At 39.2% G+C, this 144,179-nt stretch overlaps 1 protein-coding gene across 1 annotated transcript; it reads right to left on the reverse strand.

Moving 5' to 3' along the window:
- Window positions 1–16,582: 16,582 nt before the first annotated feature.
- Window positions 16,583–110,139, reverse strand: Grxcr1 (glutaredoxin and cysteine rich domain containing 1). The gene is made up of 4 exons (XM_038317560.1): window positions 109,738–110,139; window positions 63,959–64,201; window positions 24,228–24,293; window positions 16,583–16,762 (listed from the first exon to the last, which is right to left on the reverse strand). The coding sequence occupies exons 1-4, from the start codon at window positions 110,137–110,139 to the stop codon at window positions 16,583–16,585; spliced, it is 891 nt and encodes a 296-aa protein (XP_038173488.1).
- Window positions 110,140–144,179: the final 34,040 nt, after the last annotated feature.

A 144,179-nucleotide genomic window follows, 5' to 3' on the forward strand; every position in this document is an offset into this window, starting at 1 on the left:
ATGGATGGCCTTGGCGAGCACATGCACAGCTTGGCAAGGACTCCTAGTGAGTGGTCAAAGGCAAGAAGTCTTACACTTCAGTAGTTAATCCAGTTGGTCAGTGAAGCCCAGCTGTTGAATCCCCTTTTCTTCACTTTGAGACCAATGATTTCAACCCTGACTTTCAAACATTAAATAAACATACTCGTTAATAGTTTATTGTGCTCTTCACTGGAATTTATAAGAGTGATGGAATGAAGTTGATGGTTAAGTCTAAGTTTGTGACAAGGGTGATTGACATTTACCCAAGGCTTTTTTCAGAAAGTCTTTCTGCAAAATTTTAGACCTACCTGCTGCTTGTGGCATTTTGTCTCAGCCCTTCCACAATTTTAAGAGAAAATTTGATTTTCAAATGTTAGTTGTTTTCTTGTTCTCTTATGATAGATCAATGTCAGCATTCAAACAAAGGCAACATCCATGCTTTGGTATCTTTACCATATTTCAATAATATTCCAAAGCAAAGCACTCTCCAGTCATGAAAAATGTCCTCACAGATCTGCAATGATGGCATGATTTTGAAAACTATCAGCTAAAGTGGAAAACAAAATACTGTTATTTCTGCTACATTTAACTTTCAATGTGTTGACTAGCCTTATTGCTTACTTTTGGGGGGACAGAATTTATGAACAAAATCGTGTTTTTTATTTTAATATTTTTAAGAAATAACTAATTCTAAAACATTTTTATTCATAAAAAAACAAGATGACTTCTTTTGGGGAATATGAATGTCATTAAACAGCCAGTTTTTGCAAAAATTCTGGTGAAATATTTGGACTCTTTTAAGACAACTGCTTGGAAGGAGAGAAAACATAAATGAAAATTCAGATTTCTGTTTGCATGCTCCAAATTAATCTGAAAAGAGAAAGGAAAGAAAGAAAAGTAAGAATAAAGATTGCAGGAGGATAGCTGGTCAAAAAATAATTACATAAAACTGAAAGTTCTTCAAAGAGCTAAAGTGATGTCCCCTCTACACTGTCTACAAGCCACAAACATAAAAAGAGGTACAATCATAAACGAGGTTCTGTCTGTACACTAAAGCGCTGCAAATTGTATCAAAGCACATGTATTTTTAAAAAACTCAGATTCTAAATATTTACCACTTTTGCAAGAGAAAAATCAGTGAAATTTTAGTAAAGTTGTTTTGCAATTATAGTAAGAGAAACCACAAAAACAATACTAACTACAAATGTGAATTTCTCCATTCTATCTCTTCTTTGGAGCATTAAGAACATATAAAGCAAAACTACCTGAAGTACAAAGTGACAGTTTCCCAGTTTGTTTGTTTATAAAGTTGTTTCCTCTACTCAAATAATGATGGGGGGTGTGGAGAGATGGCTTAGCAATTAGCTAAGAACCCTTACTGCTCATGTAGATGGCCCAGATTCATTTTCCAGAATCCATCTGGAAGTTTATAACTACCTGTAATTCTAGTTCCAGGGGAACTGAAACTCTATTCTAGCCTCCACTGGATCCACATGCCTGTAATGTACGTAAACTCACATGTACAAACAGATATATACATGAAAATGAACAAATAAACAAACAAACAAACAAACAAACTTCAGGTCACCTACACTGTCTCTTACATTCTGCATTAAAGATTCCTGATAAAAGAAAAGTATCAATGAGTACTGTAGTTACGAAAAAATAATTATGCAACAATAAACTCTGAGCATAATATGTATATTCTATTAATCAGCTATACATTTGTTTGTATTTATGACACATGAATTTCGAGCATCAAGAAAAGTAGAAGACCAGCAACGTTGATCAATATATTTCAGAATAAAGAAACAGAAGACATCATAAGCTGCAAATATATCATACACCTGGTACTCCTTAAAACATTCATGCAAAGATCAAGACAGTTTATTCCTTTTGTTTTATAATGTAAAGTTCTTTAAGTCTGTTCTTGAAATGTTCAGCTCCAAGGTGATTATTCCAAAATTTTTCTTCAATTTCATTGTCCTATATACAGCATTAAGGACAAGTTGGCAAACAACAATTTCATTGAGAAACAATAAAAACTCAGTTGTATGATTGAACTTGTGTTTGGGAAATTCTAAATACTGTCAGAAAGATTCTCCTGAGCTTTGGTGCAGGGGAAGGATCATCACAGAAGAGGGGACAGAATGTGTCTATGAGTCAGAGGAACACAAAGTTTACTGTGAGATTGTGTCTTCTAGAAATTTCAGGGGAGCTGCACCAGGGAAGTCTCATCAACATGGCTGTATAAACAAGACCCATCAAGGGATGAGAATAAATATGCTAATATGGGGGTGGGTTCTCAGGAGGCCTCATCCCTAGAAAAAGAACTACAGGCAAATGGAATTTGGTAGCAGCCGAAAGAGTCTTGCGGGGAAAAAGCCCTATTTAGTTATCTAATATCAAGTGGTCAATCCTCAAATTATACATACAGTATCACTGTATTGACCAAGCAGATTCTGCATGTGTATAGGAAAATAAATACATATTGTTAATATATATATATATATATATATATATATTATATTTAAAGAAAAGAAGTCATGAAATAGGGGAGGTACATAAAAGGGGTCTGAGGGGAAAAGGAAAGAAAACAAGATGCTTTTATATATTAATTTATAATAAGAAAAGAAAAATAATTTTTAAAAAAGAAAAATTCACATGTATAATTTGAGTTGGAATTAGTCTCTCTTTATATAAAACATTAACCACTTTGTTGTCCATGAAGTTGAAGAGAGTGTATCACTCCACTGTATTCTACACACACACTTTTTACCTCGTATTATTCTTGCTACATTTCACTATATAAAATGTTTATGTTGTTCTGAGGAAATTAATATATATCATTATTGAGAGAGATTTCAGATGTTCTGAAGTAAAAAGAACATGAGGTTTGGCAAGTTCTTTATGCTTTGAAGTTTGCACATTTCATCCTGGTATCTTATTTCAGACTTTTCCTTGGGTCTCCTATGTGAGGCCATGAATTCTATAGCACTTCATACTCACCTCACAAGGAGTCTTCAAAAGCATTCAGAAAGGATTCAATTCAACTCAGAGCCTGTTTCACAGTGCCTTCTCTGATTACCATAGTATCAGGGGTAATTGCATGTGGGATGAAGATGGATAAACACTGTATCCATGGGTGTCGTTAATCCTGTTTTTTGTTTTGTTTTGTTTTTTTCCAAGTCATTAAGCTCTGTTCAGGACAGAATTGGAGAGACTAAATGGGGAAAAAAAGGAGCCTGAGATTCCTCAACCTGACAGCAGATTTAGCTGTTTGTGTATGTTGAGTACATATCGAATACATATTTCATATTCAATTACATATCGAATACATAATTCACTTTGCTATCATTTCTTCCTTTTTCTCTTTGTTGTGGGACTCTTTGAATGAGCTAAAATGACAGAAGAAATGACAAGTTTGCAGATATCAATGTAGTCAGAGTCAATTCTTGGAATGTCTATCCTTTCCTGTTTTCCTGTTTACCAGCTTTGATTGATAAGAAATATAAAGGCGTATAACAATGCAATGTTCATTCTGCAAATCTCAGTGAGGAATATAGTCTGACTCATGTTATGATCATCAATGATGATACAAAGATTTAAAGGCAGTATTAAAACAAGCAAGGTTGTAATCTCTTCTGAAGATATCATAGGTTTTTCTAATCGGTCAGTATTCCCAGAACACAATGATTTAAATATGGCTACAAAATTATTCTCTTTTATTTTAGATGTTTTGTAATACTATCTCTAGAATCAGGAATAAGAGTCCCATTAATGATCACATATAAAGCAATTTCACAATCAGCGTTTCAAAACAAAATTGTCTCTGAATCACTCACAAGTTCAATTGAAAAACATAATTAATTTGTCACAAAAAACAAAATTGGTTCATAAAGGTAAGAATGATGAAGTCTATTATATAACAAATGTTTATATTTCCTACATGAATAAGTATAACCTGACTGACATATACAGAGTTTATTAAAGTGATTGATAAATATTTACTTATAATGGGCAGTTGCCATTGCTTTTGTTCATAAATTAAGACAATGACTAAAGTCCCTCATGCAATAAAAACTAAAAATACATTGCAATCCTAAGTACCAATGTGGTGATACAGGGTAGTAGTGTTTGACATTCTTCTGTAGGTTTTAATTTTTTGTGATACTTTTCCTTTTTAATTTGTGCTTATTGATTTCTTGATCTCCTTCAAAATCTTTTTTAGCCCCTCACCTCACCTCCTCCACTCTCCTCTGTCTGGTTGACGCTATATTTGAGCCAGACTTGACCAAAAAGTAGTGAGAAGATATTTGTGTGTGGTGGCAGTGACATGTGCTGTAGAATAATCCTTCTATACACTGTGAAGATGTGTTGCTCTCAATACTAAGAAACTGATTGACCTATGACTAAGCAGGATTTTCAGGGCAGAGAGAATGCTGGGAAGAAGAAGCGCTGAGTGCAGGGAGTCAGGAGGAGATGCCATGAGACACAGGGCGAGCAGAATGGAAAGTGCATACATGAGATAAATGAACCTACGGTTAGCACATAGATTAATAGAAATGGATTGATTTAAGTTATAAGAGCTAACAAAAAACAAGCCTAAGCTATCAGCTAAACATTTATAATGAACATTAATTCTCTTTGTGGTTATTTGGGGAACGGCTGGCAGGACAAAAAAAGTCTTCCTACTGGTGTGCATGTGTATACAGAAGAGCTCAACTTTATACAATTCATGCAAGCACAAAGTTCTGAAATAAATAATGTCAAGGGATACATTTTGATACCTTTCCTTCACTTTCCAAAAAGTCTGAAATAGTCATATATTAATTTAATATTAAAAAACTAGTGGTGTTCACTAAAAATTTTTTCTACTCTGGTGGAGAGAAATGTTCAGGTATAAACTTGCTACAACATTGCTTTGATTTTTTTATCTAATCATTTGCACTCCCATCTTATTAGCAGGCACTACACATGTCCCACTTGAGAGTTCCTTCAAGTACTTCTGTATTTCAAAATCCAGAAAGATAGATCCTCCATCTAGTGCCTCACCTGTCTGTTAGCAGAATGATCCTCATACCGACTCAAGCTCCTGGCTGAGGACAAGCCGAGCTCATTGTCAGCTCCGGTGTAGTTCTCACTTCCTGCACATTTGTAGCTTCCTGTATTTTCACTTCCTGTTGTACTGTACTTGCTACCATTCCACAGTAAAGGAACACTTCCTTTTAGTTTACACTCAAGTTTCCAAATGCAACTCTCCAAAGCTTGATGCTGCATCAACTAAAGGCTAAGACTCCTCTCATGAGCTGACTATTGAGCTGAAAATGATTCCATTCAAAGCAAGAGCTCTTAAACTTTTGAGAGTTTCTCAGCTAACCTATAGGTAACAGAAAGGAAAGGAAGCTGATTGAGAGAGATATCGGCTGAGAGTTAATAGAGCTTTGATATGAATATAAAGTAAAATATAGATTTGATTGGGAAATTGTCAATCACATACTCAAACATAAAAAGGCATTGAGGGAAAAGGAATGGAGAGATGCTGGCTTATTCCTATAGAGATACATTTAGAGATAAGGAGGTAAAATAATGATACAGTCTAAGGGGTCGTAATTTGGTTTTCTCTGTCAGTTAAAGAATCAGAAGTCAGGAAACATCTCAAACTCGACGGGCAACAGCAAAGAAATCTCGAGCACTGAGGCAGAATTCGCAGCTGAAGAAAATTGTTGACTGGGAGTGAGGAAACACACGTGCAGGAGACTCAGAGAAAAGGAGTCCTCTGCAGAGCTGAAAACCAGTCTCCTCATGAGGACTGGGGTTTTTGAAGTCTCTGGAGAATTTTCCTCTCCTAATTTAGGAATGGTCAGTTTAAAGAGAGATAGGATGTTCGATTGGTCCACAACTGTGTGTGACATGGGTAGCAGGTCCTGAGCTGGCCTTGAACTTGTTGAACCAGCCCATCAGCAGGGACCTGCTGGTGGGAGACAAAAGCTAACAAGGGTTCTGTTTTAAGCTGTCTGTCTTTTGTCTCAAGCAGGAGGGTGAGGAAGAAACTGGCCATTTTGGAAATTCACAACCTCCATTACCTAGTCAGGGCCCCTCTTCCCGTCTTAAGTCCTGGTCGCCCAGCATCCTGTGGATAGCTGCTCTCACCTGACTCTGCATCAGGTCATTATTTTTCATCTGTATTTCTAACTTCCTCGTCTTATTTCATAGTACAGTTGCTCTCAGTTAACATCACAGTGAACTGGGGTTTTCTCCTCATCCAAAACTGACTCCCCAGGACCTCAGCCCTTTGCCTGTCCTGTTTATGTTATAGCACAGTGCTCTCTCTTTACCCTTTATCTCTGAAAAGCTGCCTGTGCTCAAGACGTCCTCCTTCCTACAATAGCACTATTTCATACAGACAAGTAGAATCCACTAGTAGGCCAAATACTAACTCTTTGCCTTTGAGTCTGATGACAACAGAAGCTAAAAATGGGTCTGTGGTGGTTTCAACTTCTAGTTCAATGGAGTCGTTGTTATTTTGGTCCCTGATGGAAGGACTTAGGTCAAATTGCTAAAACGGTTATATCAATAGCTCACTGTGCCAAGCAGGATCTATTTCCTCTTCAGTCTCATTCTCAGAATAAGGAAAAGCATTTTGCATTCTTATGCAAAATACAGTGCCTTGTGCTTTTTTTAATAAAGATTTCTTTTTCTCATTTATGTGTATCTATCTATCTCTTTCTTGCTCATCTCTCCTTCTCTCCCTTCTCTCCTCTCTCTCCCTCCCTTCTTCCTCTTGTGTGTGTGTGTGTGTGTGTGTGTGTGTCTGATGTGCCTGTATGTGAGTACCCACAGAGGTCAAAAAAGGATATATCAGGTTCCCTGGAGCTGGAGTTACAGTGATTGTAAACCTTCCAAGTGGGCACTGAAAACTGATCAGATCTTATAGAAAAGAGGCAAGCACTATTAACTGCTGCATCCTTTCTCCAGACACCCCTTCCTGCTTTCTTTTTACTAAAGAGCCTCATTTCTCCATCAGGACACTCACACTGCTCCCCAAGTCTCAAGTTGTTTGCAAGCTCTCGCACTTGTCAAGCATATAATTATTTTCCTTATACAAATTAACACGGCATGGCAAGAGCAGTTTGATTGCCAATGTTTTCATCGCCTTCATGATGAATATGGGCTCCTTCAAGCTTTTCACCATCTGGATTCAAATGATCTTAAACTCAGTATGGAAAGTACTAAAATAAATACTTACTATGTACGTCTTAATCATTTCAGCAGGCCGATTTTGTAGGTATTAGCATTACATCTAGTTTTAGAACTAACAAATGGAAGAAGATAAAGGACAGGTAAGTTCCTAAAGTCACACAACATATAAATAGTGAATCTGCAAAATCCAAACCAGGTGCTTTCTCTTAAGTTCTGTGATGCTTTCCTATCACGCTAATCTTTGATTTGAAGCAGCAGTGAATGCTTACATCAGTTGGCCATCATAGCAAGCACATTACTTTCCTCTTACTTGGTTTATTGTAGGTCTTGGCGTTTCTTTTCTATCATTATCACCATAACATTATTGGCGAATTTTAGTGTTTTTTTTTTTTACTGTTTTAATCACTGCTTGGCAGACTAGCTCTAACTTCTCATTGCCTAACTCTTAGATCTTAATTTAACCCATCTCCATGGCGTTTCTCTGACTCCTTTCTCCCAGCATTCTGTTTAGTTTTCCCCACCTAGCTCTGTTCCCCTGTAGCTGTGCTATAGGCCCAGAGTAGTCCCTTTATTAACCAATGATATTCACAGCACACAAAGAGGAATCCCACATCACTTTTGATATCCAATTAATTGCAGAAGTAGTCCCAATGTTCTTAATAGAAAAAAGTCTGGAATAAGTGTTAGCACATGTAAAGTTTACAGAAGAGTATTGACAGGGTGAATTGAGGGGAATAAATACATTGCAAATATATTATAGAAAATTATCAGAGAATTAAGAAGAATATTTTATAAACAATAAATGGGCATATGAACCATACAGATGGCACAAAGAATGAGAGGGGGGGATATGGAGGGAGAGAAGGAGAGTCAACAAGTATTTGAAAACATGGTCAGCATCCTTATCTATCAGCAATATGCAAATTAAATTACATGGAGGATTTTTATATCAGATAGATTAGAATATCCCATCTTGAGTCTTGACAAAATATATAAATTTTATCCCTTGGTAGCAATAGCTGCGGTCTACTGTTGGGATTTGTTGGAACTCATAAGCAGCAAGAGACATCATTTGGCAGGCTCCTGGAGCATGACCTCAGATTATTTTATGTGAACTTTATAAGTAAGTTGCAAACAAAAATTCTATTTGTACAGACACAGGCAAGAGAAGAATACAGAAAGAGAAACATAGATACCAGAACTGCTTGCATATTTATAACAATTCAAGGAGCCATAGCAACTCCTGAAGAACACAAAGAGAACTTGTACCTTGAGGGGGGAAAACAGGTTATAATTCTCTCTTCAAAGAATAAAGCATGATCTAAAACTGACTAGCAAGAAAACAAAAATGTGATAGGAAATAGACTGGCAGACAGTTCTGTCTTCAGGTAAAAAATCTACAACAGACAGAAAGCTCAAAAGAGACCTATGCTTTAGAGAAGCCAGGTATCGCATGGTCTTCCAGGATGAACCTCTGAGGCTGTGTAATGGTTTTCCTAGGATCTCTGGTTTTCACATCTTTACTTAGCGGAAGCCAAGCAACACAGGAAATAAGGGAGTAGACGACTGACAATGTAAAGACAGTTATTTTCTATTAGTCTGAACATTTCTCATCCACGGCCATATATTGATGTTGCATCAAAACACCATTGTCTGGATGGCTTATGGAACATTTTGCATTCTAACTAATCTGTGTGTTTACACTTTAGACATAAGGGGACCATAAATACACAGACTAAAAGGTAACGACTTAAGGGCACAGAATTCTAAATTAAGCAGTGTGAGAAACCAGGGTGGACATTTTCTAGATATTGATTAGCACTGATACTAAATTCCAGTTTTATTTTCTATAAGCAATGTTTTTCAAAATATCTTTATTCTTCTATGAAAGCTATATTCTTATTCTAACTGACCTTGTTTCTAAATTGTGCGTTTTTAATTTTCCAATGTATTCTGTCCTACAATGAATGGAAAAGTTCAGACAGTGCAGAATAGAATAATAACAAGTGTTGTCATCACAGTGCTTTTACTTCTCCAAGAGAGACAGAGTTTTAATAAACAGATACTTCACTACAGTTTAAACCATTTTCCCTCAGTGAGTTTATACAGCTTGCATAATGATCTCCCACAAGGCCAGGGCTTCCTGAAGAAAAAAAAAATTTTCCTGATAAAAATCCTTTACGGTCACTTCCATCACATGGAAGACCAACACAGCAGCATGAGCAATGAGACCATCTCTTCCTAAAAGGGGAAAATGAGACAGATCTCTAAGAGAATACTTGCAAAGAGAACCCTATTTCCCAGCACAATTGGTCCTCCAGCTAAACATTGCCCTCATTAGCTGATGGCCTAAGCAAAACCAGCTGCTTAAAACCTGATAGGTGATGAGAAAGTGACAATGGATTGCCTTAGGCATATTACCCACAGTGCCCTTAGCTACTGCTGTGGTCCAAGACCTACCTCCTGCCTTGCTAGCAAACTTCCATTTCCCATACTTACAAGACTTGCAGGACCTCCCCAAGCTCTGGGTAGTACATTTCTTCTGATGCCTCCTGCCTCTTGATTGTCTGCAGCCAAGAGAACCACCCTTGTCTGTTTGCCAGCTGCTACTACCTAAAGACATATATACATACATACATATATATATACACCAACAGCTTTCTTTCTTCCCACATCTGGTGTTCTTATTATTGTCTTTCATGAAATTGTGTGATTAAAAAGCTATACTAATTTTAATTAAATCAAAGAACCTGTTATAACTAAATGTTGCATGGACTCATTAAGATTCAAGAACAATGAGAGAGAAAGCTGTCAAATCTATGAGAACTAGATTCAAGACACTGAAGATTATTCTGTAAAAGTGAATATTAAGAAAAGGTTACTTTCACATTAATAATGAATAAGGAAATCAAAGTTTCAGGGGAAATGGTTTGATGACTATTCTTGGTTGTCAATTTGACTATATCTAGAATGAAGTACAACCCAGAAATTGAGGTGACACTTGTGATCTGAATCCTGAAATGGAAAAATGTTGCGGGAGAGCCTGCTTGTTTATCCTCGCTGCCTGGCTAGCTTAGCACCAAAATAACCACATAGAAATTATAGTAATTAAATGAATGTTTGGCCCATTAGCTCTAGTTTCTTATTGGTTAACTCTTACATCTTGATTTAACCAATTTCTATTAATCTGTATATCACCACGTAGCAGTGGCTTACTGAGTAAAATTCAGCACATCTATCTCTGGCAGCGGATGCATGGCGTTCCCTTGACTCTGCCCTTCTTTCTCCCAGCATTCAGTTCTGTCTTCCTTGCCTACCTAAGTTTTGCCCTATCAACAGGCCCAAAGCAGTTTCTTTATTAACCAATAAAAGCAACACAAAGATAGTGGACCTCCTACACCAGAAAGACACATGTCTTTAATCCAGACCTTGAGACTGGAAAGCACACCTTTAATCTGGGCCATACCTTCTACTGGAAGCCTATAAAATGTCCAGGAAAGAAGGAATAGGGTGGGTGCATTCTTCACCTGCTTGTCCTTACCTTGTCAGCACATCCATTCCTTCACTGGCATTGGAACCTGCTTCTTCAGGATTCCAGCATATACAGAACACCAGCAGAGATACCTGACCTCATAGGACTGAGCAACTGCTAGATTCTTGAACCTCCCATTCATATGGGTGTGTTGTATGTGTGTGTGTATTATTATATACATATAATGGAGATAGAGAGAGATTGATTCCATAAGTCCTTAACTCTAGAGAACCCTAACTAATACAAATAAACACAAAATTATGAAATAATATTATAAGGAGAAGATTTACTTAGAGCCTCACTCTTCTTTTATAAGGAAGCCCAAATTGGCTTCTGTGCCACTTGTTAAGTTCTGCTCATGAAAGACAAAAACAAGATTAAAGTTCCAAAAATTTATGTAATGGATGCTAATAATTTATTTTCTAAAAGGCTTATTAAATTATTTAAAAATAATTTTAAATAAATATGTAGTTAAATATACTAGATCATTTTGAAGATACTTTCTCAACTTTATTTTTGTTCTACTTTGCTTTTTAGCTTAATAGATGGAGTCTAAATGGGATCTCATTATTAAATGTCTTTTGGTGGCAGTCAGTGTTGCCTGTCCTTTGAAATCAATAGTTACAGAGAATATGTGAAGTTTGAGAGCATAGGGACTCAGAATAAAATTTTACTTTTGTTCTAATTTTTTTTTTTTTTTGGTTTTTCGAGACAGGGTTTCTCTGCGGCTTTGGAGCCTGTCCTGGAACTAGTTCTTGTAGACCAGGCTGGCCTCGAACTCACAGAGATCCGCCTGCCTCTGCCTCCCGAGTGCTGGGATTAAAGGCGTGCACCACCACCGCCTGGCTTTTGTTCTAATTTTTTTGGTTATGTTAGTGTTTGTGTTTAATAAACTGGTTTTTGCCTGACTGATTTCCTGTCTGATGCCAGAAACACATGCAGCTTACATGAACACTGAAGACACAAGAAATTAACTTTTCAAGACTTTTTTTAAAGATTTATTTATTTATTTATTATGTACACAGTGTTCAGCCTCCATGTATGCCTGCAGGCCAGAAGAGGGCACCAGCTCTCATTACAGATGGTTGTGAGCCACCATGTGGTTTCTGGGAATTGAACTCAGGACCTCCAGAAGAACAGTCAGTACTCTTAACCTCTGAGCCATCTCTCCAGCCCCTGACTTCAAGACTCTTAAAAATTAACTCTATGAAACAGTGTCATATTGATGGCTGGAGAGAGAACTGGGCATTCTAAACACTTTCTGCTCTATAGAGCTTCTAAGCTCAGTTTCTAGTACCTTTGTCAACTGGTTCATAACTGCTTAATAACAAATAGGAAACCTTCCTCCTGACTTCTGAAGGTACTCACACACCTCAAGATCCTTTCTTGGGTCTTTTTATTTTGCTTTGCTTTTTAGTTTAATGGATGAAGTCTAGGTCAGATCTCATTATCACATGTCCTTAGTGGCAACCAAAGTCTGGCACATTAAGTTGGAGCAGGACTAAGTCCCTCTTCCCTGAATTAAGGCTGAGAATGGCAGGCATCCCACAATACGCAATGGGCTCTAATGAACTAGCTTATGCACCAGGGATAGATCCTGGTCCTACTGCCAGGGGCCCATCAGACAATCCGAGCTTCACCACTGTCTCTCACATAAGAAGGGCCTAGTTGGGTCCTATGGAGGCTCCACAGCTATCTAAAGTTCATAAGTTTCCACGAGATTGGTTCAGCTGTCTCTGGAGATTTCTCCATCATGATATTGATCTCCGTTGCTCGTATATTCCCTCCTCCCTCTCTTCAACTAGATTCCCAGAGCTCAGCCTGGTGCTTGGTTGGTGATCTTTGCATCTGTCCTATCAGTTATTGGATGAATTCTCTATGATGATATCGCCAATCTGATGACAAGGAAAGGACAGTTTGGGCATTCTCTCCACTATTGCTAGGAGTGTTAGCTGGGTCATCCTTGTGGGAAATTTGGGGATTTACCTAGCACCAGGTTTCTCCCTAATCCCACAGTGGCTCTCTCTATCAAAACATCTTTCATTGTTCTCTCACTCCTTCTCTCCCCTTTCGACCTTCCCATTCCCTCATGTTCTCATTGACCTTCCCCTCTCCTTTACCACTCCCACTTACCTCCCATTTACCCAGAAGATCTCACCTAATTCCCCTTCCCAGGGCTATTCATGTGTCTCTCTTAGGGTCCTCCTTCTTACCTAACTTCTCTGTAGCTGTGGATTGTAGTCTGGTTATCATTTGCTTTATGTTCAATATCCTCTTATGAGTGATACATACCATGTTTGTCTTTCTGAGTTTTGCTCACCTCACTCAGTTCCATCCATTTGCCTAAAATTTTGAAGTCATTGATTTTACAGCTGAGTAATACTTCATTGTGTAAATGTACCACTAAGTTCTAGTGATGCCATATTGCTCCTTAGGTTATTGAATGTATTCTTGCATTGGCATCCACCCAAATCTTTCTTTAACCAGTGCAGGCAATATCTTTGCCTCTTGATACAATTGTTGCAGTCACTGTGTGTGTCTCAAGGAGTCACTGAGGTTGTGGAGGAATGGGTGGGATTGGTGGTGAAGTAAAACTTGCAGATTACAGGATCTGATGGGGAGGTTTGAGAAGCCTGACTAGAATAGGCTTGCTTCTGACCAGCTAGTGTGATTGAGATGGGTGGGGGAGAGGCTCAGGATTTATCTCCCCCCTCAGGGCCTAGGGACTAGAGACTGAGCTACCTCTTATTCCACTCTGTGTGGTCACTCTCTGTGGCTCAAGTCGTGGGGCATGGGCCCTTTGCTTCATTTCTGAACACTCTGCTGCTGCAGTCTGCAGTCTCTTTGTTTCCAACTCAGCAGAACTGCAATGCCTTTGTGGATGTGTGCAGCATGGGCCAGCACGTTCCCAGAGGAAACCCCAGAAAATGTAGAGTTTATTTCCTTTTCCCCTTTTGTTACAAGAGGGAGGCCCTTGTTTGTTCTGGACACCAATTGTAGTAGAAGCCTACTTGTTCATCCCTGCCACCCAGAACCCAAATAATCACACAGATACTGTATTAATTAAATCACTGCTTGGCCCATTAGCTCTACCTTCTTATTGGCTAACTCTTATATCTTAATTTAACCTATTTCTATTCATCTGTATATCATCATGAGGTCATGGCCTACCAGCAAAGTTTCAGTACATCTATCTCTGGCTGAGGATCATGGCGTCTCCCTGATCCTCTGCCTTCTTCCTCCCAGAATTCTGTTCCATCTTCTCTGCCTACCTAACCTCTGCCCTATCAATAGGCCAAAACAGTTTCTTTATTCATTAATGGTAATCACAGCACACAGAAGGGACTCCTACATCACATCCAGTGTTGTGGGACAATGGTGTTACCCTGTAAACAATTGTTTCTTGTACTTGTATAATAAAATGTTGATTGGCCAGAAGCCAGGGAGGGCAACCATGCAGGAAATAGAGGCAGGGAAATGAGAACAGGAGAAATCTGGGAAGAGGATTCTGCAAGCTGCTGTTGTTACCCAGACACTGAACAAGATGTGACTGCCTCGCCAGAAAAGGTACCAAGCCACATGACTAACATGGACAAGAATTATGGGCTAATTTAAGTTATAAGAATTAATTAATGAGAAGCCTGAGCTAATGGATGAATCAGTTGATAACTAACGTAGACCTCTGTGTGATTAATTGGGACTTAATGGCTGCAGGACCTGGTGGAACAGAAAACCTCGGACAACACCCTTTCGATATTTGAATACTCTCTTGTTCCTTTCTATTGTTTCTTGCTCTCCAAGGCTTTAAAAATGTATTTATGTGGCATCAGCAAGAAGTCGGGCACACTATAATCTGGCCCACTATCATGAGATGGTCATTGTCTCCATAAGATTCCTAATCCTTCTTTAAATACAATTTTCTCTGACCGTAAAAAATTCTCTGACCGTAAAAAACGTGTAAATTAGTCCTTTGCAAGACACAGTGTCCTCTTGCCTTTGACTAACAATCTTCCAATTGTCTATATATCAGCTGTCCAGCACATTCTGTCTGTTTCTGATGCATGCATGTAGGTCCTCCAGTTGTACATTTTATAGCACACTCATTGCCTTTGTGTTATGGGACCCATTTCTCTATATTTGTGTCCTTTGATCCTTCCTTCTAGGGTTATAAGCTTCATGAAAACAGAATTGCTTTCCCCCATGCCTGACTAGAGACTGTCTCACAGGCATTTGTTGCTCTTTTGATGATTGTATGGGTATTATGGAGGTTGTAGAGGTTTGAATGAGAACGACCCCTATAAGCCCAGTTAGTAGAATTGCTTGGGAAGGATTAGGTGGTGTGGGCTTGTTGGAGGAAGAGTGTCACTGGGAGTGGGCTTTGGAGTTTCAAAAACCTATGCAAGGCCCAGTGTGTCTTCTCTGCCTTCAATTTGTAAGTCAGATGTGAGTTCTCAGCTGTTGCTACAGCCATTGCAACATGCCTTCCTGCCACTATAGTCTCCATCAGGATGGTCATGGACAAATACTCTGAAACTGTAAGCAAGTTCTAATTAAATGCTGTCTGCTATAAGTTCCCTTGGTTATGGTGTTTCCTCACAGCATTAGAATAGTAACTAAGACAGGGGTGATTCCTTTAAACCATTGATAAGAGAATCCACAGCTATAGATAGAAGCAGACAACAATGTATTGTCATCTACTCTGCTCATATTATTTTGTTTCATATATTCATGCTTAAGCAGTTATTCTGCTCTTCTCTAAAGACCTATGAGTATCCATAACTTTATGAGTGGATTTCCATGACAGTGACACAAAGCAGGAGCTTCAAAGTAAGTTTATTTTAAAATAAATTAAACACAAAATAACTTGAAATATCTTATGGCAACATGTGTGTATGTGGTGTGGGGGTGTGGGGTGGGGGTGTCAGTGTGTGTCTGTGTGTGTGTTTATTCATGTGTGCAAGTAGGGGTGTATGAATGCCATGGCATGTGTGTGACGGCCAGGGGACAACATTCTTATCAGTCCTCATCATGCACCTTGGTTGAGACGGAGTTTCTTGTCCAAGCATGCATAAACAGGTTAGCTGTACTGCAAGATTTGTAGAATTCTCTTGCCTATGCTTTTCGTCTCACTGTAGTGACACAAGGATTACAGGTGGTAGCATACTACTGCATGTAGCACTTTGTGGGTTTGGGGTATTCAAACTCTGCTCACCAGGCTACATAGCAAGTATTTTGCACACTGGACCATCTCCCCACCAGTTCTGGCAGTTTTTATAACATCCTCCAAAGATCTATCTGAGAACACTGATAATGTATTATTAAAGTCATCTGCTCTGACACTATTATATAACTTAAAAAAATATGGCTTAAGAATACATGGTCCATTATTCCCTACTGTTCAAAGCTTATGCTTCCCTGAAGTTAGGAATGCATCACATGCATTACACATCTAAAGAGTTCTAATACATCTCTCTAAAGAAGAAGGTACCACTGCAACAAGCACTGAGATATGTTTTCTTTCCTTTAAGAATCAGAAAAACTTGAGGAATGAGACTTTGGATATGTTAGAATGAATTGAATTCTCCATGATTTCCACGAGAAACCATCATCTAGCACAGGTCTTGATCTTTGAAGTTGCTGAATACGTGTTTATTTAATAAAACAACAAAAATAATCATAACCAAAACGTAAAACAAAGGTAATTATAATATACAAACTTTATTTTGTAATCCAAAAACATTACTTTCTTTTAAAAAAAAAAAGCTTAGAAACCAGATTTTAGCCTTTGCTTAATAAAATAAGGCTTTCTCTGGGCAGAAGCTCCAGTTAGCCAGCACAGTTCTTACAGCGCTGAAGACCATTCTCATTGCAAGCTGTACACTTCAGGGCTTTGAAAGCATCCGTAAAGCAATTTCGAAACACTGACATCTTGCTTCCATGGCACACGGAGCATGGAAGGAAGCCAAAGCCTCCACAGGAGGGACACTCGTGTGGATGCTGTACTCTCTGCATAGGGTGGCAAGAAACAGGAGAGAACAGAAAATTCGTTAATGTAATCATTTCAGTCAGTATCGTGAGAGGTTGCAAAACAACATTAGTAAGATATAACTGTGGCTATGCACCTGACATTACCCGCCATTACTATCCTTGGGACCTAGGAGAAGGACAGCTACAGGATTCTTTCACTCCCTTGATGACCATCTATAGCTCAGGCTTGGTTTAGGAAGTCTAGTAAATTGTAGCCTAAGTGTGTTGCATGGCACATACATTCAAGAGTTTCATCATATGAAAACATTTTTTGTCAACTAAATAGAGCAAGAGATAATTATTATCATGAGAAGAATATACTTTTAGCTTTCCCTTTTGACTCTCTCTTAACACTTTTCTGTCTTCTAGAAAAAGTACATCCAATGAAGAACTTGAAAAATCAGAAAACTGGGAGCTAAAGTTTGAAGAAGCCAATATCTACTGAAGATCCATCATTGAGTTGCCAATTTGAATAATTCTTTAATCTTTGCAAAGCACTTTCAAATGTATCATTATATGCTATTTCCTCCCTCTACCTTCCCCCTCCACATACAGACATCATCTTCAAGAGAGACACAATGCAAGCATCATTATCCTCATTTGATACATAAGAAAACAGACACGGATATCTTGAGACATTTACGCACAGCATAAATCTTTCTTAATAGCTATCAGCCTTTCCACTTCAAGCAATGATAAAGGATCTCAAATATAGAATAAATACAACTGGGCTCTGTGTGGAAGACAGTACTTCATAAAGCCTTCACATTCATTTCAGTTTGCTTCCTTGCATTCATAAGCTTTCTCAGAATCCACTGCTGGAACTCTCCAAGCCAGGGGTGATTAGAAGCCATTGCAGAATGAGCACAAACAGAATTATGCTTAGTTCCTGACTTGCAATAAAGGAATTGGCAACAATGTTTGCAAGCGTGGATTTGTGCAAAGTTAAAAAATGTAGGCAAAACACACATACAAACACACACACACACACACATGCACACACACACCTGCAAAACCTACTATTCTTTGGTTTAGCTCTTATATAGTAAGACGCAAAATCTATGCAATGTCTTATTTTTAACAGCACAGAATTATTTTTATGTAAAGTAGGTGTTGCCTATCTCAGTGACACAAATTGGAAACTAGAAACACTCTTAAGAATAAGGAAATTCAAAAGCCTCCCAAACAGATAGATTGAATATAAATGATAATTTGATGGTTTTGTAATAGTTCTGTGAAAGAATTGGTCCCTGTAAAGAAAAGTAAGTTGGATTTAAATTTTTCGTAATGTTAAATTGTCTTTGTAAATATTTAGGGGGTGGGAGAATATACTTTAAAAAGCTAAATATAAGGGAATTAGCAAGTAATTACATAGTCTAATTTCAGAAATAAGAAGATCAATGCAATACATCCCTATGATTGTGAGAGAATGATACACTGAGAAATATCAAGCCGGTCTTGTTAGTATACACTTGCAAACCCAGAACTTCAGAAGTAGAGGCAAAAAGATAAAACATGTAAGGTTATTTTTGACTACATAGTGAGTTTGAGGCAAGCTTGGGAAATGATAGATAGATGATACATCGATTGATAGATAGATAGATAGATAGATAGATAGATAGATAGATAGATAGATAGATAGATAGATAGATAGACATCATGGCTTATATAAGAACTGCATCAACTAGCAAAGTAGATGTTAAGCCAGTCTACAGCTAAGAAGAGAGCAACAGGATCAAAAGTCCAGAACTCCATCCATTGCTGCTATATTGTGACAAATTTTGACTTCCTAATAGACCAAGATTGCCACATATTAAAAATAAAAATAAAGAATATTCACAAAATTTGAATTTCAGATAAATCACAAATAATTTTTATAGAAACATATATTTCCTTGGAAATCAACCACAAACCATAGTTTATGTGAGATTAAAATGTAAGTGGGAGTCGAAGCTTTGGCAGACTAACAGGGCAGGGGCTGTCAAGCAGCAGCAGGGATGTTTGGGAAACAGCTGTTTATCAACTGATGTAAATTGTTTGGCCGTTTTTAAAAATGTGCCTCAGCATTTCAGTAACAAACATAAAAAAGCATCAGGTGGACTTTATCTGTAACCAACTCCCACTGTGTCCTAGAACACTTGTGGATGAAGAAGCTTTAAAATAACATGGTTTTCCAAAAGAATGGGTTTATAATGACGAAGAATAGCAAAGCCAAAGTAAACTGTGAGCTCCAGTCAGTCTCCTCATGTCATCCTCTCTGCCACCCTCTCACCCTAAACATTGGACTGTCCATACAGAGAACTCAAAATTGTAACGCAACAGAACTAGAGGATCTGAAACATCACAGATCTGAAACAGAGCCTACAAAATTACTTTTGATGAATAAAAACATCAAATGCTAAATTCACTAGTACCAGGAGTTTACCCTGACTTCATAATTTATCTGAAAGTCACAACTAATAAATTTTCTAAGAGAAATTAACATATCAATATTTAACCCACATTCTTATATTAACAGAGCCACTGGTTTATCAATACCATCCTAAAATCCTGTCTTTGGAGTCCTTGAATTGTAAAGTGAGATCTTTCTTTGATTACTTAGCTATTGACAAGATTCGGTGAACTTATCCACATTGGACAGATAGAAGGCTGACTGGCACACAGTAAGGTTAGGCATTGTAAGCCAGTCTTTTATTAATATATCACTACCTTAAGTCATATGCCCCAATTGCTGTCTCCAGATAAATTATTCATAGCTACATGACTCAACCATATTCTTTTATGTTGGGTTATTTGATTTAAATGCATTAGTATTAGTCCTCTTGTTTAAGAGCTTGCCTCTGGAAAGGAAGAGTAAATATTACTTTATCTGTTAATTTTGATGCTTAAGGCACAGTGGTGAAGCTATTATGAGACCACTTCTATTCTCAATTTTAAAAATAGCTATTTCAACAATCAATGTGAACCAAGACATAGCTTTTGTGTCATGTAAATCTGCTCCTCTTAGCTTGTTGCTCATGTGCAGGGACATGGGCATATCCTTCAATTAGTCCCAGCCACTCATCTTGCCAGAGAAATGTTCTCTTGAACAGTATACATGATAGCATTCTTGAGCCAGAAAAAAAAAGTAAAATTATTTGCTGAGTTCCTTTCCTGGCCCCGTACAACTGCTAAGACTTACTCCTCACCTTCACTTAGGATAACTACTAAGCCTTAGACTTGTACTATGAGAACAAAAGGTAGTTGTATGACTAACACATGGCAACCAATAACACAAATGAGAATTGCTTAACCTGTCTAATGTCTTACTAGAGATTAACCAGTTGTCTGTCTTCTAGGATGTTCCATAAGAAAAAGATCATAGTATTAGAAAAGCTTATTCTCCAAACCTCATACACTAGATAAATTTCTCAACCAGTCTTGTGTCTTGTCATGATAAAGTCATATGACCCATTTACCTATATGTCATCTGAATTGAAAGTCATAGGAGCCTAACTATATAAATAATATCATAGGCTTTAGAGTCAGACTGATCTGATTCAGGATTCAAACATTTTCTGTAACATCTCAAGCAAATGATTTAGTCTCTTTCTATGCCTATCCTTTTATAGTCCTCATGAGAATAATAACACATTTTAATCACTCAGTATATATAAAACATCAAGCATATGACTTGCTACATGATCAGCATTTAAATGCTTTCAGTCCTGTGAATATTTAACTCCTACCAACACTAACCAGAGTGCCGGATATGTGGGGGTCCACAGAAGAGGGTCTGCTCCACCCTGACAGAAGGTCAGAGAGTTTAAGCCTGCTCTTGCTCTTTCAAAGTTACTGACAAGAAGCCTGACTTAAGGAGTGGCTACAAACAAGATGTCTTGACCTAGGGTGTGGTTACTTGGTGTTTTGGATATTAAGATGATCCATAGAGGTGGGTCAGCTCTACCTTGACCAAAGATCAGAGAATTCAAGCCTATTCCTGTCCCTTCAAGGATATGACAGGGAGTTTGCCCCAGGGAGTGGCTGCCTACAGGAACTTGGTCCAAGGTGTATTCACTACATGTCAGCATCAGAATGCTTAACTCAGGAAATACTTTATGTCTCAAGTACTGAAGCAATTAATTGTTCTGTTTGTCCTTTGTGTCATGTTAAAGCAGTTTTTTGCCTTCTCCTCTTTTCAAATTGGAGTATATTAGCATATGGGAAATAAATGCGGGTGGATTCAGTATTCACTGGGTTGCCCTCATGGTACTATTCTCTGTCTCTGTATTTCTTTCATCTCTGTTCCTCTTGACTAACATTTCTAATCCACATTCCCCTACCCTGGAACATATGAACCCATCAAGGCTGGACCCTGAGAGATGTTGCCCTAACACGTGGCTATGACATAGATATTCATATTTGAATATTGCATCCTCATCCACGTTGATTGATCATCTAATGCTTCTCTAGGGTCTCTCTCTTTATCTAGATTAACTTCCATTAAACCCTAGTTCCTTCATAGGCAGGATTTTTCTGGATGACTACAAATTTTACCCTTAGGACAAGAGGTCCAACCGAATTGTAGCACTTTACAATTGCTGTAATAGTGAAACCATTAGCACATTCTTTTAAAAATCAGGAATAATCTCAATATTTGTACATTAATTGTACTGACTGTAAATTTGAGATAAATTTTAAAAAGAGAAAAATGTTTTTGCAAAGCCCTACAAGCTGAAAGAAAAACAGTATCTACATTAATCTAGTAAGTAGATGGTAAGTGACAGAAAAAAGAATCGTGCATACAAAAGTGATGAATGTTCAGAGCATCTGTGTAAAGAGAAGTTTCTGTCCTTACTGGTCTTGCAGCCATTAAGTCCCAAAGAAACACAAAGAGGCTTATATTAATTATAAACTGTTTGGCCTATTGCTCAGGCTTATTATTAATTAGCTCTCTTACACTTAAATTAACCCATAATTGGTATCTGTGTTTAGCCATGTGGCTAGGTACTTTTTCCCAGTAAGAGATTATCATCTTGCTTCCTCTGTGTCTGGATGGCAACCAAATCTCTACCTTTCCTCTTCCCAGAATTCTCTTAGTCTGGTTGTCCTGTCTATAATTCCTATCTGGCTAATCTGCATTTTTTAAACCAATACAAGTGACAAGTCTTTACGGTATACAAAAGCATTATCCCACTACACATCTTAGTCACTTATATATCTGTACAAAGAAAACTATGAAGGCTCATTTATCCTATAAAACTCTAAAAGATACTACACAAGTATAGAGTTAAAATGCTTGTCTTAGTTAGGGTTTCTATTGCAGTGAAGAAACATCATGACTGCCGGGTGGTGGTGGTGGTGCACACCTCTCATTTCAGCACTCAGGAGGCAGAAGCAGGTGGAACTCTGTGAGTTCCAGGGCAGCCTGTTCTACAAGAGCTAGTTCCGGGACAGGCACCAAAGCTACACAGAAACCTTGTCTCAGAAAAAAAAAAATTAGTAAGTTTTGAGAATTCATTTTCTTGGGAGATGTAAGCAAGATAAGCAGGAGTTCAAGGTCATTCTCAGCTATACAGTAAGTTGGAAGTCAGCTTGAGCTAAATGAGACCCCATCTCAAAAAAATAAAATCAGTTCCTCAGTCACACAGTCATAAGTTACATGCTCAATAGTCACCGGCAGTCAATGGCTACTATCCTGGACAATGCAGGCAGAAGTGTCTCCATCACGGAAGAAGAGCTACTAGAAATGACTGTCTTGGAGAGGTATAGAGCTGTTAAACTAAACACCTCCAATGTTCATATATCAATAGAAAAATAAAATCATGTATATTCTGTAATATCATGTACATAACATTAAGATGTGCTAAGAAAATTATATAATGAATAAATAATATACACTATACAAGTTTTGTGGGTTAAATAAAAATACTTATTAACCTAACTTAATGGCTTGAAGTTGTCTACAAGCACAAAAAGAAAGAAATCTAACCATGCAAATATTTTTAGCAGAATGGAATCTTAGACCTGTAAGAGTACACTCTCATTTGATTCCTTAAGCTGTCAGGACTCCAGAGGGGAATGGATATGTTCATAGTCACAGGGCTATCAGTAGAGCTGTACTGCCAGTAAATTCTCAAATTTTCAGACCATACTACTTCTTAAATTACAAATTGCATATGCTAACGAAATTTAGGAAACCAGGTCATGCCATATTTTCTTCCTACAACCCCAAGACACTCCCTGTTCAGAAGCACTTTCTCTCTGCCTGTCCTTTTTATCAGCCTCTGTGTATAAATGTAATGCAACTGTTACTAGTATGACAGAAATTAGCTCAGAACTTCCCTGAGTTACTGCTATCTTTGAGCAAATCTTTGAGCAGACACTGTTGTCTCCCAAAGGAAAGTGCTTGGAAATCATAGCTACTCAAAAAAAAAAAAAAACTGTCAAATGAGTAAATACATCTTGATTTCCTTCCGAGAAAGACTAAATATCATTAAAAATAACTGTCAAAATCAAGGAGTATGTAGTTCATTTGGGATGTAAATCAAATACTCAAATGAAAATGATAAAAGGAATCCTTTGCCAACCATACCATATGAAGAGTCATGGAAATAAGAAGGCAGAAAAAGCTAGAAAGCATTTTTAAAACTAGTACTATGGATAGAGACTACAGACCTTCCAGATATAGAGATAAAATGAGGACTCGGAACAATAGCGGTCTAGGTAGACAGAACTTGCATTAATGAGTGGTTCTAAAGAGAGCAAGGAGGTCACATAACTCTTACTTTTGATTGATTTAGAAGGATCAAAAATAAAGTTAGAACAAGAAGGGCCAGTAAAGCACATAGATGATGGTCTGCCTTGTTCACCTGGTTAAGCTTTGGCCGGTCATGAATGTATAATTTTCACTCTTAAAAGCATTTCCATCAGGATAATAAAGCATATGGTCTTCCTATGTGCAAAAAGAAACAGACTGATACAATCATTTACCAGAGGAATGCTAAGGGTTTCCCAGTTACATATTAATTTATTACATTATGTATTTGAATAATTGTGTCCCTTATGCTATAACTGTAAAGGGTACCAACAGAAATTAAAAAGTGTGTCTCATAGAAATGTTTTTTTCCTTTACCTTCATAAACGAGTAAGTCCATGGGAATAAGTGTGCTTTAAGACAATTTTCTAGCTTAATACTTCATCAACACCTCTATTATGGAGAATTAGTCTCAGATAAAGTCAACTAAAAAGTTCAGTTAATAGGATGAGGTTGTTAGAAGCAGACATTTAAATCACCCTTGTTGGAGCAAATGCAATGGCAGGTGGTACCCAATTAAACTCTCGCACATATACCATTTTACATTTGTATGAACATGGAATAAAGATTCAACTAAGAAACCAATTACAATCAGAATGTGCCTAACATTTTTGATTACCAAAAATAAGTTGTTAAAAACACAATTACCTCAATTTTGGTTAAGAGATCTTGCAGTTCTCCCGATTCATTCATTGACAAAATTTTCTCAGCACCCTGTTAACAAGAGGGATAGGGGGAAAAGAAAATTCGTTGTGTTAATATTTGAAAGCCAAAGTCATAACCAGGAGAGGTTAGCTTACCAAACAATGAGCACAAATTTCTCCCTCAGCTCTGAGTAAACTTAGAACCAAAGGCCAAAATGTTTTACTGTCCCATACCCACTCCTGTGTCAAGGCTCAGCTTGGGCACTGAGAAGGCTGTCAAAAGGGGCAAGCTCTGGGAAGTACTAGCTCCCACACCAGGCCTAACAGGGATGCGTACAGCACATCCATGGAACCCAGCACCAGGTCTTCTATCTGGAGAAGGGAGCTTTGAGAAAAATCCACAGCCTGGGTTATCTCTGCCCCTTCCTAGTCATCCTGGAATGACCCTCCTTACTGCCATACATGTACTTTTAACGGCTAACAAAATCATCATCATTAACCCAGTGCTGTTGTCAGACAGCAAGCACCATCTCCTTTGATACAGTGTGCTCTGCTGTTAGCAGAAGTTGACCCTTAGTAAAATTAAATAACAATCCTAGAGTGTCCTTGAGAGAAAGCATAAAGGCAGCTGGAACACTGGCAGGGAAATTGCTTTAGAGCTGAAGTTACTATGAAAGTAAGAATAGGAGACATGTAGGTCCTTTCTTACACATTTATCGTGTGTCTTTGAACTATCCCCATTGTCTCTCCTTTCTATATTCTTCTTAGCACTCTTCCATTCAACTTCTCAGAGTAGAGAGAGGGGAGGAAGACAGTTTGGGTGATTATTACTAATGAAAGGCTGAGTTCACTTTGACTTTGTTCACCCTGTCTCTGCATTGCTTCAAGTAAGAGTCTAATCTACTTTTTTCTTAAGGAACAAGTCATGGACGAAGATCAGACCATATTTTTATATTCCTATTTGTGGTAAGCATGGCAAATATTCATTTAAAGAAATAATGAGATTTTTATTGGATCCCATGGGAATCAAAGTATATTTTATGTGAATACATATAAAAGAATAGTCTACTTACAGAAGACGAAATTAATGCTAAAAGAATGATGTGTTGGGAAATGCCAACATGGGCTAAAGATCTACTTGCTAAGGCTGCAGAATGCCTTCTGGGGTTAGTGATATTTGGTGGCTTGATCACTTGTTCAGGTCATGAAGAATGTGTGACTTATTTAAGTAGGTGCTGGTTATTTCCCCATGTTGTCTAGGAACTCTAGCTCTTGTTTCATCTCAGTTTACTCTGCCTTCTAACATATCAATATCAGAAATGTCAAGTCAATATATTAAAATCCACTACAGATGAATGCACAGGGAGAAAGAAAATGCACAGAGCCTAAGAGGAGGTAGATTATATTCATGCATTCATTGATAGTTTCACCGGGCACACAGACAGATGTGACAGTCAACATAGCACAGGTGATGGAAGCCCATTGCCAAAACATTAAACGTAGAAACTTAGAAAGAACTGGTAATATTTTCAAATTGCAACTTTCCATTTCCTTTCCTGAGCTAACCAGGCTAAAATGAAAAAATCCTCTGGGGAATTGGGCACCAGAACTAAGGCAGCAAGGAGAATATACACCTCATTTTTCTCAAATGAAAGAAAATGCACCGCAGTGCCGGCAAACAAAATGAATGCCCCATAAAAGCTATGGCCAGTCAGCTTCCTAGCTCTTTTCTAAGCAATGCATTTTGCCTCCGTCAATGGTGTACAATATACTATATGCTGAGGAAGGATCTAGTTCATTGCTCTTATATGCATGGAAATTTCCAGAGCATAAATCCTATCTCACATTAGATGGCTAAGGTTTGATCATATCAAGGTCTGACATAATCCCAATCAGCAAGATATAACCAAATGATTAGTGGATAGGTGGTATACCGAGTGCTCAAGATTTCAAAAAGGTTTCCCAGTTACAGAAAGCAAAGAGCCGAATACCTGCTTCCTCCATCACCAGCTGCAGTTCAAGGGTCTCCACAATTCCTCCTCAACCAGTGCTCAGATCTGTACTGGGAAGCCAGTTTCTAGTCTCTGTACCCTGGGCTAAGCCACAATGGTAACCAATATCTCTGACTTTATACTGGACCCGCATCTCTTTGAAATTATAAGATATAGGAGTGGGGGTGGACAAGAGTGTTCTAGAGTCCCTCTGTCTGATCCGAAGGGCAGCATCCAGAGGGGTGATCTCAACCTCACAGGGCCATTTTCTTCCATGCTGAGGTTCAAAGCACTTGTCTCTGATTGGCCTGCTCTTCACTGTGTTTGAGTGCTCCAAAAGTCTCATCCACCCCTTTTGTTCAGTCAAATCAATCCAAACTATTAATTGTCTTACCAAAGATACCCATCTGTGCACAACAAAGCATGTACCACCTGAAACACTGACACTCTCTATAAATAACATTTTTCTGGTTTGTTTGGCTAAGAATATGAGAATTTGACACTTTTCATCTACAACTCCACCATTCAGTCATAAGCTACCAGGTATTAACCATACAATTATGTGGTGCAGTTCGCCAAAAATTCCAGGGCAAATTTATCAGTGTTGTTCTGTATATTTTTTCTGTTCTGTAGTTTTTTCTTAAAATAAATATAATCCTGAAAACGATGATAATAGGACAGTAGTAATACATGAGGTAAATTATAGGCATCTAGTCATTGCTGAAAAGTAATCATAATTATCACAAACTTTAAAAAGAAAGAAACTAACGTTTGAAGAGAAGCAAGAGGATGCACAGAGGAAGAGAGAGAAAGACGAGAGAGAGGGAGAGAGAGAGAGGTTGCTGTCCTCCTCTACTACGAAGGCTTGTTGATCACTGAGAAAATAATATCCAAAAACTCAGCCTGGGAACTGGGAACTATGATGGGGGATTTGTGTTTTAGGACTGGCAGTTCACTGAATTACCAGGAAGCTCAAGTGAGTGAATGGCACTTTGTACCACAAGCACCCCATATCCACAGTGAGCAGGCCAGGGAAATTGGAGAAAACTGTTTAGTTTACTCCATTTCAACACTGTGTTTTATCCAGTTATATAGGCTACACTGTGTGTGCCAGGGTAGGTTCTGTCTCACAAATGTTCATTCATATATATATATATATATATACATATATGAACATATATATAATATATATATAATATGTTGTGTAACGCCTAAGCACCTATATCGTGGGTTTTGTTCATATTTACTTATTTATACCACCTCATCTTACTGAGAACACAACTTGAGTAACAGACCTATATCACAGCATAATAAAAAATATATTGAATACAGTTTCAAGAAAGAAAATGAAGCAAAGAAAAGGAAAATACATCCCCAAATGACAGTTCTGATTAAGGCTTACACTGGATTCTCAATTATATCCTCAGAAGAAACAAAGTCTGTCTTAGCACAGGAGTCTGGACACCAACTCAGATAAGAGGTGAAATGGCTCATACAACAAGTAATATCGTTACTTTTTACTGACCATAGGAATTTTGCTTTCAATAAATGCTATTAGAGAAATGGCTCTTGAAACCAACCAGTAAAACTTTTAGCCTCCTGCTAGCTTTAAAGAGGATTCTTTTATTTCTCACTTAATTGACTCCCTGCCATGTATTTGTCTCCATTTTGTTGCATGCCCCACACTGCTCATTAAACGGTCTTCTCATGACTAACATAAAACCCACACTCTCAGCAGGGCTCACAAATGGCAGCATTGCTGGTTGACCAATATTCCCAGAGCTGTCTTGCCCTACTGTAAGTTATGCAATATTTCCCCTCCTCCCTTCTTTAAATTTTACACACAGACTCCATCCATTGCCACTAGGAAAGCTTCAATACACTATTCAAACCCCATTAAAATGGTAAAGCATCCTTGAGTTTCTCAGGAGAATCGGCCACCCTTAGACCTCACTGCACAGCAATCTGTGATGACATTCTTAGAAATTCAATGTTCTACGTGCCATCAACAACTCATGAATATTTACTGTATTATTTATCTTCAAAATGGGGCAGTAACACATCATTAAATTTTAAGCAAGTATTTCTTATAATCAATACTATCTCGACAAAGGTAAGCAAGCCTGGGGAATATCAGATCGTGTATTTGTGAGGTACAGGAGATCATGCTAATGTGATGTCATGAAAGAATGTCAGATGAACAGAAAAACAGGCAGATGAAGACTGTGGAACCACTCCCAGGTCACTCTCTGGAGAGGACCAGGAGGCTAGGACTCGGAGATCCTGCCTGGTAAGTAACCCTTCTGCTGTGTAATCAGGAGAGCAGATGGCACGTTTGGCACTGAGAGAGCTCAACTAGAACCAAGCTTCACGCCTGCCAAAGGATGTGCTCCATTAGTGTTTGCTGCTCTGATTGCTGTGCCCACCGGAAATGGGAGCCCATATCCACTCTGCCTGGAAAGAGGCCACCTGATCCCTGCTGATGAAGTGAGTATTTCCTCTAGCACTCAGCTCTGGATCTCCTCCAGTGTGTGGCAAGCTTCATGGCGTCTCTGGAGTTCTGCATCAGAACTCAGAACGGGAAACTCTTCAAAACAGGTGTAGCAGTATCCTACCAATGTCCAAAAAACACAGCAAAGGCTCCTGTGGGTATTTTAATAATAAAACAACAGCAACAAAAAAAAACATGGTTTTCCTCTGTCCCTGCAGAGAAACTTGGGGGCAGAATTAACTAAGATAATTGACTTATTGAGCAATTATGAAACACAGACCCTTGGGTGTCAAATTCCTGCCAAAGCCGATGTCTTTAGTTTAATGTAATTAGTGTTGAGCCACTATTTTCAGTGCAGTTAAAAAGGACAGTTTTCCAGTGAGGCCAATTCTGACTTCATAACAAAATTACATCATCAAAATAGAGGATCATGGGAGTAATTATTTCCTCCTTCACTGAAAGCCACTAAATGAACTTGATATTAACAAGTCAGTAAGTTGTTTACTTTGTTTGTTTGTTTGTTGTTTAAGTTTGGTTAGGGTTTGTTTTGTTTTGTTTTTTGAGAAAGGGTTCCTCTATGTAGAACTCTCTTTGTAGACCAGGCTGGCCTCAAACTCACTGAGATCCACCTGTCCCTGCCTCCTGAGTGCCGGGATCAAAGGCGTGAACCAACACTGCCTGGACCAGTAAGTTGTTTTTTTAAGTGACAATATTGATGATTAGGTTAGCAAAAATATGAGGATTGTTTTACATAATAGATTCAAGATTTTTACTTGTTACTTGCCCAAATTCTCTTTGTATAAACTGATTTTTAATCCAGTCATTAAGGTCACTAAAACACTGAAGATTTAAATTCTAATGCCTCCATTTATAAGTTAACCTTGAAAATTAACAACTGTAGGAATTTCTTCAGCCAGTAGCCTTTAAATTACCTGCCCATTTGGGTGTGGCCTCTTATACTATATATGCCAATGAAAAGTGCATGTCCGGCCTCTTTTCTGGTTGGGTGTTCAGTTGCTGTTCCCCATTTGAGCAGAAGATTGTGATTTGTGAGTCTACCCCTAAATAAATAATCTTTTATTATACTCGATTCAGAGCTAGTATGGGATTTCTTTTTATTGTCCTTCATCTGGCACCCACGTGGGGCTGGACTCCACACCTACCGGGAGGACTAGCTTAAAGGCCTAACTGGTCCAAAGCCCAGAAAGTCTCCCACCCCCACCCACTTGACTTGCTTTCACCTACTAAGAAGTATTTTCGTAAAACCCCCACCACAGCCACAATGGAGCTAACAGCATGTGGTGACTTGGAAATATCCCAAGCTTATGCACACCCCACCACTGCCACATTCCCTGCCTCGTGGGGACTTGCAGAGCTTCCAGTTTATGCTTCCTGCCCATGAGTTTTGGACTTATTGCTCTGTGTACAGAATTGATTTAATTGCTTTTAATTTTTCAAGCAAAGCATAGTTCTCAGTATTTAACCAACCCAAAGCAGCTAAGGACTGTCCATGGCACCAGGTTGCACCACTAGCTGCAACTCTGCTACTACAACACCTGTTGGACAATAAAGATTATTACACCTAAAACAATTTACCAGACATCATAACACAGGTAAATATTTTATTAATTAATAAATAAATAAACTTGAAAGTTATATAATTGCAGACAATAGTATCATAAAGAATTTTAGTAACCTTTTTGCTAATACTATGGATTGTATTTTGCAAGGCTTATATGGTTATTATGATACATCCATTTGCTGGATACTAGGACTCAGTTTTTATTCATATTATATTCTTAAGAAAATAGTTTGGTAACAGAGCCAAGAATGAGGCACAGTGATACAGTCTTTACAGACTAATAAAGAACAGCTAGCTGACAAAATTAATACCACCCAAAATCAAAAGTTACCTGAAAAAAATTATTATGATTAAGAAGGATAACATTAATTTGACAGAAAAATTCAATCCATGTCAAAGGGCACTGAGAAATTATTTGAAAGAATTTATACTGCTGAATTTGACAATCAAAATTTGTTAAAATGTTATGATAGGTTAACAATTAGAGTATCTCTCCATAAAGGCAATTTGCATGCTGTCCAAATAATGTCCAAGGATGAGATGTTATCGTTAAAGGAAAACATCAGACCTTTGACTCACATGTGCAAAACGAGGATCAGAAGCTAGGTGCCTCAATGAAATCACTAGAAATATATATAGGCCAGAGGATTCAGGTTTTACAAAAGACAGTAGTAAAAAGATTTGAAACAATTGAGAAAATTATTGGAGCCGATGAGTAAGGAAAGAAGGTACAAGGACAGGATTTAACATCACCAGTAGTAGTCAGAGATGACTTATCCAGGGTTTTAGCTTCCTACCCTATAATCTACTCTGACAAAGCATCAAGTTCTAAAGGCCCAAAAGGATTCAAAGAAGGTAAATGGATACCTTTAGGAATGAATCATCTAAAAGAAATTAAGCAAGCAGTAGTAACTTCTGGCTTGCATTCTGCATTTGTTGGGGAGATGGTAAAGACATGGGCTTCTAGCATTAAGGCGACATCACATGATTGGCTTCAGTTAGTTTCAGCAGTCCTAGATAATGGGCCTCAACTGAATTTCAGGGAAGAGGCTAAAATGTTAGAATAACAGGGACAAGCAAAGGACTTGAGACATCCCAAGAACAAATTCTTGGTGAGGGTACTTATGCTGACCCATAGGCTCAAGCTCATTATGATGAAAAACTCTTGTCCTTATGCCACAAAGCAGCCTTAAATGCTTGGGACAGAATTAAAGAACTAGGAAAACAAATTGAATCATATACCAGGGTTAAACAGGGCCAGAGAGAACCCTTTAATGACTTTTTACAAAGATTAAGTAAAGCTGTACAATTAGGAGTAACAGACCCAGATGCTAGATGAGTACTTATTGAATCCCTGGCTTTTTAAAATGCCAACATAGAATGCAAAAAGATACTTTGGCTTTTAAAAGTTAGATCAGCACCAATGGATGAATGTATCCTACATACAATGAACATTGAGACATTTGACTATAATTCTGAATCTTGGATAGGAGAAGCAATTTCCAAAGGTATAAGGAGACATCAAAATGCCAATTTTTTTAATTGTGGTAGAATAGGACATCTGAGAAGGGATTGTAGACAATGAATTCCAAGGAATAATATCTCCTCAGGGAATGGCAAGAATAGGACTCAGTTTTCAGGTATATGTAGAAGGTGTAACAAAGGCCAACATTGGACCAATGAATGTAGATCAACAAAAGACAGACAAGGCAACGTGATACCATCAGGAAATTTCTTAGAGGGGTCTTCTTGCAGGCCCCCAAGTCAAAAGAGGTCCAGTCATTCCCAGTCACTGTGGAGGACATGTTTAATATTCTAATATGAAGTCATAGTCTTCAAATTATATAATTATTAAGATTTATAAGTCAATAGTCATCCATATTTGTCATACTTATAGTTAGACTATTCAGGTTCCTTAGATACATGGTGATTGTATTCTACATAGATAGGTAATCTTCAACCACTTCAAAGAGCTATAGAATATGGCATTTAAATAACTTAGAGTTCTGTTGAAGTAAAACACAATTGCTCCTGGCAGCACCCATCTAGTCCCAAGAGAATGTTGAGCACCAAAGACACGCCACTTGGAGCTTGTTTTCTTCTTGGCAAAACTGACTTTGGGCAAGGAACTGCCAATGCATTGACCACTGACAAAATGCACAATTGTCCAGACAGGACAAGCAGGATACAAAAAAAAAAGACTGTCAAATCTTGCCAAGACAGGGTAAGACAGTTTTGAAATTTTTCCTGCCTCTGAAAATGGTCTGTCAGTTACTCTAGGCCTTAGCCAAAGTTGGTTGCTCCAACATTGCAAATGAGACTTTGGATGATTTCCCAGATAACCAGTTGTCTCTGTCATTTGTTGCACATTTTGGAAGTTACTTGACTGCACTTCCTACTTATGCAAGTAATATTATTATTTCCCTTCTCGGGTCTTTGATGGGGTTGAAGACTAGATAGTTGTAGTTACTTTTCTCTCATGACTTGGCCAAGTTGTTTATAATGCAAGACAAACTCTTTAGGATAGGATAATTATTGAAAAATTTATTATGTGTTTCTTGTTTGATATTGTTTATGCTGGTTCTAATTCTAATTTTTATGCCTGATATTTGTTCTTATTGCATATAATTTTGTATTAGGCTTAGAACTCTTTTATTTAAACAAAAGGGGTGGTGCTGTAGGTATTCCTACAGCCAGTAGCCTTTAAATTACCTGCCCACTTAGGCATGGCCTCTTATACTATATATGCCGATGGAAAGCACGTGTCCAGCCTCTTTTGCGGCTGCGGGATTTGTTGCTGTTCTCCGTTTGAGCAGAGGATTGTGAACTGTGTGTCTACCCCTAAATAAATAACCTTTTATTATACTCAATTCTCACCTAGTGTGGGATTTCTTTTTAAAGTCCTTCTTCAGTTAACTGGTGTGCTCTAAGAATCAATGAATTTGTGAATAAAATGAGTATAATAATGATGACAAAGTTGCAGGGCTGACATGAAATGATAGATAAGAGTCTAGAAATGTATATCATACTTGAATGGGAATTCAAAGAGTAGCCGTTAAGGAGTAAATTCCTTAAGAATCCATGCCAAGCTCACAAAGGTCAGTCCACAAACAAATAATGAAACATTCATAGAGTCCAGAAAGTATTTTTCATTTTTTTAGATGATGTTACTTTAAGTTTAAATAGAACATGATGTTTTTAAAGGGGAATGAGTGGTTGAGCTTAATAGGTACTTATTCTTCATGATAGATATTGAAAACAAATTCCTAAGTTTGTGGTTTATTCAAAACAAAAGTGATGGGACTGGGAAGATGGTTCCAAGGTTAAGAACCCCTATTGTTACAGAGAACTTGGCTTTCAGAACCCGAAAAGTAGATCACAATCTCCTCTAACCCTCTAACTACACTTTCAGGGAACTGACACCTTCTTCTGGCTTCCACAGGCTTCTGCAGGCATATGGTGCACATGCACTCACATCACACACACACACACACACACACACACACACACACACACACAAACATGCACATGCACACACTAAATCAGTCGATAAATCTTTAGTAAGAAGAGTGACATGAATTTTGAGGATTATTTTCCAGAATGTGAAAGTTTTTAGCTCACTTGAGAGATAGCTGAAGTGTTACTTATTATGGGAGAATTATCTAGCTTTTAGTCATGGTGCCCTGAAGAATCAAGAACAAATAAAAACCTAAGAATAATTAGTTAACAACATTACTGAAAACTGAAAATTGAATTGATTGCCTTTCTGGAACGGTATGGATATTTAATCAGTCAACAGAAAAATATTTGAGGAAGACACACATTGAGACAGTAATTGAGAAATATAATTAGATAATCAAAATGTCAATTAAAATTCCATTCATTGGAAGGGATTCCAACTTGAATGGGCTCTCTTCCCAGAAGAGAAGTGAGGATATTTGAACATAGATTGGTTACTGAAGACAGAGCACTGCAGAGCTCACATTCCACAGACTCCTGCATTATTCATATTACCAACAGTAAAACGATCAAAGCCCTGAACAACAAACACCATACCCAGCTGCCACCTCAGAGGACTTTTCTATGGTTCACTTAATGGTCAAAAATAATAGAGTATCACATTTTAAAGGTTTTGCAACAGTAAAGAAACACAGAACACCTAATGAGAGTTCTTTTTAGACTTACAATGAAAACAGAGTCTAGCCTGTAAGATCCTAGCAGGAAACTGATGGCATACACAAAACATGTTATTAAGGAACCTTCAATGGAAGCCCACAGTTCAGAAATGTAGACAAAGCTTGGTAAATACCAGGCTCAGTGATGCACAAAATACCTGTGGGCATTGGAAAACTATTATACCAAGCTTGGAGGTTCACTGGGAAGCTGTGCTGCCATCCACCTTGTAAGAGAAAGAACCAAATGGAACAAGCAACTGTCCAAGCAGCACCACAGCATGGAAGAAATATTTGACTCAACATCTCAACTGGCTAGTTTCCAATCAGACTAAGCACACTGGGATGAAGAAGGGCAGAGTGAGAGAAGAGGCCAACAAGCCACAGACAGGAAACAGGAGACGCAAGATGAAAAAGAGATAATGCCACATGGAAGAATGTAGATTGATATAAATTGGTTAATTCAAGTTAATAATAAGCCTGAGCTATTGACTAAGTATTTATAATTAATATTGAGTTTCCATGGTGGTTATTTGGGAAGTGGTGGACAGAAGAGAAAAGTCCATCTACAGACTATGAGGTGAAAGTGTAAGTCAAATAAACCCTTTCCTCCACAAATTGTCTTCATCATGATGGTCACAGCAATAGTAATCTTAACTTCAACAAAAACTGGTACTGGCACAGGGTATAGTTAGTACAGACCAGAACATGTGATTTGGGAAGGATAGTGGACGGACATGGAACGTTTGGTTGGAAAACTATTGAGTGTTTCAACCTTGGTGACCTGTCCATGGGGAGGGTTAAAGACAGAAATGTTAAGAGAAATACAGAAAATGGAGGCCTAGCTTATAAAGTTCCAGAAGGAAGTTTGACCGTCACTTAAAGACTCTTTAAGTATTCATAATTTTGGGTTGAGAATCTGTAGTTTTGGTTAGCTGAGGCTGAAGAATCAGCTTATGATTAGCAAGATACAAAAAAAACTGAAGTAAAAAACCATGCTTTACTGAGAAAAATGATGGCTGTTCAGAAGGAGCTAAGGAATTAACAGTGATTAAAAAGAGACCAGTATCATTAAGGTGAAATCTTCTGCGAAGTGTTTCCTCTGAGTCAGCACATAGATGCTGTTCCAGAGGTGGCCAAGGTTGTACCCTGTGCTGGTTGCCTAACTTGGTCATGTGTAAGCATCTCCTAGGTGGTACTGGACTTGAAAAGCACTTAGCATCATAAAAAGAGCCCAGGAAGGGTTATTACTGAATTTGTAGCCTAGTTCCAGCTGAGCCCCCAACATTCTGGCGATTCCAGTACCATGAAATGCCCAAAGACAGCAACAAGTATGCAGTAGAGCCGGAAGGAAACTAGAAGGCAAGCTGTGTGTGCTGCAGAGGGCAGAACCAGAGAAGTGACCCAAACCCCTTGGAGGAATCCAGAAGATCACAAATGAATTCCAAATATTTAACATTGAGTTATTTACACTGTTGGAATTTGGTCTTGCTTTAATCTGATTGCAAGTGTGCCCTGGTTCTTCCTTCTTGAAGTAAGAAAGTATTCAACTTAAATTTGATTTTACAGTAGTACACACTGAGTTTGAACTCTTTAAAGAGATTTTGGATTTTTAAGGAAACTAAGTTTTTAATTTGTTTGAATTTGTAAAGACAGTAGGACTTTTGAAGTTGTTTTTGTTTTATATTGTGATATTAATATTAACATGCCATCTTGGGGATAAATGAAAAAGGAAATGTTCTTCTTGAGAGTGTGTGAAGGCATAAATCACAAACAATCCCACACCATAATTCTATGATTAATAGGATGGTTATTTATTTAAAGGGGGAAAAACTTACAGAACACCATCCCAGACATCAGCCCTCTGCGCAATCAGGAAGGGAGCCTAGTCACCAGAAGAGGAGCTGGAAGCCAGAGAGCAAATGGAGGGAAGTGGCCGCATTTTTAAATAGAGAGACCATGCCCCAATGGGCTGGTATCTCAGCGGCTATTGGCTGAAGGAGCAGAAGGAGCTCCCACAACACCTCCCCCTTTTGTTTAAGTAAGAGAGTTCTAAACCTACTATGAAATTATATACAATAAGCACAAATATCCTATTCCAACTAGCTTAAGTCTTGTATAATAAATAACTTGGCCAAGTCTTGAGAGGTAAGTAACTACATTTATATAGTCTTCAACCCCATCGAAGATCTGAGAAGGAAAACAATGTTACCTGAGTAATTAGGAAGTGCATTCAAACAACTTCTAAAACATGCAACAAATCACGGAGACAACTAGCTACCTGGACAATCACCCAAAGTCACGTTTGCAGCGTTGAAGCAACCAACTTTGGCTAAGGCCTAACGTAACTGACATACCATTTTCAAAGGCAAGAAACTTTTCAAAACTATCTTACCCTGTCTTGGCAGGATATGACAGTCCTGTTTTATCCATTTATGGATGCTCTGTATCTGTCAGTGGTTGAGGTATGGGCATTTCTTTGCCCAAAGGCCAGTTCTGCCAAGAAGAAAGGCTCCACGTGGAGTGTCTTTGGTACTCAACATTCTCTTGGGAATAGATTGGTGTTACCAGGTGCAATTGTGTCTCACTACCAAATTATTTGTCTACCATGGAACTCTGAGTTAAATTAAAGGCCATTTTCTACAGCTCTTTGAAGAGGTTGAAGATTATCTATCTATTCTGAGTATAATCTCTATGTATCTAACAAACCTGATTAGTCTAATTATGAATGACAAACATAGATGACTATAGATCTATATAATTCTCAATACCTACCTAACTTAAAGACTAAGACAATAAACAACTGTGCAACAAATGAGGACAATGACCTCCAAATATAAACAATGCACAAATATACAATGCAATATGGTAAATATATATCAATACATAAACAATATATAAGTATCTTAATCAGAGGTAGAAATGTACAATGCAATATGGTAAATATATACTATATATATATATTATATATCAATACAATATATATCAATACATAAAAATGTTTTAAACAGAGGTAGAAACATGCATGCATACAATAGTCAATATAATTTAACATTGTATCAATATACAAGAATCGATATCAATATATTTGTCTAAAAACTGTAACAATTACAAATCTATTATCCCATCATCCAATTATCCCTCTTTTTTTAATCCCTGAGCTTATAAAATTTCTCTCCCAACCCCCCAACCCTCAAAAGTATACTAATTATAATCAACCCTTAAATGATGTCCCTAAACCCAAGGACAAACTTTACGGGGAGAGGGGACGTCATCCTCTAGAATTACTTCCAGCTGTCATGGGGGCGACGTTCTTTCTGGGGGATCCTGTGAAAGTAAAATGATGGTTAAATTTCAAGATCAATGTCTTTTAAAATTGCAAATAGTCTGAATATTTTGTGCAGGTCTGGCCAGAATGTTGTACAAGATGTGCACCATTTCAGCTAACCAAGTTGGAACTGTCTTGTGCAGCTGGTACCCAAAACAGGTCTTATAGTAGCGCTATCAGTACCATGATGTCATATCAACCATGTCTCTTCTCTCCGAGATGGATACAGGTTAAGATCTCTCCTGGTAAGCGACCACCTCGTGGTGCTACACAGATTACTAAATATGGGTTAAAGCAAGATATGAGAATTAACCAATAAGTGGCTGAAACTAATGGGCCAGGCAGTATTTAAAAGAATACACTTTCCGTGTAATTATTTTGGGTAAAGCTAGCCGGGCGGCAGGACACAGCCCGCCGTTCCATCTACAAGTGTGTTTGTGTGTTAAGTTGACAAGGGGTTAGTTGTACTAGCTAGTTTTATGTCAACTTAACACAAGCTATAGTCATCTGAGAGGCAGACGCCTCAACTAAGAAAATGTCTCTATAAGATTTGGTTATAGGCAAACTTGCAGGGTATTTTATTAAGTAATGATTGAATTGGGAGGACCTGGTCAATCGTGGGTGGGTGGTGCCACCCCTGGGCTGATGGTACTGGCTGATGTGTTCTGGAATAAAGAAGGCTAAGCAAGTCATGAGGAGCAAGTCAGTAAGCTGCATTCTTTCATGGCCTCTGCATAACTCCTGCCTCTAGAATCCTGCCCTGTTTGAGTTCTTACCTTTATTGCATTTGAACTGTTATATGGAACTGTGAATGTATTAAACCCTATTCTCCCAAGTTGTTTTTGGCCATGGTGTTTAATCACAGCAAGAGCAGCCCAAACTAACACCTCAACCTTCTACCCTGCCTCATCAGACAACCTTCTCCTTCTGCCTAAGTTCAGGTACAAGGCAGAACACAAAGTCCCTGGAAATCAGAAAGAAAAAAAAAACAAGCAAAAGTATCAATAAATCAAACAAATTCATTCTTTGGAGACCATGTCTGTGTAGGTTTATTTATTTCATATTTTAAAGTAGAGGAAATACAGATGTGAAAATCTCCCTGCAGTCCTGAAATGAAAGAAGGGGATCGCATGAGATGTGTTGGGAGAGCTCTAGCACTGAAACTGCAGTTGTGGCCTCAGCCACACAATGAATCCTATTTCTTCTGATAATTAGCTCTCTATACTTGGATAAATGATTTAATCCCTCACAGTTTGGATTTTCAATTGGAAAAACTATTCCCAGTGTATAGAGTTTCAAAAATGAGTGAGACAATTTATGGTAAGCACTTTAGCATATGGCTTACCCCACATAGATGTTTTGTAACAAAAATACTTTCTTGTTGTTTTCATAAGCTTAGTATTTGTAAACTTTCTGCTGAGCCTAAATCCAAAATGACTTCTGAAATTTTACATAAACTTGTTTTTACTTATCAATAGTAGGAATCTACCTAATAATCTCATAAGAGCCAAATAGGTCAGAGAGAACCTCCTGGATACTACCAAAATTTAATAATCTAACTTCTGGGTTAAGAACTGAAATATAATAATATTTATAATATATAGTAATATATTATATATTTATAAAATATATAATAATATATTTATAAAAATATAATAATATAATAATAGTAATAATAGTAATAACCTTTACAGAAAGTTATATATTTTATGTCTATATATAGACATTTTTTATAGATATGTATGTGTCTGGCCATCCCTCCAAGAACTCTACCTGCCAGGAGGTATTCTGTTTGGAAATGAAGAAGTTACAATTCTTCTCTGTGGATTCTATAATTCACAGAGGATGGATTAACCCGCCTCCCCCCAGTAGCAAATCTTTGCAGTCCTCTGCCATCTCCCGCTGTTTTGACCTCTACAGTCTTCAAAGAAGGGAAGTTTGGGATTATCTTTAAAGCACAAGGCTCTGTGATCCATCTCCAGAGGATTTCCTGTGTTTGAGTGGTTTGAACAGTGCCAAGAGAATTTCTTAAGGATGGAGCAGAAGGAAAATTGTTCAGCATCATATGAGTTGACAGACCCACAAGAAATACCCTTGATGTTCTCCAAGCACCATTTATTTAATCTCCTTTGCATCCTGCAATGGTCTTTCAAAATCTTAAGTCTTAAAATTACAGAAACTAGAATATAAAGATACCAAGAAAAAAAATCAAGAGTTACAAAAGCATGTATTTACGATGACAGAGTTACCAGGTAGCAAGGCCAGAACTGAAATATAGGTGTGATTAGCATGAAAGCTCAGACTTTTGTTCATTTAAGTTAACAAATGTTTTAAAATAACATCTACCTTTATGTACCTTTTATGATAAGAAAGTACTATAATAACATATATCAAGGCATAGTTTAATAAAGAAAATATTAAGTGTTTGATAAACTATATCTATTGCTATTGGATATTAGTGCTAGTATTATTACTTTGACTCTAGCCCACACTTAGACAGTACAATATTATAAATATTGCTAAGTGTACTATGATGTCTCCAATAGAGAACAGGCTTTGGATCCTGTCATTTCTTGTGCCTCACTGACTTTTCACGTTTTGTTTAAGTCACCAGTAATGGGTGGGAATACAAGCTGTTATTAAAATTACATATTTTTGTCTGTATCAGATCCATCCAGAGAGAAAATATGAAGCTCCTTTGTTTACAAGATGAGCTAGCTGAAAAGACACCCTTCTTATTAGATGGGGTCTTACCCATCTAATTACCACTGACATTAGTATCTTATTTCATAATTTAAACACATTTAGAGGCACTAAGCAATATTTTCAAACCACAACAACAAAAAACTAGAAAAGGCAGAAATATATTTATGATGATAAAGATTAAATTAAAAAAATAGATTCAAAGAATAAAAAGTTTAATTGAATCATTGAAAACTATAACTAATCAAGAAAACCCTGGAGAAAAGATATTAGTGATATAAAGTGTTATGACCAAAACCATAGGAAAGTGAGAACATTAATATAAAGAGAGCCCTAGAAATACTTTTAAATGAAAATAAAATGAATAAAATAGTTGACAATAACAACATCCAGTAAGGTATTACAAAGCAGGTGAATAAGAGCCAAAGGAGTTTACGACAATATATAAGTCAGTGGGCCTCTAAGCCCTAAGCTCAGTTGTCCACAGGGAAGTTATCTGAGGTCCAAAGATGAACATTCACATTGAATAAACTGTGCCTGTACATCAGCTACTTGCTTGTTCACATCAGTATCCCAGTGGTGCACCCAGACTCATTTCACCCTACACTCAACCCATCGCTAAGTCTGCATGCCAATCAGACTGAATGCATGAATTCAAGGAACAGATGCTACCTGTTAGCCCCCTGCCTTATGCCTGACATCTCACACAACCCCCATCTACCTGCTATTGTCAGGGTAACCCTGCAGAGTAAAGCAGGTTTATATATAGCCTGGCATCTTGACAATTTTTGTAATGAATTCCCTCATACAGTGGCATCTTTTTCTTCAGTTGCATAAGGTTGAACAATATGGAACTGTCAAAGATGATTGAACATCAATAATTTGTAACAGTTAATATTTAATCATTCTGAAAGCAATCACAGAACTAAAACTAAAGAATTCACTGCAATTACTGAAACATACCCAAGCAGCCTTCTGAAAGTCACAACCCTGGGTATTTTTAGAACTTGAAAAGTCTAGAAAAAACCCTGAAAGTTAAATTTCATTCAATACAGAACACACATTTCAGTAGCTACTTTTTCTATGTGTCTGGGAGTACTTTTCTTATGAGATTATAGCTTGTATTCATAGGGACTTGGAGTAGAAAAGAACACCAGTACATCTAATGTGCATCTACAGCATTCAACTTAATGCAAGGCAGATAACACAAGTGCCTGGAAATTATAAACAAGCTATTTGAAAGCTGTCAGGTAAACATATATACCCCGAAAGACTCCCTCAAATCCACTGAACACCTTTCTCTCAATATTGATGATCAAATGCAGGACTTGAGCATGCTAGACAATCATACTGCCACTGAGATACACCTTTAACCCTTTTGTTTTTAAGATGGGGGTCTTAACATGCAACCCAAGCTGGCTTCAAATTCAAGATGGTTCTGTCTCAGCCTGCAGAGCACCTGGGATTATAGGCATGAGTTTATCATGCCTGGAAAGGATTTGCATTTTTAGGAGCATAGATTAAAACAGTTATCCTTCAAGAAAATGGCACTTTTCCTCACCATGTGAAGTAAATGTCATTGATACCCAAATTCAGCATTTTAAGTTGCATCATTTACAACAGTAAAAGTCTCAAACTACAGCCAGCTTTACTGGGTGACTTGGCACATGCCTGTAGTCCAAGCACTCAAGAGATGGAGACAGGAAAATCATCCCCAGTGACCATCCTCGGTGACATAACAAGCTCAAGTCCAGCCTGGGATACATTAGACTCTGCACACACACACACACACACACACACACACACACATGCCTGATGTATTGTCTGTGTGTGTCTCTGAGCATGGATGTGAAAGAGTGCAGTAAAGAAACAGGTCAATGCGAGGGTGAAGAAACCTGAAGAATCCCTGCAGTTGAACGTGGCCATGATAAGCTGTGGTTCTCACGAGCTTTCTTTGAATGCAAGTTGCTCCTCCTCTATCTCTCCTTGGGCCCCCTGGTTCTTGAATAAAATTTAAGTAGTCATATATACTACAAAGGCGTCATACACAGGAAACAGTAGTAAGAAGGCAAAGTACACCCAGAGCACAAGCAATCATCAGAACGAAAACCCTTTACCCTCAGCCCCCTTCACTCTCGAGAATCCATGAGGATCTTGGGGACTTTGAGCTAAGGATGAAGTTCATCTTTACCCATCAGGCATTATGTGGCATCTGACTATTCTCTCGTTAAGTCACTTGTTTTTATGTTCTGCTGATTCAAAATATTTTATGACAACATAAAGAGTTCTAATGTAGACAAATCAATAGGATAATCTGTATTTCCTGGCAGGGAACCTAAATATGTTAATTTCCATACCACAGTTTTTGTAAAGTCAGTTCTCAAAATTTAACTATGAAATACGAAATTCTAACCAATAACTATAACCAAGAATCAAAACATTGAAAAAACATATCTTCTATTTAAACTTAGATTTCAAAGACATTTTTTTTTCTTGAAGCAAGACCCTCTCTCTGCATTAGGGAGACCTCAGAACCCAGGAAACTTTGGGAATACAGATGTTACTCTCTCAGGAAAAGCCTCAAAGGCTAAAAGTCTAAGCATACCAGCCCAGAGATAAATCCTGGAGGCTTTACAATAAGATCAATGAGGACTTTTCTCATTTTCCTCTTTGCTTCTTTATTTTATTTTTTTTCCGACTTTCATGTGTGTGTGTGTGTGTGTGTGTGTGTGTGTGTGTGTGTGTGTGCGCGCACGCGCGCGCACATGCATGCACATAAGTGCTTGCATGTTTATGTATGCTTGCATTGTGTGGCACAAGTCTGTATACATGCATGTGGAGGCCTGAGGGTGATGTCAGGAATCTTCTTCAATTATTCTTCCACCTCATTCATTAAAGCAAGGTCTCTCAATCAAACCCCAAACTCACCAGCATGGTTAATCTTGCTACCAGCTTGCTCTAGGGATCTCCTGTCTCCGTTTTCTAAAGCTGGAACTAGAGTCAGGTTGTGGTGTTCTAGTTTCATTCTGTTGCTAGGGCAAATATGATTACATCTTGCAGGTCCATCACTAAATGAACTCAGGGCAAGAGTTCAATCAGGAACTTGAAGGCAGACCTGCTTGCTATTCCATATAGCATTATCTCTGACAAAGGAATTCACAACAAAAGAGGTACGCCAGAAACCAAGGAAGATGCTGCTTACTAACTGGTACTCAGGTCAGATTAAACTCAACTACCTATTTTATATAATTCAGGAACACCTACCTGCCTAGGTATGTAGGAGTACTGGGTCCTCCTATCAATTTTCAACCAAGGCAATCCCCACAGATAAGCCAACAAAACAAAACAAACTAGGGAATTCCTCTGCTGAGGCTCTCCTTTCAGATGACTACATCATCTGAAAAACTACATCAGACTGACAACTAATCACAAACTAGAGCAAATGAGTCTTAGAATACAAACTCTGATTGTCATGCTTGTATGTCAAGCATCTAAACACTGAGAAATCTTGCCAAACCCCTCTTTTTCCTTTGCAAATCTTGGTCATTTTGATGGCTTTGTAGCAAATCATTAAATATTTTTAACTTGACGTTCATCAGTATGGTCTTTAAGATTCATAATTTCCATATCTGCCTCTCTCAGATACACTGACGTAGTCTTCATGCTCTACCAAGTTACATGCCCATAGAGCACATTGTTATATGAATAAAAATGCAAACACTGGCAGAGTAGAACATCCAGGACAAGTTTACCTATATGTTAAGAACAGAATCTCTTTATAGATGGACAGGCCATGGGGAAATAAAGAGGGTGCACTGTTGTAGGAGGTTGCTTGTTTGTTCCCAGCCACTCAGGCCCAAAATGACTACACAGAAACTGTATTAATTAAATCACTACTTGGCCTATTAGCTCTAGATTCTTATTGGTTAGGTCTTACATCCTAAACTAACCCATATCCATTAATCTATGTATCACCATGTGACTGTGCCTTACTGGGTAAAGTTCCATTCAGCATCTGGCTTGTCTCAGGAGGGGCTACATGGCTTCTCACTGACTCCACCGTTTTTCTTCCAGCATTCAGTTTAGTTTTCCCTGCCTACCTCTATTCTGCCCTGTGCAGGCCCAGGACAGTTTCTTTATTAATCAATTGTATTCACAGCATATAGAGGGGGAATCCCACATCACCTCCCCTTATCTGTTTAAATAAAAAGGAAGGTTTTAACTTTAACATAGTAATAACATATAACTAAACAGTTATCAAGCAAGAATTACAGTTACAATATTTATATGTACTTTATTTTTATCATAACTAAGGAAAACTATATCTATTTCTTAACTCCATTAAAGACTCCAGAAGGATATAATATTACCTAAGTAAGCAAGAAGTGCATTGTAAGCAACTTTTAAGACTCTAGAATTGACAGAGACATCTCGCTGCCTAGACAGTCACCCAAAGTTCTTTTGTAACACTAGAGCATCCATCTTTAGCCTAAAGGCCCATAGTATGAAATAAAGAGGGGGCATTTGCTAGGTTATTGTTGCCAATGACTTTTTTGGGGGTTTTTTGTTTGTTTGTTTGCTTGCTTGCTTTTGCTCTTTTTTTACAAAGCGCATCAAATGAAAAGAAGCATGGTTGAGCTCTGAGGCGAGGACTATAAACTCTGATGAAGAGGATTTTGTTCAAAATTTTGTTCCCTCACTTTCCAGTCACAGACTGTTGAGAAGGCTCCTTGAGTCTTCAAAACAGATGTTAACTCTCCTCTCTGAAGGTCCCAAAACAAACCCAAGTACAAATCCACCTAAGTTTACCAATGAGGTTATAGAACTTAAAGACTATGGATAAAGAATTCCTGGCAGGAGTGTGGGTGACCCCAATGTAGCTTCACTAGGAAATATTTACCCAGCATGAATGATGGTTTCCCCACCGACAACACTGGAGCCCCCTTCTGTTAACCTTCCTCAGACTATATGCTTGATTACCTCTCAAAACTGCAGTCGCATGCCTTGGGGCATAATTGCATATAGATAGCTGGGAGAAGGGACTGGAAACTCAGGTGAAGGTCAGTCAACCCATCCTTCTGTGAGGGAGTATCAAGTTCCTCATGATGAACTCTGGCAAGCAGGCACAGTTGATTTCATAAAGAAAGAGAACCATGCTCTATAAGAGAGCCTCTGACCCTCCAGTTGCAAAAGTAGGGTGCATTGATGGCTTCTTCCTACAAGTGGAGGGACCTGGTAAGATCCTACATGAAAAGCATTCACCGGGATACCTGGTAACCTCACACTCAGTAAATGGGAACATTAAAACAACTGTTAACCTCTTCTGCTTTAAAGTGGGAGTTTGGGGTAATGGGGAGAAGGCTCAAAGGTAAGGTGCTTTGTAGTGAGGAGTTGAGCAGGCCTGCTTTTTGTCCCACCCGGCTTCCGGCCACTTTGGATCAGAAAGTGCAGAAATTCAAATTAAAGGAAGTTGAATTCAAAATTGGCATATTCGGCTCCACATTTCTACTGTTCTCTTCTGCTATAGATTTAAGTCAGTGTTTGAATGTGAGGCAGGATATAACCTGTGTAACTAAATACAATTTTAACTCAATAAAGTCACAATTTGTCAAACTATTTTGTAAATAAAATAAACTTCACCCAGTATTTGAAGTTTCTCATAGATGGCAAGGAAAGATGGAAAATAAATATAATAAATCTATTACAAGACATTATTTGCATAAAAGGCACTTCACCTATGGGTAGTCATTTCCTTTTAATATAGGGTGTTTGTGTATGCATATCACTTAAAGTATAAATGACATACAAGAAAGTTTTACACAAAGATTGTCAAAGTGGCTACTAGTTACACGTGGTAAGAGGTTGAGCTAATATGGGTAGTATTTAAACAAAAAGAAAGAGACATGAGCACCCATAGAAAGACATAAAGTATTTGTTTACGAGATCCAAAGCTTTCCCTGTATGGTAAGGCAGAGATGAGAGCCTATATATCCACAGTGTAATCTACTGACATTTTGTTAATGTACTGACTTAAAATTTGTGGTATTTATTGACGATTATACTTTCATACAAGCAGTATATTATTTTGGCAACTTCAGTAATTACAATTTTGAACATATATCACAGAGTCATCTTCATAACATCATAATTAAGGATGTTGGCTCTCCATAATAAATCTACACTCAGTATTTCTGAGCTTGCTATATAAATTCACAAGGAAGTGACTACTTGACTATAATTTGGGGGACAAAAAAATAAAACTTGGTCACAAAAAAATCTATAGGCTTGCTGGAATTACGCAGTTTATCTTCAAACTGCACAGAATATTTATATGTCAAGATTTCTTCCCACACACTAAAAACACAAGTTAGAAAATATAGGATGATTTATTCTCCAAGTAACTTTAGGTCAAAGTTAAATATGACTTATTAGGGTCATAAAATCATGCTGGATGTTGAAATTTATGGCTTTGCTTTGTTCCCTGTCATTTTGTAACCAAAGCTATTTCTACCCTGCCATAATGCATACTTTTAATCACACAGGATTAGCCACAGCAGAGCAAACCACAAGTCACAAGGACAGAGGACTATAACTCTATTTATGTTAGAGATGGGTTTCTGCGGTGTTACATCTAGAACAGGATTTATTTGTCAAATTAAATTTCCACTTCGGTTCCTTCGTAATTTTTCTTCTAAGGAAGTCATTTTGACCCCTAGATTTTATCCTTTAAAATGTGTGATTTTTCTCGCATGCTTCTAATGTAACAAACAGTAAACTAACAGAAAATGTTTGTGCTCCTAATTGATTAAAAATTATGTTTGAGTGGGTGAGAAAGAATGAGGAGACTGGGGAGAAACATGGCGGGGGGACTGCAGATGGGATATAAAATAAAAAGTAAATACATTTATAAAAACTACAATTGGATATCCAAAAGAAAATTATCTGTGATAAAATAGCATGAAGAAGAAATCTAAAGGCTTGAGCATTTTTTATAATTGCGATGATCTCCAAGAAGCCTGGGGGTAACATTCAAAGCCATTGTCTGCATCAGTACCGAGTACCAAGTTTAGTCTGAAGCACCTCAGAGTTCTCAGAGTCAATAAAACCTTGTCATTATCTGTCTGTAAAATTCTTGATCTTACAATTTTGTGAACAACTCTTCTAATTCTTCAAAGATGGTGTTCTGTTTAATTGATTAAATTATCCGGGCATGTGACATGTTCTTCCTTTCCTTAGATGGATGAAATCATCAAATATTTGAAATGTCTCTGCCTGATTTATGAAAATTTATTTTATTGATGTGAAAACTAGCATACATGTACTATGAATTCTCCAGTACCTTTCCGTCTAACAAGACTCACGCCACCTGTGGCTTTTCCCCAATACTAAGACTCAGCTGTCTACACCGTGCATTGTTTTTTTTAAGTGGAAACCTAGCGCCTCCTAATGGTCAATGGTGAACAGTAAAGATATCTATTTCCAGAAAAGGCTAAAACAATAGGAAAACATTATACGGCACACTGCTTTTATTCCTCTCCAAACAGAAGAGTTATCCCCATGGATCATCTCTGCTTTGAGAAACATACATGTAAGATGTGTTTAAAATTAGAATAACAACATCTTGTAAATTGTCCAAACCAGAGACACTGAAATGCACTATTGAATGCTCTACATGGAAATATGCTGTGCAATGCTCTCATCTTTTCTGGGTTGTGCTGAGAACACAATTCCACAGCAGCAAGATTTCATATCTGGCATTATCTGTGAGGTAAACCTCTCTGCTGGAAATATTAATGTCTAATAACAGGGAAACATTTTAGGCTGTATAATCATAATAATACGTTTTGTATGTAATTTTTTATATGAAGAAAATTGATGCTGGGGAGAAGGAAGAACAAAAGTATTTTAATATTTCTACGCATGTGCAACAGACGTGCACAGAGTTCATACGAGGGGACAATGACTGAAAGAAGAGCACATGGGCAGCACCAATGCGAGGGAAGCCTTCTGCACAGAAAGAACACACAGCAGAAAGAGCGCTGAGGAGCCATGACCCGAGAAGCTGAGCTGCCACACGCCGTCTCCTTTTAGAATCCCTTAAACTACAAAGAAACAGAAATAAGGGGTGTGTGTGTGTGTGTGTGTGTGTGTGTGTGTGTGTGTGTTAAATATATACATACAAGCATGGGAAAAGTAAATTTTAAGAAAAACTGAATACCAAGATGTAAAATATAATGACATCAACAGTACGGGAGAGATGGGTTCCTAGGGACCATCTTGGATTACCAGCCAAGGCAGTCTACTTTGCGATTTACAGGTCAAGGAGAGGTCCTTTCTTAAAAATCAAGGTGGACAGTGCGTAAGGAATGGCACCCAACATTGACATCTGGCCTCCACATGCATGCATTCATATATTTGTAAGCACAGACATGCACGTGGATGCGCGCGCGCGCGCACACACACACACACACACACACCCACACACACACACACATTCACTCACAGATGAAACGACAACAGTACGAATAAAACTTTTTAAGACAATAAATTTAAATGGCTGAACTCCCCTGCTAAAACATAAATGTTTACAAACTGTGTCAGTAATATGAAATACAAGATTATTTTTGTTCATAAACCAGACTATCAACTTCTAATTATAAGCAAAGAAATATAAGACTAACTAAACAAAACCCCTAAGTTAAATGTATTCATATGACAAAAGAACAAGCTCAAGCCAAAAAGCCATTAGCTAACTAAAGCTGACTAATTACGATAGTAAAATATTATATATTACAGTAGTAGAATATTAAAGCAGAAGGATAAGGGACTAACAACAGACACATCTGCAAACGTTTCAACAACCGAATCTCAGCTGATAAAATCACACCACTGTATTTGATAAAGATATCAGATGGAAACAGGAACAAAGTATTCAGTGACGCAGCTAGAAGATACAACTTAAAGCAGGTGTGGTGGTGCCTGTCTGTCCTCCCAACACTCAACGGGAGGAACAGGAGGATCAAGAGTTCAAGACTACTCTTAGCTAAGCAGCAAGCATGAGGCCAGCTTGGCAACACAGACCTATCTATCTCAATAAAACAACATAAAATAAAATAAATGCAGGATTTGAAAACTGTAGGGTATTTATGTTCACATGTGTACATACAAACGTAAAAGAAATGTATTCTTTGCAAAAGACTACAAAAGTTCTACAAAAACCTTACCATAGTTTAGACTGCAAAGAAAATATCAATAAATTCCAAATAATAAGAACCCCATGGGTGATATTGTCTGACCACAATGTGATAAAATTATAAGTAATAACTATAAAACAAAACCCATTCACTTTCTTGGAAATTAATAAATTCTTTGAAGAACTTTTATATAAAGGAGCAAACAAAATTCAAAATTCCTACTGACCCGAATTACAACAAAAATAAAGATGTGGCAGATCCATTTGTATCATGAAAGTTATTTTAGGAGATAAGGTCACATCAATGAGTTTTCGCATCTTAGACCAAGAAAAATGAACTAATAATTCAAGAGTCTGCACAGTGAAATCAGAAGCATCCTAGCAAAACAAGAGACAGAAAATAATAAATTCTGGAATAGAATCAATCAATTACAAAGCCAAAAATTACTTTAGAACTAGTCTATTCTGGGCTTCCCTGGAAGCTACTGAAGTTTTCAAATAATTATTTTCTTCAGTTATTAACTCAAAGCTTTGTAGAATACCAAGTGGAATCACTCATACAAATATGGAGATGCATACTATATCTACACCTGGTGTCAGAATTTCTTTTAGGAAGTGTCCTACCCATGCCAGGAAAGAGAGTTTAAGTGTTTGCAGGTGGAAGATAGTGCTTTAAGAGAATTAGAGATTGGAGGAACATTTGAAGACAGTGATTCTCCACCTCTGGGTGCCACCCTTTTGGGCAAGACATATCAGATATCCTGCATCTCAGATGTTTACATTAGAATTTATAACAGTAACAACAATGAAGTTATGAAGAAACAACAAAATAATCTTATGGTTGGGGTCACCACAACATGAGGAACTGGATTAAAGGGGCCACAGCACTAAGACGGTTGAGAACCAGTGTTCTAAGAAAACAATGGAAGGGCGCTTTTGTCAGCGTGGAGAGAAGATGTGGGAAGATAGATAATACAGGAGTCAGCCATTTGGCTCAGCTGGTAAAGTCACTTGCTGCCAAGCCCAAGAATCTGAGTTTAGTCTATGGTGGTAACCCAGTGGAGGAAGGAGAGAACCAAATTGCCCTCTGACCCCTATACACCAGCATCAACATGTATTCCTGCACACTAAATTAATCAATCAATCGTCTCCACTGTGGTGATGAAAACTTGAAGAGGTGGACTAGTGGAAGGTCATGGGGCCTTCATGAGTACACTGATGCTGCCTCATGGGAGCAGATCGGTCTGCCAAAAGTAGAGTAACTCTTGGATTGGATTATTATAAAAAGAGAGAACTTACCCTCCCCCAAAGCTCTTGTTTTTATTCATAGTGTGTAACCCATTCACACATGCCTCTGACACAGTCATGTCTCCACCTGACATAGCTTCATCAGAGTGGAGATGGTGCCGTGTTCTTGAACTTCCAAGAACTGTAAGCTAAATGGACTTTTTTTTTCTTTATGACAGCTTCAAGCATGTCATACAAATGGAGTGGGACAGACTACATTTGAAGATAGGGCTCTCTCTCTCTCTCTCTCTCTCTCTCGTGTTGTGTGTGTGTGTGCTTTACACACATATATGTGCTTTACACACATATAAGCCTATGCATACAGAGACCAGAGAAGAACATTAGGTGCCCTGCTCAATCATGTTCTGCCTTATTGCTTGGAGACAGCGTCTCTCATCAAACCTGGAGCTGTGGCTGGTAGTCAGTAAGTCCTAGAGAACCTAAGGCCTCTGCTGCTCTCCTCCCCAGCATGGTGTGTAGCCTCACACAGTATTACGGAGCAGGTGAGTACTCCTGGTATTTTATGGGGGAACCCAGGTCCTCAGTGTAAATCCTCTTACCTATTGAGCCATCTCTCCAGCTGCTGAAGATGGGATTTGTAAGGAGACAACTGGGCTACATTAGTTCTTAACTTGGAAATTAGCCCAGTAACATTAGTGTCTTTGTAAGAGGAGGGAAAGATATGGGAAAATCGCAGAAGATACCACAAGAAGGCAGCCATCTGTAAACAAAACGCAGAGGGCGGGGAGAGACCAACATGATGAAGTCCTGACCTTGAATTTTGACTCCCCAGATCTGTTGTTTGGGCCACTAAGTCTGTGGCATTGTATACTGATATCCCTAGATCCCTAACACAAGAATCATATAAAGTAGGGTGAAACTGGTCGTGCAGAGACCAGGAAGTACTGCTATCCCATTCTAGAATGTCCAGGTGAGTAACTTTTTAAGTACATATCTTTAAAGGTTATAAACCACTTTTGAAATATGTTGTGTCACAGACACTTTAAGATCCTTTTGAGGCTATTCACAGCTGGTGGAAAGTAAGGGAACATATGACCTGGTGTCATTTCCTAGCAGAGTCTGGATCCATTGCACACACACAAAAAAGACCTGCCAGTTTCATGTAAGAAATAGCTCATAACTGCCCCCTTTGTAGACATGAACCCTGAGGCAAAGAGTAATGCTCACACAGGCCTGAAGCCATCGCTCTAGAAAGCTCACTCTGTCTGCAGAGCAAGGGGTTATGAAAGAGTGATTGGATTTCTGCTTTTTCTGTTAGTTATTTATCTCACAGCTCTGACCAAGTTCTTGACAAATGAAACTGAAGAGAAGGAAGGTTTCTTTTGGTGCCCAGTTTCAGTCCATCAAAACCAGGATTAAGGATGGGAGGAGTGGGTGAGCCTGAGGGTGTGAACTATATTGCAGATGTTCACATGACAGACACACAAACCAGTCAGCCACACAGTGTGGGAACTATACTACAGATGGGCACATGACAGACAAGCCCTCAAAATAACGTCCTGTGTGAGAGTCTCCAGAGCCCAGCCTAATGTGCCCAGCTTTTCTTACAACTCTCTCATTCATTGCTCCCTCCTCTGGTCATAACTTAATCATATTCTGATTAATTTTAAGTTGCATATTGACATTACATTGATCTTCAGTCTTGGTGCAGACTTCTGGTAAGTAAAGGGCACATACCTATGTGACTACTAAATTCTCTTAAGGGCCCATTCAGTATGAAAAGGTTTCATGCACATATTAACTACTTCCCAAAGTGTTAAGTTATTCAATGATGAAGTGAAGTGTGAATATGTGTGTGTGTGTGTACACATACTGTATAGAAAGTGTAGCTGAACATTTTATTCTGTTTGTATTAAGCTAATATTTCTGATACAACATGTTGTAGTATATTTTTAAATAACTTTGAATGGTTATACTGAAGAACTGCTCTTTAACATGAGTCTTATTGTCGCTAGAATGGCTGAACATGGCAATCTTCAGGACAGACCTTATTTTCATTTTTATTGTACTCGCTGTCTAAGACCGTTGTTCTTAACCCATAGGTTTCAATGCCTTTGTGTGTTGAATAATCTTTTCCACAGGGATCACTTAAGACCATCAGCATATCAGACATTTACATCATGATTCATAATAGTAGCGAAATTAGTTATGAAGTAGCAATGCAGATGATGTTTGGGTTGGGGTCCCCACAGCATGAGGAACTGAACTGAAGTGCCGCAGTGTTGGGAAGGCAGAGAACCACTGCTCTAAGGAACTGCACTAAAGGATCACAGCACCCCTGGTCTAACAAATGACTAAGTCATTCTGTTATCAGTACTTCCAGTCAGTGAGAGAAAAGAGTTGATTTATTTCTTATTTTGACTTGTAAAACTCATAAATGTAGGTCTTTCCCTATTTCCCCAAGTAACAGAGTTCAATAGGCAGTGGAAGCCAGATTCTCAGAGAATATCTTACTATTAAGAGGACTCCACCTCCCCTGGGTCCTCAGGTGCCTGGATTTCACTCTCAGAATCACTCAAGGGAAATTTGAAGACTGAAGTTCAAGCCCAACTCTTTTCAAGCTCGAGAGCACAGCACACTCCAGTGACTGAGAGATACCTCAGGATCCCCGTGAGGGGGTAGAAAGGGACTCTGATGCCTTTGGTCTTTGATTTCACAGCCCCAGTGTAAGGTTGGATACGATAGAAAGCAATTATCATCATCTGTGCTCTGTAAGGAAAAGTCAACAAAACTTTTTTATTTTTTCTTTCTTTTTCTTTTTAATTACACTGATAATTCATAGAGATCTATGTTGTTCAGGAAGTCCTTCAGAAAAACTTCCTTGAATTGATGAGATTTTCTATCATAAATGTCATCAGTGGATCTTTCCCAGCACTAAGAAGAATCATACCTCCTTAGAGAGAATCAAGATCATTAAAATAACCAGGCACAGTAACCATTATTCTCTCCTGAAACCCCATGCTAAGGAAACCAGTGGTGTAGAACTAGGAACATGTTCCCATCTGCTTATTGCAAACTTACCTATGTGGTGTAGGAGGTCCTTCTGTCTGTGTGTTGCTTTCATTGGTTAATGAATAAAGAAACTGCCCTGGCCTGTTGATAAGGCAGAACTTAGGTAGGCAGGGAGAAAGAAGGCAGAGGAGAGAGACGCTATAGAGCCACTGCCAGAGTCAGATATGCCAGAACTTTGCTGGTAAGTCACGATCTCATGGTGATATACAGATTATTAGAAATGGGTTAAATCAAGATGTAAGAATTAGCCAATAAGAAACTAGAGCTAATGGTCCAAGCAGTGTCTTAATTGATACAGTTTCTGTGTGGTTATTTTGGGGCTAAGTTAGCTGGGCGGCCTGGACAAACAAGCGGGCCCCTCCCCTGCAACACGTATGTTCCAAAGCACAGCTCAAATGCTTCATCCTTCTTGGAATCTTTCTTAATGTTCCTAGTTAAAGTGTGTGTCCCTCCTTTCTAAATACTTTATTCCTGCTGTTAATTTGGTCCTTACCACAAACAGTGCACCACCGAATGAGACAACACTGTCCATCAACCCAGCACCACACACTCCTTTGACTTGTAGTTGGATTGGAAGAACTGTGAGTTAAAGTCTTTGGGCTGTCTAGAACACTTCACAGTGCTGTGTACCCAAAGAGTACTCGCTGTTTGCTTAGCAGCTAGACAGCTTGCTCAGTCGAGGTTTTCAATATGATTAATTTTAAAGTATAGAGCAAAAAGGAAATGTTCTACTGGATTCAGATGCTACTCCACACAGAGGGCTAGCACGATAGGCCAAGTGCCAGGGAAACTCAAGTGACATCAGATTTCCTGAAAGAGGTTCAGACATTTGGTTTACTCTTACTTCAAGTTACTCCCCTGAACCTTTTTGTTTATTTTAAGTCTTTCAAGAGAAAATATATGTAGCATACAATAAAGTGTGGCATGGAAGACACCATTTGCATTTGTAAGAGTTTGAAATCCCTCTCAGTTCCATCATAGCCCTTAATGGAAAGGAGGAAGGAGCTATTAGGGTACCACAGAGATTAATTTGGAAAGCAAAACTCCTCATCCAGACTCTTAATGCCTCAGACAGGCAGCATGAATCAGAAAGAAAAGCTGAAATCAAAACAATAGATGTGCTCACCGGCCCCTGGAGACTGAACACCAGCCCCTGTTGGTTTCCTTCTAGAGACAGCCCACAGTGAGCCTGTGAACCACTCGTCCAGCCTCGGTGCTTGCTGTTGGCCAGATGGCGTGCTCCATTCTGCTCATTATAGCTATTCTTCTCATCTGACTCCGTCAGGATGAAACATATGGCTGAGTCTTTAGCTTAATTTTTTTGTTGTTTTGTTTTCTTGGAGGGAGAGGTGTCTTGGGTTGAGCTCAATCCAACTGGGAGCCCCAGGTGTGATTAACACGAAAACAAAACCATAAGACAGCGCATGCTGATTCCACCGAGGCAGAAGGAAGCCTGCACCTGGACTCAGGGGCTGCAGCTTGTGAAATCCCTGGGTGAGGTACTCACTCAACAGTAATCATATATAATCTCCGAGGTACAAGCTATCTGTTTACAGAAAATGAGTGCTTCGGGCCAGACATGCTCAGAGACAACACACCACTTTCCTCTCCGTTTGTCAGTCAAATAGAAATGAATGATGTAAGAGTTTGACCCAGAATTAAGCCCCAGGTTACAAAATAGTTGCCAATCTTTAAAGGTTTTTTGACTCGTTAGTTAAAATTATTCTTCCTAGGGTGATTCTTTTCTGAATAGAAATCTAAATTTGAAAATTTGATTGTAATTTATATATTTAAGACATTTATTTCTTTATTCGGGTCTACAGAAAGGTTATTACAAATGATTTATCCTATTTCTGCTTTCTTATATATTTAATATAGTTCTTATGTTGTGAGAGAGCCCTCTGGTGGCTGAGAAGACATTAAATCATGGTTCATTAGAGTCAAAATCGAGATTCTAAGCAATCAATACTTTCCTTCATTGAAATGCTGATTTCAAGTGTGGTTGGAAATGGATGCCTCCGAAGTTTTCTCTACTACTTTCCATTCACCTTACTTATATTCATGAATTTGATGGTGTTCAAACTGTCTGACGTATTTTTGAAGCAACTTTAAAACTAAGAAAACACTGATAACATGCAAGTACATTTCCTGTCCAATAAGATTGAGAGTAATTAATAACTAATACTTAAAGGAAAAAGCACATGGTTTGGTTCCTCGGGGGCTCTAATACATGGTGTGACCTATGCCCTCATTAATTTGTGGCCCAGTTTGAGACAGACACAACTGTATTAAACTTTTACTGTGGGCAAATCCAGCGCATCAAATTAAGCCTGAGGCTTTGTGAATTCTGTAGAGTATTAAATAATGGACCACCACGGCCCTCATCAGCCATGCAGAGAATTACAGCAGTAAGAGAGAACGAAGTCCTATGCTATGTGATGATGTGTTTCGATGTGTAAAATGATAAAAAATACAAAACGAAAAACAAAAAAGCAGGCACTGTGTGGGTGATGCTGTTCCTGTGTAATTTAGAAGACTGTGTCTGCCTGCCTCAAAACTCCTTCCAATGGCATTAAGTTTCAGGAGCAAACAACTGAATTGTGTATTAACAGTTTTCAAAGTCCTTACTTTCTGACTTTTCAAAATATTGAGTTGACTGTACAGTATGGGAGATAAATTAGAATCCAAAGTTTGGTGTTGACTGCAGAGAGAGCTCAGTAGGTAGAGTACTTGCCATGTGTGGTGGTTGGAATAAGAATGACCTCCAAAGGCTCAGATATTTGAAAGCTTAGTTGCAATGGAGAACTGTTTGATCTGTTTGATAGAATTAGAAGGATTAGGAAGTGTGGCTTTGTTGGAGGAAGTGTGTCACTGGGGGTGGGCTTTTGCCTGACCAAGTCTTGCTCCCTCTGCCTGTGAATGAGGATGTAGCTCTCTGCTGCCTCTCCAGCAGTGTGCCTGCCATGCCTGTGGCCATGCATGCTCCCTGCCATGATGATAATGGACTAAGCCTCGAAACTGTAAGCAAGACCACATTAACTGCTCTCTGTTACAAGAGTTGTTGTGGTCATGGTGTCTCTTCACAGCAACAGAATAGTGACCAAGATACCATAGAAGCATGAAAACTTAGGTTTGACCCTTCAGGACCAATGTTCTAATAGGTGGACTTGGTAATACCAGTACTGGGAAGCAGAGGCAAATACCTGAGCTCATTGGCCGGCCAGCCTGAGTTTCCAGACAGTGAGAGACTTTGAAAAAAAAGGAGTTGGGTAGCATTCCTGAGGAACCAGAGGGTACCTCAATCCCCCACATGCAAACAGGTGCACTTGCACACCAATGAATACGAGAGAGAGAGAGAGAGAGAGAGAGAGAGAGAGAGAGAGAGAGAGAGAGAGAGAGAGAGAGAGAGGAGAGAGAGAGAGACTAAAGCCAGGGGAAAAGAAAATTTTCCTTGCCTCTGTAAGAATAAGACTAGAGAGAAAGAGTAATAAGCAGATAAAATTGCAAGGCTGAAAGGGAATATTTGGCCAATGCTACAGTAGGATGCTGCTGGTCACATTATAGAATTGAAAAACAAAATGGCAAGTTGATGGTGTGTGCTTATGAAAATTGTATGCTCTGAGGCATAGCACAATTATAGGGGCAGACAGTCCTCCTGTAAATAGGTACAGTCCATTTCTGGCTTCAACCTGGACTTGATTGTAGATTCTAGTCAAGTCAATGATATCAAAGCACAAGTGACAGGAAGAAGGCTCGGAGGTCTTTGCTCACTGGGGCTGACCTGAGAAAGATCTGCTGGAAAGCCCTTGGAGCATTTAACACACAAGAGTTGGTTTCTGGAGAAGCTTGTGAAGGCTATCTCAAGCTAAAACACAATTGCCATATGAACCAGCTATACCGCTCCTGGGCATGTACCCAAGGGACTCTGTATCCTACAACAGAGACATCAGCACATTCTGATTTGTTGCTGTTCTAGTCACAGTAGCACAGAAATGCTACTCTCAATATTCATCAACAGAGAGCTGGATAATAGAAATGTTGAACATAGCCCGGCAGTGGTGACACATCTCTTTAATCCCAGCACTTGGGAAGCAGAGGCAGAAGAATCTCTGTTAGTTCGAGGCTAGCCTGGTCTACAAGAGCTAGTTCCAGGACAGGCTCTAAAGCTACAAAGAGAAACCCTGTCTCAAAAAGACAAAAAGACAAAGAAAAAAATGTTGTACACACAATTAATGTAATTCAGTCATAAGGGAAACTAAAATTATGAAATTTTCAAGGAAATGGAAAGAATTAAAAGCATTTTGGGAGGTAACCCAAACTCAGACAAATACTGTATTTTCTCACTCATGTAGGTTTCTCACTCAAACTGTTAAGTATGGGTGTTCAGGTAGGAATAAATAATATAAATATGATAACAATAAAGAGGTCATCAGTTTGAGAGGAAGTGAAGAGGAAACGGGAAGTTAGAGGGAGACAAGGAAGAAGGGAAGTGATGTAATTATGCCTTAATTTTAAAAAAAATTTAAAAAAGAAAAAAACATTTGGATGCTTTGCTCTTCTTAGTTAAAATCTTTAGTCTTTACTAGTGACTAAAATATATATGATTTTAAAGTTTATTTTCTGGTGCTACTTATACTTACCGTGTATGGAGCTTGCTGGACCAGCAGTTGTTCTGGGAAAGCCAGCCAGTGAATAGAGCTGAAGAGTGTGAACGCCCAGGATATCTGCAGGTTACTACTACACATTCACTGCCCACTTAGTCTATACTAACCCCTAACAAAAATTCTCTGTTCATTCTAAATTAACTTTAATCACTGAAATCATTGTCTCCTTCATAACATCCTTTTAAAAACTTGTTATCTCCTTTGTAAATACAACTGAAGGCATAAACTGTGCAGCTCCTACCGGAATACTTTCTTTATAGTTTTATTGCTGCAGTTCAAGAATAATCCTTAGAAATGTTTAGAAATGTTCCTGCAGTCTCTATTCCTAGGGTGAAAAGCTGAGCTCAGCAGTAAATGCCTTCATTCTTAAATGAAGCAATAAGATACTTTAAGTAGATAGCGAATTGTTGGCTGTGAGACCTGAGCATCAGCTTCTTAAAGAGGTCTCTGTAGATCAGTGACTGTTTGCCATGATGTGATTTGTGCTCATTTTTGTTTGTAGCTCCATTCCAATGTGAACTTTTTATGTTTCCATTGTAGATTTAATGGTTGGTGCAGAAAAATCATGATTGCTAGCCCATTCCTTAGTGGAATGTCTAAGGTTACTTAGACTAAGTTTGTAGAGTATAATCTTTTTATGGAACTATGTTCTGATGTCAAAACACCAGAAGAATTATTGAAACCACTTCTGAGCTGAATGTACCCCCATCCCCCCAACACCAGAAAGCATCTCTAGGCAGTAAAAATTTTATTTACTAAACTAATTTTTTCTCATCAAGTCTTTCAATCTTCAGTTACTAGCTTTGTTGGAGTCAGGAACTATAGGAAAAGTATTCTTGCTTCTCCCATTCTTGCTCGTTGAGCTCATTGACCTCTCTTGGAAGAACACAGTGAATTCAGCCAGCATCACCCACTTGGGTGTTGGTGATGATGGTAAATCAGCAAGAAAGCTACCAAACACTTCCCTTCTCTCCCTGTCCTATCTCTCTGTCTGAAGTCTGTCTGAATCTTTTCCATCTTCCCTGTCCTCCTCTCTGTCTCTCTGTCTCTCTCTGTGTCTCTCTCTCTCTGTCTGTGTCTCTCTGTCTGTGTCTCTCTGTGTCTCTGTGTCTCTGTGTCTCTGTGTCTCTGTGTCTCTCTCTCTCTCTCTCTCTCTCTCTCTCTCTCTCTCTCTCTCTCTCTCTCTCTCTCTCTCTGGCTGTTTTATTCATCCCTCTTTAAAGAAAGTTGTACTGTATAAATGATTCCCACATCCCAATTATTCTCACTCACCTAATCTAAAACTCACTTAAATGGCTTCCTGTGACAGTTTAAAGCACCACAGATGTTAGGAAGTCAGCAGCAGCAGCCAAATTTTCCTCCCTAAGAGCAATGTTTCATAATCTGCCAAAACCCAGCAGAGGGCATCCTTCCATTTCAGATCCATGAACTGCGCAGCCACTACTCATTATAGTGGAAGGTATTTCACTGATGGTTCTGCATCGAAATGCAAATAACAGCTGGCTGGTTTTGGAGGACTGTTATACAAGATATTCAGGGCCCCACCATCCTGTCTTGTAGGGTTAGAAATTATTCTCCCCTTCTGAGAAGGAAGAAGAAAATGCCTCCTTTTCCTGATTCCCTCCAGTCATTCTCCCCTTCTGAGAAGGAAGAAGAAAATGCCTCCTTTTCCTGATTCCCTCCAGGTGCAGAGCAGCAGATTGAAATTACAGAAGCGGTGGAGTTACTCCCAGTAGCCTCTCTCTGCTTGGTGCTGAGTGTGCACAGAAAGATCAGAGGAAAGACACAACTGAGAAAGAGCCAGGATCATGACCTTATTTGCACCCTTCACCACCTCTGTCCATCCATCTGAAAGACAAATGGCAGGTCAGGTACCATGGTCTGGTACATCGCCTCAGAAGCATACAGACATTTTTGCATTGGATGGCAATGGGCGGGGGGAGCAGCATCTAAGTGGGGCGAACCTCATACCTGAGGATGCTGGATGTGCTGCCTTCTTTTATGCTGTGGAATATTTGTTTAGTGATGCAAAGATGTATTGCATTCTTTTATGCTGCATTTGTTTAACTCCATGAAGCTGTGTTACTTTCCCTGCCTAAAATACCTGATTGGTCTAATAAAGAGCTGAATGGCCAATAGCTGAGCAGGAGAGGGATAGGTGGAGTTTCCAGGCAGAGAGAATACATACAAGGAGAAAAAGAGAAGAGGGAAGAGCGAGAAAAGGAGAGGAAGACAACAGGGCCCAGCCACCCAATCACACAGCCAGCCATGGAGTAAGAAGGAAAGAAAGGTATATAAAGGTAAAAGCCCAGAAACAAAAGGTAGACAGGCGGGATAATGTAAGTTAAGAAAACCTGACTAGAAACAAGCCAAACTAGAGCCGGCCAGGTATTCATAAGAATGAGTCTCTGTGTATTTATTTAGGAGCTGGGTGTTAGACTCCAAAGAGCAAAGAGTTAAAAAATAAAAATAAAAACTACACTGGCAGTTTTCCATTAATTTTAGTTTCCATTAACCTATAGTTTCACTGTAATTGAATTTATACAGTATGGTGGTTGGAACAAAAATGACCCCCATAGGCACATAGGGAGTGGCACTATTAGGAGGTTTGTCCTGTTAGAGTAAGCTTAGTCTTGTTGGATAAGTGTATCACTAGAGGTGGGTTTTGAGGTTTCAGAACCCCAACACAGGCCAGGGGCTCACTGTCTCTTCCTGCTGCCTATGGATCCAGAGATAGAACTCTCAGCTACCTCTCAAGTACCATGTCTCCCTGCATTCTCCCATGCTTCCTGCTGCGACAATAACTGACTAGCCCTGTGAACTGTAAGCCAGCCCCAATTAACTGCTTTCCTTCATAAGAGCTGCCTGGTCATGGGGTCTCTTCAAACCATAAAACCCTAAGACATATAGTAAAAAATATTTTACATTATCAGAATACTTCCCTAGTTAAAAGGCAAAAGTCTCCATCTATCTTTCTTTGCCTGCTTGTTTTTTTTTTTTTTTTTTGTTCTTGTGTTTTAAGATGGGGTCTAATGAATCCTGGAGTAGCCTCAAACTCACTGCATAACTGAGCGCCTTGAACTTCTGACTCCTCCCCAGTATCCGTGCTAGAATTACAAGTATGTGTTACCACCCCCATATTATGGAGTGCTGGGGTAGAACCCGGGGCTTTGTGTTACTAGAGAAGCACTCTACCACTGGAGCTACATGCTCAGCCACAGTATACAATCCTTGTAAGTGACAGTCCCCTGGCCGGTGAATGGATCCTATCCTTTGTTTAGGGAGGAAGACAGGGAGGGAAGAATTGAATGTGAGGAAGCTGCATAACAAGTCATGGGTCCATGATGGTGTAAATCACAAACAATCCCACACCAGTTTGGAATTATGATTAATAGAATGGTTATTTATTTAAAGGGGAAAAAACTTACAGATCACCGTCCCAGACAACAGCCCTCTGCGCAATCAGGAAGGGAGCCTAGTCATCAGAAGCGGAGCCGGAAGCCAGAGAGCGAGCGGAGGGAAGTGGCCGCATTTTTAAAAAGAGAGACCACGCCCCAATGGGCTGGTATCTCAGTGGCTATTGGCTGAAGGAGCAGAAGGAGCTCCCGCAACAGGTCCAGCCAATCTTAGTTCCCTCTCCTAAGTGCTGGCACTACATAGTAACGTCCCTTTCTGTATAAGGGTCTTTCACAAAGCAAGGGTTAGGAACATCAGACAGAGCTAACCTAGACTCCCGTCCATTCCCCCTGGTTAGCTATGTTACTTGAAGCAAAGGCTTTTACTCCTTTGGGAAAGAGGACTTTCTTAGTAATTTTTGTAAATCTGCATTGTTCCTCTCTTTGAATTCTTGCAATCAGCCTATGGGGTCAGGCTTATTGTCATTCCAGTGTCACATGACGAGTATCAGAGCAGGGATTTAAAACAATGCCGCCTGGAGTCCATCATTTGCTTCTTCTCCAATAGCCATGTGATGGAGGATTCTCATTGGCTAATAAACAAACTGCCTTGGCCAGCCCTTAGGTGGGTGAAGTAGACAGAACAGGAAGAAGGAAGTGAGGTAGATGGCTCAGTCAGATGCCATGCCTCTCCTAAGTGAGATAGACCGCCATGCCTCTCCATACTACAGCCATGGGAAGGGCTGAGAGTTGAGCATCCTGAGGGTCAAACATATGCCGAGCATAAAATAAGGCTGAGAAGGCAATAGACGATATCGCCATCACTGTCCTTATTTTTAACACTTCTGCCAAAGCCACTATTTTGTGGGAGCTAAGAATGTATAAATACAGTGGATAGAGGATCAATACTCAAGTCAAAATTCCTTTATTTCAAAAGGTAGTTCTTATCCAGTTCTGTTTAAAATAACATTGCACATCACCAAAGCTAAGTAATCCTGGATTCATGACATTTATCTTTCCCTTAGATAATAAGCTGTCTCTAACTACAAGGGCTGCAGTCAGTGTAAGAAACACAAGGTCCTGGAAACCAAGCAGGAATCCCTCCCAATCTGGATTTTCCTCTGTCCCTCAAAGTTAAAAGTTAAGATCAGACGCTGAGGGTGACCAAGATCCAAGTACCCTTCTAAGGTTTGAAAGTCTTTGATCTCCGATGAGGGATCATTTGGTTGGCAGCACCACTCAGTGGTTGATATGCCCCCTAGGCTCTTCCTCTGAAAAGCCTCCTCCCGGGGTGTTTTCCCTGAGTGTGTGCATAGATCTAAGGGAGTCAACCACACTAGCAGTGATAATCAAAGAACAAGAAGGAGGGAGGCATATTTGTTGCTCTCCTGGAAGTTAGGTTCTTTCTGCAAGCCTGCATCTGTGTCACACTGCCACATGACCAAACTCAAAAAGTGATATTAAACAATAAGCAGATAAAACTGGCTCCAGACCTCATTAGAAAGCTGCCATTTTTGTATCATTAGGTAAGAAACTGAATATTTGATAACAGAGAATTAAGGAAATTTGCAAATGTTTCTCTTATAAATATTCTATTTTTCTTGCTTACACTAAAAATGTAGTTTCATCTTGGGTCAGCTTTTAAAAGTCAAAGCTAACTGAGCATGTCAGGAATGGATTGCTATTCAACAAAGCAATTTCACACTGATTTTATCTCACCATGCTTCCCTGGGATGAGCAGCATAGCAGGGCACTGATTGGAATAGAAATAAAACTCCAAGCCTTTTGGTCTGAGCCCCTCCAAATAGCAAACGTCGGGGTGGTCCTGTCACAAGTCATCTTTCCATACAGTTTCTAGATACATATGACAAGGCTTTCCTTCTGCAGAATACTTACCCCGAGATAATGGCCGTCAATGAACACGACAGGGAGGGAAGGCGCCTCGGAGACACGCCTGCATCGTTCGTCCAACTCCTTCCCATAGTCTCCATTCAGAGCTATGTTTTTCTCTTCGAATTTTACTCGATGGTTTTGGAAGATCTTTCTAACCAGTTCACATCTCTCAAAGGTTGTTCTCACCACACGAAGACAGGTTGTGTAAATCACCACCCGGTCAAATTCCAGGTCAGCTGATGGTTGCTGGAAGGGAAGCAGAACAGTGTAAATCTATTTGCTTTGACTTGCTTAGATTTTACTATGTGTGCACAGCTCAAACGAAAAGCTATGAGTAAATATCCTATATATTAAAGACACTCACAGAAGTTGAATGAGCACTTTGAAAATTCAGAGTCATGTTTGTTGCTGGGTTTTGTTTTGTTTTGTTTTGTTTTGTTTTGACAGGGTTTCTTCATGTAGCCCTTTGACAGGGTTTCTTCATGTAGCCCTGGCTGTCCTGGAACTCGAGCTGTAGACCAGGCTGACACCACATTCACAGAGAAGCCTCTGCCTCCTGAGTACTAAGATAAAGTTGTGCTCCATCACAGCCCAGCAGGAGTCATGTATTCTTTAGTAGAAGAGTTGATGAAACCAGAAGTTTTTTTTTTCATATGCCGAATCTAGATTACATATGTGTGTGTGTTTATTTATTATATAAAGGGCAAAAGAAATGATAGAAGGTAAAGAAGGAAGATGGAACATATGGAACAGAAAATCATAAATGAATATTTAGGCGGTGAAGGAGGCAAAGGACATTCACACAATATCAGAATAAATAAAAATAAAATATAATAGTGCTGGTTAGATGGCTCAACAGGCTTGCCACCATGCCCCATGACCTAAGCTCCATCTCAGGAGCCCACATGGTAGAGAGAACTACCTCCCACAAGTTTTCCTCTGACCTCCATATAGGTACATATATACACAAAAGAAATGTTTAAAAAGAAGTGTGTGTGTGTGTATGTGTGTGTGTGTGTGTGTGCATGTGTGTGTGTGCATGCGTGCGTGTGTGTGAATGAAAGATCACAACAGAGCAAATTACTTTATGTAGTAACTTTCAAATAATTTATAAAACAGTAAACAAATAAATAAAATTTAGAAAAACCTGAAGCAAATTATTGCAATTTAGAATTTAGCGCCAGGTGGTAGTGGTGCACGCCTTTAATCTCAGCACTCGGGAGGCAGGAGCAAGCAGATCTCTGTTCAAAGCCAGCCTGGTCTACAAGAGCTAGCTCCAAAGCTACAGAAAAACCCTGTCTAAAAAAAAAAAAAAAAGAATTTAGCAAAAAATAACAACATAATTTAAGTGATGTGTTTGGGCTGTTTTTCCTTTCTAAATATCATGTCAAATAAGTTTACTATTGATGAAAACACACAAGGGATACCATGTGGTAAAGTAATGAGCAGCTGAACTTTTATTATGGAGAAGTTGTTCAATATCTGTATCTGTCTCTTCAATCCAGGAGGGAGAAGGCTGAATGTCTGATGAAACGCTGCTACAAAGCAAAAAAGGTTCGCATTTAACCAGGGAGAAATTCTGAGACGATCCAGAGTATCCCGTAACTAATACACTCTGACCCACAGGACGATTCTGAAGGTGAAACAGCACAGCATCTGTGGATGGTGATGAGGGACAGGCCTCCAACATGCAACGAAAAGTCGCTGTCACAGGGAATAAGGATTGGGTGGTACAGAATGGGAGTCTATAGAAGCCAACACAAGGGGACAGAGGGGCCAATTGAGGAACTGAAAATAAAAATGAGTATTTTTATTAAAAACAACAGTAGAGGCAAAAAAAATACCCCAAGGCAAGGTGACAATTGTTCTAAGAGTCTTTTTTATACTTTCTGATAAATCAGACACCTGAAGCCACTTGCCTGGGAGCCCTGCCCCAGAAATGCCACAGTAATCCAATGAGAACTTTAGTCTTCCTTACATTCCGACCACGGAATACAAGTCCTGAAACCTGAGTTGAAATAAATGTTCCTTCCTATTAAGCTGATTATTGTAGACATTTCATCACACTGGCATGTAAAACCAACTAACACAACAGGGTTAAGATTATTTAAAACAACAATACAACAAGATTAAATGGTTCAGGAAGTCATCAGGTTGTAGGCATGTGACCCTAGTGTTGTCAAACATAATTGTTTTGTATGTAAAATTCTGAATTTAGGAGATTATCTGATTTGTAAATGGTTTTACCTAATTTTAAAAAATGCTTTAAAGAACCTTATATGGACCAATGTATCTGAAAGCTGAATATGACGTATGTTCAATTTCTGTCACTATAACAAATGCTTGAGGAAATCAACTTATCAAGAGAAAAGATCTATTTCAGTTCACAGGTTGAGAAGTTTCAGTCCCAGACTGACAGATTCAATTCCTTTGGGCTTAAAGTGGGATTATGTGGTGGAGTTGAACAGTTTACTTTATGAGGCAAAAGTGAGCAAGGGGCCATAGTTCCAACGCTAGAGGGCGCAACTCAGTGATCAAAAGGCCATCTTCTAGCTTTCTATCTTTTAAATATATTACTGTTTCCCAGCATCTCCTCTCTTGAAATCAAGCTTTAAATACATGGAATCAAGCTTTTAATACACGGGCTGTTCGGGAACATCAAGATGTAATTTCTATTGTAATATAGACTACTAGTAGAGAGAGCAGGGCATTGTCAATTAGATACACTTGGGTATGGACCCAGACTCTGTGTGTGCTTGGGAAGTCAATGAGTTAGGAAGCCTCAGCATTATTATCTGTAAAATGTGATAATAATGACCTATGTCTAGCTGGTTTGCTGAGAAGTCTGAGAGAGACTATAGACATGGCTGAGAAGGGTTTAAATGGTAGCTCAGTGTTCAAAGTTAAACAGAAAAAAAAGGTGGCATTTCCAGTATGGAATGTTTAAGATTGAAAACACACAAAATATGAGGGGGAAATGAAGGTAATCAACCACAGAAATAGACCATCTCCACATTTTAAATTTAGACTCTTAGGAACAAAGCAGGCGCTCTTGGGTCAGCTGCTCCTCTTCACATTCACAGCCATGGAATAGAGATAAAAACAACAGATTTATATGGTCTGAAGAGATCTGCTGCCAAGGGTCATGTCTGGGTCCGTGGCCCCATCTCAGCTAAGGTTTGCATTGATATCTGAGGTTCTACCCCCTTACCTTGGAGGAGTGGTCCCAGTGGCCCAGACCCAACTCAACTATCCCTGTAAAAATCCAGGGGAAAACACTCCATACAAGTGCAATAGGATGAGAGAAAAAGAGAAGTCCTTTCTTAGATGAAGCATAAAGAAGGGGAAACTACATATTACTAAACCCCTCTAGAAATGTCTGAAGGGTTCGTATCATCTTGCATTTTATGGCTACTTTAAATCTCCAGTGCCTTTAACCTAGGAGTAATATGATATTCATAAGGGAGGCTACAATTTTCATAAAATCATATCCTTACATTTCAAAAACATGAATGGAGAAGGGCCAGTGACTCAGAGCACAAGACGAGCACCGCAAAGATTTATCCAGTGTTAATGGCAGCACAGTCTAAACAAAGGGTTTGCCCAGAGTCATGTAGTCCACACTCTGAATTATATTCAATCTCAATGCCAACGCCTTCAGTCTGAGAGCAGAGATGAATGTACATGGCTAGATTGGGGTTGGGGACTATGGTTATATATTACAATAGGGTATTAGGTATAACTTAGAAATATACCTGCCTAGAAGTAGGAATATTTGGCTGAGTTTTGAAGATATTTTCCAGTTTTATTTATTTTTATTTTCCAGTTTTATAATGTGAATTCTAAATGAGAATTTCTTTGACCAAAAAATTGTCTATATTTGATTCATTTTTCTATCCCTCAACAGATTTGTCAAAGCATCTGGTCCGGAATCTAAAAATAGCTTCTCTGTGCACACTATCCCTTCTCTCCCTCCCAGAGGGTTACCATGGGAATATCATGAAGATAGAAGGGATAGAAGTCTCTGGGATGGCAGAGATAGGCCACTGTTGTTTTGTCTGCTGATTCCCAGGGAGACCAAGAGAGTTACAAAGTCAGGCTTCTCCTCCTTTGTATGGATTACAAAGATGAGTCTTACAGGTGCCCAGGAGCTTCCCCACAACCTGTAGCAAATAGACAGAAATGTAGGCAAATGGCTATGAATGAGGCTTAGGGGTTGTGAGTCAGTCTGTGTGCCCACCCCCATGTATCTAAGCAATAGCCACAGTGGACTATTTAGTACTTGCATCCCTGTTCATCTTTAGGCATTCTAGGGGACCAGAGAGATTCAAGCTTAGCTCCTCAGCTTGGAGCAAATCCACTGGACTGTCCCACCATAGCCGTCTGTGAGCAGCTGTGCCACAGCCAGAGCTGGATAGACTTCCGAATATAGTCTTCTGAGTCTTGCTCAGGTGGACGTCTAAGACCTTAAAGAATCCAGGAACCCCAGTCTTCAGCACCCATTAAAAACTAATTAGCTGGGTAGCAGTGGCACCCAACTTAATACCAGCACTAGACAGGCAGAGACAGGTGGATCTCTGAGCTCATAGTTACCTGGCCTACATAGACACAATACTAATAAATTTTCTTGTATTTAATTCTGAATGTCATTTACATGGTGCAACTGTTTAAGGTCGTGGATCTAAATTCTGGATTCAGACAAAATTCTGATTAGGTGACAGAGTTACATAGATTCACCCAAGTCAGCATAGGAAACCAGACAATTACCTTTCCAAAGTCTGGGAACTCCCCGGCTCTCCACTCAACCCCACTGAAGCCAGCAGCTCACTATTGTGTCCTTTTCTTCTTCATCCCAAAGTTGCTACTAAGTCACAGTCTGTTGCTAGACAGACCCCACTGTCCATGAGATAGACTGTAACTTAAAATTTTTGCCTCCTTTCCAAATTACATCCAGGAACATTTTCAGGCTTGTGTGTGTGTGTGTGTGTGTGTGTGTGGTGTGTGCACATGCATGTGCAAGTGCGTGTGTGTGTGCATGTGCGCATGTGTGTGTGTTGCCATTCATCTTTTTAAAGGACTCCTTTGAGATAAGTCATGTATCCTCCAGAGAGCAAACAGGCAAAGAGATTGGCTCTGAGTTATATAGCATGTCAGAAGGCAACCTGGGACCAGACCCAGATTTCTTGATGACCTGACAACAAGCCAGTCTGGAGATTTTAATCAGCAGGCGGCGGGTGGTGCGGCAGAGCTGGAGCACAGGCTTAGTTTGCCTATTGCTCTGTCTTCCTCTCCATGAGTCCCTGCAAATTCCTGTAGTTGACAATGTGTTAGGAAATGCATCTTAACATCACGTTAAGGGACTAAGCTAACCCCCACCCTGATTCTCATTCTCATCAGGTGACAGTCTTCGAGAGCCCCCTGTCCATCTGCACCAGGTTCCCCTGCCAGCTGAGACTCTGGATCAGCTTCCGGTGTAACCATTCTCGCTATTCAGGTTCCGGGTGATGGTGACTTTCTACCCTGCACTCCCCTTCCTGCAGACTGTTAATTGATGAACAGTGACAGTGGAGAGCTCTGAAGTTCCTGTGTACTGTTGGCATCGTCATGAGTGATGAGGATAATGAGCCAGATTCAACAGCTGAGGAAGTCTAAGCTTGTTAGCAAGCTTAAGGAGCCCAGGTAACCTAGAGGAAAAGGAGCAAGCGGGTATCTGAGTGTGTCCCTGGCTTAGCTGGGGTTTCTATTGCTGTGAAGAGGCACCATGACCACTGACCATGAACGCTCTTATAAAGGAAAACATTTAGTTGGGGTGGCTCACGTACAGTTCAGAGGTTTAGTCAGTCCATTATCATCATGGTGGAGAGCATGGGGGCATGCAGGCAGACATCGTGCTGCCTGCTTCTTCATCAGAAAGCAACAGGAAATGGTCTGAGTGTCGCGCTGAGGGAAACTTGAGCAAAAGAGGCCTCAAAGGCCCACAGTGACAAACTTCCTCCAACAATGCCACACCTCCTAATAGTGCCACTCCCTTTGGGGGGCATTTTCTTTCAAACCACCACACTCCTATTTCCAGAAGATGATGCTATATGATCCTGCAAATAATAAATGACCAAAGACACTGTTCTAGAACTGAATAGCAAGTTATAGCAGGCTGTGATTGTCCCGGGGACAATCCTGAAAACGCCTCCTTCCCTCTACTTTTAATGCTTGGTTAAATGGCACCACACATAGGCAACCGTTCCTCATTATACCATGAACATAGGCCCCTCTGTCCTCTTATCTAATCTTTTCCTTTAAAATAGACAGGAATGTGGACTATAATACAGCGCACACTTATCTGTACATGACCATGACCTACAAATAAACTATAACCCTACTGAAGCAAAGACATACATTTTTCTTAATGTCTAAGATCACATAATACAGCCTGGCATAGAGTAGATGCTCAGTAACACTGACTATGCTTTTCTATAATTCAGATAGATTTTGTTAGTCTCCTTCTTACTAAGTAATCTTAACTTAGATTATTCAATCTTTTGTCCCTTACTTGTAAAATAGGGACCTTGGAGTCTATCTTATCGTAATTTGTGAGGTAAGATTATTTAACAAATGAAAAATAACACAAAAAAACCCCGATGCCTAATGAACTCTCAGCAAAAGATGTACTTTGTTGTAAATCTCATTCGTAACATAAAATGTCATTGACATGCCGGCTTCATCATTATTCTATAAACTAAAAGATCCCACGTAGAGATGCTCGGCTCGCACACTTCAGTGGCAGGCTTTTACACTGTTATGCACTGACTACAAACCAACTCTCCTACCGAGGACAACTGTTATTTATATTTGTTTTCTGCACGTGGAAACAGTCAAGTTGGACATATCAGATATCACAGAAACCCCTTCTTTTCCAAGTTCAGCAGCCCCGTTGTGACGTGCATGAATGAGCAAGCACACTCTGCAGGTGAATATTCCTGGGAACGGAGCTTTCTGTCTTCTTAATCGTCCAAGATTGTGCAGTAAAAATGTCAATGAATTCCCAAGAAATTGTTTATTTATTTGCATCAATTGCTGAGCTGTCTTAGACAGTAACTGAGAAGTCAATACAATCTTACACCAAAAACAAAATGGCTGTTCAAAAATGCCCTCCTGAAACAGTGCTGATCTTATAGAACATTGGACTTTGGGAGAATGAAGATGAAGCCTCCTTCCCCAATCAGGAAACTGGTGGGGGCAGGGTGGGCACTGTAGCTCTGCCATTCACGGCTAAGCCAGCTCAAGGTTTCAGGCAAAAACCTGTACTTTTGGAAAACCAATGAATAAGGCAGCAGAAATGACTTGTTTCCCAGTCCAGAGTGGTAACTGAAGCTTGACCCTGATTTCCCTTTTGCCAGCACTTGCCTCTTCATGATGTTCCATTTATTCTTCTGTATCTAGACAATTCTGTAGGAGGGATAAACAAGGGAGCTGCTTGTTTATCCTGCTGCCCAGGTCCCGACCACCCAACTATCTTAGGTTCAAAATAATCACACAGAAACTGTATCAATTAAATCACTGCTTGGCCCATTAGCTCTAGCTTCTTATTGGCTAACTCTTACATCTTAGTTTAACCCATCTCCATTAATCTATGCATCACCACAAGGTCGTGACCCTCCAGCAAAGTTTCAGCACGTCTATCTCCAGAGGCTCCATGGCATCTCCCCATGCGCCTTCCTTCTCCCAGCATTCAGTCCAGTTCCCCACCCCTGCCACCCACCTAAGTTCTACCCTATCAACAGGCCAAGGCAGTTTCTTTATTCATTAACCAATAAAAACAACACATAGACAGAAGGACCTCCCACACCACAATTCCGCTTGCTGGCATTGTTCACAACATGTGGTGTCAAAGTTAGCCCATACACACATTCACATCTGAGAAAACCCAGACATACACAGTTGATTTATTTGGAACAAACATGTTTGCTTGATTTTGAGGCAAAGGCTCACTGTGTAGTTCCTCCTGCTTCAGACTCTTACATGCTAGATATGGGAATGAGCCAGCATGCCTTGTTTGAGCTTTTGTTTCAGAAACAAACACTGTGCACTGGGACAAAGTCCACCTTAACCGTGATTTTGGCATTTAGCTATGATCATAGTGTTATTATTCAGGTGACACCCAGGAACCTGAATGATCACGTTCTGTTCCCAGGTTAGTGTATAAGGATGTTTCTAGAAAACTTGTTCATTTAAATTTAAGTCAGTATACAAAAGAATATCGTCAGACACTATGAAGTCTGGAGAGGGCCTGAGCAGACCAAAAAGGTGGAGCAAGGCAGGATACATGCTCTCTACCAGGCTACTTGACATCTACCCTCTCCTTCCCTTGTAATTTTTGTTCTCAGGATGGTAGACTTGACTCTCAGGCTTTCAACTGTATTGAGGTTTTCCTGGATCTCCAGTTTGCAAATGTCAAATAATAAGACTTCACAACCACCATAGACCCAAGGCTAACAACATATGAAAACCCTTGCTAGCCATAAATACCTTTCTGTATAGAGATAGGTAATGACCGGGCTTAGTTAGGTTTCTATTGCTGTGATAAAATACCATGAGCAAAAGCAATTTGTGGAAGAAAGGCTTTGCTTCATCTTATAGCATGTGAGTATTGGAGATGAATACATAGAAAGGAAGACTGGGCAGGAGCTTGAGGAACAACTGACACAGAAGCCATGCAAGAGTGCCACCTACTGGCTGGCTCCTTACAGCTTGCTCAGCTTTTATCTGGTGGAGGCATTTTCTAAGCTGCAGTGTCTGCTTCCCAAATGATGCTAGCTTGTGTCAAATTGACAAAACACTAGGCTGCACAAACAGATGCACTCTTGGTCCTATTTCTCTGGAGGGCCCTAATGGAGCAGCCACATGAACTCGGGAGACAGTGACTTTTCTAGGATGAGGGTTTCTCTTTTCTAATATGGGGGTCACAATAATCTAGCCATAAGGAAACTGTAACACACAATGTAAAATGTACCTGGACACACATTGGTAATTATATAACATTACAAGCATGCCAGTGTCAGTATTGCTCAATCCTATGACTAGGGGGAAAAATACTGTCTAAATCTAAAACCTCTTCTGGAAACAAGGTTCCAATAAAAGCCAGGTTTTTTTCTTTCCCCACAGGACACTGGCCTCTGAAAGGATATTTGCACACACTACCAATTGGTGGTTAATATTTTCTTATCTCCACAGACAAAACCTGTATCGAGATAATGATATCCAATAGCATCTTGTCCCAGAACACCAGGCTTACAACAGCAAAAGGCCAGACAACAAATCAATCGGCTACATCCTGACAACAGAGAGATTTTTTTAAAGTCTATTTTCTTTGCATCATTTGAAATAAGCAATTTGTAAATCCAGAAGAAAACACTGGATAATGACATCAGAATAAGTGACCAGAATGTCACATATGAGCCATTTTCATAGCTAACCCTTCATCTTATTTTAGAAGACCCTGGTATTTTTACTTAAAATCAAAGCGATTCTTTCCTTTTCACCCTCCCCCAATAACCAATGATCAAAGAGAATGTCCTCAATTTTCCAAATCAAGGAAAATGTTTGAATAATCACATAAATGTAACCAATTTCCTCCAGCAGATTTGGATGAGAAGAATCTACTTTAGGGGCTGGAATACCTGTACCCCACTTTAGCTCAGGCTTCCATAAATTTCAGTGTGGTGAAGAGAAGTGAGCTCAGCCTCCGTGGAATTCCCAGAACAGATGGAGAATGGAGAACAACAAAGCCGATGAAAATTCACAAGTTCAGAAAACTGAACCGAGCCACAGGCAAATTCCTTGTGCCTGGCTCCTTCTTGGGCTTCTGTCTTTAACTCTTCTGTCCCTTGGATTGTGTGACTGATTGTAGGCCTAACTTCAACCAAATCTACTCATTTTCAGACTCTAATATTGCACATGGGAGAAGTGATTACTGGAGAATAGTATGGGATATTAGAAGAATGTGTAATAAGTGTGTGTTTTAGTAGCTCATACGATATGTGTGTGTGTGTGTGTGTGTGTGTGTGTGTGTGTGCGCGCGCACAGTATATAAATATGCAAGAGAAAACACGGAGGTACAGAGTAGCAGGATGTCTTGCCTAAAGCCAGAAAACTAGAAAAATAACGAAGCTGGTTCTTAATCCAAATAATAGAATTCATGACTTTAATAAGCTTATTAACTGTTTATTGACTGTGACTGTTTTTACATCCCATTTTATTTGGTAAAGAGTAAGAGATTAGAGGGACCAATACAGGACTTGTGAACCATAAACTTTTATAGACTGAAATTTTAAATAGCATATTCATTCAATTCATTGTAGCAAATAACTACAAGCTTAATATCCTAGAAAAGCAAACATTATTTTACAAAGCTGGAGTCCAAAGTCTCCCATGAACAAATATCAAGGTGTACCAGGGCCGCATACCCTTCAAAGCCTTGCCATGGTCCTTGATGGGACCATACTCCTTGAATCATGGTCCTTTCCTCCGTATTCAAAGCATAGGATCCAGACTTTGCTTCCTCTTTGGTTCTGACCTTCCTGCTTCCCTTTTATACCCTCCTTGTGATTATAGCGGGTTTGTCCAATAGTCTAGAACACTTTCCTCATTTTAAGATCTTTAGTTTCATTATATCTCAGAAATATATTGACTGAAATGTAATGAGTTCTTGTTTTGGGGGATTGTGAAACAGACAACTTTTGGAAGGAAGGTAGATAGGGATCATCGAGCTGCCTTCCACAAGCAGATAGGTAAATTTACAGATAATAGATGCAGATAAAAGATTATATATATATATAAATATATGAAAGATAGATAGAGAGATATACATAGATGATGATGATGATGATAGATAGATAGATAGATAGATAGATAGATAGATAGATAGATAGATAGATAGATAGATAGATAGATAGATAGATAGATGATAGATAGAGAGAGAGAGAGAGAGAGAGAAAGAGAGAGAGATACTAGTTTTAAAGTACTAGAGCTTATGGGAATAAAGGGACTTCATGTCACACAATGTTAATGCCAAAAAGAAACCTGAAGTTAATCCAGTACAGCGCAAGCAAACATAGGTTTCAAAATATGCAGTGTTCAAGGACACTCAAACAAGGCCATCTTCCATGTTAGACATGCATCCACATATTTTTAAAACTACAACCTGAGTGCAAGTACAGTAGGTAAGCATGAAACATCTTGTTCTTCTAAATCTAAAACTTTCATAAAGTTATCCATGAGTAAGACTTTTCTTCAAGTTGCTACTTAAGAAGTGGGAAGAATATAGACACAAAGCAAGTGCCATGAAGAGAGAAAATGGTTTGTCCTTGTCAATCAGGCATGATTCACCGCTTCTGTCTCTTGCCTTGCTTTCAACAGGCTTTGCTTCTATTGTCAGAGAAGTGTGGGGCCTTGCTATCAAAGCCAGATACAAAGCATGACCGAGTGTGCGAGATACTTTTAATTGCAGAGGAAAAGACAAATGGAAAGAGTTAATCTGTCTGCAGAAGGCCACAGGGTGAGACTACCCCAGTGATGCACAATTAAGTCCAGATAATATTGTAGCTCATGTTCTAAGAGAATAAATCACTATCCATAAGATTCCAAAACTAGAAAAGTGTTGTCTTAACATCTCTGCTCTTAAATTTCCCTAAATTAACTTACAGCAATAAAAACACCTAAACTGTGGGGCACATGAAGGCTAAGGGAACAAATAGGCAGAGCAGTGGACAATGCATTAAAGCTCTTTTCTTCTCAAATATATCCTCTAGAATTCAAAATGATTGACAGAATTGTATAAAAGAAGTTTAGTGTCCGTTATTATAACTTCAAATGAGAAATGAATGGGGGTATTTTTAAACAAGAGTGATTGGATCACAGTGTCATTATCAAAAGGAAGTAAACAATTATTTCCAGAAATTCCCTGCATCGGGTCTGTCTAGTTTGTTTGTACAAGCACATACAAAAGCTGATAATAGATGCCAGAGATTCAGCCATTAAGAAAGGGATCTAACTAAACTACTAAATAAATAAAGCAATTAAGTCTCATTAAGTGGTAGATTTCATTGTGAACAATTTTAGCAATAATCCAGTCAACATGGATAGCATAAAAACATGCAATTGGATAAATCCTACATTCCAAGATAATAACTGAATGTATTTCCTGTTATCATTTTCACAATGCACTATATAATAGTTTTTATTATCCCTTTTCCATTGACATGGAAAATTTAATACTAAGATATTGCTAGCGTTCTTAGGGTCACAAAAATTAAGAAACCTTTCTCATTGGTGTATAGACTATTTGCCTGCCTTTAATAGTATTCTGTGGCATATATGTCTGCTCCTTCTTCAAGTTTGGAATAATCATTTTTTTTCTTTCTTAACATCCTGGCTGCAGTGCACTCTTGAATATACCCACTTGATGCCTTATCTGCCTCTATGTCCACCTGCTGCAGAATTCCAGCAGCTAACTGAAGGCTGGAAAACTATGTCTTCAGCTCGGGTTTTTCCCCGGGGAAAGATCTAAAGTCCAGCTATACCATTTTCATCTGGATATACTCTCTGGAGGTTGAGTTCAGATTTCCAAAGCTAGCAGCTAATCACCACTAAACCTGCTCAGCTAAATGCTTGTTGTTGCCCTCCCAGGTGATCATTTAGAGTTGCTTGCTACAAGCCCTATATCTGGTGTGGTTGTTTGATTGAAAATAACCCCCGTAGGCTCATAGGGAGTGGCACTATTAGGAAGTGTGGCCTTATTGGTATAGATGTGGCCTTGTTGCAGGCAGTTATAAGCCATCCAGTATGGGTCCTGGGAACCCAGCTCCAGTCCTGCAAAAGAACAAGAAGTGCTCATAAACACAGAGCTCTCTCTCCAGCTACACAAGGGTTTTGCTTGTCTGTGTTTGGTTTTGTATGTAAAGGATGAGCATGGAAATCCTTGGCATAAAAGAATTGCTTCCTTTAGCTTGAGAATGAAATTCAAACACCCACAAAGATTTCTTTATTCTGGCCCCTACTTTTTTCCTTCCCCTCGATGCTTATAACACGCTTTCAAACACATTTGTTATTTATTTGACAAATATTTAGACAGTTCTATGATCGAATATTTATCAGTTCTATATGCAAAAATTCTCCAGACCAACAAAACTGCTGTCCTTCTCCAAAGTGTACCAAATCCTTTAGTTCCTTGAATTCCCTAGGCAGGGCTGAAGACTGGAACACACTTGCCTCCACCGCTCCCTTGACATCTTGTCCTCTCACTGGTCAAGTTCAGATAAAGTAGCACCAGCACCAAGACTCTCCAAGCCTTTCATTTGGTGGGATATAATCCAGTCGTTGCCTACATTCCCATCACTTCTGTATACCATGGCCGTCCCAGAAAAGAGGTCTATGCTATTTAGTTTTACATACTCTAGACTCTATGAAATGTCTGGCACAGGATCACAGACTCAGTAATGTCCTGCATGTTAATGTCCCTCAAAATTTACATGTTAAAACCTGGTCTTTCTTAATTGGGTTTGGGGTCTTTGAGAGATTATGGAATTAAGATTTTCATAACACAGGAGGGGCAGGGAGCTGGTTTGTATCTTCTACCATGAAGGTATGTCAAAATCTCCATCTAGGCAGCAGATCTTTGATACTTTGTTCTCAGAGTTCCAAGCCTCCAGCACCAAAAGGAACAAATGTTAACTGGTTTAAGGTAGTTTGCTTCAGCAACTCAAACGTGTAAAGACACTGTGCACATCCCAGTATAGTCTAATGACATAATACAGCAAATACAGTGAAAAAGAAAAGAAAAATCTCCAAATGTTTTCATCCAAAATTAAAAAATCAGTAATACTTTATTAACACACATCGCAACAATTGTCACTTAAGGAGACATTTGTAATGGACTTTTTCCCAGTTTTATTAACAATTTTTGTATATACATTCTCTCTTCCCATATCCAAAGTAAAAGCTTGGGGTTTTGGTGTGGGTTGAGTATTCCAGTGGATTCACATTGTTTGAAACAATAAAGAAATACAGTGTGTACCTTTGATTATACTGAGACTCCAGTTTCATCCCAAAGGCTTCCTCTGGTTCAGCATTACATAACTGTCAACCCAGGTCTGGACATCAATATGCGCTCAAAGCCACTAGAAAAATTCTTGGGGCAACATTTTATCATTTTAGTAAGGTTTGTAAAAGAGAAAAGTCAAGTGATTGGAATTTAACTTAAATGATGTTCTAGTTCTACTCAAGTAGATGATGTTAGAAACAAAGAACTAAATGATGGAGTTGAAGAATAGATAGATAGTTATAGTTGTTTTCATTTGTTATGATAAAAGATAAAATACATATAATATTGTAACTGTAATTCTTACTTGATAACTGTTTTGTTATATGTAATTTTGCTATGTTAAAGCCTTCTTTTTTTGTTTAAACAGAAAAAGGGGAAATGATGTAGGAGTGTTTCTATCTAACTGCTGTCTCATTGGTTAATTAATAAACTGCCTTGGCTTTTTGATAGGGCAGGATTTAGGTTTGTGGAGTAGACAGAACAGGAAGAAGGAAGTGAGGCAGATGGCTCAGTCAGATGCCTCAAGCAGTCGCCATGACTCTCCTCTCCGAGATGGATGCAGGCTAGAATCTTCGTGGTAAGCCACCCCTCGTGGTGCTACACAGATTACTAAAATTGGGTTAATCAAGATGTGAGAATTAGACAATAAGAGGCTGGAACTAATGGGCCAGGCAGTGTTTAAATGAATTCAGTTTGTGTGTTGTTATTTTGGGTGTAAAGCTAGCCATGTGGGATCCGGGCAGGATGAAAAGCAGGCCTGCCTGCAGCTCATCACTACAGAAGTGTGATACAGATGTCTCAATTATGGCTAAGCACTCTACTAACATCTATTAGCTGTATTTTGACCAGCTGTGAGGTTTTACATTATCCACCATCCACTGCAAAAAAAAAAAAAAAAAAAAAATCTGATGAAGCTTGAGAGTTACACTAACTTATGAATAGAGAGGGATAGGAATAGAAATTTAGAGAGTGGTTTGATATGATGTCCATATAGCAGAATAAGAGTATTAAGTTCATCCCTGAGATTTATGAGTTCCTAAGATATGGGATCATGGTCATGGTCATATTTGAAGTCCAGATGTATGTTTCCTCCTATGAATAAGGTCTTAAATTTAATCAGAAGTGGTTGGTCACACTTGCTCCACTATTGCACACGTGGTGTGTCTTGACAGGATAACCATTCTTGTGACTCACAGGACTCCCAGCTGAGTAACACTGCTGATGACTACTCCCACATACCAGCAGCCTGCATAGCACCTACAGCACTGTGAAATCTCTATAGCAGGGTAGAAGCTTCCTACTCATACTGGTTTGATTTATCTGCACTCTATGTCCAAAATGGGCAGAATAACGGAGAGGGAGGTATAAATAGAAGCTTAATGAAGGGATAGGGAAGAATATGGAGGAGGGTGAGAGGTGACTAGGACTAAAAATATTTGAAAAGCTCATATGAAAAACTATTTCGTAATTATCATATGTTACAATATTATGTATTTCATTCTACCCATTGGAATATATATTTGTATTCATATTTGGAGTTAGACAACACAGAAGATAATGCTCCCCGCAGGAACCATAGGTTGCCACATAAAGTACCCAGTGCTAAGTGTAAGATACCTTCCCTTGAATTGTTGGTCAGGTGTGTCCTGGAAACCCCAAAGACAACACAGGCTATTGTCACTTGTCCTAGTTAACCACCTAAGATTCTAATTTTTTCATCTTTATTTGTTTTTAAAATTATTTTTAATATTACTATAAAAACAAATTTATCTTTGTGCATTTAGATCACTGTATCAATATAGTGCAGTCTGGGTGGTTTATTAAACAGCATAAATTTACTTTTTCAAAATTCTAGATGCTGGGAAGTCCTATAGCTCCATAAAAGGCTCCTGTGTTTAGTGAAGGCCCATGCTTCATAGACGGTAGCATCTCACTTTTCCTAACAAGGCTTTAGAGGCAGAAGAGCTGTCCTAGCCCTCCTTTATAGAGAAAGGCACTCACAAATCCCACTGTGAATGTGGAGCAGAGTGACCCCATCTCCTTTCAAGGGCCCCATCTCTTACTACCATAATTTGGGGCAATAGCTCAGCCAATAAAGTACAGAGCTTAGCATATTTGATGAGGTCCAGATGAGTGAGTGTGAAAAAAAGGTGAACAGCACTAAGAATGAGAGCTGAAGTTGTCTTCTAGCATCCCTATGCACATGTGTCAGGGCATATTTACCTGCACATGTGTGTGCATGTGTGCACACATGCACACACACACACTCACACTCACACACAGATTCAGATCCCATAACTAACCAAGACACTAACTGATACAGTACCCAGAACTCTACCAGAGGGTATGAACTTTACAGATTGGTTTTGTTTTACATAACTAATACCAAAAACAAACAAGCAAAACCTAAAACAACTTTTCAAGAACTGCATTTTTTTTTTAGGGTAAGATAGCTACAGCAGTTTCTACATACTAGGGACATAAATGCATCTCTATGCTCACATGTCACAAGGGCTTGAATTTATGAGCACAGATCTCAGGACTGTTACTTTAATTTCTTTTCTCTTGACTTCTGGTGGTCATGATATCAAGAATTCTCAATTTAGAAGGAGAAAGCCCCCATCTTGAATCTCACTTTTAGTTCTCCCCAATAAGGTGACTCATAATCAATTGATTTCCACACTTAAAAGAAGTAAGTAAATTCTCCCTACACATTCACCTTATCTACCACCTACAAGGAATAAATACGGTGGTGGCACATTGACATTTTGCCCAAGGATACTCAAGTCATCATTACCATCACTGGCAATCCTTGTGGCTTGCTGCTTGAATCTCTGATACTTTTCCCATGATCCCTCTCACTGATGGTTCGTCTACTTGATTGCCTAATACCATCACCTTTTTGCTCCTGATTCCCAAGCTAATCATTCTCTTCTTCCTTTCTTTAAATCAGTTTGCAGTATAATGCAATGTTTGTCTTTTAAAATCTTAATTATCTTGATATAACCTCAAATTTAGCAAGTCTGAAAACAAGCTTTTACAATACTCCGTATTCCCTATGATCTTCCGTCTCTCTCTTTGAACTGTTTATCTTCTGCTCAGTCAGAAAGCCACCTCCCATCCAATCTACTGGTGGTACCGAACCCATAACCTCTTGGATACATCCTTATGAATATCCTCTCCTGTCCCCTGCCTTCATCCTGTCTCAACATACAGGTCCCAATTCCCATAACCTCTACCATGTACTGCCTATATTACTGTGTTACATTTGCCTCGTCTAATTCAAGTTTCTTCCCAGTATAGTATCGCCACCCTACCAATATCAGTATAATTTTCAAAACTTTCTTCTATAAAATTAATATACACATATATACATATGTCACATGTATATACATATAAGTGGCAGTGAAGATTTTTATCCTAACTCATTAACAAATTTGGTATAATTTTGCCTTAACAAATACCTAATTAGTAAAAAAAAAAAAAAATTATAAGTGGCCTGTATTCTCTGCCACATAAAATCCTAACTTCTCAACTTGGCTTATAAACTTCTTGAAAACCTTTCCCAAACTTCTTAATTTTCCCTTACCTTTATCACTGCAGATATGTTCATATCAAAAAATTAAAGCAATAAGGGTTTTCTGTCTTACCACTATTGATACTGTGGGCCACATAATAATGTGGGGGGGGGGGGAGTTAGGGGACAATCTTGTGCATGGTTAGGTGTTCAACACATCACTGGTTACATGATTGAAGCCGATAGCAACACCCTCATGGTGAAAGACAGAATGTCTCCAGGCGTTGGCGAGTGCCTTCCAGAAGCAAATCTCCATCAGTTGAGAACCACTGATGTGGGTCAATGTGTGTAAATATGTGTGTTGAAAGAACATCTCAGGATGGAACATGTGAACACACCATACCCTTAATAAGACCTGTGCTCTAGTTCTCCACAAATGTTTTCCTTATTTCACTTTCTCATGACATTGGCCATATTGTTTCCAGAATTATGGCATGGGTATTTATTAAGCTAAGTGTCCACAATCTGCAGTGAAGATTCTGATCCAGCAGCTTTAGAACCAAGCCCAGGCCCTTTATCTATCTCATGTCATTCTTGAGATAATTGTATTTTTTTGAAGTTTGTGAATAAACCCCAAACTTGAAGGCAAAATGCCAGAATTTCTTTCTGAAGACCAGAACAACAGACAGTGAGGAACTGAACCCCCAAGACTTCGTTTTCAGTACATTTTCTTTATATTTTTATATCTAACTCTCCTTTTGAGTATAAGGACAATAGCTATTTATAAAGCAACTCTGAAGATCATCAATCACTCTGCAAGTAATTTCCAGTAGTATTGCAACTCTGTGATGCCGTTTCAGTTTTTGAAAAGATGTAGAAGCTGAGATTCAAAGACATAAAGTAACTCCCTGGTATCACGTAGCTAATGGGTGGGAAAAGAGAATTGAATTTAAGTACTTTTATCTTCCAACCCAGTAATGGAATTTTATATACACTCTTGTCAAATCCCAGCGTTTCTATTAAAAACATTGTAACTTCTTGCTTCCAAGGACCTTCTCACAATCACCTCTTCAATCTCTCTTGGTCTTACATGGTTTGATTATTATACAATGCTGGAGCTCATATCCACATCCTTATACATGCTAGGCAGGTTCTCCACTCCTAAGATGCATAGCCCCTATTTCATTTACTAATGCTCTTGTATGTACTGAGCAGATTGTGCTGAGACCAAATGTATATGTATTTTGAGATTTTACTATTATTACTATTTACTACATATGATTTCACTCCTAAAATAAAGCTGAGGATGGGAGGAAAGAGTGGCTAAACGACCCTCTAAATTTCCTGTAAGATGCAAGATGTGTTGCTGTAGTGTCTGAAAATGTGGTTCATGGATCACAGCATCAGCAGCCCTTGAGTGTCTATCTTAGGCTCCATTAGCACTGGTTCTAGTGCAATAAAGTACTTGTACCTCAGTTAGAGGTGTCTTAAATGCTCAGTGAAAACTACTAGTAATGAATTCTGAAGTTTCTCAGTGTTCTTGTGATAAAACTGAACTTTAAAATAGCATATTCTGTTTATTTTTATGACCGTCGGGGGATGGGACTTGTCACATTTCTCCTTCAGTATCTCCTCCTTTCTGAAGGCGACTTCCTAACTCAAACCTCCCACACAGGTGACTGAGTACACGCTCTCCTTTCTTGATTTTATATTTTTAACAAACTGTTAACCAAGATAACATGAGACCTCACACAATATTCATATTCCTGGAACAAGACCTCAGTGTGCTTAGCTTTTCCAGCTGAATATGGATCACGTTATAACCAGTTTACCAGATATAAGATACTAAAATCTCCCTTAGCTGCCGGTTATATTTTATGAGTGATTTCATTGTTGTTACCATACCAGCTACCAGAATAGCTCCCTGTGAAGAGCTTAGTCCCACACAAACAATGTGAGCTTTCCTCCCTCTTTGGATGGCAGAACAAGGGCAAGCTGTGAATTGAAACCTCTTGGGAAGATTTAGAAAGTATCTTCACAAATTGCTCTTGGCAGTGGGTACACTGCATATTCCACAGACAAAGGCTTCATTCTCTTGATAGTTCCCAGGCTGAGCCCACCCCTAACCTAAAAGAAAGATGAGGAGGGTGGTGAGATTTTTGTCACACCTTTGAAATGGTGCTTTTTGTTGTTGTGGTGGTGGTGGTGGCTTTGACTTTCAACAGTGAAGATACTTTTGTCTTTGTTAAAATTCCCATCCTGTCCCCACTGCTATGTATTTTAATATGAGGGGTTGATTTTAAGCCCTTTGCCCACTGTCATTAAAGAAAAATTTGGCTGAAGCAACTCTGGGTAAGCCACACTCTGGTGTGGGGACAGTTTTGGGCTGGGAATCAGAAATGCCAGATCCCAGTTGGGTGGCATCTTGGAGGATTTTGTGTAGGCCATCACTTGCCTTGATACTAAAGAAGAGTATGTTAAATCATGGGGTCACAAATTCAAAGGTTTTTTCTGGAGTCAAGCAGGTGAATCAAATGGGGATCAAGTGATGATATGATTTAATAAAGGCTAGCAGACACTCTGAAGGACTAGATTTTATGATATTTGGGTTGAGAATATTTTTAAGATACTGTTACAAGCAAATTTCTGAAAGTCAAATTCAGTCTTCAGACTAGCTCTGATAAGCGATATATGATAAGTGATAGTTTTTCACATATCTTCCAGCTTTAACCACACACAGTATTAGCCTCATTATTACCAAAGCAAATAATAGCAATTGTTACATAATAATAGTAACACTTATTTAGTGTTTGCTATATGCCAGGATCTTATTTAGAGGTTGTGCTTACAGTGACTCATTTTGGTCTTCATGACAGCCCAGTAAGATCGCATTATTGTAAAAAAAAAAAAAAAAAATGCCTTTTCAATAAGAAAAACACTAAGGCACAGAGAATGAGGAATTTTCCAGAGAGAAGCCACTTACATATTTACATATGTAACAATTACCATTCTCAATACAAAAGAGTAGACCAAGTAATAAATCCCACAGTTGGCTAAATATTCACATTATAACCCTTAATAAAGAGATTTAATGAAGAATAAAGGCAATCTTCAGGAGTTAGTCCCCTCCCCCACACCATGTAGGATCTGGGAACTGAACTGAGTTCATCAGGCTCAGTAGTGAGTACCTTTACCCATGGGGTCTAGAATCACCCTACTATTCTACAGAACATTTGAACTTATTCCTTTCGTTTTACTGTATTTTGGTTTTTTATTAAGCATCCTCCCTCTACTCTACCACTTACTGCCCTCTTCCAACCCCTATGCTCTCTTCCTGCAGGATTCAACTTTTTCTCACTCGCAAATATAGGTAAGATTATGGTGGGGTAGTATCACAATAGTTATAACTCTCTCATCTCTCTGTGCATCAACCCTTCTTCCTAAGGTTAGGAAGACAAGACAGAACAATTGACCTAACTTGTACTTCTTCCCCTTAAAGAGTAGAAGAGTGGTCTGTGGAGAAATACATCCACTTAGCAAACCTTGCAGCCGGATTCCCAGCTGTATAATACCGTGAGCACTTAATTCCATTTAGACATAACCTTGGATGTGATTGCAATTCATGACAAAAAGGAAGAAATCTTCTTTCACCAAATGAAACATAGTTACAAACAGATGTGGCTCAGGTTCTTCTGAGACCTTCCATCAGCACAGTGCCTGATCGAGAAGCCATTTTGGAATTCCTAACTCAATGACTCCCCGGCCTACTTTGAGTGACCCTGACAGTGCAGAACAATCCTCCCTTGTATGACGATTCTCAGCAGTGATGATCAATGAACTGTCTCTGTCTTGTAAAGACCTTTTCTGATCCATATTGAAAGTTGCCTTGTGAATTCTGATATGCCTTTTAATATTCGAAGTTTCCATAAATGACACTGAATAAGAAGGATGTTGATCACCCACCCCTCTCCCATTTTAGGAGCTGATTTTCAAAAAGGGTGCAGAGATAAAGGAATGAGCTAGAACCTCATGTATACACTATAATACAGTAACCCCCTTGCTCCAGAACTGTTCCTGACTCAGAGGCAGCACTTTGACAGATGGGCAAAATAGGACAGTGTTCGTCTGGCATGGTAACAGCTTGAAGACTTCCGTGCGGCACGGAAGTGGATCTGCCGTAGAGGCTCCACCCCTTGTTAAGCAATTGTCTGCCAACACCTTGTAATTTGTTTCTCAGCTCCGTTTTCTCCGGGAATGTTTACCACACATTACAGTACTGTCTGCTATTTCTACGTGACACACTGTCTCAACATACACATCATAATGTCATACTTGGCTCTGTACATCATTCTTCCCCATGTGTGCTAGGCATGATGGCGGTAGTAATAAATCAGTTCTCACGTTAGATCTTCATAAGCTGTGAAACGAAAGCTTCCCCGGGTGAATGACTAACCATGTCATCAGATATATTAGGAATCCTCTTTGCTGAGCAAGCTGTGTGGTCCATGCTTGCTGCCTGTGCTCCATGCTCCCCTCCTGCCCCTCGCCAAACTCTCAACCAGTGATGTTGAGAAAGCAGATTAGAGAAAAACCCTACCAGTTAATAACCAGCAGGCTCAACACCCTACCCTCTCAACACACACCAGCAAGGTGTTTCCTACTCCTTTGGAGAACCCGGGGCATGGTACCATATGCCACAAAGACCAAAAAGCTTTGTGAAGGACAAATACCCACAGGTACACTGAAAACATAGGTGATAATTATGCAAATACTATGTCTCCTATCACTCACAGCATTGGGCTTCTGAGAGGTATCCAAGTTATCCAATCAATTTTCAAGTCAGTAGTATAAATAGATGAGCAATTATAGAAACCAGCCTCTATGAAAAGTCTTAGTTTCTAGATATAAAATAAAACACAAGTTTCTAAGACATGACTTCTTTTCCCAAGTTTATGGCATATTCTTGGATATGGCCATGTACCTGCTAATCAGAAAAGATACTGCACTGTAAGAGATATTGTGTGAACTAGCAAGAACCATGGGCTGGTGAGCTTCCGGGCCATCCAAAGGCAGCCTTTCACATCATGAGCTCTCCACTCAAGGCAGTGTTCTTAAAGGCTCCAATCTTTCTGTGTCTAGAACCACAGTATCCCTGGTTAACAGGAAAAGAATTAAATTCTATAGCACACTGTAAAAAGATGAGCAGAAGCAAGCTAAATGCTTTTTAAACATCATATCTGGGAAGCTGGACCATACCCTCAAATTCAAGCTCCCATGGGAGATTAGCAAGACCTTTGATGGTTCTACATGAGCTGGGGCCAGGAAATAACAGAGTAGACTGATGGGAACTTCTGGGACCCCCAGACTTGCAGCTTGGGAAATGGTAAAGAATAAAAGTGGGCTAGCCTTGACCCAGCTCCTGCTGGAACCAAATGAGGAAATTCTGGAAACTTTAATTTTGCCATGTCCCATTTCTGTCAAGAGATGAGACTAGTCCAGATTCTATGTAAATTCCCCTGATTTAAAAATATTGGGAACTATATAAGTTATTTTTAGCCCAAATATTTTCAGATGGTCATGGGATGCTATTAAAATGGCATCTTAATGAGTTCGCAAGTTGAGAACTCATCCTAGCATATAATGTGTGTGCAGGGCAGTAGGAAGAAAGACCTCCTAAGACTTGCATTACATGAGTGGGATTGGAACACCTGATGAGAAAGAACTCGTGTACCCAAACAGAAAGGCTGAAACTGAGAAAATATTGCAAAAATAATAAGAAAAAGTAGGGTTCAGGACAAACATCTCAGTGTAATTTTACCCCGTCAACGTTAAGTACAAATAACTTCAGTGCAGGTGACATGGCCATTTTCAGAACAATGTCTGACCATCAAAAGCAGTGAATTACCACAGGGTAAGTCTTTGCCAAAGTGAGAAAAGAAAGCAGAGCTGGGACAAGGAGAGAAAATGGTCATGACGCTCAATGCTACAGATTGAATGTCTCCTAAAAGACTCCAGTGTTAGAAGCATAGCAGCACTGAGAGGTATTTAAATAACAAAGGCTCTTCCCTCACAAATTAACTAATTCCATGATGCAGGAGGGTCATCTGTCTATGTGTTACTTTTATTGGTAAATAAAGAAACTGCCTTGGCCCTTTAATAGGACAGAAAATTAGGTAGGCGGAGTAGACAGAACAAAATTGTGGGAGAAAGAAAACAAAGTCAAGCAGAAGCCATGCCTCTCCTCTCCGAGACAGACGTAGGTTAAGATCTCTCCTGGTAAGCCACCCCCCGTGGTGCTACACAGATTGCTAAATATGGGTTAAAGCAAGATGAGAGAATTAGCCAATAAGAGGTTAAAACTAATGGGCCAGGCAGTGTTTAAATAAATACAATTTGTTTGTTGTTATTTCGGGGCATGAGCTAGCCAGGCGGCCGGGAGCCAGGTGGCAGGACCGCAACTCACTGTTCCTTCTACAATGCCACAGGAAAAAATGGCTTTCAGAAATGAGTTTATCCCTTTAATGTCCTCTGCAATAAAAGAAAGAATGTTTCTCCTCTGTAGCGGATCCAGAATTCAAAGCACCATCTTCATAGTGGAAATTACCAAATGCCCGATCTTGAACCTCTGTGCTTCCAGAATTGTGAGAAATAATCTTCCACTCTTTATAAACTTGCTAGTCTTGGATATTTTGCTAAGGTAGGTTAAAATGGACAGTTACCAATGGAGACATTTTATACTCTCAGGCATTGCTTCTCAAGGCTTTGTTTTTGTAAAAAAAAAAAAAAAAAAAAAAAAAAAAAAAAAAAAAAAACAAAAAACAAAAAAAAAAAAAAACCTTTGTGTGAGCATCTTGTCACAGTGTACACTCTGATGTAATAGGTCTAAGTGATACCAGGAGATCAGCCTTCCAAACCCTTCTCTGGTGGTGCTGATGCTGCTCCCCTCAGCTGACTAGTTACAAAGGTAGACCCTGTATTTACCCAGGAATGTTAGTGCTTTGTAGCTAAAAATAAAATTGTTTAGAACCAGAATTTATATGTAGTTAGATAGAAAGCAAATCTCAAGCTTGAATGAAGACAATCATAGTCTTTGCCCTTCAGGGTTAGTATGGAAAGGACAATACCCACCAGATAGGTCTTAGAGAAATGTTGTGTACATATAATAATGGAGCCAAAGCACCCTACATGCAGATGTCTCAATATGGGCCGGCTACCCTGTCCATTCCCCAATTTAGTTCCATTTTAGGTCTTAGAATATATAATAACTAATCATTAGTGTGACTATTTTGTGTTTTCTGTCCTCTTTAATTGTTCAAATATGTTCTTATTTCCCTACTGCAGAATTTGGTTTGGACCTAATAAAATCCCAGGTGATCTTATTCTACCCAGAAATATCAAAGTCATTTTTAAATTTTTAACTACATTTATTGTGTCTGCATATAGGTCAAAGGACAACCTGTGGGAGTTCCTTCAACATAGGACTTGGTGGCAGTCACCTTTCCAACACTGAGTGCTATCCCTAAAGTCTCTTTTCTTCTAAGGAAGATTTTTTATTTTTTTACAGGGAATTCATTCACCCTGAGAAACTTAGCTGAGAAACCTGTTAACCTTCATCCTGACTGGCCACCTGTTTCTGGACACTGTTTAATTAACACAAGTGTCCCTGGTTTCATTTGTCACTCTCCTCCGTGTAAGGGAGAATAACCATAATGTCTGGAATTACTGCTAGTAAAATTCTTGCTAGTGTGTCTCAGCTGAGCTGCAGACATGCAACATTTTCATTGGCAGTTCCTCCAGCCCTGCAGTTGGGATTAATTACTCTGCAGGAGCTGTCTGCCTAGTGTGACTAAACAACTTTCATTCATCATCTGCGGGTGTGAGATTAATGAAAGCCACGAGCTCACTGGAATGAGGCACTAAGTCCTCATTTGTACTGTCAACATTGGAGAAAATGGAACACCGTTTTCCTTTCTCCATACTGCTTTTAGCAATAAACCAGTCCAGACTTTCATAAACGCCAAGTACAGTACCTTTAGATAATATGTATATTTGTGGTACACATAATATAAACTATATATGTTTGTTTATTTATTGTGTGTATATACCATATATGACATGAGTGTGCCATAAATAGACCACATATATGGCATATATACAACATAGAATATGTACACCATCTACATATATATGCCATGTATTATATAGATAATATATACCTATATATGGTATATATTACATGTATTGGGAAGACATTGGCAGCTTCCATAGGCAGGAAATAAACTCAAAATTTCAGAAGTCACCCTTACGTAAGTCCTATTTTTAAAGGATAAATTATTAGGTTTTGTTACATAAAATTACCTTCTTTGACCCTGAAGCAACCACATTAGGGTAAAATGTTACACGGCATGAGATCATAAATTTTCAACAGCATGCACACTTATATATTGAAAGTCTCCATTTGAACTTTAATTATCTTAAAGACAGACAAGGCCTGGATAAGGACAACCTGGAGAGATTTGGGATCTCAGACAGAGCCAGTGATCAGATAATGAGAATTTGATGGATCTGAGTCACATACCTACCTCAGATCAATCCAGTGATCAGATAATGAGAATTTGGTGGCTCTGACTCACAAACCTACCTCAGATCAATCCAGTGATCAGATAACAGGAAATTGGTGGATCTGAGTCACATTATCCACCAAATGATGAAGTCAACAGCAGCAAAAATAAAGTGAGCCTGACCTTCTTCACAGAGTAGGGAGGAGAAAGTAGCATGAGCTTCAAAAAACAGCAACAATCTTGAGTCCCAAAGTACAAAATTGCTCAGAAAATTGGCAGGGACATGTTGAAAAGATACTAAAACCTGGGATTTTATTTGTTTGTTTGTTTGTTTGTTTGTTTAGCTTACATCCTGACCTCAGTTTCCACTCCTCCAAGTTCCTCCCCTCTGCGCCCCACACCCTCTCTTCCTCTGTTTCTATTCAGAAAAGGGCAGGCCTCCCATGGACACCGACAAAACTTAGCATATCAAGATGGAGCAAGACTAAGCACCCACATTCCTTGCATTAGGGCTGGGCAAGGCACCCCAGTTTGGGAAATCAGGTCCCAAAATCCAGCAAAAGTCAGAGAGAGCTGCTACTCCCACTCTTAGGGGTCACACATGAAGACCAAGCTTCATAACATATATGTAGAGGGTCTAGGTCCCATGTAGGCTGCCTGCTATCTGACTAGAATCTGTTCTACGGGGTTCCCACCTGCAAAATCTGGAACATTTAGAAAATTAAATAAGTAGATTACAGCCCAGTGAATAAGAAGCCACAAGTATGTATATATAGGATAAATAAAACTGTGAGAAGAGGGTAAATCATGTTACTTATAAAAAATACAAGCTAATATCTGTAATATTTTTTAAAGAAAAATCATGATTTTGAATAGCTTTGAACACACTTGTAGCCCAGGCTGCCCTCAAACTCTCAGCGGTCTTGATTCAGCCTCCAGAGAAACTGTGATTACAGACCTGTGTCTCTATAGTATATATTGTATATATAATATATAGAAGTTTGAAGAGGAAATTTACATGTGTGTGTCCATAGAAACTAAAAACCTACTATACAGAGACTAAAGCAATAATCACCTGGCCTACATGGGTTGGCACCAGATCCTCTGCATATATATGATGGCTTTCAGTTTAGTATTTTAATGGCAAACTTGAATGTGGGCAGGGTATGCCGTCATACCCTGGAACAGATAGGACTGAGGGATGATGGGAGGTCCACTTTGATAAGTTAAATAAGCACCTCAGCCATTTGTCCCAGATTTGATACCTAACAGTGCCTACTCTTGGGCTCTTTTCCTTATGTTTGTCTTGTCCGACTCCAATGTGCTTTGTATTATTTATTATCATCCCTTAGAAGACTGTTTTCGAATGAGAGTAGGGGGTGGATCCAGATGGGAGGAGAGGTGGGGAGGAACTGAGAGGAGTGGGGGGGACCATAATCAGAATATATTATGTGAGAAAAAAATCTATTTTCAATAAATGAAAAAATAGGTACTTTCTAATACATTTAGGCATTCAGTAAAAGGTTTTTCTCTTATTCCTAATGTGGAAGCATGCTTGCAAGTAATTCAAAAATAAAACCAAGCTTGTTTGTGAGTAGCAGAAGGAGACCAGATGAAGTGAATTTGCTTGGTCTCTCTGAGAATGAGTCTGTCTGGCTCTGCATGCAGAGAGCTTTCTAGCATTGTTCTCAGATGGGAAATGACTTCCAGCCCAGTGCCTGCAGAGCCCTGAGGGACCGGCTTCTGAGACAAGATGGGAGGAAGGAGCTGTGAGAATGAACACAGTTGTGTGTTTTATTTTTGATTTACTGTAAGCATTAGAAAGAGACAAAGCCAGGTGCATTGTGGTGCAGAAGCTGTTTTCTCCTTTAAATTGCTCCAGCCAGGTCAACTGCAGTGTGCACCTTTTCCTTTCTTAATTTCTTAATTTTAACTAATTTTAAATTTATATATGTGAACTGTATCTGTCATTTCCCCCTCTCTCCTCCCTCCAAATTCTCCCACATTGCCCATCACTCCCCCACAAATTGATAGCCTCTTTTTCTTGAATTATTGTTACACACACACACACACACACACACACACACACAAATTAGTGTATAAATGCAACCTGCAAGTTTAAACCAAATAGTTTAGTGTTGCCCAGATGTATGTTTTTAGATCTGAATATTTGCTATTGTATAACCCATCAGCAGGTTCATCTCTGGGGAAGACCTACTCTCCTCCTCCTACCAGACATTAATTACTTGAAATTCTTCATCTAGAAGTGGGGCCTTCTGAGATTTTCCCAACCAACCTTGGCATGTCAACTGCTCCATTTTCCTTTGATACTCATGGTGATTGGATTCAGATACTCAAAAAGTATGTCCCTACGTAAATGTGTGTTTTTAAAAATTATATAACTGACATATAACTATAAGTAGATCATATGAATAGTATAGATGACCATAGATAAAATAAATGACTAATATACTAACACTCACAGTCATTAATATAAAATTGTTTCCAGTTTTACTGTTATTTGAAGTTACTGCAATTATAGTATTATATATGTAAACATGTCAATTAAAAAGCTCTACACCTGGAGATGGACAGAAATAGATACATAGACAGACAGAAGGTAGGTAGATAGATAGATGATAGATAGATAGATAGATAGATAGATAGATAGATAGATAGATTGATTGATAGATAGAGATTTTAAAATAAGAACACTATGAAAGTACTTTTGTAATTCAGGTGGTAGGATGTCATTACTTAACATGGAATAAATGACAAAATAAAAACTAGGTATGTCAAAGTCCTTGCACAATGGAGAGGCAGTCCTGCCTGTTTATCAACAGCTGATCCCAAGCCCATCTTCCTGTGCTACCTTCTACCATTACAGCAAAGGCAGCACCAAGTTCGTCCTTAGCTGCTTTTTATAGTCATGTAAATCAACAGAGAAGTAACTCTAAGACAGCATACCTAGGATGCTTCTAGACTTTTCTTTTTCAAATAAAACAGTAACATCTGTACAGAATATTCTTATTTTCCCCCTCTTCATTCTACTTCTTATCTTGTCCTGGCTTTCAAATCTATAAGGGGGTGCCACAGATACCCCAAGGACCACAGAGTGTGATCCAGTGTCAAAAAAGGGCTGTTGAGGAAAACCTCTGATAAAGAGTCTAGAATCTCTGCCCTGGTTAAGATCTGACATTCCAGTTGGACAACTTCAGTCACACTGACTAAGAGACCACCCCTGGAAGGTGGGCTCACCTGACACCACACTAAAGAGGTGGGTGGAATTAGTCCTAATGAGTGTACATTTTCTCCCCAGAATCCCCACATCTAGTGCTGTAGCTTATGAGCCACACCGGTGTAACATCAAAAGTCTGTCCACTTTGATGAATTATTTAGCCCTTTGCTGTTTCTCTTTCCTAAGCATGCCTTTGCTGACACCTTGGGATGCTCCCTAACCTGTGGGCTTCCTTCCTCTTTCTCTCCACTACAGCTCCCCAGCCCCCAGTGCCCTGCCCGGTCTTGTCTGCCAGGTGTGCCAGTTTAAATGGCATAGATTTTTTTTCCCTCTCCTCCATTTCCCTCTGCCAGGAAGCAGCTTAAGTGTACAGCTTGCCTGCCCTGGGGTTTTCTTTTAAATTCTAATAAAGCTGTCCTTAAGCTTCCATTTGAACTCATTCTTAATTTGTTTTAGTAATGAGGCTAGGAACCCCGAGAGAGATAATAATTTCCCCTATATCAAGTGAAACTTCAGAAAGAGTCTGGGTTTTTATCATATTATCAATCCACCAAATAGACTCGGCAGCTGCTGCTCCTAAATTCTGTGTCATATACCAAACTCCGCGTGTGTTAAGCCCTGTCTAGTAGTGTCCTCTGTGGCTTGTAGCTGAAAACCCTCCATAGAGACAAAAGAATGCTGGATTGGAAAAAAAAAAAAAAGCAAAGCCTGGGAAACCAACCCAGAAGAGACTGTTTTTGCCTCCACACTGAAAATGCAGACTAGGCTTTGGAGTGACAGGTGTGAGGGGGAAGCAAAGACACAAGATGTGTGTGGGTGGCTGGCTTTGCTGGTGACCGCTTGGCCAGGTAGCCAAGGGAGAGAAACAATGCCATCCACAGCAAAGGCAGGGGCCAGAGCCAAGGCAGGATGTCAGAAAGAGGAGGTGGCCTCAGGAAAGCAGGTTCTTGTGGCAGAAGCTGAGCCGAATTTAGAGGTAGCAGCTGAGAAGTGAGTTCTGGCAAGAGAGGGTTCAGGGGCAGGCTGCTGCCCATGCAGCCTTGGGTTAAACGACGCTGTCTGGAGCCAACAGGATCTCACCAAGGTTTACACAGCTGAGTCAGATGCCTGACCTCTGACCCCTTAAGAGCTCCTGAGTTCACATTATATGTTACCAAAGTGTGATATTTTTCATAAGAATAAACTGAGATTCTCTTAGGATAGACAATGTGTGTTATTAATCTTTGCACCCTCATTGCTTAACAGGGCTCTTTCCCACCTCCATAACACCAATTTTAATTTTTAAGACAGGAAAATGTATTTGTAATACACATTTGGAGAAACATTAATTTTTTTGAGAACATAATATAATTTCATAATTTCTTTCTTCCTTTTCTTCCCTCCAAACTCTGCCCTATACCCTCCTTTCTCTCTTTCAAATTCATGCCCTATTTTTCCTTTAATTTTTGTAACATATATACACACATATAACATATGTTACACATATATATCCATATATATAAATATATATAAATGCACACACATATATGTATACATACATATACATATATATATATTCCAAAATACATAATGCTCTTCTATAGGCTCAAAGCAGTCCTTTATTAACCGATGGTATTCACAGCATACAGAGGAGAATTCCATATCACATCACACACACACACAATATATATATATTCTTAAATATAGCCTACTCTGCTCAGTCCAAATACTTGTATGTTTGTGTATTCAGGGTTGATAATTTGACACTGGATAAGCAGTTGATGTGCTCCCCTTGGAAACCCTATTTCTCCTGCTCTCAGCATTTTAGTAGCACCCTGCCTATAATTTTTGAGACAAATTATATAAATAATGAAAGCATTTATCAAGCACTTACAATTAGCCAAACACTGGGTAAAATGCTTGTTTTTAAAAAGCTTATTAATATTATGAAAAACAAGGACTACTACAATCTTATTTTGTCAACAAAGAAACCGGGATATATAGAAGTGTATTTCTACAGAATACACGGCTAAAAGCAGACTGCATCTGAAAGGAGCCCATCTCCCTCCAGAGCCCAGTGCCGTTACTTACTAAAGGAGAAGAAGTAAGCACATTAATCATTTAAGATGCTACTAGGAAGTAATCTTTCTATTCTTTTTCTCACAAGGAAAAATGGGCCTTTGGTTCCTGAGTCTCCTCTTGCTTCTCAATAACTGGCAGAACCATGGACAGGGAGGCAATGAAATTGGAGAGTTCTAAGACTTAGAATAGTCCATGGGAACCATGGGAAAGAGGTGGTGGAAGAGCTTCATGGGCTGCCTACGGCACCAGGAACACATCACAGGGCTAAGGACAGTCATGGAGATAAATGCATTGGGACTCATGGGCCAGGACTATTTCGTCAATCTCCTGGACTTTAGTCTATTACACAACCTTAATATACTCTGGCAAAATTGCCTAATATCAGAAAGAATAGGGAGAATAATAAGTGGCAAAATGCCCATATCATAATCCTTATGACCTGTAAGAATATTCTTTTACATGACAAAAGATTTTGTAGACAATATGAATCCAGACATGTTGGTGTAGTAACTCTTAATTGTTCCAACAAAATATAAGAGAGAAACAGCTTAGAGGAGAAAGGATTTTATTTTGCCTCATGGTTTCTGGGGTTTCTGTCAGCATTACTTGTGTTAGCTGCGTCTCAATTCCTGTTGAAAACAGCATCATGGGAAGGAGCTAGTGACAGTGAGAAAGGACTTGACTCATGGTGACAGGACAATGAAGGGAAAGACAAGAATGGGAAGGAATAAAATGTACAAATGTCAAGTCCCTATTGACCTGTTCCTCCAAGTAGTTTATTTCTTTCTAATGACACTAACCTATCAGCAACTCCACCATCCTCAACCCCAACTTCCATGTATTTCTCTTGACAAACTTTTAGTATTTCAAATATTTCTCCTCTGCTCTTTCATCTTCATCCTCACTGCAAATTAGGCTCTATGCAGCCAACCGTGAGTTTGGCATTACTTGAATGTACCAACATTTTCTCCTCCAGATGAAGCAGCGGTTTACCTAGACATAAAGTCTCTGGGCCTGGCCTAAATATAGATGTTACTTTACAATGTAGCATAAATATTCTAGTCCAGTTCCTAATAGAGTCTTTGTTCCCATCTGAACCTTCATGAGCACGGTCTTCACTATCTGTATTTTAATCAGCACTCTGGTCTTGTGAGCTCAGCAAGGTCTTCCATTAAACTGCACTCACAACATTCTTGGGCCTCTCTCATGCACATCTCCAATCCTTTCCAAGGTCTTTCTGCAAAGCAACTCCCATGCTTCTGAACCACATCACTGAGCACAGTCACAGTAACGACTCCACTTATCAGTCCTAGTGTATCTGTTAAGCAAGCTTTCTGAAGCTGAGACAAAAAAAAAAAACCACGGGAAAGACAACTTCAGAAGGAAAAAGTTTAATTTGCCTCCTGTTTTCAGAGGTTTCAATCCATTGTCAGTTGGTTTTTTTGCTTCTTGGCCAACAGCGAGATGAAGTATCGTGTGAGAGAGAGTGCAGCAGAACAAAGTGACTCACCTTGTAATGAAAGGGAAATAGAAGGAAAGAGCTTGGAGGCCTCAGGGTGGAAAATAAAGCCATAAAGCATCCCCAGCGACCTACTTCTATAAGCTCCCAGGTCCTACTTCTTCTACAACTTTACTTTCAGCTTCCACCTCCCGCTGGGTACCAAGTCTTTAACATATGAGTTTTGAGGAATTATGCCAGATCCAAATAATAATGGTATGTTGTCTTAGATTGTTTCAGTGAGCCCAGAGCAATCACAAATGCTTAACCGGGGTAAAGAAGAACAGTCAGAGAAGACGTGCTATTGGAAGCAAAAGTGGGAACTGTCCAGGGCTAGAAACAAAGAAATGTGGACATCCTGTGGAAGCTGAAAAATAATAGTAAAATATTCCTCGATCTTCAGAGAGATTTCTATGTCAAAACCTTGATTTAATATCGTGACACACAAGCTTTGGATAATCATCACTATAAAGTAATATACCTGCATTATTTTAAGCCACAAATCTAACAGCACTCATTTTAGCAACAATAGAAGGCTAGCATATTAGAGTGAATAGTGATCACTATTTACCCTTTATTAAGCGTAGATGCTATATGGCTCAATTCTTATGTAATCAGCTTGTTTGATCTGAGGGCAAAGTCACAGCTCTCTATCCAGGGGAAGTCATGAGTCTTGGATCAACGCAAGCAAACATGTTTAATCGGAACAGGTTGGAGGGAATTCACAACAATCTTCATTACAGGGGAGGTAATCACTTCTTCCAGATGCCACACAAGCATAATGCTCATAGCTTTTAAAGGGAAGCACTCCCTAGATGCCCATGAGGGCATATGAACCTGGTTCCGTTCTCTCAGTGATATGGAAATAAGAATGGATGTTCAGTGTCATGGCCTGGTACTGGGACTTTTCATGCTGCTTTGGTTTTAACCGATGAAGTCACTTCTCTCAACCTCTAGACCCATCAGTTCCCCCCTGGGATCACAGCCCATCTAGATCTTCCCACCATTCTACCTAAGATGGTCATCATTCGGGCCCTACCACATGCTCAGACTCTCTTGTTGCCTCTTTTCTTTTCCCAAAAGCTATCTGGGACAAATTAAGACACTGGCTTTCACTTTTCTATTACCCTTGTACACTAATAAAGCTTCTACAGGCTTTCCATGAAGAAAAATTATAGACTTGCTGAGTGGCATTGGTGCATGCCCAGCACTCAGGAGGCAGAGGAAGGTGGATCTCTTGAGTTCCAGACCAGCCTGGTCTACAGAAAGATTGAGTTCCAGAACAGCCAAGGATGCACAGAGAAATCCTGTCTTGAATAAAACAAAAAATGAAGAAAAGAAAGAATAAAAAAAGAAAAGTTACAGATCATGAATTTTATAAAAGAGGAAAAGATCAAAGATCAATTACTTTTTCACAATCCCAACTGGTTGCTTAGAAATTAATAAGAATACTGAATACTGCTATTGTTTATTGAATTTGTAGCATAGTTACAAGAAAATGATAATATTTTTCTCTCCCAAGGAAATATTATAAGGCATAATTTATCAGAAGATGGGTAAAATAATGGTTATTGGAAAAACAAATGGGTGAAAGAGACTTCAAACCATTAGTGTACTTGTCACATAAATAAATTTAATTAAAATTTTCTGTATGATATTTTATTTAGTTCATAATTTTGTAAATGTCCTATAGGTAATAATGACTCAGGAATTGGCATATTTGTATAAATATATAATTTTATAGACTAAATGCTTATATTACCGTTGTACACATTTTGAAATATATCAGAAATTCTGCCAGCATGAGCAAGCCACCAACGAGAGGCTGTCTGGCTCTGTGGTGACAATGCTTTCTTAAAGTCTAGAATCGTATGTCCAATCTTCCAGCTCACTGATTCTTCCTTCAGCCTTATCGAGTCTTCTGTCGAAGCTTGTTGTTGAATTTGCCAGTTCACTTATTCTGTTCTTCATCTCTAGAATTTTTATTTTGAAATGGTTAACTTTTATTTCTCTATCAAACATCTCATGTTGTTCATGAATTATTTCCCGAATTTCACTTAATTTTTTGTCTGTATTTTCTTGTAATTCCCTGAATTTTTGTAAAAGGACAATTCTGAATTGTTTGTCAGTCATTTCATAGATTTCCTCTTCATCTTGGTCTGTTTCTAGAGGTTTCTTGATGTCTTTCAACAACGCTGTGTTTCTCTGGTTTTTCATCATCCGGTTATCCTTATGTTGCTGCCTGTATATTTGATGAGATGGTGGCCTCTTTGAACCTTGGTTGGCATTCTTTGGTGGCAATAGATCTTTACTAATTCTAGCCTGGGATTCTGCATGGACCGGCTGGTGGCAACCCAGACATTGAAATTTTCCAATCAGAGGAGAAAAAGAAAAAAAGAATGAAAAGGAATGAAAGCTTAAATGATTTATAGTATAGCATCTAAAGAGCAAAACTACAAGATTTTAGCATTCAAAAGGCTGAGAGACAGGAATAGAAAGCTTATTTATAGAAGGAACAGCATGAAACTTTCCAAACCTGTAGAAAGATATAAATATCAGGGTTCAAAAAAGTCAAAGGACACCAGTCACATTTAATCAAAATAAAATCACCAGAAATGTATTCTAATAAACCTATCGATGTTCAAACTCCAAGAGAGAATTCTGAAAACAGCAACATAAGATCAAAAACACTGATGACAACTTATGCTGGAGAAGATGTGGAGTAAAGGGAACACTCCTGCATTGCTGGTGGAAGTGTAAACTTTGGAAATCAGTATGGCAATTTCTTAGAAAATTAGAAAACAACCTACCTCAAGATCCAGCAATATACTTTTGGGAATATACCCAAGCTATACTCAATCGTACCACAAGGACATGTGCTCAACTATGTTCATAGCAGCATTATTTATCATAGCCAGAACCTGGAAACAACCTAAATGCCCCTTGACCAAAGAATGAATAAAGAAAATGTGGTACATTTACAAAATGGAGTACTACACAGCAAAAAAAAAAACATGAAATTCTCAAGCAAATGGATGGATCTAGAAAACCAGTAACCCAGACCCAGAAAGACAAATGTCATGTGTACTCGCTCATAAGTGGCTTTTAGACATAAAGCAAAGAAAAACCAGCCTACAATCCACAATCTCAGAGAACCTAGACAACAAAGAGAGACATACATGGACCTAATCAACATGAGATGTTGAAAAAGACAAGATCTCCTGAGTAAATTGTGAGATGAGGATCATGGAAGAGAGTAGAAGGGGAAGGAGGAGAAAGTGAGGGGAGTGGAGAAAAAATATATAGCTCAATAAAAACAATACAAGAAACTGCTTATGTACCAAATATCTCAGCAGAAACGTTACAGGGAACAGAGGGGTAGCATTACTCACTTAAAGTACTGAATGGATCCCTGCCAACCACTACAGTCAGAAAAGGTGCCATTCAGATATCAATGAGGAACAAAGACTCTCAGACACACAACTGAGAAAGCTCATTGCTGAGCTTTCCTTCCAAGGAATGCTAGGGAGGGTGATAAATGGAAACACTGAATCAAACCTAGATGCCCCTAATCTTGTGTACTAACATGAAATTTAAAAAGCAAAATTATTAAAGAAAAGGAGTGTCACACAAGCATGAGGATGTATGTTCAACCCAAGCACCCATGCAATAAGTCAGTCATGGTGACTTCCACTTTTAATCCTCTACCTGGAGAGGCAAAGGCAGGTGAGTCTCTGGACCTCATTAGCCAGCCAGCATAGCTGGTCTGACTGAGAGATTCTGTCTCAAAAGAAACGAGGCAGACAGCACCTGGGGGAATACCTTGGCCTCCACCTGTTACACATAAGTGCACATATACATGTATGTGGATTCATATGCACACAATGCACCAAAAAGAAAAAAATAATCAGCCAGGCCTTGGTGGCACACACCTTTAATCCAAGCAATCAGGGAGGCAGAGGCAGGCAGGTCTCTGAGCTTGAGGCCAACCTGGTCTACAGAGTGAGGTCCAGGACAGTCAGAGATAGACAGAGAAACTCTGTCTTAAAAACAAAAAAAGAAAAGAAAAAAATCATAAGTACAATAATTCATTAAGGAACATATAATATAAAGAATTATATATAATGCATAACCTCAAAAATTTAATGTAGGAGAACCAGTAAAATGAAAGTGTGGAGTATTTTTATGACCATAGTTATGTTGCTATCAGATTAAAATGTCTGTTGTAACTACATGGTTTTTTTTAAGTACCATAATAATCACAAGGCAAAAACCCATAGCGATATACTAAAAACAGAAAAGGAATAGGTAAAATCATACTACTTGAGGAGAAAAAAATGTTTAACCACAAAGAAATATCATAAGCAAGCATGAACCAATTCAGAAAAATGAACAAAATGACAGTGGTATATTTTTGCCCATCAATAATTACTTTGGATATAAATGGACTAAATTCAGAAATTAAAAGATATACAATAGGTGCCTGGATTAAAAAACAGACACCAAAACTCAACCATCTGGAATGTAAATGAAACATACTTTTCCTGTAAAGAATGATGTCATCTGAAAGTAAAAGGATGGAGAAAAATATTCCATGCAAATGGAGACCAATAGACAACATTTCATCAGACAAAGTAAACTTTACCAACAAAAACTGTAAAAAGATACCACAAAGGTAATTGCAAAATAACCCAGATGTCAGTTTAACCAGATAACAGTTATAAATGTGTATATACCTGCTGTGGGACAATGGTCTCCCATCATGTCACTAGGTTATTTTTAATAAAATGCTGATTAGCCAGTAGCCAGGCAGGAAGTATAGGCGTGGCAATGAGAATTATGGGAAGAGGAATGTTTCAGTCTCCAGCTGTCACCCAGACAGAGAGGAAGCAAGATGTGCCTCACCAAAAAAAAGGACAAGAATTATGGGCTAATATAAGTTATAAAAGTTAATAAGAAGCCTGAGCTAATGGGCTAAGCAGTTTATAATTAATGTAGGCCTTTGTGTGTTTATTTGGGACTAGATGGCTATATGACTGGGTGGGACAGAAACCCCAGTCAAAATATACCCAAAACATGAGACCTGGAAGCATAAAGCAAGTGCTAATGAGTATGAAGAAAGAGTTAGACCATATTAAATGACAAGAGAAGACTTCAACATTTTGTCTGTGGTGGACAGATACAGGTTGTCCAGACACAAAATTATCAGGGACACACACTTAAACTAAACTCTAGACAAAACAGACCTTATAGATATGTATGGAACATTCCATTCGATAACTATAAAATATACACCTTTGATTGCATGCACATAAAACATACCCCAGACAAAGTGTTATTTACACAGCTTGTTTATTACACTACTAATCACAACACCTAAAACATATAACCCACCTAAGTCACCATTAGTGAAGAAATGAGTATGGAAAGGTGATATACTGAAAATAGAATATTATTCCACCATAAAAACTGGAAATTTGCAACAATAACTGATAGCCTTTCAGGTTAGCTAAAATTAATCAAAACAGGTATTTAAATACCACATGATCTCATATATGAGATATGAAATGTTGACCTTCCAAAGAGTAGAAGAGTGGTTATCAGACACTTGAGTGACTATCAAGAATTGAGGAATGTGGAGCTGTTTGCCAATAGATGTATAACTACAGTTACATAGGAATAATATGTTTAAATGGAAACATTAGGCAGATAACTAGTAAATAGACAAGCAATTTCCTATATCAAGGAAAAGTAGTGGGGAAAGGAAATGCAGGGGGGAGGCAAATGAAATGAAGACCAATGTTTACAGATTTTCTGTTTAGATAATGAAAACATTCTTAAATAGCTTAAATAATAATGAATGTACAGTTTAGTTAACTCACTATAAGCATCTGGTAGTGCATTTTGAATGGGTGAATAAAGTTACATATGATTTATGTTTCAATAAATATTATTACAAAAAATATAATTTGAGAAATCATGAGCTAGTTACCTTAATTATGTGGTTACTGTGTATTATTTGTAAGAGCTTATTGATGGTTACGAGTCATCTTGCTGAAAGTGTGTGCTTGCTCAGCATATTGCTTTAGGGTATGACTTCAGGCAGATTCTGTCATGTAACCAAAACCAATGTTACACAAGTTCAAATATCATAACAATAGAAGAGTCTCACAAAGTGAGGAGAGTGAACAATACTGATGGAAATAAAAACTTCAATAAAATTCACAGAAATTGGAAAAGTGCTAATTTTCTGAAGACTTGTAGGATCAGAATTAAAAGTCCTAGGTTACACAGATTAACCTGAGTCCTCAGTCTACAATGAAGAGCTAAATTAGAAAGAACAAAAAAAAAAAAAAACACAAGAGAAAGGAAGAGAAAAAGACCAAATGGAATGATGACGTGCCAACAGAAAATCAAAGAGAAAAACATATTTAAGAAATTAAGAATGAGTAGCAGAAAATATTATGCCAACAACAACAATAACAGAAAAACCAGAAAATTGAGAATGGGAGGTAAAGACAAATTCTGATAAATTCTTTCAGAACCTGCTTTGGACCATCATCCACAAAACAGCACTGACTATTCAAGGCAGACTCTCTGAATCATGGTAAGTACTCAGCAGGTGTCTTTACATTAATGAGGAAATAGAACCCGAAATAGAAGGGATGGAGCAAGCCAGTGACACCCCTACATGCAGATTCCAGCTCCACCCTATATAGGAAATCTCCAAGTGAGATGGAACAGAGGCAAACAACCATCAAGTGGATTTTACTTAATTCACTAACATTTTTCAAAAGGTAGGTATGAGTGATAATCATTCTTTTTTTTTTTAAATTTTTTTTAAGTATTTTATTTATTTGTTATATATATAGTATTCTGCCTGCATGTCTGCGGGAGGTCAGAAGAGAGCACCAGATGTCATTACAGATGGTTGTGAGCCACCATGTGGTTACTGGGAATTGAACTCAGGACCTCTGGAAGAGCAGCCAGTGCTCTTAACCTTAACCGCTGAGCCATCTCTCCAGCCCGATAATCATTCTTAAAAGTCATTTTCAAAGGAGACATAACAATGATAATTCTCTTATTTCTTTCACAAAATTTAGATTTCAACTAAGAATAATTCAGATGTATACTGAGGCTCTGCAAAGTATCTAATGTTGGCCTTGGAACTCTCAGGTCTATCAGTCTGTAGTTGGCTAATTATTATGTCAGCAGTGTCAGCTCATTTTGGAAGCCCTGTTTTTCCCGGCATTTAAGGCACTAAGTCAAGAGTGTGCTTAGTCCACAAGGATGACACCAGCTAAGACCCTAAGCAATAGAGGAGAGGGTGCCCCAACTTGCGTTGCCCTATAGTCAGACTGATGAATATCTTAAATATCACCACAGAACCTTCTGATGGAAACAGAGGCAGGGACCCGCATCAGAACACTGAACTGACCTCCCAAAGCCCAGTTGAAGAGTGGGAGGAATGAGAATATGAGCAAAGAGATCAAGACCATGATGGGTAGGTACACCCACTGAAACAGTCTACCTGAGCTAATGCAGCTTCCCAAAACCAGCCAGACTGGGAAGGAACAAGCAGAGGACCAAACTAGTCCCTCTGAATGTGGTTGACAGTTGCATGGCTGGGGCAGACCGAGGGGCCACTGGCAGTGGCACCAGAATTTATTCCTACTGCTTATACTGGCTTTTTGGGGACCTGTTCTCTCTGGATGGATACCTAGCTCAGCCTAGATATATGGGAACTTCCCCCAAAGCAATGTGCCTTACCTTCTCTGTGGAGTGAAGGGGGGAGGGGGGGGGGGGGGGGGGGAAATGGAGGGAATGGGAGGAGGAGAGGGAGCAGAAACTTTGATTAGTATATGTAATGAAAAAAGATAGTTTTTTTAAAAAAAATAAAAGTAAAATAAAATAGTGTGCTTAATGTAGTTGTCTATAATATTTGAGATCGCATCAGATATCCTGAAGGTTCATGCCTAATTCCTGATAACTAAGAAGGCAATACATCCATGCAAGATGCCTGTAGCAATTTTTATGGACAAATGACTTTTAAATTCTACAAATTAATTTTTCTCATATAGAAAAAAAGAGCTTCACAATAACTAATTTATTAATACCGATACTATTTTTAAGATTCCTGTGAGAAATTAATATGTCAGTAGTACATATATATATATGTGTGTGTGTGTGTGTGTGTGTGTGTGTGTGTGTGTGTGTGTGTGTGTATAATAGGAATACTGCCTGGTGTTGAAGCGTTACTTAATCAGCATTCCAGCATTCAGTATGCTTATTGTTGCCTTACAGAATTCTTCAAGTAAACAAGTAAAACAGCAAGGTCACGGACTCATCAAGAGTATTCCAGGGAACAATAGTATATTACCAGATCTATACTCTGTGAACCAAAAGTAGATAAAAGTCTTCCAGAAACTTCTGTCACTATCATCCATCCTGACTCAGTGGACAAATCTGAGAGTCAGGCTTTCTTTTTTGGTTTGTTTGTTTGCTTACTTGCTTGTTTGTTTTTCAAGAGAGGATTTCTCTGTAGCTTTGGAACCTGTTGTGGAACTAGTTCACGTAAACCAAGCTGGCCTTGAACTCACAGAGATTGTCCTGCCTCTGCCTCCCGAGTACTAGGATTAAAGGTGTGCACCACCACCATCCAACCTAGAGAGTCAGATTGCAATCTCATGACTACTTAATCAACTGGAAATGATGGCTGTGATAATTTTTTAAAAAACTGTTAAAGCTGAATAAATACTGTCTATTTCTTCAGACCTTCCCTAGCTGAAAACCAAATATTAAATCAATAGTAAAATTTAAAACCTCACAAACAAATGATGAAATTTTAAAAAATTAGATAATATCATAACATGATATATTTAGTCTTATAAATATTTGTGTTCATCATTATTAAATTTTAAAAGGCAAATTTGGGCATTTTCATATTTGATATTCTTTTAAAAGAATAAGAAATGTTAGAATCCATGTATTATTAGCTTTGAACCAGATACTTTATCTATAACACTAAAAACATTATCAAAAAGTATGGATTGCTTGTATTGTAAGAATAATTGTCAAAAGTTATGAAAAAGTAAGAATGAATTTTTCTAATTATCACTGGGGACATAACAAAAGTTTCCTTGCTTCTTTTATAAGAGTTTTAGGTTAAAAAAAAAATTACACAAGAAAGTTCTGTGCATGATGCAAATTACTATGCCAACAAATCACTTTTTTGTCTTAACACATTAAATCCTAGGTGCAATTACCATAAAAGAGATATGCATGTATACATACAGATCTATGCATTCAAGGTCCTTCTTTGGATTCATTTTTCTTTGATAATTTTAAATTTGAACAGGAAGAAGTTAAAATTATGGAAACTAAAAAGGTATATTCTACAAGAATATCCTAACATAGTTTGAGGAGAAGGTCAAGGAATGAAAACCATCTAAACTATAGATTCATAACAATATATTGGCAAGACATAACAACCTTTATTATCTACATCACAGATCCACACTAAGACATTTTGTTTAATGTTGCTGCTAAGAACAAAGAGTACCTCAATTTCATCCTGCCAACTGGACCATAGGAGCTGTATGCCACCCAGAACCCTTACAATTTGTTTTGCATATGATTGTTGACTAGCATTTGGGGGTGAGGGAGAAGAAGAAAAATAAGTACTGTAGGTATTGTAAATTATCCCGGTAATCTGGATTCGATTCATATTAGTAGATAGGAAAATATCCTTAGAGTAGACTTGCTAGTGCTCCGGAGGTCACCCTCCTTAGACTGCACTGGTAACACCTGTGGGCCTGTCTCAATTGAACGATTGATGAGCTTAGCTTTGACTAGGAAACATGGCTCCTCTTCAACTCCAGGAGAGCTTCCCAGTAACCCAACCTGATCAGAATCTCACCTCGATGCAAGTCTCCTTCATTTTTCTCCATTAAATATTGACAGCATAGGCAATGGGAAGGACTCCTATTTTACACTACCCAGGTAAATTCGCCATCTGCACAGCTGTTGAGTTATTGCCAAAACTTGATGTGTGTGAGAATAAACTAAAAAGCTTCTAACAGAAGCAAATTCCAAGAGATTCTAATCAATACACGTTTCCATGCTCAAACTAGATTTGAGGCTTTCAGATGTCCGGACTCGCCTCTCTTCAGCATTGCCTTCTGGATACCTGTGGTAGGGGTGAAACAAAAACCAGCCTCTGCCTTTGAAGGCCTATAATCCAGACCAATTGGAGACCCCTGACTGATTCATCTGAGCTCCACTTTTCTTCCAAGCCCAGCTGGCGACCAAGTGACTGACCACAGACTCCTGACTTCCTGTCACTACAACCGTCACCCCAATAAATACTGTGCATGCTCTATTGTCTGGTGTTCTGTGGTGTAAACTAAGAGACAGAATAGAAACTAGTTCAGCTATCCACTTGAGAGTCTAAATAAGTACTGCCAAAAAGTAAAAATGATTTAAAGACTCATTTAATCAACTTGTCTCTGTACAGTTGAAATTTTTGGAAGTGGAGCCAATATTTTTTGACAAAGCAGTAACTATGCAAGGAAATAACAGAGAGGAAGCCAAGCATCTCACGTGCACTCTGGATGGCTTTATCTTTATTTAGCACTTCCCCTCAAGTTTCAAATTGAGTGCTTTAAGATTTTATAACCTGAAACAGGAAGAAAGGGCTGTTTCTTCAATCATGGGTCCTTGTTCACTGAGAGAAGCTTTATATCAAAACCTGAACCAGATGTCTGAGAAACTGGTTGTTCACTTTTTCCTTCCTCCCTGAACTAAATCACTAAGTTATGGTGACATTCAGGTAAGTTTGTTGCAGTTTGCCAAAGTTATGGGAAAGGGCAGATCCAAGAAGCCACATCTGTGGAAACCTATTCATCTTGGGCATCCCAGGCAAGACATTGGGTACCATTTATGATGTGCACATTCTTTATGAAGTAGCAGGGACGCAAATCTGTTGTCTACATAATGCCCCATATGTCTTTTTTGCTCATATTGCATAGAGATACTGTTCTTACAGTGGATGCCCTTTGAGTAGGGAAAATGGCAGCCATTTCCAAAGTCACAGACCCTTTAACCTATGCTTCTCCCTGGAGAGATCAAATAGCATTCATTTTATCATTATGGTAATTATGATGAAACTAAAGATAACGTCAAAACTCTGTGATTACAAATGCTGATTGTTTCAACACTTGGAGTAGACAAGATCATCAAAAAAGTTGCACTGAATTTGTGCTCACAAAATTGTTTACCAAGTCATGCAGAGAAAACTATGCAAGAAATTGTTTAAGGTAATCCAGTGGCAGAGTTTTGACTTGGAAGTTTCCTTTGATGTTCAATTGTACATTTGTAGCACTATTGGGTGAAAACAGAAGGATGAAGCTAGGGTTTCCCTTGTAGGTTTGGGGATTTGTGGCATTTATTCATAAGTGACGATATTTTTGAGAGGTTGGTAAACAAGTGCAAGTCAAAGTACTAAAAGTAAAATAGCAGTTTTCTGATAAAACCTTCAGCCATAAAAACAATTCAAATAATAAGAAACTGATTAACCACCAGGAATGCACCTATTGCCATATAGAAGTTTGGTCTCGAGCCTGACAATAAAAATGTTTATAACAAGGAAAACTCATTCCTGTAAGGTTTTCTTTAACCCAGAAGTCACATCCCTACAAATTTCTGTGAGACCATTCCCTATCTCATGAAGCATAATTATCAGTCTCTGATTTTGACTCTCATCCTTAACCTACTAAATCATTCATGAATATGTTCAACATATGTAAATAACCACCACTCTTTGCTGCTTTTTTTTTTTCCTTTGGGTAAGATCTAAATTTGCTTCTTCAGATTCTCATGATTTGATCTTTTCACAAACTTCCTTTGAAGTAAAATATATTGGAGCAACATTTGGTCTGAAACTCTCTCTATCATCCCTGTTTCTTTATAGAATATAGAAGCATGGAATAGTTTATTACAAGAGGTCATTTTGCTTAAGTATCAAAAATAATAGAAAATGCAATTGCAGTGGAAGCAGCGAGTTGCCACTGTAATCACAGTGATTATAAATACTATTCCTGGGTTGATATTGTAAACAACAGCAGAAAGGTAATCCTCCTAACACTTCCTGGAAATTGGAAACCTTTTCCTGAGCATTAGATCATTGTCAAAGGCATCAGATCTAAATAACACATACCTATGTTCGGGTGCAGAACCTAGCACTTCTTAAGCTTGTTTACTATGAAGTCTGAATCTCTGTATTTTTAAAGCTTTTCTAAGTACGGCTCTAAAGCCATTACAAGCAAATTAATGGAGAAATGGACTTCAAAAAGAGTACACCATCCTTGAAAACGGGAGGAAGACCCATTGGTCTTTATAACTGCACTACTGAGCACATTACACCAAACGCGAGAGCACTCCGCTTTTCTGGTGTAGCTATCAACATAAGCGGCAAAGGATGCTGATTTAAGGATAGGCCAGAAAGGAATTAACTTCTAGGCACTGAAGAAATGCTTTAAACACTCTAGTTTACCATCTTCTTTCTTTGTTAAGGAATAGATTCTGTGCCAGTCATCACAATCAGAGGCGATGACATACAGGTCAGAAATTTGGTTATGAGAAGGCGATGTAGTTTGCTGAGAACAGTGAGCCTAGTGGGCACCTGTGCACGCAGGGTCTTAGATGGAGAGAGCCCCATGAAGTTGGAAGAATGAGATGCTATCCTGGAGAACTGAGGGGTGGAGAGTGTGAGCGAGGAACAAAGCTCAGAGCGGGAAAGTGTAATGACTTACCTGTAACACTTTGGTCAAATTGTTAAACAGAGCTTGGCCAGCACTCACTTTGTATTTGACGCCTCTCACTGTACCATTTTTGCTTAAAATGTTGACTCGTCTCGTCCCAAAAGCCTTCTCACTGGCTGTCCTGGCTAATACCAGCAAGTCGTCCTGATCTTTCTCATGCTCGCTGTCTTCTGGTCCAACGTGGCCGTTTTGCTGTCCCTCAGAGTCTCTGAGTCCATCTAGTCCACAGACACTGGCACATTCAGAATCCAGAGAGCCCGGGGGTTGGCCATCTTCATAGACTTCTTTCAGAACTCTGCCACTGTGAGACGAGGCAATCCGAAACCGGACTTTCCGCGGCCTGTCACTTTCTGCCTTTGTCTCTCTTTTTAGCATGGTCACCTCCACCCACATGCACAGTTTACACCATTATGGATCTGCTGTCAGTTCCTCCCTTGGCCACAGCAACAGCAGAGCTGACTTCCAAAGACGGCAGCCCTCCCGTGGCACGAAGAGTGAAAGAAAAGAGGATGCCCAAGGACATGCGGTGTGCCTTGGCTATCAATAATGCATGTGCATGTGTGCTATGGTTACCATTAAACTAAAACCTGCAAAACGATCCCAGCCCTTAAATATTAAACATGCAGGGTGGGCTCTGACAGAACAAGTGCAAGAAAGTGGCCTGAGATGAGACAGGCAGTAAGCATGCAACAAGGACGGTAAGGGGCTTGAATGTCAAAGCAGATGATGGGTGTGGAAATGATCTTAGCAGAAGCAACTCTACAGGTTACTGTCTAGAATGGAGGTCTGAAATAAAACGGAGAATCAAATGTGTGGGACACAGGTGCCCCCGCCATCCCTAAGTGCTAGTTTCTTCTCCCACTCTCTCCAGGCAATCTTTCAAAGGGACAGCAAGTGTGCGCCATGCCTGCATAAACCTGCAGGGTTAATTCTAGTTAAATAGCTGATGAGACTGCAATGCCATTGCATAGGCAGATTTTCAGCATGGTTTCGGTAGTGCTTTGCTAAAGGTACCCTTTCACACTCTGAAAGAAAGAACTTCAGATTGCTCGGTCGTGTTCCCACTTCTGCTAGGAGGGGGTGTCCTCTTCAACACGGGGAGGGGTTTGGAAAGGAGATGTGGAATGATGAAGGAAGAATGGAAAATCCTCCAAGCCAGCCAGATCAGCAACAGCCATCCAGGCGATGGGCACTGATAGATGCTCCATCCAGTCACTCCTGCATAGAGAAGGTCCTCTGCGCCTGCCTGGTGTGTTTTCTATCACTCTGGCAAACATCCAAGAAGCTTTTTAAGTTGTAAGATTGTGTTGAAATGTTGCTAGTGAGTGTGGTAAGCTAACTGAATACCTAGAAAAGAGGAGAATCAACTAACCCACAGTGCATTTTACGGTCAATTGTTTATGGTTTAATCTAAGATCTTTGTTGATATTGTTTTTCAAAATTAAGAAAATACTCAATAGAAAAAAATTGAAGACAAAAGTCTCACCAGACACATTAAAGTTTTTTTGCCTATTGCAGTGTGTAACGTGGAGGTGGTCCAATGCAAACAAACTGGACAACTTGGCTTTTTGCTTTTAAGGACAAGAGTAACAAGGTGCCATCTTTGGCCAATAAGAAATGAACAAAAGCTATTAACCCCTTATGGTCCAAAGCAGTTAAGACAGGGAGTCTTCTGTCTGCAATTTCAAGAACTCGTCGGGCATATGCCCCCGTCCCGTACTGGCTTGGTCATGTCCAGGTAGTGTCCAGCAGCACCAGCCACTACTAGTTCTTGAGTCCAGCAGTCCTGCCATGCCCAAAGCCACCGCTTTGCTGCTGTCCTCTCTGGCCACCAGTTCCTGTCATCTTTCTTCTCCCTTGTCTGCCAAGGTCCCTAAGCCTTGCAGAGGGCATATGGTATAGACGTATGTTATGCACCTGAGCACTCCACGATCACGCATTCTCTGCTCTTTGACCTGCTGTGAGTTTCTACTCTAACTACCACCCACTACATGCAAAAATATCTTCTCTCATGAGGTCTGAGAACTGTACAAACCTGTGAGAAGCATGGTATGAATTTATAGGGTGGTTTGATATGTCCATTTATCAAAATAGCAGTTGGCAGTTTATTCTTGTGGCCTGCAAGCTCCCCAACCGTGGGTTCTCGCAGTACCATTAGCTGAGGTACTGTGGACAGTTGATGGCTTCTGGGGAAGGCAGATGCAGTTTCCTTTAAGGGTGAAGCTCCTGGTAGGTCAGCCATGCTGCAGTTGGATGGCCCCACACTCAGAATTACATGGACAGCAGAAACTGAAGTCAATGAGCTATTAAGTCAAAAACACAAAAGTAGGCATGAAGTTGGAGGGATATCAAGGTGGAAGTGGATTGGAGAGGAATTAAGGAAAGAGTTGGTAAATATGATCAAAATTCATTGTATGGAAATGCCAAAGAATTACAGATCACTTATTAAAAGACTAAAAATGATACAGAGAGCCTGTCAGAATCAAAGAGAACTTTATAATCATTACTCTGCATGATTATGTATTGAGAAATTATAACATGCATATATAATATAATGTGTGAGTATGTGTGTATGTGTGTGTGCATCTATATATAATATATTAGGCCACAGGGTCAAATACAAATTCATACTACATTTATTAACTTACTACATTTAATTTACAATGTTATTTTTTTTTGTTTTGTTTTTCGAGACAGGGTTTCCCTGCAGTTTGTAGAGCCTGTCCTGGAACTAGCTCTTGTAGACCAGGCTGGTCTCAAACTCACAGAGATCCGCCTGCCTCTGCCTCCCGAGTGCTGGGATTAAAGGCGTGCGCCACCACCGCCCGGCAATTTACAATATTATTATTACTACATTCATTATCTTACTCTTTTATACATACAGTATCTTTCTCTGCCATTATCTCTGAGAAACATAAATTTGATTTAATTATGCTAATATCCACACCTTCCCCATTTGCTACTGTACAGCTTAGAAAATCTGGACATTTGGGATGTAACATGTTTATTTTTTTGTATCACATAAGTATTCCCTCACTAAATTACCTGCTATGGCAGGGTAGCTCTGAGCCCACTGGACATTCAGTTTGTTCTTAAAAGGGAGATGATTCATTTAAAATATTCTATAAACTATTAAACACACATATGCATCCATGTACACATAACACATGCTTTGAAATATATGTTTAACATGATCTAAAATTCCATCATTCTAATGAAGCATGTCTATCTTTCACATAGGTTCCTCACACTAACAGAAATATCTTTAGCATGATAAACTATATGCTTGATGAATATTATTATAACTCACACCTGTCTTAAGCTAAAATAAAATTATACTGTTATGTTCAGTAGATAATTCTTTGTATTTCTTCATTTACTCAGGCAATGAATATTCCATAAGTATCTTAAACACCCCCCCCAAATATAAACCCTAGAATAGATGAGGTAAATATAAATATGTAAAATTATGGCATGTTTTCTTGGTTTAAAAACTGTCTCCAGTTAACCCACAGTAGTTTCTGTGTATATGAATGGCTTTGCCTTGAAATAATTGAGTTTCTTGTTTTTCAGTATCTTTCTGTATACTCTGCAAGCTCATTCTGTTCAAAACTGGCTCTGGCCACTGTGTGTCAACTGCGCACTGTCTTACTCTTCACTCATTCTCGGGGATCCATTTATTGTTCATCACATTTTAGTCCTTTGCAGCCTTGTATGTGCCATCCTCATGAGTTTCTTGTACTTCCTTCATATGTACACTTGTGGTTATTCTTTTAAGCAATGTTTATTGAACACCTACCATATCAGGATTTCTGGGTCTAATCTATATAGGTGGATATAATAGACATTATACTAGTTTGGGGGTAAAATAATATAACATAGAAATGAAAACAAAATAAAAAAATGTGAGACGAATTACAAAGAATACAAAAGTGGATACAACTTAAAAGGATATAGAAAAGAATTCTTCTGTAGATCAGGTAAAACTGATAAGCCTTTAGGAAGAGAAGGGGTTATGCTGGAGTCTATCAAAATTAGGAGTTTCAAAGTGTGTGAAAAACTAGAAGTTGGTCACTGTACCAATCACAAGCTAGAACCTCAAAAGCTATGAGCCACACAAACATTCGTCCTTTATCATTATCTCCAGTACTTACATAACAGACAGTTAACATGGGAACAAAAGGCAGTTTCCAGAAACAGGTTTCAAACAAATGCGAGTGCCAAGTGTGGAATCTTGGGAGGTCAAGTCCCTAGTGCATCCTTTTTTTTTACTGCACTTAGAATGGCCTCTGAGAAAGTGTAGAATTTTCAACCCTTTGAAGTACATCAAGATTACCTTAGAGAGTATCCTATTAATAAACTTACATAACAGAAATCTCTAACTTAATACAGACTTCTTGTGTTATTTTTATGGTTGACATTTTTTAAATACTAAAATTTTACCTTTTGTTACCTTGTACCAGTAAATGACACAAATCTAAAAAGAATAGCTACCAGACACTAAGTTATTACAAATTATATTTCACAATTGCATTGATTTTTTTTGACCCAAGAGCATGATGCTAGAATGATGCCCCGAGACATTCTAATTCTATTAGCCTATCAGCGTTGCCAAGGTAACAGGGACTGCTGATACCACTGTCTGAGAAGAAGGTTAGAACTGGCAATGAGAGTCACATTAGAGAGGCAACAAGCCAGAAAAAAAAAACAAACCCTTTGCTCGTTTAGGGACTAAAGATGCTTTTGCTCCTCTGTTAGAATTGCAGTTTTGACTCCACAAATAAATGAGAAGAATTGTTTTTTAAGAACAGATGAATGAGAGGTACCCAAAAGAGGTCGGTAAAACAAAGTTTCTCTAAAGAGAAAGCATAATGGATATAAATGATGAGTTTCCTGATTGGGAAAGACATATCATGCCAGAAAAAGATGTTGTCCATTCAACAAGCCCAAAACGACAGTTATGCAGCAAAGAGGGTGAAGGCCACAAAGCACTAAGATTTGTGTGACCCATTGGGATCTTATAAAATAATTCAACACACATTCTTTGTACATGGAAATCTAGAACTCTAATTTGTCTTAATTGGTTCAGATCCTCCTTTTTGCATAGGTGATGGAGGAGTGTCTATGTGTTACTTTCATTATTAATAAAGAAACTGCCTTGGCCCTTTAAGAGACAGAAAATTAGGTAGGCGGAGTTACAGAATTGTGGGAGAAAGGAAGCAGAGTTGGGGAGACGCTTCAGGCAGTCGCCATAGTAAGTCGCAATTCTTCTCCTCTCCGAGATGGAAGCAGGTTAAGTTCTCTCCTGGTAAGCAATCCACCTCGTGGTGCTACACGAATTACTAAATATGGGTTAATTAGCCAATAAGAGGCTGAAACTAATGGGCCAGGCAGTGTTTAAAAGAATACAGTTTCCATGTAATTATTTTGGGTAAAGCTAGCCGGATGGTGGGACGCAGCCCCGCCGCTCCTTCTACACATAGGGAACCTTCCAGAATGATTCTGCCACTCATGCTGGAAACAGTACCAGTCACTGACCATTTATGTTGACTACCAGAATGTGAAAATATTCATAAAGTACACTTGAGGAAATGCTCACTTTCAAGATATTGGGAATCTTAAATTCATTACAGAGAAAAGAGGTTGTTTGTTAATTAAGAAAAGTCCAGGGCTGAGCGGTGGTGGCGCACGCCTTTAATCCCAGCACTCGGGAGGCAGAGGCAGGCGGATTTCTGAGTTCGAGGCCAGCCTGGTCTACAAGAGCTAGCTCCAGGACAGGCTCTAGAAACTACAGGGAAACCCTGTCTCGAAAAAAAAAAAGAAAGAAAGAAAAGTCCATTACCACTGCATTAAACCAGCACATTAGGACATGGGGCCCTATATCTTCAGTGTTCATGCACTTTACATAAATTAATATGCACAGGGGTCACAACCGGTTTGTAGATAACAGATGCTTCAGTGAGCAGAGAGCAGGGACTATATTATACATTATTTTTCATGGTGAGGGATTAAGAAAGAATTCTGTTGAGAGAGTCCAGGAAATTTCAGAAATGTTTTCAAGAAACCTATCTCTTTTCTAAAACTCAGCTGGTTTGAAGCCCAAAGGCCGTAGGTGTTACAGCTGAAGTTGGGCAAACTCGATGAACTCTGGAAATACACCTTGCTGCTTTAGAAACCAGAAAACAAAATGTGGCAAGGATAGGACCATTTGTACTATCTCTTCACAAAAACTACATCTCTGTGATATTCTGTGAACATCCAAAGACTACCCCTCTTGGCACAGATGTTACAGCTTTACAGGGTGGAGATCACAGCTGACATCCAGGCAACTTCAATCAGCACAAGTCAATGAAGAGAAACAGGCCCCATGGGGCTAACCCAACAGATTGCTAGGTGTTTTTCATGCAAGATTAACTGAATTTCCTTTCATGAAACCATCATTGAGGTTTTGGAGTTGAGAGACCTGAGGTCCTGCCTCTGTAATTTATGAATCGTATTCTCCCAGACCATGGAAGCCTGCAACATGTAGCTGTTGTTGCATCTATGTGAAATGCTCCATCTAGTATGAAGTCTATGAAGGACAGACCTTGGGAGCCTAGGACTGAAGAGACATCCTAGCGTGTTTCATCAATTCAAATGCTCAAATGTTTTGTTTTGTTTTGTTTTCCATTTAACATCTCTGAGACTATTGCACACCAGGGTCTTGGATCCATCAGTGACAATCATGACATAGTTTGTCATTGCTGCCTCAAAACTCACAGGGCATAACTAGCTCAGGAAAATTTTCCAGAGACAATGCCAAAGCGCATTTGTAAAAAGTGATACATCGCCACCAATGCTCTCAACTGCAGGTAAGACTGAGTTCACCATGTGGAAGAAATACACACATCAGTCCTGCTAGCAGACACACAGTCCAGGGGACTGTGACTGTAGGTGAGAACCCAGGGTCATTGCCTGAGGCAGTGTTACTATTGCTGTGAGAAACACCATGACCAAAGAAACTTGGGGAAAAAAAGGATTTATTCAACTTACACTTTCACATCATTATACATCATGAAAGGAAGTCAGAATAAGAACTCAAACAAGCCAGGAACCTGGATACAGGAGCTGAAGCAGAGGCAAGGGAGGAAATGCTGCTTATTGGCTTGCTCATCATGGCTTGCTCAGCCTGCATTCTTCTAGAACCCAGGACCACCAACCCAGGGACAGCACCACCCACAACTGCCCCTCCACACCAATCAATTAAGAAAATGTCCTATTGCTAAATCTTAAGGATCATTTTCTCAATTGAGGGTCTCTCCTTTCAAGTGACTCTAGCTTGTGTCAAGTTGGCATAAAATTAGGTGGGACAGTCATCAAATGCACTCATTTTACATGGATTAGACCTCGTCTGTATGCTCAGGAGGAGCACATGAGAGCAACAGTGTGTATAGACATCCAAATGGCTTCCGTTTGCTTAAAAGGAAATTTTCAAGTGGCAAAACCCTTTCAGATGACAATAAAATTTATGCCACAGTTAAGTTAGCAGCACTTTGATTTTCCTTTTCTATTGATTCATACAATAAGCCTGCATCTCCCATAGTAAACTTTAGATTCTATTGACTGCTGTCAGCGTCTTTAGATTCAACAAAATGTGGGTAGGTATCACAATGCTTCCCATCATTCAGAGGGACCAACAAGAAAGACCTTGTTGATCAAAAAGGAAATATTTCTGACATTTTGTCAGGAACTCATTGTGGTCCAGAAGACCAGCATCCATTTTTTTTCTCTATCTCCACGGGAACCACTGCACTATCTAATAAAGTGGTCCCTCTGAGAAGCATCCAGAATTTTCTTCTCTTCGTTCACTTCTTCCACTAACTCTTCCTCCTCGGCCCCCTCATGTATCCCTCCAGGGTCCCACATCTATTTGGTTGTGAATCTGTGAAAAAGAGTCACAAAACTTGATTTCTTATTCCTCCAGGAGAGCCGACTCAGGTCTTACAGGTATTTTAGGATAATTATCTCAGAAACTACCGAGACATGCCTTTTCCGGCACTGATGGTATCTTATGGTATAAATGCAATGGCTTGTGAAGGAGTCCTCTCTGGCTAGGATGAGGATGGGAAGGGATGAATGCTTCCTGCTGCTTTATTTCAATTTAAAATATTCATGAGACTTTGAGATTATAAAGAAAACTTGATATTACAAAGAAAACTTGAGCTAAGTGATTGAATTTCTTGCTGATTTTTACACGGACTGATAGAGTGAAGGACTTTTGGAGTACATTGGCTTAGCTTTCCTTGGAGGAAAATAAGTTACTATCAGTAATGGACCTTCACATGTTTAAAAGTGTTTGAGTCTCATGAAGCTTACTGATAGAGGAATCTGACTTGGTTTTAAACAAAATATTATTGTTACTTATGAGTAGATTTATCTGAATATATTATGTTTATGTGTACTCAATTCTAATAAGATGTTAAGAAGGCTACAAAGACAAGTGTGGATAGTTTATATTATAATATAAATTATACCATCTAAAACAATCATCACAAAGATAGTAAAGTAAATCTAGGCAGTTAACACCAAAATATTTACTTTCCAGATTCTAACGAGGTAAAACTTTTTATTGATTGTTTCTCCCTTTTTATCATATATTACCCTAAGAAACAATGAAATCAAAGTTCCATAACAATCAGAAAATCCTAGCAACCAGCTCTTTATATTTTTACTTTCCCTATTACAAAGCCCTTCTCTTCATTTCTTTGATCAATTCATTTATTCAGTCACTGCTTTCCAAGCATACTTTATGCATCTAACACGGCCCTAGGTAGACTCAGCACACAGATGACAAGCCCAGTGCTCGCCCAATGCAGCAAGAGCCTGCTCTGTGTCTTCCTTTTCCAGCCCATCAGGTCAAATACCAGCACAGGGCTCCTCAATTGTATTTAACCTCCACGAGCTCCTAGGATACCCACAGTCACTCATTAAAAGAAGGATGCTGCCTGGTGGGCATGGTGCACACCTTTAATCCCAGCATTTGGGAGTCAGTGCCAGGCAGATCTCTGTGAGTTCAAGACCAGGTCTACAAAGTAAGTTCCAGGACAGCCAGGGCAAACCTGTCTCGAAAAACAAAAACCAAACAACAACAAAAGAAGAATGCTTATAAAAGTAGTGTTTATGTGTAATACATTTCTTCATTCTGGAAAGCACACAGGAAAAACAAAAAGACGAGGCACTTCCTGGTTCATAGTCTGCTTGAAAGATCTTGTTAAAGAATGTATTTGTCCTTCATAAATAGATTATGCTATCCACATACGGACCAGTGTTTTGGAGGAAAAAAACTATTACCATGCAGTATTTCCACAGAAAGTTATTCCATCTTTCTCAGAATTTCCTATTCTCTATAAAAGTCAAAGTTTCATATAAGTGCAGAATGCCACTCCAAAAGGAAGGGAGGGAGGGAAGGAAGGAGTTACAAGCAGCCAGTTAGCTTCCTTCCCCTATAACATGGAATTCTTATCTTTTTTATGTTAATAACCTCCCACTCTACACAGAGAACACTGACGGTAAAGGTTTAAAGAACCGAAGTCTACGCATCTGTGTAACTTTGGGAGACAACTCGCTCTACACCTCAGGTACTTTGAACAGTATGTCAGTGGTAAGTTCTCCAAAGCTGATTTTCAGCAGGCCACTCACTGGTCTAAAAGAACTACCCTGGCCCTGGAAGAATTTTATCAGAGACAGTGTGAGAAAACAGGAGTAGTTGAGAGGCCTATCAAGCAGCTGAAAATACTGAATCATTATAGAACGAATGTAAATACCGGGTTAGTTTGCCTAAGCTTCATGAGGAAAACTACAAAAACACCTGATGTATGTAAACAAAATCTATTACTAAAACCAGGACTTTTTAAAAATTACATTTTAAAATTACATTAATTTTTGAGCTTTTTTTCCCCCTGTGTATTTTCAAATAAGGAGTCTATCCTTGTAGCTGATAGAGCATTGGGATTTCTCAGAATTGTTTTCCCATCTCATCTACAGAGATATAATTTACAAACATTAAAATATACCCTTGTAATATTGCATATTGATGAATTTTAACAAAAGTCCAATTTTTAAGAGACTCATTAATACCAGCTTTTTGCCAAAACCTGGAGTTTTTTTTTTTCCTTCACATCCAAAGACTTTTAAACATTACTCAAAAACTTACACTCACTTCAACTTGAATTTTATAATACATCACTTGGAGTCTTGAAAATTAATTGTTTCAATAAATGCTTCCATAGTTACAAGTAGGAGAGCATTCTTTATTTTTGCATGTGAAGAAAATGTACCGTTGGCAATGAAAAAGCAGAAAGCCTAACATCATCTTCTTCCATGAATTTCATTTCTAGACCTTTTTTTCTGGGTACCATTTGAACCATCTTGAATGTATAGCATGTCAATACTTCATGTATTTAAAAGTATGTCATTCTAACGAGAGTCACAACTTCTAATTCATTCATGATTTTCTTTGCTCTACCTGTTGTGGTAATTTCAAGGATCTAGGAAAGCTTTTGGAGAGATCAAGAGTGGAGACACACAACTATCCAGGCATATGGCATAAAAGTAAGGCTGAAAGGTCATACAAATGAGCTGTTGGTACCCTACCAACAAGTATAGCTATTGTAGACACAGGATGATGGACGTGATGTGAGGTCACCCATTCAGACAGTGCGTGATAGTCCCATAGCTGCTGAGATATTGTCCCTAACTACACTGGTAATAGCTTGTAGTCTAGCACAGAAATCAGATATCCCTACCCCAAATAAATTGATTTATGTGCACAACTTTGAATGCAAGAGTCCCGTCTGCCTGCCCAATTTCTTTCGAAAGTATTCTTCATACTTGTATTTGCTCTGAACTTACCAGTGGAGCCATAGAGCGGTCAAGCAGGCAGCTTCTGTGGTTTAATTCTCTTCCGTCACATCAGGAGATTGCAATCAAGTCTTAATAATGTTCTGTGTAGCCCATGGAGACATCAGCTCTCCCTAAAGCCCGGCTAACTTATCGTTCCAGGCATGTGCTCAGAATGGATCAAAGGCTGCCCAGTCTAGGCTGCAACCATGCATACTCCACAGGGGTCTCGGCTAGTGGCCTCAGAAAGCGAGCCATCACCTGGAGTTGTGTCCATCATTGGATTTCTTACATCTGATAGAAAGATCTGCAAAGACCCTTAGTGCTGTGCTGTAGTCTAGAAGATAAGCAACTGTGGTTGAGAAGAATTTTTTTGTTTGTTTGGTTTTGTTTGGTTTGATTTTTAGTTTCATTTTTTGATAGCATACTGAGTCCAATCAGTGCCGTCCATATGTGCGTGGATGTGGGACATCCACTACGGCACAGAAAACTTTCCAGTGGCCACATCCTTCCCTTCCCAAGCAGGTACCACCTGCCAGTAGCTCCGAAGTGAGGCCTGGGACCTGGAGATTGCTGCTACTTTAAGTACATTTTTAGTTTCCTTCTTTCTGTCCTAGAATCTGTGACTCCGAGCTTCCCAGGAGACACCATTCATTATAAAAGAGATGATGATAAATTTTGCCTTCTTTTCCTGCCTTCTTTTCTAAGAGATGCCCACCTGCTGTGTGTGTCTCATACACCAGCCTAATGACTACATCTGCAAAACAACTCCCACGCCTGTGACTCAGGATCATTGTAGAAGATGGGGGAGAAAGGTTGTGACAGTCAGAGGATCCAGGTGTCTTCTTCTAGCAGCATCAGAAGCTACGTCCAGAAACTTTCACAAACACGGCTATCTAAAAATAAGTTAAGCAAGGATAATGAAATCACTACAGTGGACAGGGCAAAGCTCAGGAGGCCTCAAACCTATACAAAGAACTATACAAGTTATAGTGATATATTATTTATGTTTTAAATGAAATTGAAAGAACGAAGCTAAACTAATAGAAGTCAGGTAGTGGTGACCTTTAATCCCAGGATTTGGGAAACAAAGGCAGATGGATCTCTGTGAGTTCAAGACCACCCTGGGTTATACAAGATCAACATTGAAACAAATCTAGATGGTGGTGGCCTACACTTTTAACCCCAGCACTAGAGGGAATATAAAACGGGAGGAGAAAGAGGCTTAGTTTGCTTAGTCTACTTAGGCTGTGTAGTCTGTTTGGTCTGCAGTTACCCGTCCTTGGGAGAGCTGAGACTTCTCTAGTGGCTTGGCTGCTTTGCTTTTCTGGTTGTCAGGTTGAACCCCAATATCTGCCTCTGGGTTTTTATTATTTGTGCTACAACAGGTGACTAAGGAATACCAAGAGTAAGAAAAACAGTGTTATCTAAGGAAGAGTGCACCCACCAATTATCCAATACCAAATGATCAGCTCTGGAAACAGACATGTAAGCAACATCATACACAGCGCACAGGGTGTATTTGTGTCTTTAAGGAAAAAATATATCATATATATACATATATATATATATATATGTATATATATTAAATTTTTAAATTTAAATGTAAAAAAAGAAGCCATGAATCTGAAAGAGAGCAAGGAGTATGTGGGAAGGGTTGGAGGGAGGAAAATGAAGAGGAAATTATATAATTCTATTATAATCTCAAAAAATAAAAGAAATAACTCTTATTTCTTATTTTATTTTATACTTATAAATGATACTTTGCTCCCAGCAAGCTCTTGTTTGATGTCCAGATGACGCATGTCCAGGTCCTAACAGATTCTCTCAGCAGATTTTCCCCTGGCTCTTTTAGTGCATTCCCGGGATTACTTCTTGGACCTCACAGTTAGTTTTTGTGGACTTTGTTAGTGTTTGTCAGTTCAGAACTTCACTCTCTGTTCCCTGTTTTCAGCACTAGCTCAGTGTTTTATTGACTCTGCGATCTCCTGGGATTTATAAATCCATTGCATCAGTGTATCCTAGCCTGAATTCCCTCCTAGTAAAGAACTGAATAATTTCTAGTACTTTAAATGACATTCAACAGTCAGTGAACACAACAGAAGGACTATGGACTTAGGAGTCAACAATCTTTCATCCAAATGCTAGCTGAGTCAAAGTACATGTTTTTTTCAAGTTTTATCCTGAATATAGTTTTTGTGGTAGGGTGTTTTGTTTTGTTCTAAACATTGTGTCTAATCAGAAGAAACTGTCATTCCTACATGTCAAAATAATTAGAGTATAAATAATGTCACGCAGATCTACCTAGCAGCATTGTGCCTTTCTCACAAGTGAGCAAGAAAGAGGTTTTAAATACTTAGTAAAGGTATTTCCAATGAACAATGTCCTGTAATTTTGATGAATTGCTACTGTCACTATTTAACACACTGTTTTTGTGCCCACAGCTATTTTATGATGAGAAAGAAGAGGACTTAGGGAGATAGAAAAAGCACAAGCTATCCATTATAGTTTAGATATGAAATGCCTCTCCAAAAGGCTCTTTTAGGAGAGATATTCACTCCAGTTAGCAGCACTACTAAGAAATGACTAGGTACTGAGAACATTAACCTAATCGGTGAATTAATCCATCAGTGTATTCATGGCTGAATTAACTTTTAGGAGATAGGGTCAAGTTGGAAGAAATACATCACTAAAGCATCACTAATGGGCATGCCCCTGAAGAGTACATATTATCTCTGTCCCCATCCTATCTATCTATCTATCTATCTATCTATCTATCTATCTATCTATCTATCTATATCGATCTATCTATCTATCTCTATCTATCTATCTATCTATCTGTCTGTCTGTCTATCTATCTATCGATCGATCTATCTACTATCTATCATCTATCTATCATCTATCTATCATCTATGATTTCCTCTTCCAGAAGATACACTTATACTTATCCTTCCACCAAGCAAGCAGAGTGGCCGTGGACTGAAGTCTCAGAATGGTGAGTCAAAAATGGAAAAGTAAAGATCAACACCCAGAGTTTGCCCTCTGGCCTCTATACGTGTGCACATATGTAGTGATTCACATACACTCACACCCACACTCATGAGCAAGCACAGATATACGCTCACCAATGTACACATTCCAGCACTTTTTAGTGGAGGGCTTCCTCTTCAGCACTTAGCAGGCATGTTTAGAGGGTACCTGCCTGGCCCACCATTCTCCTCGGGGCCTGTCTAGCAGCTTGACTGACTGGCAATGAGTGGTCCAATCAGATTACTGAGAATTAGAGCTTAGCAACTGGACTCTTCAAATACAGAGTAAGATGGAGAAAATGGTTGCCTTGATTCTTGGCCCTTCTCAAAACTTGGTGTTCTGTCCTGCCTTCTATACCTCTAGATTATTCCACTGTTTACTTAAATTGGTTTGAAGCTTCTGGTGGCTTTCAACAACAGCCTCTGAGTTGGCAGGGAAAGCTCATCAAAGGGGTTATTTCTTGTGTGTGTGTGTGTGTGTGTGTGTGTGTGTGTGTGTGCATGTGCGCAGTTTTTTTAATTGTTTTTATTGAATTATACATTTTTCTCCACTGGGGTTATTCCTTCTTATTACCAAAGTGGGAACCAAAATTCCAATGCAAATGTGCTGCCTATCTGTGGCTAGCAAGTATTGTGAATTGAATTTGGGCAAATGAAGCATTTAAATGAAAAGATATTGATAGTTTAAACTACTTCCTGATTTTCTTGTCCTTAGGTGCTGAGTGGCTGTTGCTGATAAATGGGATCTTGTCACCTGAATGCTCCCCCTTCCTATCTCCTGTACTACTGACACTACCTTGGTCTCTCTCCACAAGGCTACCAACTCCACAGCATCACCCGTGCCTCCCTGTAAACATCACTAGTGTGTCCTTTTCTTCACCGAGTCCCCACTTCAGACCAACTCTTGTGTGAAAACTGCACTCTGAATTACTAGATCTAGGTTTATCTTTAAACAGGCTTTGACTTCCATGTTTTAAATTTTAAAAAGTAGGTTAAAGAGTTTGAATGGATAAAAGTAGACTAGTGAGTCCATGTAAAACTTTTGAGGGAATAAAGATCATTTCTCACACAGCAAAAGAGATGTTTAATGCAGTTCTGTGGTTAGTTTTACCCCCTTCAAATTGATCCCATATGAGTCTTCCTCCTCCTCCTCCCCCATCTCCCTCTCTTCATTTACCTCTTTCCTTACGCCTGTCTCCTCTGTTTGTGACATATTTTGTTCCATCTTTCACCCCCTTTGATTTCCGTGCTCTGGCATCTGGAGAGCACATGAGTACAGTCCAGCTTTAGACAGTGGTACAGCTTTCTATAGAGATAGCCCATTTATGCTACAGCTTCTGAAGGTACAGCCTATGAATACAGTACATATAATGTGCAGCCTTCTACGGAAACTGGAAAAGGACAAAGCCCCTGATGACCTGAGACCTTGTCTATCTTTGTAAACTCAGCTTTAGGATTCATTGTGTAAAGGACTAAATAACATTTTCATATCAACAGAGCACCCATGGCCCTGAGAGCAATCCACTGTTATAAAATCAGGTGGGGCGGAATAATGTTAATTGTATATTTCAATATTTTATGAATGGGCTTTTACCCATTTCATCCACCAAATCTAGGCTTTAGCCCAGTCAGTGATTCCCAGAATATGGTTATTTAAAAGTCTTTCTTAAACTGTGCCAACTGTATCACAGCCTAAACTCCCTTTTACGTTAATGGTTTTATACTCCCTTTACTATTCTGAAAGGAAATGCATAGCTATAAATCCCACCCCATAGAGATACGCCATTCATCCTACAGTTTCTTCTCCACAACTCTTAAGCAAAAAGTCAAGTTCTGGAAGCAGACGGTGCTGATGTGTGCTAACAAAACTCACAATGCAGTATCTGACCCAGACTGAGGAGTGCAACATATGTATGTGTGCGTGTGGGTCTGTGTGTGTCACATTTGTAAGGACATATACTTACTTATGAAAATTTGCTACAGTAAAAGCAATATGTTTGATTTACCTCATAAATATACCCTCATGTTTTACAGAAGTATTATATTACATCGGTTGTGTATTTCATAACCTACTCAAAATATAAAAGAGGCTAAAAATCATTCTAAACTAAGAGATTCAGGAAAACAGTTTGATACCTATATAACCTACCTTCACACAAAAACATGATATAATACTTTGACTCTACAATAAACTCTATGATAAAGAAGAGACAAATTAAAAATCATACAGATAAACAAGAAGCAATGCATTGTGGGCTGAATTTTGTTTCCCTAAAATTCTTATGTTGAAGCCTACATCTTCGGTACCTAAGAATTCTCCTGGCACTCCAAGTAAGGACTCTTAGGAGTTAGTTAGGCTACAGTGGAGTCTTTTTGTATGGGCCTTTAACCAATATGGGGGGAGGATCTTTATAAGACTAGATTAGGGTTCAGTAATAGAAGCCAGACTCCTTCATGGTCAGAGACAGTCATACCAAGGGACAGTGAGAAGGAAGCCACATACAAACTAAGTAGAGAAGTATGAGATGAAATCAACCCTTCCTGCATCTTAAACCCCTAGTCTTGTAAAATACCCAGATTGCAGCATTTTGCTACAATAACTCCAGCAACCTGCTACACTGTACATACGGAGTTCTGGAAGTCCTTGACTTTGACCCAGTAACAGTACTCAAGTGCAGTGTGTACCTGGATGTCACTACATAGGACAAGAAAACAGTTCTGGCTTACAAACGTACACCCATGTAAACAGGCCAAGATGTCAACAAAAACATTACAACATGTGATGCATCAGGTGTTGCTTAGGGATGTCCCAGGCATGACAAGGCACCTAAACCCCTAGACAAGACTTTTTTAAATGACATCACTCACAGCCACCTACTCCATCATCTAAGCAAAAATATGCCACAGCTTCCAGAATGCCCCCCAGGGGGCAGTGCTTCCCTTACTGAAAGGCACTTATGCAGTTCATCTTCATTTCTCCTGGATCATGTCAACTTACTCCAGGCTGGAAAAGTGGTTCCCATTAGACCCAGGTCTTTCTGGTGCTTTAGGATTCCCACGTGCTTCCCTTCCCTGGAAGTTTCCTAAGTACGATCAGCATTCCCTCTGGGTGTATCCATGGCTCCTCCCCGAGAATACTGGCTTTACTCACACTTTCAACAGTACATTGAATGCAAAGTATACAGCTTATGTCCTGTCAAAATTCCTTAGGCTCCCGCCCTCAAGGAGCCACTAGCATAGAGAGACTAGAGATGAATGAACGAAATAGAGAGGAATATAGAAATGGATAGATGTGGTCCTGCCTTTCATAAACAAACATACAAGGTCATGGAATTGTGCGTGTGCGTGCATACACACACAAATTGTTGAAAAGTTATTAGAAAAGTTGCACACCAAACTCACTAAAATTCTTATGTAGTTCTCTCATTTTCAGGCCTTGACCTGCCCCCATAGACTGTAGATTAGAATAGTGAATCTCATGTATCTTGTTCTAAAGAGTTATTAATATTCCATGTATACCATCTAGTTTTCTGTCACCTTCTTTAGAGAAGGGATATGTTGCTGTAACCATGGCATAGAACACAGATCTAAAGCATTGTGCTTCCAAAGCTACATCGCTATCCTTTCCACTGATTATGCATTCTGGCTCTTTGCAAACAAGGTGAGAAAGAGAAATAAGCCTGCTGCTGCTGGTGACACCACTCAGTAAATAGGATTCATTCTCCAAGCAGAAGTTGTTCCTAGAATTTTGCTTTGTTGCTGATGTTGTTTTTCCACACACGATACCACTGCTGGAACATACAACTAAGAAGTTGCTTTTCATTCTGGGAAGACAGACAAGCAGCCTATTTAGATGTTTGATGTTTTGAAAGCTTAAATGTTTTCTTTTGTCTGTAAACTTCTACTCTTCCAGAAGCCAAGATTCATAATATCCAATTGTGAAACTGTATCTGAAGACAAGAATTTGGCTGTGTATAAATTATTTGGAGTAAGACCTTATTCCATTCTATCCGGGCTACTTCCATTTTTGGATGCTTTGTAAATATCAGTGGTAATGACATTTTTTATTTACTATTTACCAAAAAGTGTTCCATGTGTTACTTCTTTCAGCCCTTAAAATAAGCTTGCATAATCTAATATATGCCTCCACTTCACACATGACAAAGCTGAGGTCCAGAGACATTAAAGGCATTGCTCAAAGTCATCGAAGCAGAGTAAGGATTCAGATGCAAATCTAATTCCTGTAGTCTAGCTTTAAAAGGTTGGGATATCAGAAATGGAAAACCAGTTCCTCAATGCTGCTTTTTCTCACATTTCTGGCTGAATGAAACCGCTTGTTCTATTTCTGGAAAATGCAAAGGGCCTCTTATCTTTTGTGCTTCATGCTCCCTCAGGCCGTGCAGGGCAAGATTTCACTCCACTGGCTTCTATAAATCTATTGGAAGATCAAAGAGGAGCAAATAAAATTCCTCAGAGTGTAAAAGCAGCCAGGATTTATTTGACATTGGCATTTTTCTACAATTTCTAGGATATTTGTATTTCTTTAAGGGGCTAGAAACAGCAGTGGGTTGAATCCATAGTGCTGCTGGGGCCAATTGTAGGCATGAGTCACAGGCAAAGCTCAGAGACAGAACAAGAAGAGAGCCTTAGAAATAAAACTTCATTGTTTCCATTCCCAAAGAAGAAAATCAAGGAAGCCATATGGATAATAAGGGACACTTTGCAAATTGAAACTGACTTTCAATGGACACATTTTCCCCTTACCACTGGTGTATGGTACCATGACTCACTAGTACCTATGAGATCATGTTTACGCTCTTCAAATTAAATCTTAAATTCACATTATTTATTGACACGCTCTGTACCCTGTTGAATATATGGCCTACTGAGACCATCAGTGTTATTGGGGGTTCTCTTTCCCATTATTCTCCCCTGATAAGAGCTGGGCACCTGCTTCTCCATTATTTTCCCTTCCACAGCACACCTGCCGGCCTCTAGAGTGTCTGGCTTGACAAATTTACCCATGCAGTTGCCTTCCCCTCTCTAATTACCATTCAAAGCCTCTGTTTTATTAGGAATGGAAGGACTAAAATAAAACTCGATCAAGATAAAGGAGATGACGGAGTACTCAGAAGAAAGCCATATATTCAGGCTGGCAGAAAGGAACAGGCTAATTAAGAGAGTGAGTGGCTTGGGGGACATAGAAAAGGAAGAGAGCCAGGTACAGAGGCATCAGGGTCAGGGATCATGTGACTAATTCAAACATGGCTTTCAAATGAGTACCTGTGTTCAAGGAGGGGCGACGTCGATAAGGCCCTGCAGCAGAAAGGTCAGGCAGGAACTGTTTTCAACACAAGGCTAGGTTAAGGTAGAGACAGGTCTGAGCCAGGAGTCCCCGAAGAGATGTAGAAAAGGCTAGGCAATGAGGAGCAGTTTCTGAGACCAAGAAGAGTATGTGAAGGTCCAGGGTCAAGGCCCAGGAACAGCAGGGATTGGTACAATGAACTTTCACAGAGCAGGTTGAAGATGTTGGTCAGTGCTCAGTGGAGGATTCAAGTGTTGCCTTTGGCTGCCTGATTTGACTAGGCTTACCCATTAGCACTGCATTGTAACCTGTAGCCTCTGAAAATGGTGTAAGATCAAAACCCAAAGGTAAGCTTAAGAAAACCGGTGCTACCAGATCACATGTAGCTTACAGAGCAAAGTTACAAGAAATAAAGAAAATTATGATAAAGGAAAACCCGACAGTTGAATGAGTATCACAGCATCAATATGGAAGCAGACCTGTGGCCCCACTGAACCCCCACAACAAAAATTCTATTTTGAGCTAAAACAAATCAGTTTTGAGAAATTTTTATATATTTCTCCATGAAAATAAGATATCAAAATTCAACTAACCCGAAAGAGAGAGAGAGAGAGAGAGAGAGAGAGAGAGAGAGAGAGAGAGAAACCATAAGCCATGTAGCTAAAACATAAACATATGATCTGAAGGTTTAGATTGTTGTTGTTGCTTTTATCTTTCCTGTTTGTTGTATATAAACTTCTGGGAATCTAATCAATAAAGAATCAGTTGGGAATGACCCTAGTTATTTATGATTTGTACCTTAAAAGTCTCCACCAAAGTCAAGTGTTTCCACCCGATGACACTAATAGGGAAAGAGAGAACGGGGGTGGGGGAAATAGATAATAGAGGGTATAAATGCAATGAAAATCATCGTGAATATATGGACCTGTCGATGAAAGCTCTCATGCTATACAGTTCAAATACACAATAAAACAGGAATTATTACAGCACTTGTCTGAGATTCTTGAATCTTTAGGAGGTGGTACTAGAGGAAGGAAGTTAAATCACAGGAGGCCCATCTTTGAAAGGCCCGTCTTTGGGACAATGGCCCCTTCCTCTCTCTTCCACCACACGTTTTCTCCATGATGTTATGGGCTCAGAACTGCATGGCCAGGTGACCATGAACTGAACCCTCTCACTCTATTGGCTCAAATAAAGCATTTCTACTTCTAATCTGACGTCCTTGGGAGTCTTGCTTTGATGACAGAAAGCTAAGAGTGTTGTGAAGAAAGGACATGTAGTCAAGGGCAATGGTTGTGCAATGTTAGTCAAAGTCAACTATAGTGAGGTAAGTCAGAAATAAACCAGTGAGATCCATTCTCTACTTTGACATAACAAGTTTCTTCAAAATCAATTGACTCAAACAACAGGAATTCACTGTCTTTGTCCTGTGACACTCTCCCATACACACACCAACGTCCATCACTGTCTGGGCTTCATTCCGCTCTTCAAAGTGATCTGACAAGTTGTTAGATCTGTGGAATCTCTTCCCATGAGGCAAGTTTCGCCTGTGGCTGGCACTAGTATTCAACTTTCTTCTCCAGCATAGATTCCAAGGGAAAGTTTGGTTTCTTGCAGACCATTTTTCAGGAGCTCTCTCTCTGGCCCCCAGATAGACTTTTTGAAATGGCACTAACTCTTGGCTTATGATTACCTCCTAATGTCCCACTTCTAAAAAGAAAAAAAGAAAACACTTCTTAACTAATAGACTAAATATATTTTTACTTAACTAATAGACTAAATATATTTTTATTCTTCTTAAAATGCTTTTAACACAGGATTTTTGTACAGCTGATTTAGTCACACTGAAACTTGTGACCAGAGTGTGTGTTACCTGGGTTGATGATCTCAGACTGAGGACCAAGCGTGGCTTCACCAGTGCTCAGACATGGCAGTCAGACCTGGACGACTCCTCTGATTCTAATGTGTAAGTTCTAGTCCATCCTTATTTTTACAAAGTATTACTTGAATCATTATCTCATCTCTCTGATTCTTTTTCTCTGTGTTGTCTCTTCCATCCTAATTTTAGAACCTCTAATGCTGCCACCCCATCTCATTTTATTTTAACATGGTATCATTTGTCTGTGTGCTTTTTTCTACTTTTAAATGTGTCTTTCCCTTGACCTCCCAGCTCCAATTCTGATCTCATAGTGACTAATCTCTCTTTAATGCCCTTTTCATTTTTAAATGTAAAACTTCAAAACCTTGAGTTTTAAAGAATCTCTTCAGAACTACAACAGAATCTCCCAGGTCATGTGATTTGCTCTGGCTTCCCTCTTCCTCCTGTTTTCCTTTCTTTTTTTACTTTTTCTTCCCCTTTGATTTACTGCAAAGGGGTTTCAAGGTTCTCTTAGGTTGTGATCTCTTTTGCATATCTGGGATTCTATTCTCTTGCTGTCAGTAGTGAGGGGACAGAGACATAACGCCACACTGCCACTTTATTGGTCTGAGATGCTCCCCTAGACTTTTTGGCATCTCGGCTCTAGCCAAACAAGGATTCATGGTTGTTGCACCAAATACAGTGTTGGGAATGAGTGACGTAACAAAGCAGGACTGGAAATATTGTCAAAAATGTTTTTACATATGCATAAGCCATGGTTAAGAGAAAGAGAGGACTTAAAAGAAAGATACACCTAAGTGGCAGTTTCGGGATGCCTTGAATGGGGTCAAAACCTATAAAGTAGACCTCGAGGCCAATAATTTAACAAGGGATCCGACAGGTGTGTTTTCCCTTCCTGTGGGAATTCCCATGAGATTCCTAGAGAAATACAAGTTTATGGCTAGGAAGGAAGAAAGGCCGCAAGCAGTTGCTGATTTAGGTAGAAAGGAAGTTGTGCTCTGCTGCTGGCAAAGACTTTGACTAGATTGCCTTTACTAGAGCGTCTTTCATTGTCATCCCCCAAATTTTCTCTGCCTTTTAATCATACCTCATTGTCAGATTAATAGCACAGAGAGTGGAATGGAAACTCTCCACGGGAGCCAGAGTTGCTGCTCACAGGCAGAGATGTGCAGTCTGTAAAGCCTTCAGTCTCTTCAATGAATATCCAGAGAAGCCTGGCTCATGTTATCACAAGCAAACAAGGAGACCTGAAGGTCAGACTTTTTCCTACAATCATTTGCATGAGTGAACATGGCTTTTCCTCTGGTGATTCACAGGTCCCAAAATTACATCTCTCTCCCTGCACAAGAGTCTAGATCTTCCATCCAAGCCAACTGCAGCACCCAGAACTGAAATCAGCCCAAGCTCATGACTTAGCAGTGAGTGATCGCCCCAATTCCCCAGTCACAGTGTCTGTTCTTTATGGAGACAGAGTTGGGACTGGGTGTCAAGGAAACAGGGACATGTATTGAGGCTACATCTTGTCTGAATTCTAGTGACTGTGTGTCAGATGGAAAAAATAACAAAAGCAGAAGACAAGAGACACTGAAACAGTCAATATTGTCTGTTTTATACCTTATCACTTTCCACAAAAGATTTAATATGATTTACCACAGAAGACATTCAATAAGACAGCAAAGCACAAAGAGATTAAAAAAAAAATGGAGCCAGACAAAGTGTAATCTAGGAGAGTCATGCATAGAGTAGAGCCACATTAAAATCCTAAGCATCGCCTATTGTTCTATTCTAATTTCAAAGAGTCCAATATCAACAGTCAGCAAAGGTTCTGAAGCTGAATGAAGCTAGCCAACATCTGCACATGAGCATGAGGGACTTAGTTTAACAAACTGTGGCTTCTAAGAAGTTTCAGAAATACTGGGATCCAGTAATAGCTATAAATTAGGGAATATAAGTAAAGAAAGAAAAGAACTGAAGAAAACAGAAAATAGTTTGACAAATGTTTTAAGATTGGATATTGTGCTAATGAGTTAATACATTATTTTGGATCTGGTACTTATTTCCTAGAAAAAATAATTACCCCCCCCCCCACCACCACCACCACATAATCTAATACCTTTCTCAAATTTCAGCTTTATTTTTTTCTTGAGGCAGGATTTTTCTCAGTTTTTACTTGTTTATATGTGTGCATGTGTCTCTGTGTGTCTATGCATGTGCACACATGACGTGTGTGTGCATGTGTGTGTGGACTGACGCCAGAGAGCAGTCTCTAGTGTCTTCTTCTATCACACTACACTCCTCTTGAAGACAAGTTTCTCACTGATCTGGAGTTCATCAACTGACCAAGCTACTTGGGTAGCAAGCACTGAGCATCTTCCTGTGTCTGCCCCCACAGCACTAGAGTTACAGACACAATCCCTCACACCCAGCTTTGACCTGGGTGCTGGTTGCAAATTCAGATCCTCATGTTGCTGCTTGAGTGACAGGTACTTTACGTACTGAACCGTCTCCCCGACTCCTATGTTTCAGGGTTAACGACATCATGGCATTGTGTTACACAATCAACAAGAAGCTTGTTTAAGTCATTCTTCTCTCCTAACTTGACCAAAGGCTCCCACACAAGGCCCGTGTTAAAAAAAAATCAGTGATAATAATTATATATAAATCTAAGTTGTTATTCTGATATCTCCTATAAGTTCCTTTTCAGTGAAGAATGAATAATTCTTTTACACATGTCTGTCAAAGTAGTCCTATTTCATTCACCTCCTTCAAATTTTGATTTGTGGACCTGTATTTGCTTGCTCACTGTAAGGTCTTATGTGGTTGGTCAATCTGACTGGAATTATCTAGAATTATCCCTGATACAAATGCCTGGGGGTAAGGAGGATTATGCTAATTCAGGGAAGAAAACCCTATGAATTGAGTTCTAGAGGACGTGAAAAGAAAAAAGAGATCTGGACATAAGCATTTACATCTGTCTACTTCTTGACTTCACTCACAATGTGACCAGTTACCTCCTTCTCTGCCTGCTGTGTCATCCCTGTCATAATGACTGTATCCCCTCAAACTGTAACCTGAAGTAGTGCCTTCCTTCTTTAAACTGTTGTCCATCAGATACTCGGTCAATGTACCTCCTTACCACAAGGGAGGTAACCAAGAAACCCATACACTCTGGATTTTGCTTCCTTAGTCTTCCAAAGCCTACTAGAAGTTGGGGCTAGCTTTTGATCCCCTCCTTCAGTAGGGCTGGTCCTCATTCATGATCCTGCAAGATCATCAGGTTTTTAGTAAAGCCAGTTCAAGAGCAGACCAGACCAGGTATTGCTGGGGAGGCAGTCCAATCAGATTCTTCAATTTTAGTTCTCTAAGAAACATATATGGAGTAGGTTGATCCCGAATTTCCTGAAAAGCCGCCACACTGCTTTCCAAAGTGGTTGCACAAGTTTGCATTCCCACCAGCAATGGATGAGTGTACCCCTTACTCCACAGCCTCTCCAGCAAAGGCCATCATTGGTGTTTTTGATTTTACCCAATCTGACAGGTGTAAGATGGTATCTCAAAGCACCCACCCACTGAGATGGTGGGGCTGATCTAATGGGAGCTCACCAAGGCCAGCTGGACTGGAACTGAAAAAGCATGGAATAAAACCGGACTCCTAGAACATGGCGGACAATGAGGGCTACTGAGAAGCCAAGGACAATGGCACTGGGTTTTGATCCTAAGGCATGTACTGGCTTTGGAAGGGCCTAGCCTGTTTAGATGCTCACCTTCCTAGACCTCGATGGAGGGGGGAGGACCATGGACTTCCCGCAGGACAGGGAACCCTTACTGCTCTTCGGACTGGAGAGGGAGGGAGAGGGGGTAGGGGGAGATGGAGGGAAATGGGAGGCGAGGAGGAGGCAGAAATTCTTAATAAAAAAAAAAAGAAAGAAAGAAAAAGGATCAAAAAAATGAAACATTTTTGGAATGCTCGGGCTATTTTAAAAGACAATGCTACAGTTTCCATACTAGGTTTGCCTCCACAAGGCTCATGTGTTAAACATTTGGTCCCCAGTGCAAATTTCAGAGTGGATTGGGGAGGTGGGGGAGTGACTAAACTTTGAGGGCCTTGACCTAATCCACAGATGGAATTATAATTGAGTAGACTCTTGCGAGGGGAAGGGGCATTGTGAAAGATGAGGCCTAGTTGAAGGCGGTGGGTCAGAGCAATGAAAAGCTAACACAAAGGTTAAATGTTCGTTGTAAACCGGACTCTCTGGTTTGAAAAATCAGAGAAGCACCTGAGCAAAGCTGAGCCAAGGCTTTGCTGCTGGGAGGAAAACAACAAGCCCATTAACTCGTGACATTTTGACATATGAAATGCCTTTAATTCCTGAGCTACAGCTACAGCTTTAATTTGCTCGTGTTGTGCTCATCTTGCAAACTCCCACTAACGTTGCAAACACCGAGCTAAAAGGCTGCTGTAGCAGCCAGCCACACATTAGAGTCTCTGACTTGTTTTCATTCCACCATGGCTCTCCAAGAAGCCACTGAGCTAATCCAATTTTCAGGCCCATTAATCTGGAACTTCAAATCAAAAGAGACCACGCATCTCCCGGATGGGTTTTTAAAGCTGTAACAACTGTAGCAGAAGCATCTTTTCAAATTTCCATCTCTGCCTGCAGATCAGTGAGTGCACCATTTCCCAGTGTCCCTGATCCACATATGGAAGGCCCCTTTAAGGAAAGGCAGAGGGGGTAGGGGTTGAATTTACTTCCCCAGCTTGCCATTAAGATCAACACAATCCAGCCTTTCAATAATGTAGACCGGAAAATGTGTGTTGCCAGAATCCCCAGGTGCCCCACTGAGCTCTTCTGGTGGTGTGATGAGTCAGTTTCCTATACCCCTCTATTAGCATGCCATTCAGTAAGATGTTTGATTTCAAAGACAGAAAAAAAAATACCCACTTAGTTATCTCAGGTCCAGATGAACACAAGACGGTGTCTTCTGTGCTCTAGCCATGACTGAAGTGCACCCCTCAGCCAAACTCATCACCTAGAAACTTAATCCCCATACAGCATTGCTGGAAAGTGGTGAAGGCTTTAAGATGAGGGACCTAGCAGGTGGTGGTTAGGTTATATGAACACCCTTGGGAAGGGAGAGACACTGGCATCACAGAATGGGTTAGATCTTCAAGAGTGGACAAGTTCCCGTGAGTAGTGGTTATGAAACAGCAAGTAAAGCCCAGGCCTCTGTCTCTTGCTTCCTGCTTTGCCCCTGAGCTGCATTACCTGGACCATGGTTACGTGAGATAACTACCATGTAGTGCCATCTCCCAAGCTGTAAGGCAACGAGTATTACAAGCCAAATAAGCCTCTTCCTAGGACAAGACTTCATGCAGGATTGTTAGCACAAAGCAGACAAAGATGTAATCACTATCACAAGGCTTATCAGCATTACTTGAATAATAATCACTGAAGAATTGTTTAAAGTTACTAGGATGTGGATTCCAACCCAGGCAAAGAGAACCAAGGTCTTCTAGGGTTAGAACACAAGCATGGCATTTTTTTCTAATCACTTCTTGATTGAATCAAATTTGTTCTTTGATATGCTTAGGGAAAATGAAGCATTTAAAAAGATGCATCTCCTATTTATAGAATTTCAAGCAACAAAAAGCAAGGGAAGTATTTGGGGGACTTAGTGGAAGGGGATTTTCCTAGAATTCTTAAAATTCCTTACATATCCAATTTACTTTTCTCTATGTAGGTGGAGCTCTGAAAACATTTCACTTATGCCAATCAAATCAAACTGAAGTTAAGGTGTAGAAGGAGCAGCAGGCCGCTTCCTGCCACCTGGCTCCCAGCCACCTGGCTAGTTTATGCCCCGAAATAACAACACACAAACTGTATTCATTTAAACACTGCCTGGCCCATTAGCACTAGCCTCTTACTGGCTAACTCTCACATCTTGCTTAACCCATTTCTAATAATCTGTGTAGCACCACAAGGTGGTGGCTTACCGGGAAAGATTCAGCATGTCTGACCTGGTGGCTGGCTTCGTGGTGACTGACCCAGAGAGGAGAGGCATGGCGATTGCTTCACTTCTCTCTTCCTCCCAGCATTCTGTTCTGTCTACTCCACCCACCTAAGGGCTGGCCTACCAAATGGCCAAGGCAGTTTTTTTATTAACCAATGAAATCAACACAAAACAGAAGACCCTCCCACATCACTAAGGGGCAAGGTCTCATATCAGTTTTGACTCTGAATATCTGTAGGAAAACAAAAGCTGCTTCCATATTTCAGCTATAGATTCCATCAATCACACATTGCATGTGTCACTAATAGTGACAACAGATGACATTGTAGGACAGAATTTTTTATTTTTCTGTCAATGTGGTTTATTAACAAGCACTGTGTGAGTATTAACTGTAGATAACATGTACTGGTAAATTTTAGGGGGTTAAGGAATAATCGCAATCCTCTTTGTCTATAGCATCCCATGAGTGTGCTGTAAATCTCTCCTAAATGATGCCTACTTTCAAAGACATATTATGACATGGGATTCTAACAGAATCAGAGTTCACATGATGTTCCAATCTCTCTCCTTTCTAGATTGCCTATAAATCCCCATTTCCTCTACATGAGTCAGTATGAGTCATAGACTTAACTTGGAAAAGACAACACATTTACTGATTTGGTGGTACCTACCTGAAAACGTTGTCCACTAAATCACCTAGAACAAGTCCCCCAAGCTTTACGACTCAGAACAGAAAAGTTATACCAAGAAGATAAAACAAGAAACCTTGAACCTGGGCAGGTGATTGATACAGTGAGGAATTGGGAGTGGGGCAGTGGATGCTGCAAACTGGTAATAACAGACATATTCATTGGAGATACCTACAAGGGTATATCAACAGGTATGGTCATTATGTGGGTCTTGTTGAGAAAACATATTCTTGACAATCTGTGGGTACAACATCCCTGCCATATCAGGAAGATGCTGTCTAGCAGCAGAGCTATAGGTGCTCTGGTTCTTAAACCTTTCTGAAGGGATAGAAAAGGCATAAGCCTTGTACTCATGCATGAAACTCTCAAAATATTTTAATTAGATTTTGAAAAACTGGCATAGCACTTTAGAATTTGTGAAATTCTCACACACTATGATTTTAATTTATTGCCTTGGATAAGCAGGTATGACAGACACACTTTCCCTCATAGATACCAAAGTATAAACCATGACTTCCTCCCAAACTCACCATCTGTAATGGGGAAAGTGGGCAAAATATAGGAGAAACTCAGCGCACTGTCATGTTTTACACCTGTATTTTCTTGTATAATAGCACCTGCCTATTTCTATTTTTAGCAATATTTTTATTATTTATTTGAGAATTCCATATAATGCATTCTGAACAAATTCACCTCCCTCAACTCTTCTCATTAACATCTCACTTTCTTGTCCTCTCCTACCCGACTTTAGTGTTTCTTCTTCTTCTTCTTCTTCTTCTTCTTCTTCTTCTTCTTCTTCTTCTTCTTCTTCTTCTTCTTCTCCTTCCTCATCTTTGGATTGGGGCCTATGTATGGTCAGCCTATCAGGGGTTATATTATTAAAGAACAATCAATGACTCTCCCTCTCATAGAAGCTATGAAATGCCAATAGATCCTCAGTTAGTGTGAAATTTCATATCCACATTTCTCCCCCTCTATGCTGAGATTTTTGTCTGGATGGCACTTGCTCAGATCTCATGCATGGTTTCATAATCTCTATAAATTCATATGTGCATCTTCCCTTCTGTATCTAGAAAGCTAAAGGGAATACATTCTTTAAATGTTTGTCTGCTTGCTAGCCTGGTCCTCACCTGAAGATCTCTCTCCCTTCACTCTATACTAGAATTTTTCCCTGGCTTGCTCTTGTGTAGGTAAGCAGAGCTTCTGTGATTCGTGCGTACAACAACATTATGTCCACAGGACAGCAGCTAACATCCTATTACCTTATTTCCACCTCCCTTTTCCAAAATGTTCTCTTAGCCTTGGGGTGGCAGGGATAATATAGGCCTCATCCATGGCTGTACACTCAATTTGAATAATTAAGAGTCTTTAACTTACTCACAGAAAAAAATAAAAACCTTCTTGGCTCAAGACTGAAAACAGTTCAGATCTCTAGATACAAGTGAAAATATTTAGAAGACAGTTTGACAAAATGATCATTCAGCAAAACAACTTAATTAGATTCTACTCCAAAGCCTCTGCTTTTTTTTTGTTTACAGTACCAAGCATGATATTCTGTCCTGTGTAGAAGGCTTCAGACCCAATCAAGAGAGTATCTACTTAAGTCTGTAAACAGTCTTGCCCCTATTGTACCAGTAGGCATATCTTGTGTTATATGGAGATATTGCAGCGTGCAAAGTCTCTACTGGTTAAGACCATCAATGCCTTTTATCCTTTATCAGCCCATACTACATCTTCAAACACTATGAAAGCTAACCAACAATGAGAGAGTTACCTTGTCCATTCAAGACTGATTTTTTTAGTACTGTTACCAAAGTGTGTGATCTCTTTAGCAATCCAGTCATGGTAGGTAACTAAAAACAATAGCAATCACCTGTTTAAGTGCTTCTGGACCCCACTGAACCATAATTCATAAGAAGATATCTCATCCCTGGCACTGACATTTTCATTTAATAACCATGTCATCTGGACACATTATTCTCCCATGTAGAGTACCTCTAATTCCAACTTCTTTTTAAAATAAAAATTTATAGTTTTAATTAGCTTATCAACTAATGGGGTTTCATATGACTCCTTCATATAATCTTAGTTATGGTTAACTTAACCTTCATTTTCCCCCTCTCTTTTGCTGCCATTGCCACTTTATTTACAAGTATTTCTCCCTGTTCTTAATTTCAAATTATTCAAAAAATTTTCAGATTGCTCACTTTTATTGTATTTTACTTGCATTGCAAGATTATAAGTTGATAGTCTTATTAGGCAAACAAATGTAGATTATAATATGATATCCAGAATTGTAGTTCAGCAGAGTGGTTTATAATGGCAATACGGCTTATGCTTCAGACTTAAAAGACATGACAATGCAGATCATTAATGGAGTGAGTAGAGACAGAGTGAGAAGTGATTCAAAATATGAGATCTCCAGAGTTCTGATACCTGTATGTTCATTAGAGGAAGAGAAATTTGCAAGTAAAAATTAACAAGGAACTATTTGCATAAGATAAAAATCAGAAGCCATGAGCTAGAAGTCAATTTGAAAAACTGTTTCAAAGAGGAATGAGCATGCATGCCCAAAACACTGCTGATGTGCCAGTATCTGACCACTGAAATTAGTAATGAGTGGACGTTTTATCACAGAGAGCATGAGGCCAAAGCCTAATTGGGTTGAGTTACAAAGACAGAGAGATGTGTTTGGAGTTTGCTTAGAGAAAAATTACTTCCGAAGAGGGAAAACACTTTCATGGAGGGAGCAAGCAGCCAGAGGAGAGATGGGTCAAAGCAAGCTCTTTCCTTACATGGAAGTATGTAAGGTGACTAATTTCAATTCGTAGCAGAAGTACAGGTCTTAACTTGAAGAGTTTAATCACACCAATGTGAGGGAAAGCGTAATGTCTGGCACGTGTGCCCATCCTCAGAGTCAGCAAAAGCCCTTGGCTGCTCCTATCTACTTCAACACTGAAATTAAACTTTCCGCCTCCGTTAGGCTTCGAACTGTTGTGATAAAGTACACTTCTCTCAGCCTGGGGAGAAGACAATTGATTTCTGCTTAAAGTTTCACATCACAGTCCATCCTGGGGGAAGTCAGGACTGGAACTTCAGTAGGAATCTGGAAATAGGAACAAAACATAGGCCATGGAGGAAAGATGCTAATTGGCTTGCTTTCCATGGCTCACTCACCTTGCTTATCCCATTCAAAGCCCAGGGGTAGTATCATCCACAATGGCCTGGATCCTCCCATGTCAATCACTAATTTAGAAAATGTCCCATAGGCTTGCCTCAGCTGGAGTTCCCTCTTCTCTGATAACTCTAGTTTGTGTTAAGTTGGCAAAAATTAAATAAATAGAAAAGCCAACCAGGGAAATTTGGAGAAGGATGGGTGAATTAGCAAAGCAAAGCAATGAATAGTAAAACTATTCTACATATTATGCAAAAATACCATAGACCTGAGTGGGGTAAATAATAGGTTTATTTCCCACAGTTCTGGAATCTAGGAAGCAGAAGTACAACCTGCCTGTAGATCCAGGCTCTGCTTTGGCTTGAAGAGAGTAACTTTTTCTGTCATCACATGACCAATATAAAGTAAGAAGGAAACGGGGAGAAGGAAAAAGAGAGGCAGAGATGGAGGAGGGGCATGAGGCAGGGTGGTGATATCTCCCACTTTCTCTTAAGAATACGAATCCAGTTTATGAGGTCTCCACTTCACTTTCTGAAGGTTCTCCCTCCAAACAGTATGCCTTTGAGAGTGGGGATCCCAAGCATGGATCTGGTGAGGACACATTCATTGCATAGCAATCAACTGTTTAATCACGACACTATGTGCGGTGGTGCCGTAATGCTCTTTAGAGATTTCACAGCATAGGAGATTGCTGCTTCCTGTAGCCTGTGACTGCCTTAGGCAGATACTCCCACAAGTCTAAGCAGATAGTATACAGCAGAGGAGACATTCGTCACTTGGGGAAAGCTAGCATATGCTCATGACACATTTCCAAGAGCAATTGAATTGGTTTGGAAAGGTCTATCTTACTCATGTCGTATCACCAAGCATTATGAGGTATCCTAAACAAGACTTGTTTGGAAACTGCTGTGGACAGGGTGGTGGACAGAGACATTGCATGGGATTTAAATACACATGCTTTGGAAGGCAAGAAGTTACTAACTGTCCTCTGGGTTTTCCTGAAAGTGTTCAATACACTGAACATGTATGTCTCTGTGGCCCAAGTGTGTGCATGTGTATGTGTGTGTGCGTGCCTGAGTCTGTATTTTTACTTAAGAACATTTCCGTACTAACATTTCATGCTGGAGATGTTGGAGGTAAGGGTAGGGACTGCTAAAGACAGACTTACTTGTTCAGAAATGGCTCGATATTGGTAGAACTCTGGCTAGAGGAGTGACCTGGAAGCAGAGCAAGAACATAAAAGTGCCCAAAGTGCATAAGAATGGAAAAAAAACCACTGAAGAAGTTGGGAGGAGGACAGTAATGAGGCAGCAGATTGGTAACTAGGCAGTAGAACACCCTGCAGACCAATGATGGAATCCTGCACCAGACACATCACAGAACATGAACATTTGAGCAAATGACCAAATAGTCAAACTCTAGTTTCTCCATACACAAAGCAGAGAAGATAACATCATAATGAAATGTTATAAAACTCATACAGACTGTTCATAAAGTGCCTAAAAATAGATCAGGAATTTCCTAGGTAATTAACAAATGCTATTTATCATTACTCCCATCTTTTCAGTCTCTTTGGATGAACTATAGGTTCCATGACCAGAAAAAAACATTATGTATTAAATTTCCAATTAAATTAATGGCATGCAATGTAGGTCTTGACATGTATTGAAAGCTCCACAGCTATTTTGAAATGGAATGAATGAATGAGACAGAATTTGGCAATGGCAAACAGCAATGAGACTAGGGGAGGTTGTGACAGTATCTATAAGCTGGTAATAACCAGAGTTTTAGAGGATATCTGGCTTTGAGTATCAACTAAGCCTCTCACTGTCTGCAAGCTGTAGTGGGAATCATAACCCTCCTTCCCATGTAGGTTACTGGAATGGATGAGTGAGTAAACAATTGGGTGGCTGTAGTGGGGAGGCGAGCCCCGCTCCCACATAGCTAGCTTTACACCTGAAATAACAACATACAAATTGTATTCATTTAAGCACTGCCTGGCCCATTAGCTCTAGCCTCTTACTGGCTAACTCTCACATCTTGTTTAACCCATTTCTAATAATCTGTGTAGCACCACAAGGTGGTGGCTTACCAGGAAAGATTCAGCATGTCTGACCTGGTAGCCGGCTTCATGGTGACTGTCTTACTGCCTTCTTCCTCCCAGAATTCTGTTCTGTCTTCCCTGCCTACCTATGTTCTGACCTATCAGGCCAAGTAGTTTTCTTTATTAATTAAATGAAAGCAACAGATATATAGAAGACCCACCTACATCAGGTGGCCAGTATACACATGCCAGCATCCACCATTAAATTGGAAACACTGCTAGCAACCTAGGTTAATGAATGCATTCCAATCCATCAGGTTTCTTTACTCACTGTGAGCACGGTGTGTTTGTTTGTGCAGCATGCATCCAATAAGAACAAGAATTTGATGAGCTGATTAGCTTTCATGTGCATTTTGTAGACTTCCAGTTTTGCACGTTTTTCTGCTTTAAATTTTGTCTCTAGGCTCACATTAATTCTACTGATTGTTTTAAAGTCTCAACTAATATTCTTTGACTTTGTGAAGATGCTTAGCACTTCAGCATGTTGGGAATAAAGCTGCACAGTGCAATTAACAAAGGGTACTATTTTCATCCAAATATAAATGACTCACACTTTATTTCACTTCTTCCCAGCACTTGACATGTATGCTTATTTGATTTAATTTTATTTTTGTGCTCTGTAATGGCTTGTCTCTATTAATTATATACTAAGTGCATCCCATCCCTGCAAACCATTAGCCAGTTATAGAATTTTTCTATTTTTCTCACAAAATGTCAAATTCAGCATTGATTCTGTAATTCAAAGAAATGGTTGCACAGTCCTATGAACTCTATGGTAAAATATGTTTATTGTATTTCTTATTGCACCAAAACTTGACTTTTCTGTTATCTTTCTTTTAAATTACAAAGGCAGTATGAGCTCTTGTCTTCACAGTGATTGCTGAAGCAAAAAGAGTAATTCTCAGGGAGCTGAGTGTGGTATTTCTTAGATGCACTCTATAGATTTTTAGAGCTTCATTCAAAGGCTGACTCTGATTTAATCAATGCCCAGTCTCTTTTGTTTCCTCAGAAAATATTGCAGTACTCTCTTAAAGGAATAGTGCAAAGATTTTTTAAGCAATAAAATCCTTGAAATAAGCACTTAAACAAAACATTTTCAAAAGAAAAATACAAATGACAAAAAAAACGAACAAATAACCTTAATAGCAAATAAAAAATTATGTATCTGGCATCTGCCTAAGACTTTCCACTTAATTAACTGGGAAGAAATCAGACCAAGTCAACTCAAGTTCCCTGGCTTCCAATAGGAGCAACCTGAAATTCAGCTCACTAGCAAGGATCTTAACCAAGCAGAAATGTCAGCTCAGTCCTCAATGAGGACCCTGTGCTGGGACAACCCAAATAAGGTCAATGCTCCACCTA

Source organism: Arvicola amphibius, chromosome 1, assembly GCF_903992535.2.
Source record: "Arvicola amphibius chromosome 1, mArvAmp1.2, whole genome shotgun sequence".
Taxonomy (NCBI): Eukaryota; Metazoa; Chordata; class Mammalia; order Rodentia; family Cricetidae; genus Arvicola; species Arvicola amphibius.

What these genes read in the sequence shown, in the direction of transcription:
- Grxcr1 (XM_038317560.1), bottom strand. Translation starts at nt 110,139, where the DNA reads ATGTGGGTGGAGGTGACCATGCTAAAAAGAGAGACAAAGGCAGAAAGT. An exon ending in ATTTGACCAAAGTGTTACAG is followed by an intron (nt 64,202 to 109,737) that starts GTAAGTCATTAC and finishes CTTCCCTTCCAG; the next exon opens with CAACCATCAGCTGACCTGGA. An exon ending in ATCTCTTAACCAAAATTGAG is followed by an intron (nt 16,763 to 24,227) that starts GTAATTGTGTTT and finishes CACCCTATGCAG; the next exon opens with AGAGTACAGCATCCACACGA.